This window comes from Dipodomys merriami, unplaced genomic scaffold, assembly GCF_024711535.1.
Source record: "Dipodomys merriami isolate MVZ:Mamm:240054 unplaced genomic scaffold, mDipMer1.0.p SCAF_38, whole genome shotgun sequence".
Lineage (NCBI taxonomy): Eukaryota > Metazoa > Chordata > Mammalia > Rodentia > Heteromyidae > Dipodomys > Dipodomys merriami.
Window position 1 is genome coordinate 4,924,657 of NW_027205381.1, and position 144,179 is coordinate 5,068,835.

The following is a 144,179-nucleotide window of genomic DNA, read 5'->3' on the forward strand; positions in this document are numbered from 1 at the left end:
GTCACCATGACATACATGTGACGGCATTAGAATTTGAACCCAGGGTTGTTTTTTTAAGGAGGGCCTGTGGAGCATAGGGGATATATTTATTCTTTTTTGTCATCTCATATCTAAGACATTTTGTTTTTGGTTCTCTGTTTCTACTATGGCAATGTTCTGCCTATTTGCCCAAGGAAATAGTCACCATCACGGGTCAGCTGCCCATACAGGACAATTTCAGGGTAAAGGCATTACACTAGATTCTATTACAGTAGCAGTATATTCTAACAAGTCTACATTGCACTTGCCCCAATATAATAAAAGTACCCTCCTTTGACATCAGGGGAGAAAGTCTTTGTGTTCAACTTCTGCCTTTACATGAATCCAAACCCCTCGTGCTGGCTCCTACTACCTGAAGGACCATCAAATGTCATTCTCTGAGATGTCAGAGTCACAGCCTCAGCCAGAGTTCCTCAGGAGCATCTGACTAGAGATCGGGACTGTCAGAGCCTTCACACTTTAGAGGTAGGCTGGGAGGTCCCAGGCTGTGCCTGAGTCTCTGTCTCTGTCTCCAGAAAAACTCCCCAGGCCCTAGGCCCATGCTATCTGGAATCAGGCCTACTATAGACTAGGACCCTACATCCCACTGTGCAGAATGTTATGCTCTTCTTTGGAATTTCCATCGAGACTTCAGCCGTGTATCCTGTCTGCAGAAACAAGGCCAGACATAAAAGAGAAACTCAATTGTGGAAAGCAGTAATGATGGACAGATGGATGGATAGATCTATAATGGCTGGATAGGTGAGTGGATGAATGGATGATAGAAAATAATACATGAGTGGTTGGATAGATGCCCAATGGCTATGTGGGTGGGTGAGTAGATGGATAGATTCATAGAAAAATGGACAGAAAGATAAAAGGTGGATCGTTTTTGTCTCCCAGTTCTCACGTTTGCTCCTTATTGCCAGAAGTTCCTCTCGTTTGTTCCTGATGTCCTATCCCTACCTTCTGGAAGCTGGCATGAGATCACTGTGTCTCTGTTGCTTGATTAGGACCTCAGAAGTTGTTTCTCCCTCCAGAGCTTCTCCCTTCCTTCCTAAAGCTTCACAGCCAGTTAGCTCATGAGCACCCTCATTCCCTGCCACAAATTGCTCTAAAGGGCTTTTGATACCAGAACCTCTGCAATTAAGATCCATAGGCATACCTTTTCTTCCTGGAGAACACAGTGCCAAGGGCAGAAAAACAAGCTTTGTAAACACAAGCACCTTTGGTTTCAGAAGTCACCTCTCCTCCTCTCTAGCTGTGAGTCCTGCAAGTCTCCACCAGGATTTCAATTTCCTCATCTATAAAATGAGGCAACTTTACCCATTCTACAAGGTCACCTGGGGATTAGCGGAAGCTGTAAGTAGAACATATGACCTGCTACATTGTAGTCTTTCAGTTAATATCTGTTTCCTTCCCTGGGAAAAACTCCTCTCTGTCAACTCAAACCACTGCACCTGAGCCTGACGCCTTGCTTTAGTCACACTATCAGCCTGTTCTCTGCTTCTGAGATTGCTGTGAGAGGTTTGATGGTCAGTTTAAATCTTGTGAGATGGGTGGTACTTCTTGTAACGTAGTCCGTGGCTCTATTTGAAAGAGAGAAAACTGAGGCCCAGAGACATCAAACACTAGAGTAGATCAAAGATGGCCACAAGTTCATCACTCTCCCCAGCAAGAGGTAGTGTATGGCGGATGGCTGTCCTTGAGTCTGGCCCACCCCTGAGACAGAAGCCTAGCTCAAGTTCGAATGCCTGTCTGGGGTCTTACCCTTCTAGTGAGTACTGGTAGGACCACAGCCACTGACTGTACTTGGCAGCCCAGCTCCCGTCAGCAGCTGGCTCTACCAGATATGTAGTCTGCCCTTGTGGACTTCATGACAGCCGGGGTCTCAGATAGTTCCAGCAGCACCATGTGGCTCAGAAGAACTCGTGAAAATATGAGAGATTAAAAAAAGTAGTTTTAAGCCATCATTGAGTTTAGGGATGGTTTGTTACATCACTTTCCAGAACAAGTGCCTTGGCATTGGGCCTGAGCAGTTCTTGTCTGGACTTGAGATCCAGTGTGAATGATTAGGTTTTGGATTTTTTAAATTTTACTTTATTGTAAAGATGCTGTACAAAGGGGTTACAGATACATGAGTAAGCCAATGAGTCGAGCATTATTACAATGCTTGTCGAGTATTATTAAACCCCTTCAGCCCCAAGCCATCCCCTGCCTCAGGCCTAAAGCAATGCTCCAGTCCTATTATCAGCCTTAGCCAGGCATGGAACTCTGTCTCCCTCTGGTGGTCAGAGTAAGCACTGCACAGGGCTCTGGGCCAAGCAGACCTGCCTCCCTCCCTTCTTACTTTTGGACAAAAGCCTATCCCACTGCTCTCAACTGCCAGGCAAGTTCAGCTGTGGGCCCAGAGCTGTGGCCGCACCAGTCCTGGCTGCCAGGCCAAAGAGAACAGCCAGCCCTGGTGGCATCTGGGGTTGCCAAGGGGATTTGAGAGAACGGCAGAGGCCCTTTCCTCACTAATCAGAGGCTTCTAGAGAGGCGGCTGGCACTGCTGGCGAAAAGCCTGCCTCGATGAAACCTGCCAGGGCGAGTGGCCAACAGAAAGTGGCCTTTCCTCATCAGGATGAAGCCTCATGGGCCTGGATGAGACAGAGACACTAAGTCATCCAGTCCCTAATGTTCTACCCACAGTGAATGCCACCAAATGAAAAGCTGGATGGCTTCTATAGTAAATATGCATAGAACAAAATTTACCATTTAAACCATATGAGGTACAGGTCAGCGGCACTTCATCCAGCCCCAAAACATTTTCAACTTTGAGGCTCTATACCCAAAAAAACACAGCTCATCTTTCCTCTCTGTTTTCCAGCCCCTGGAAACTCCTATTCTACTTTCTGTCTCTATAGTTTTTACCACCTTAGGGACGTCATGTAAATAAGAAGCCTACAGCCCCAGTCTTGTGTGACCAACTTATTTCACTTAGCACATGTCCTTAGGGACTGTCCATGTTGCACAGGTGTCAGAGGTTCCTTCCTGTTTAAAATCAAATAGTATTCCATCATCCAGAAGGGCTAACATTGGTTCATCCACGCATCTATCTGCAGCCCCATGGGTTATTGATGTGTGGCTACTGTGAGTAGTGCTACTAGGCACATGAATATACAATGAAAATGTCAGTTTCTCCTTTTTTTATATATGTTTTCCTAGTACTAGGACTTAAACTTAGGGCCTCATGAACTCACTTGGCATTTTCTCCTCCATGCTAGTGCTCTATCACTTGAGCCATACTTTTGCTTGCAGTTTTTGCTGGACAGGGACTTTTCTGTCCAGGCTGGCTTTGAACTGTAATCCTCAGATCTCAGACTCCTGAGTAACTAGGATTGCAAGCATGTGGCACCAGCTCACAGTTTAGGTGTCACCTTCTATCTGGACATTTCTTAAAGTATTCTTTCCTTTTGTTAACTATAACATTAAACTATGTGAGCCTGCCTATTCAGCTCTATAGCCCAGACAAAGAGCTGACTAGAGATGAAGCTTTCTTCACACCGCTGGCTCCTAAATCTCTGCCCTTCCCCACAGGACACTGGTAACCCCACTCAGAACAGGATTCGCATGTCTCTGCTCCAGATACTTCAGTCTACAACAACAGTATGACGTAGGTGTTCTTATTTTCCTCCCTCACAAAGAAACTGAGGCTCAGGGAAGGAATGTGGCTTGATGTTGAGACCAGCTAATAAGTAGCACAGTCCATGGGATTCTATACCCTCATGACCGTCCTACACTAAATGCAAGGAGCCCATTCTCTGTGGTGCCTTATTGACTTCCAATCTTGAAGCTTAATACTGTTCTCCATTCCTCATCTTTTCCCTCACATTCTAGATGCACACTGAAGCCCTTTCCTTCCTGCAAGGACTATATAGTAAAGAACACCCACCTCATTCAGAGCCAGCCTGAGCCGGCCCATACTACAAGTCCACGGCCTTCCCTAGTGCCAGCTCCTAATAGAAGAGCAAATAATGTTCCTGGTGGGGGCTTCCAGGAGACCGCATGGACAAACAGACCTCTGGCCAGCACTTCTTATTCTCACCTCTTTAGGAGAACAGTGTCTCAGCAAGTCAGCCTTGCCAAGGTGCAGAGCCCTCACAGTGGCTTCTCAGAAACCAGGTCTGTGGGTCCACAGTCTACCTTCGAGGCGTCATCCCGGTTTTCTAGAGCAGCTATTTGCAGAAAGATCCCAGCTGACACAGATATTTTGTCCACTTGGCTCATCTCTCTGGGTTTAGTGTTCCTCAATAGAGCCCAAGAGAGGAAGTCAGTAAGGGTAGATAGAGTACACAGCATGGGCTCAGGCACTCAACCCATTTTGAACCTTCATCAGGGAGGAGAAGAGTTCACCCAGCAGTGGATGGGCCTCACACTGACAGGGGATATCATCATCAGGTTACCCACAAGGCCCTGCAGGCACTAACCCTGCCCAAGGAGCCATATTGTACCAGTGTAGGGAAGCATGGGATGAATTGAGAGGGGGAATTTCTACACAGTCATAAGGAAGTGGGCATGTGTATTCTCAGCCTGATTCAAAGGAGCCACAGAACAGTAAGACCACGGGACTACAGGACCACAAACTTTGAGACCATCTAACCACAGGGCAGCCACTGCAGGATTTCTGTAGGGAGTGATTCCTTCAGGCCAAATGAAATGCAGCATCACGGAACTTCCAGGGGAAAAGTCTGTGGCTTTCTTTCATCATGAACAACTAAGGTGGCCTGTGATGCACTTAGAGACCCAAAGTCAGACTCATCCAGCTTATCTTTCAATCCAAGGCCAAATATACTTCTAAATATCTAAACCATGTGTAGGTGAAGATCTTCATGGAACTATGAAGTCCTGGGCATGGTTCCACTCAGTGATGGATACCCGTGGCCCTGGAAGAGTGACCTGCTCCCGGGCCCTCCCCATGATACGGGGGAGATGTGTGATAACCACCAGAAGCATTCTGTTTCTTAGACCTGACACCAAAAGCACCAAGAAGAAAAAAAAATTATAAATTAATACCCTCATAGTGCTTGTTTGTTTGTTTGCAGACCACATATCTAACAAAGAATTAGTATCTAGAATATGCAAAGAATTTTCAAAGTGCAATAGCAAATACACATCTAATTTAAAAAGAAACAAAGGTCATGAACAGACCTTTCATTGAGATAGGCTCTGCAGAAAGCAAGCAAGCATATGTAAAGAGATAAAGATGTTCAATGCACAATTACAAACCTATCAAGATGGCAGGAATAAAAATTAGTGACATCAAATGCTGTCAAGGATTCAGAGAAACTGTATTGCTCGTATATTGAATATGAAAATGTAAAATGTTACCACCATTGGAAAAGCTTAACAATGTCTTGAACAACTAAACGCATAACTACTACACAACCTAGCAGCTGTGCACTTGAATATTTATCTCAGAGAAATGCAAAGTTATGTTATACAAGATTTGTACAATTATTCATAGTAGTTTTTAAGACCACCTAGATTTTCTTCAAGGACAAATGGCCAAATTATGGTACACTTATACCATGGAATACAACTCAGAAATTAAAAGGAACATGACACAATTTGAGGCAATTTGGGGTGGATCTTCATAGAATTATACCAAGTGAAAAATATGGTACATATTTTTCTTTTTCTTTTTTTTTTATTTTTTATTTTTGGGGTCCAGTCATGGGGCCTGAACTCTGGGCCTGGGTGCTGTGCCTCAGCTCTTCAGCTCAAGGCTAGCCCTCTACCACTTGAGTCACAGCACCACTTCCAGCTTTTTTCTTTTTGCTTATGTGGTGCTGAGGAATCGAACCCAAGGCCTCAGGCATGCAAGGCAAGCACTCTACCCACTGAGCCACCTTCCCAGTGCCTGGTACATATTTTTCTATCCTAAATGGTGCATACTATATAATTCCATTTCTGTGATAGACTTGAAACAACAAAATTATAGCGATGGGAACAAAGGGGTGGCTGCTGAGACTGGGGGAGGGGGGCAGTGCAACAGGATGAGAGTATGGAAAGGGCTTCTCACAGTGTCATTTGGGGATGGAAGCTCTCTGCTCTTGATTGTAGAGTGTCAGCACTGGGTGTGATGTTTGCTAAGATGGAACCACATCAAAGAACCTGAGTAAAGGATACCTGGGATCGTCTTTTTATCTGTGGATTTCCAATGACCTCAAAATAAAAAGGGCTTTGTTTTTTGTGGGGTTTTGATGGAGGTTTGAACCCGAGGCTTTATGCTTTCACTCAGCTTGCTTGCTCAGCTGGGTCTCATGCTTTCACTCAGCTTGCTTGCTCAGCTGGGTCTCTACCACTTGAGTCAACCCTCCAGACTGGCTTCTTTCTTGTTATTGTGGAGATGATGTCTCATGGACTTTTCTACCAAGGCTAGCTTTGAACCATAACCCTTCAGGCCCCAACCCCATGAGTAACTGGGATTACATGCATGAGTCACAGGTGTTTGGCTTCAAAATAAAAAGTTTACACAAAATGGCTTGAGTGGCTTTGGACTCGGGCAGTTGGTAGAGGCTAAAAGAATTTGGAGGAACAAAACATGAATTAATGCCTTCATTGCCTCAAACAAAATGGATGGAAACACAGACATTAAAGATGCTGCTAGTGAGGGCAGTAAAGAAAATAGTAGAGAAATTCTAGATTGCCTTCGAGAAAATCCTAACCTCTGTGAACAGACTCCTAATAGAAATCTAGAATTCAAGAACATTTTAGGCAAGGCAAATGTTATTGAAAAGTGGGGGAAGGAATATCCTCATTAAATGGTCAAAGAAAATTCAGGAAAATTGTGTCCTGTGGTTACGTAGCAAGCCTTGTGGCCCAAGCTCAGCACCCTTGGTTTTCCACACCATAGATAATGTAAGGTCTGGCCCAGGCCATGTAGGCCCCTGTGCAGACACCTCCCTACCTCTTGGCCAAGTTTCCACCCAGTATCTGTGTTACCCAGGTAACTGGCACACCTGGAAGTGGTAGCCTCCCCCTTCTGCTAGTTCACATCCCCATCCAGTGTGGCCACACCTTTCCTCTACCTGGCTACACCTCTTCCTGTCCCTGGCCTAGATGAGTCCTGCCCCAGGGGTGGGTGGCCCCTTAAAGCCATGCCTCTCCACCACGCTGGGCAGGGGCAGCAGTTGGGTAAATAAACTTCTTTTCCTGCCTGAATAGCACATGGTGCTCTCTTCAGAGGCTACCTAATGAAACTTATTTAATATGAATGGATAGTGTGCAATGGAAAACTGCATCTGCACTGAACATGTACAAACTGTTTTCTTGTCATTATTCACTATGCAGTATAGGATACCAATTATTTGCCTCTCATTTACATTGCATTATGGCTAAGAAAATCTCACAACAAAGCACTAAAAGTGGTTCCTGGCTTCTTGCCCCTCATAGTAAAGTAAGAGAAGAGGGAAATAATGAAAGGAATAATTGTTAAACCATAAGAGCTTGGACTGGATGAAAATTCTTATCTTTTCCTGTTGATAAAAGATAGTCAGTGTCCTAAATAACTGTCCTAGATAAAAGACTGAGTGAATAACTGGGCAATCCTTGGCTGAAACCTTGGGGACATATTTTTTTTTAGGGGGGGGAGGTCCAGTCATGGGGCCTGAACTCTGGGCCTGGGCGCTGTCCCTCAGCTCTTTAGCTCAAGGCTAGAGCTCTACCACTTGAGCCACAGTGCTACTTCCAGCTTTTTTTTCTTTTTTGCTTATGTAGTGCTGAGGAATCGAACCCAGGACCTCATGCATGCAAGGCAAGCGCTCTACCACTGAGCCACCTTCCCAGCTCCCTTGGGGACATATTTTAAAAAGAACATTCAGATGGACAATCTGAAGGATTAAAGGCATGAATCCAATCTAAGATATTCTAGGACACTTTCTAACTTCTTGGGTTGGCTATGTATAGGTTACAAGTCCAAGTATAATGTGACTGCATTTTTGGGGGCTATAGTGTTATCTGAGACTCGAGGTCACCTTCCACTCTGTTGGCACAATTCATTTCCTTGCTGCTGTAAGACCTAGGTCTCCATTCTCTTGATGGCTGTTGGCCAGAGACAGCAGCTCTTGGAGATCATCACCAAGTCCTAGACATATGACTACCTCCATCTCATCAATTTAGAACCTCCTTCAGTAAAGTACTTCTTTTTTTTTTTTTGTAGGTCATGGGCCTGACCTCTGGTCCTGGGCACTGTCCCTCAGCTCTTCAGCTCAAGGCTAGTGCTCTACCACTTGAGCCACAGCACCGCTTTTGGCTTTATCTGCTTATATGGTACTGAAGAATCAAACCCAGAGCCTCATGCATGCGAGGCAAGCACTCTAACACTGAGCCACCTTCCCAGCCCAGTAAAGTACTTATGCTTTAAATAAGTTTCATTTCTTCTTCTTCCAGCCAGAGGGAAGTTTCTGTTTTTTTCAAGGACTCACATGATATGAATAGATTAGATTAGATTAGACTCACCTAGCTATCTCTCTATCTTAAGGTCAGCTATGTCGTGTGACAACCTAACTCCAGGAGCAAACTCCATGCTCTTCCTAGCCATGGGGTAGGGGAGGGGGACAAGAGGCAGATAACCCAAGTGGTAGAGCATTGCCTAGTAAGTATAAGTCCCTGAGTTTAACCTCAGTACCACTACCAAAAATCAACCATGCCATTTAGAATTCATCAAGTGATAAAAGCTGGGACCTTGAACACTTTTGGGGTTCTCTTTAGGTTGATAGACATGTCAGTATACTAACTTAATAAATCCAACAAACAAACCTAAACACCAAGAACTAAAAGCAACATTGAGGAAATACAAAGATAATCTAAATAAAAGAAGAGCTATACCATGTCCATGGATTGGAGACTCAATATTTTTAAACATTCATTCTTTATGAACTGTCTAAAGATATTGTCCAGTTTTGAACAAAATTCCATCCATTGTGTGTGTGTATGTATCAACTTCTGTAGGAATGGAATTGCAAAGGTCTTTAGAAAACAAAACAATTTTAAAGTAGAAAAAGACATGAAAAGTTATATACTATCAGATTTCAGATCATAATAATATCATTAAACAGTGTAGTACAGGTATAAGAATAGAGATATAGGCTAATAGAATAGAATATTTAAAACCCATAAAAAGACAAACACAGCTGGGCACCGGTGGCTCACACTTAGCTACTCAGGAGACTGAGATTTGAGAATCAGGTTCAAAGCCAACATAAGTAGGAAAGTCCATGCAACTCTTACCTTCACTTAATCAGCAAAAAGCCAAAAGTAGAAGTATGACTCAAGTGGTAGAGCACCAGCCTTGAGTGAAAAAGCTAAGCTGGAGAAAAAGGCCCTGAGTTTAAGCCCCAGTATTAGCACACACACACACATATATACACACACACACACACACACACACACACACCTACTCACATACAACCATTTCATTTATAGCCGAGATGTCCTTTATATCCAGTGGGGGACTTGCCTTTTAGAATAAGGATTCTTCCACTATCACAATCTCATGTGGGAAAATTAGTTGTTTACCATTCTTCTGTAAAAACAAATCCATGATAGATTACAAAGCTAACTATGAAAAGTGAGACATGCTTCCAGAAGAAACTATAAAATAATATCATGATGAACTTAGGGAAGGCAAAGATTTCTTAAATAGAGCACACTAAAATGTGCAAATAAAATTATTAAAATTAAAAGCATCTGTTCACCAAATAACTTCATTAGAACATGATAAGATATAGGAAAGGTAGAATTTTATCTCTATGCTCTGAGGTTTTCTCAGTTGGTTGGGCCTAAGCTGGCATAAGACAGAAGACCAGGAGAAATACATGCAAATTTATTTAATAAAAAATTTAGGGGCTGAGAAGCTACCTCAGTGGTAGAGTGCTTGCCTCACATGCATGAGGTCCTGGGTTCAATTCCTCAAGCACTACATAAGCAGAAAAAGTCAGAAGTGGCCTTGTGGCTCAAGTGGTAGAGTGTTATCCTTGAGCTGAAGAGCTGAGGGTCAATGCCCAGGCCCAGAGTTCAAGCCCCACAACCAACAAAAATTAATGAATAGCTTGGAATCTTTCACCAAAAAAAAAAGTGAAAACCTAAAGACACAGCTACATTAGGCACTTACATACTGAATGTAACAAAGAGTGGTAAAAAGTGTGACAATCTGAGAAATCAGAAGGAGCTAGACTGCAGTAGGTAGTTTATGAAGAGGACAAGGGTTAGTCTAACAAGGTTTGATTATACAACTTTCCTGTTCTCAACTTTCTATCCTTGATGATAACAATGATTCTTTCCTGCTAGTGTATCTTTCACATGAGAGGGCAACTTTCACATGAGAATTTCATCTCTGCTTTTAATAACGTAAGAAAGACCAGAGTCATCTTCTTGTGCCTGATGTTTTGAAGAAACTCAAAATAGTCATATCAGAGCAGCATATTTTTAACTTTAGAACAGAAGCTAATTGTGTTACATAAATTTAGCATAGGACTTCTATCAAGAATCTATAAAGAACAACAAACTGATTATTTTGGAAAGCAGTCAATACCATAGAAAGTAAACAAAAGACTTGTGCCTTAAAAGAGGATACCTAGACAGCCAATAATTACATGCAAAAGTGGGCAAAATCCTTATTAAAAAAAATTAATTAAAACTATCACAGGATATCACTACACCCCTAACGAAGGTAAAATTAAAAGGATTGATAATAACAAATACTAGCATGTATGTGATAATCAAAGCTCTTATGAATTGTTGGTAAAAAATATAATTTTAGACAACCACTAGTACCCACAATTCCACCTCTGATTTAGATCCCCAATAATAATGTAAAAATTCTTCATAGAAACCATATTCATGAATGGAAGACAATCCAACTTTTCATCAATAATATATAATATATATATAATATAATTTAGGAAAAAATATAATTTAGGGATATTCATGCAATAGAACATTACATAGTAATAAATAAAAACTAAGCTAGAGTCATAAACCACAATACAGATAAACATTCAGATATAATGATAAGGGAAAACAAACATAAAAGACTATATACAATATTGTTTTCAGAGTTAGTTTTAAATTGTCTTTTGTATGTTTTATATTTCAGGATCTTGTACTTGCTAGGCAGGTGCTCTACCACTTGAATTACATAGCCAAAACCCTTCTTTTATGTTTTTGTGTTTCAAATTGTCCACAATAAACTTGGGTAAGCTGTATAAAAATAAATAAATAAAATAAAATAAAAAGCATGATGTGAAATAAACTGAAAACTAATTTTAAAAAAGACTATATACAGCATGTTTCTATTTGCCTAAAATTTAAAAAGCAAACTAATTCTCCTACATAAGATAAAGGCATTTGGGAATCATTGGGGAAGTGTAAACAGTATTAGATACTGACAAAAAAATGTTCATATGCTAATTTTTTACTGAAAATATGTCAATTTTCTTAGGTGTGATAGTGATATTATCATTTATCTGAAACAATTGAGTATAGCATCACAATATATGCAAGTTATTTGTAAATACTTCTTGGAGCGTTTATGTGTTAGCCCTCCATTACTGCGATAAAAATGCCTGAGATCATCAACTGGAAAGATGTTTATTTGCATTCACAGTTTCAGAAGTTTCAATCCATGGTTGCTCAGCTCTGTAGTCTTTGGGCTGGTAACGAGGCAGAACATGGCAGTAGGGAGTCAGTGGTGGAGGAAGTTCTCCCTCACAGTGCTGGGGAAGCAAAAGAAAGAAGAGACAGGACCAGTGTCCCAACATCCCTTTCTAGGGCCTACCGCCAATGGCCTAACTTCCACCCTGTGAGTCCCTCCTCCTAATGCCTTCACAGGCTGAGGAACAAGTCTCTAGGGCATGAGCTCTTGGGAGACAAGATCCAAACTAACATTCGATATTTTCATTTTCACAAAAAATGGGAATGGAATATGGTTTCATCATAAAAGACAGGATAAACGCTTCCTTTTGAAATATAGTTTTGATCAGAGCACCAAGGAAAACACTAATTTTGGGGGGGGGGTCCTGTCGTGGGGCCTGAACTCTGGGCCTGGGCGCTGTCCCTCAGCTCTTCAGCTCAAGGCTAGCGCTCTACCACTTGAGCCACAGCACCACTTCTGGCTTTTTTTCTTTTTGCTTATGTGGTGCTGAGGAATCGAACCCAGGGCCTCGAGCATGCAAGGCAAGAGCTCTACCACTGAGCCACCTTCCCAGCCCCGGAAAACACTAATATTGTTGACTGTATTAAAATTAAGACTTTCCTTTATCAGGTCAGGTGCCAGTGGCTCATAGCTGTAATCTTAGCCACTAAGAAGGCTAACATCTTATAGTCCAGCTTTGAAGCCAACTTGGCCATACAAATCAGACAAACTCTTACCTCCAATAAGTTTTGGCTCAAATACTAAAGAACCAACCTTGAGTGAAAAAAACTAAGGATCAGCAATAGGCACTAAGTTCAATCAAGTCCCAGTATGGACACACACACACACACACACACACACACACACACACACACATGTATCCTTCATAAAAAAAAATGCAGTGAGAAATGATACAACCCAGAATGGGAGAAGATATTTACAATATTATGCATTTATGATCATTAATTGGTCTGTGCATTTATATGTTTTATGTATATCTCAGCATGTTTTTGTATTTTATAATAGTAAATTAAAAAGTCAAAGGATCAAATTGAGTCATAAAGACCAGGTGGATTTTACTCAGCCAGGAGTGACTCTAAGGTTTTATCCTGCTTGTTAAATGGATCATTTAGCTGCAAGGAGGTATAACATTGTTGCCCATGGAAGCCATTTAAAAACAAAAAAATATACAAACAATAAAACTAACAAGCAATCTTCTGCAAAATGATTGGGAAGAAGAGACAGACCCTGAGAAGAGGTAGGGGTGGCAGCTGCTGAGCCCCTCCTGTTATGAAGCCAATTAATTTTCCTTGATTGGCATAAAAATTAATTTGCCAGGAATTATTCACGCTGGAGGGTTCTAATTATTCACCTTCATCACGATGCAAATAGAGTTTTAGCAGAGGGAAAGAGGGACGGGGCAGAGGGAAAATGGTGGGGTGGGGTAGGCAGCTCTGCCAGGAAAGAGAAGCTGTGATGTGGAATGAAGATGCTGGAGAGGAAAACTCTGAGACCCAGCACTGGCAGGGAACCCTCAGGGCCTGCTTGCCTCCCCTGTGAACTGATTTCATCTGGGAAAAGATTGAGGGAGATGAGAAGCAACTCAGATGGCGTGATCATTGCGTACCAGCTGTTTCCCAGAAAGCTCCTGAAGGTAGGGACAGAAAGGCATTCATAGCTGTGCACCCAGAGACTCTTGCTAGTGCTAATTCCAATGCTAGATAGTTGCTTAATGATTTGAAAGGATGTGCTCTACGTGCATCCTTGCCTGACATGCGTGTGCAAGACACATTTGATGCTTGGTTGCTGCAGTTGCCAAGTTTTGGTAATGCTAGTCACCTTCTATGAATAATAGAATCAATTAGCTATGCAACAATATTTGTTTCACAGCTACCGTGAGCCAAGCTTGTGTTGGGTGCCAGCAACACAGAGAGCAAAGCCAGCATGTATTGCTCCTTGGAGCTTACTGTCTAGTGCTGAGACCACCACAGGCCATAAGAGTGGAAGATTTTCACAGAGACAAAAGAATCACAGCATTGTAGAGAGAAAGTGAAGGTGCATGAACATGCAAATAACCCGCAGTAACCAGGGCACTCATTAGAATAGAGAAAGGTAGCCAAGCACTTGTGGCTCAGGCCTATAATCATAGCTACTCAGGAGGCTGAGACCTGAAGGATTGTCATTTGACGCTAACTGAAGAAGATAGTCTCCATTTTGAATTTTGCAAAATAGTTGGGGCTAGAGGTGGTACTCAAGTGGTAGGAAGCCAGCTCTGAGCATATGAGGTTAATCCAAGTACAGGCTCACACACACACAAAAAGATGAAAGGTGCTGGTGGCACTGGTGGCTCATGCTTGTGATCCTAGCTACTCAGGAGGCTGAGATCTGAGGATTGTGGTTCAAAGCCAGCTGGTTCAGGAAAGTCCAAGAGACTCTTATTGCCAATTCACCACCAGAAAACCAGAAGTGGCACTAGGGCTTCAGTGGTTGACCACTTGTCTTGAGCTGAACAACTCAGGCACAGCACCCAGGCCCAGAGTTCAAGCCCCACCACTGACAAAAAAAAAAGTGGAGGAAAGTCAAGGGAAGGGTGACAGATGAATAAAGGTGAGAGAGAGAATGAAGTCATACTATCGAACAAGTTAAGAAATATATCCTACAAGTTAAGAAAATTGAGGGGAAAGTAAGGGTTGGGAAAGATGGAAGAGAATGATGCAAGGGGTGATAGTGATTGAGAGGCATTGTACTCACAAACTAACATGTTGAATTGAAATTCCTTTGTACAACTACTTAAAAATAATAAAAAAATATATATTTGAGTTAATAAAGATAAAACATTAAAGCAAAACTAAAGAGTTCAAAATGATTCTTTTGCATGTGAATATCCAGTTTGCTCAGGCCTGTGTGCTAAAGAAAATATGTCTCATCAAATGGTCTTAATAGCTTGTCAAATATCATTTGACAGTGTATCTCTTTACATATTTTGCCTCTGGGATCTCTGTATGATTGCATTGCCAGATACATCAGCTTTAGTTCAGCACCATACTGCTTTAATGAGTGTAGTTATATAATACATTTTGAAACAAAGAACTGAGTTTTCTGATTCTGTCCTTCTTGTCAAGATTATTTAAGCTGTTTTGAATTCCCTTGAGAGCTCATTTCTTCAATATGAATTTTAAGATGGATTCCTATTTTTTTTTCAAAAAGACAGGATTTTGATAGGGACTTCATTGAATCTGTAGATCCCATTGATTTGTATTGAAATCTTTATACTATTAAGTCTTTCCACCCATACCTAGGCTTTTCCCCATTTATATATATGTTCTTTAATTTCTTTCATTGGCATTTTCTAATTTTCAGTATACAAGTCTTTCCTCTTCTTGGTTAATTCCAATATTAATTAATTCCAAATTTAAGTTATGAAATATTTTCCTTAATTTCCTTTATTGATATTTCATTGTCAGTATATAGAAATGCAACTTTGCTACTTTGCTAACTTTGTCCGTTATAATAGCTTTTGTGGAATCTTTAGCATGTTCTACATATAAAAATCTGTCAGTCCCTGAACAGGAAAGTCCATCTCCAATAAACCACCAGAAAACCACAAGTGGCACTGTGACTGAAGTGGTAGAGCGCTAGCCTTGAGATGAAAAGCTGAGGGACAGCGCCAGGCCAAGAGTTCAAGGCCCATGACTGACAAAAAAAAAAAAAAAAAAAGAATCTATTGGGTAATTTTACTTCTTCTCTTTTGATTTGGATGACTTTTATTTCTCTTTCTCACCTAATTAATCATTCTGGCTAGAACATAAAGAAGCACATTGAACAGAAGTGGCAAATGTGGGCATTTTTGCTTATTCATTATCTTAACTGAAAAACTTTCAAACACTTACTGCAGAATATAATACTAGTGGAGTTTTAAAATATTTATTCTGGTAAGACAGTTTCCTTCTACTTCTGGATTGTTATTTTTTCTTTTTTTTTTATCATAAGAAGCTGGGGCTGGGAAGGTGGCTCAGTGATAGAGCGCTTGCCTTGCATGCATGAGGCCCTGGGTTTGATTCCTCAGCACATAAGCAAAAAGAAAAAAGCCGAAAGTGGCGCTGTGGCTCAAGTGGTAGAGTGCTAGCCTTGAGCTGAAGAGCTGAGGGACAGCACCCAGGCCCAGAGTTCAGGCCCCACGACCAGACCCCCCCCCAAAAAAAAGAAAAAGAAATGTATTATAAGAAGCTGTTCAGTCATGTTAAATGCTTTTTGTCTGCATTTTCCCTTCATGATGCTGACATGGTATATTATGTTGGTCAATTTTTATATAATTGAACTATCCTTGTACTCCAGGCATAAATCCTACTTGGTCATGGTATATAATCTTTTTGATATGACGCTGAGTTTAGTTTGCAAAAATGTTGTTATGAACTTTTATATCAATGTTCCTAGGGTTAGTAGTGTGAGTAGTTTCCTTTGCTCAGAGTATCTTCATCTAGTTTTGAAATCTGGTCAATGTTAGCCTCAATAGTTAGAAGTGTTCCTTCTTTTTCAATTTATTAGAGAAGTTTGAGAATGATTGACATTAGATCTTCATTAAGTATTGGATACATTTCAGCAGTGGGACCATGAAGCCCACAGCAACAGCTTTTTTTAACCAGAATATTTTTTTGTATTACTGATTCAATCTCCTTACTAATTGCAGGTTTTTTCAGGTTTTCTGTTTCTTTACAATTCAGCTGTGATGCATTATTTACCATAGCCAAGATATGGAACCAACCCAGATGACCCTCAGTAGATGAATGGATCAAGAAAATGTAGTATTTTATACCTCCATCAGAAAGAATGACATTGCCCCATTTGTTAAGAAATGGAAAGACTTGGAAAAAATTATATTAACTGAAGTAAGCCAGGCTCAAAGAAACATAGGTCCCATGGTTTCCCTTATTTGCAATAAACTGGTATATGTCTGAGACAAGCATGATGTTAGGCTAAATGAACCCCAAGATAGAGACACAATTGGTTTTTTTTTCTTTCTTGCTATTGTTTCTAACATATTTATAAGATATTTCTTTGTTGCTTTGTATGTCCCTCCCCCATGGTATAACCCCTGTTTTCACTAAATTTGATGTTGGTATAATTTGGAGAAGCAAAGGGAAAAAACAAATTGTTTAAATAGGGATACAGATTGACCCATTGCAACAATGAGTTGTACAAGATGCTATTTCGAAAAACGAACTTTATAATTTAGGCGGGTTGGGCAGGGGAGTGTAGTTGTGGAGGTGGGAGGGAAGGGATGGTAGGGGGAAAACAAAGGAGGAGGAAACAATGCTTGATAAGAAATGTACTCATTACCTTGCTCATGTAATTGTAACCCCTCTGTACAGTATCTTCACAATAAAAACTTATTTAAAAATAAAAAAATTCAGCTGTGATGGGTTTTGTGTTTTCTGGAATCTGTACAATTATTCTATTATAATCCTGTCTATTTCTACATAATTAGTAGCAATGTCTCTACTTTCATTTCCCAATAGCAGATCCTAAAAACCTTGGACTCTGGAATCACAGAATGTCTTTTGTAAGCTGACCAGCTGACTGATGGCTTTTGGTTTCTGAGTAGCTCCGGAATGGGGCTAGTGATAAGAGTGACCCTGGCATAATTAGAGGATTAGTACTTTCAACTTCCAGGAAAGGGAGAAAGGTTTCTCTAAGGGCCAATGATATAATCAGTCTTGTCTGTGTAAAGAAACCTTCATTAACAATTTAAAAAAAAAAAAAAAAAAGTTTGGATGAGTTCCTAGATAGGGAAGTACCAGGAGGCTCCTGGAGGGTAGCACACCAGGAAAAGGCCTAGAAGCTCTGCATCCCCTGCCGCGGACCGGGTTCTGTCGTCAAGGATACCTAGGGGAGGAACCTGGAATAGGATGGGGAGATGGCAAACAGACAACTCACACACAAGAGGAGTGGATGCTGAGTGCTGAGTGCTGAGTGCTGAGTGCGATTTAATGCAGAGGATAACAAACTTTTATAACAGAAGTCTTCATAAGAAAAGGGCAAAAGGTTACACAATCTTGCTACAGGGCTTCATTCTTGGATGGTCACCAGCTGGTCCCCTGAAAGGGCAAAAGCTTACACAATCTTGCTGCAGGGCTTCATTCTTGAGTGGTCACCAGCTGGTCACCTGAAAGGCACTTGTTTCCGGCTTATCTCTAAGAAATATAATGGGTTTCTACGTTTGTCACCATCTCACCATTACCTTATTTCTATAGAGGCCTTAATTGTCCCATAAGATCTTTCCTGTTCCTTCTTTAATAGTAAGGTCACGGAGGCCTAGATCTAGCAAGTCTCTTAGTAAATGAGAGTACCAGGAAGTTCTTTCTCCTAAGTAGTTATCTCCGCAATTGCCATACATTCCTTCTGTTCTAGCCGCTCCTATAGCTTTTTGCAAATCTCTTACAGACAATTCCTTCTGCTGGACTGACTTTGTGAAACCCCCAATACTTTTATATTTGCTTATGACTTGTCTACTAGCCTCCATAAGAGGGGTTTCAGGGTAGCACTTAACTCTGGTGAGTTAGTCATATTTTTAAGACACTCATCAGATATTGGAGTCGTCAACAATCCCCTAAGCTCCCTCGCCTCTGCTCATCTATTTCTTTTATAACATCCTCTATAATAAACAGGTAAGTAAAATGATTTGTGTTCACCTCTAGCAAATACACAAGGAAAGGGTTATGGGATTCCCTGATCTATACAAGTAAAATAACCTGGAGCTATAACTGGAGTCCTAGACCAGAGGCCTGTCTCTAAGAGTTCCATATGTCAGGCCTCATACACCAAATAATAAACCAAATAATGATAAAGGGTACAAGAAAAGAAGACTATATCACCAAAGTATAACCCCTGCTTTCACTATATTTGATGTCAGTATAACTTGTGGAGGAGATGGGGAAAAACCAGTTGTTTAAGGATACAGGTGGACCTGTTGCAACAATGAGAAGTACAAGTTGTCATGTCCAAAACGAGCTTTACAACGTCGGTGCGGGGGGGGGGAAGGGGGGGAAGGGGGTAAGGAGAAGGATTGGGATTGGGGGAGGGGGGAGGTTGGGAAGGGATGTGAAGGGTAAACAAAGGAGGAGGCTGCAATGCTTGGTAAGAAATGTACGCATTATCCTGCCCATGTAATTGTAACTCCTCTGTACAGTATGTTCAAAAATTAAATTAAATTTTTAAAAAAAGAAGACTATATCACTCCAGTATGCTAAGGGAAGAGGAAAAATAAGCACTTTAGCCCATCTTTGTATATAGACATGACCATTAGGATTTAATTCAATAAGAATTGGGCAGAGATGGTAAAAATTACACATAAACATTTCTGGTCAAAACATGTCTTGATTGATCATTATCTCAGTTCTGGTTTTCTAAAGGGTGAAATGTTCCACAAAAGTTGTTATGAAGGGGAACAGTCAGGTTCTCACTTCTGCTTCTGGGTGCAGCCTCATTATCATACATAATTGTCCTCATTCTGCAGATGGTCTGCCCTGGGAAGGTCTACTCACTCTTTCCTTGTGGGCAGTTTTGGTCCCTTGTTGAAATGATGTTATTGCCATTAGAGTCTCATGCCTATAATCCTAGCTACTCAAGCAACTGAGATACGGGTCTGCCCAGGCAGACCAAGAGACTTTTATCTCCAACCAACAAACAAAAAGCCAGAAGTGTAGATGTGGCTCAAGAGGTAAAGCACCAGCCTTGAGCATAAAAGGCCAAGTAAAAGCACAAGATCCCAAGCTTAAGCCTCAATATTGACAACAACATACATATATGTTTATGTAAATATTTATTGATCAGTTCTTTCTGGATTTCAAGGTGGTTACAAGGGAGACAAACTCAGAACAAAGAACATTTCACAATGGATGCAAGGAAGCCTAGCTTTTCTCTTGTTTTCAGTTCATTTGTGGACCTAAGTATGGAGTAGTGCTTTGTGGCAAAAGCAATTTCTAATTACCTATTTTTAGGGCTGAAATAAGAGTAGATGTTTTGAAGGACTGAACCCTCAACCTGTGGGATCTGATCTGTCTCCATGAAAATAATATCAAATTTGAATTAAATTAGAGGATGTTCAGCTGACATCTGCTAAAGAAAATAGTTGGTTACATGGTATGTGAAAAAATATATACTCACCTGGTCACAAAAATATGCTATATACTAGCACAACTATGTTTATTGCAGCATTATTTACCATAGCTAAGATATGGAACCAACCCAGATGCCCCTCAGTAGATGAATGGATCAAGAAAATGTGGTATATATACACAATGGAATTCTATGCCTCCATCAGAAAGAATGACATTGCCCCATTTGTTAGGAAATGGAAAAACTTGGAAAAAATTATATTAAGTGAAGTAAGCCAGGCCCAAAGAAACATAGGTCCCATGGTTTCCCTTATTTGTAATATCTAGTATATGTATGAGTCAAGCGGAAAAGGTCAGATAATGTGATGTCAGGAAAATGAACCCTTAGATGTGTATTTTAAGGTTTTTTTCTTTCATTCATGTGTTTCTAACGCATTTATAAGATTATCTCTTTGTTGCTTTGTATGTCCCTCCCCCACAGTATAACCCCTGCTTTCACTATATTTGATGTCAGTATAACTTGTGGAGGAGATGGGGAAAAACCAGTTGTTTAAGGATACAGGTGGACCTGTTGCAACAATGAGAAGTACAAGTTGTCATGTCCAAAACAAGCTTTACAATGTCGGTGCGGGGGGATACAGGTGGACCTGTTGCAACAATGAGAAGTACAAGTTGTCATGTCCAAAACAAGCTTTACAACGTCGGTGCGGGGGGGGGGGGGGAAGGGGGGGAAGGAGAAGGATTGGGATTGGGGGGGAGGGGGGAGGCTGGGAAGGGATGTGAAGGGTAAACACAGGAGGAGGCTGCAATGCTTGGTAAGAAATGTACGCATTATCCTGCCCATGTAATTGTAACTCCTCTGTACAGTATGTTCACAAATAAAATAAAATTAAATTAAATTTAAAAAATATATGCTATAGAGAAGTTTCTTTTCCCTCCAATAGCACATACAAAAACATTTTTTAGGACAGTCTTCTTAGATATCCCAGACTGACTCCAAATTCAAACTCTAATCATATAATCTTTCAGAATACTGGCATGTCAGACATGCATCACCATGCTCATTCCTAGCCAACATTGTAGCATGTCTCTCCTTTGCAGATGAGGCAAATGAGGGTTGGAAAGTCGTGATTCTGCCCAAAGTTATAGAACTACCAATGCAGTAGTCATGACTTGAAGACTGACTTACTATCAACCACTAACCTGTTCATAGAACAGTTCAGGGTGCCACCAGAAACATGAAACTACTACCCAGGTTTAAGGATCAACTTAAAGTCAAGATACTTCGAAAACAGGCCAAACTCATCAGAATCTGGGATCAAATTGCTCACTGATTTACCAAAAACCTAGGAAGCAGAAATTTGTGGAAGGAATTAAGTTTATTCATAGCTGATGGAAGAGTTTCTTATTCCAAACCTCTATTTTGTGGGGCCTTAAGGCACAGAGCTTTTATGGGAGGAAAGAGACAGTAGGAAGGAAATTTATGTACTTGGGCAGGCTCTTCATCACCCAGAGGTGTCTTCTTTCCTGCTCTCTGCTGGGATCTTCACAATGGATTTGCCTTTGGCTTCCATGTAGTGGCTAACCAAACCTTGAGGAAGGGCTTCTCTTCCATTGAAGAAATATGGGGGAGGGGAGTTGCTGGAGACAACAAGGAAGTGAGGGGATGCAAGGGACAATTTCAAATAATCCTATTTCAACACTGTCTCCCAGGTCAAACAACAATTTCAACCTAAAGCACCAATGGTACCAATGGCTCCTAGCCTTTGCAAACCAGGGAAAGGTAAGAAACTGGCAGCTAGATGAGCCAATTTAGTTTTTCTGAAATCAAATGTTCCCATTGAGTTGGTCTCTTGTCTCCAAAGAGGTAGATTTGTGACAATCAACCAGGAAAAAATCATTTACCAGGGTGAGTATTCCAGTAGCCTGGTTAAGAGCTATGGTTTTGAATTCCAACCACAAGACAGCTTTATAAAGAAGGGTCATATAAGGTGATCAAATGCCTGGAGACAACAGCAGAAGTTCAAATGGAACCAGAGTATCATATTCTAGCAATAGAGATATAGCTGATCAGACCTAGTTTGTATTGGCTGAAGGATAGAAGAGGAAAAGAAGAGTCAAAATGATTGCTGAAATGATGCCCCCTTCACTGAGGGAAAGTTTTGAAGGGCCTCCAGCCATGCATTCCATTTTACATGTGACACACTTGGGAGACTCCTGACAACAGCCAGGTAGCAGCTATAAAGCTCAGGAAAAGGTCTGGGCTGGAGACAAAGAGAAATGCTTCTACCCACCACACCCCACTGTCCCCCCCCCCAAGCTAGCTACTCTTTAAGTTTAGATAGGGAGGGAATGGGCGAGTGGAATGGCAATGTCCTGATAAACTCAATTTCAGCTGAAGTTATCCTAAGAGGAAATGAATTGAAAACACCTAACCTTCCAAACATCACAGTGATATAAGTTAACAGTAAAAGCAAGCAGTCAGGCCCTTGGCAGAAAACAGGATTTCCACCCCTGTAGAATATGGGTTGTTTACCCTGATCACAAGGCTGACAGAGCTGTGGATGTTGCTGCTGCCCATTGTCTCCAGTGGATCATACTTCAGTGTCACTAGCTAGAAAACATGAAATGCACAACTCAGCTGGTGCACGTGGCTCACACCTGTAATCCTAGCTACTCAGGAGGCTAAGATCTGAGGATCACAGTTCGAAAATAGCCCAGACAGGAAAATCCCTGAGACTCTTATCTCCAATTAAACACCAAAAACACTATAAGTAGAGCTGTAGTTCAAGTGGTAGAGTGCTAGCCTTGAGCCAAAGAAGGTCAGAAATAGTGCCCAGGCCCAGCACACACACACACACACACACACACACACACACACACACACACACACACACACACACACACAAATACATGACACAGTTTACATTTTACTGAATGGCATTGCCTCTGCATCATCATAAAGTCAGAAATTCTAAATAAAAATCACTGCACATGCTCATCCTATTTTATAACATCTCTTAGTTGCAGGTCTGCTTAAGGCTACAGCTTCTAGTAGATTTCAGGTAAAGCTAGAGTTTGGCTCATCTTTTAATGAAAATACAGCTGATCCAGGGAATAGTCTCAAAATAATATCATTAAATATTCCATTACTTTCTTTGGGCTCAGACCAATTATCTATATACTATATACCATATACCATACACCACCAGCTCCTCCAGCCAACCAGACTCCTGTGCCCCTCATTCATCTCTTCAAAATTCCTGCAGTAAGCTTGCATCTTCAAAGTCCCCATTGAACCTGCAGACAGAGCACACTTTGGAGCATACATACACAGCATCTCTGGGACATGTAAACACCTCCATTAGGGGCCTCTCCATACTAGCCAGCTATGGGGTGAGGGGCCGATGTTTACAGCATCAGCTCACTCCTCCTCATCAGTTGACCACCATATCCCATTTGACAGAACTGTGTCAAGGTAGGAGGGCCTTGAGGAGCTGAGGGTTTGTTATGGAAACAGAGAAGCCAAGACTCCAGAAGCCCCTCACTGGCCCCTGGCCTCAGATAATGAGGTGCGTTGGTGTTGCCTTGGCCTCCTCTAGCTCCAGTGACTACAGGCAGAACTATGATGCCTCTGGGGCTGACAAGAGCCTAGGTAGGGTTCAGTTGGTGCTGACACTATCTTCACTGACCCCATAAGCACCCAGCTGACTCAGAGTGGAAATTCCAGGCATCTTAGGTGCAGAGTCAGCTGCTTTCCTGCCCTCTGGGCTACCTACCATGCCTCCTCCAGCAAGGCCACAGTCTTATTCTCATCCTCCTCCTCCTATCACTACAACATGGCATCAAAGTCTACATGCACTTGATGCTGGTTCAGGTCCTTCAGGTCCTGAAGAATCCCCAGTACCTCCATCTTCAATTCCTTTATGTGGTCCTCCTGCACCTTCATTCAGTTCTTCATCCTCCTTCTCCTTCTGAACATGCTTCCAGCTTATAATCATTAATTGATGCATCTACCCTCTAGTGACTCCCATTTTTATCAAGCAGTAGTCTCCATTGGAAGTTCTAAGTGCTTGGTGTCTCCAACAAAGAATTGGATGAAACTGGGGGTTTATGTGATGTTAGCAGATTTATAAAAGTGAAAGTTCACTTCACAGTATGGGAGCAGACCTGAGCAAGAGAGCTCCAATGCTGCTCTCATTTCAAAGAGAATTTTTCAGAATTTTTACTTGTACAGGCCATGAACCCTATATAATAGTCCTTGTTATCCAAAAGCATTGGCAGAAAAGAAAACTAAATCCCTATGAAAACAGATCTTAAAGCAGGAACTCAAATTCATACAAGAGAATGGTGAGGAAAGCATCTACTTAGACTTCATTTTGAGAAATCTAAGTAAAAAGTTTTAATGTGTTATTTCATAATCCATCAAATAAAAGTTTGTTTGTTATAATAACCCCCTCAGGGTCTTATTTTGTTTTTCAGACTCTGCATTATGAAAACCCTCAGGCAGAACAGCAAAAAGAATATTAGTGTTAACTTCCAAAAAGCATCCAGAGTTGAAGTCTTTTTTTATCTTCTTTTAGCCTGAACTATGAAGCTTTTGAAAAACATTTATCTACATAAACACTACCATTTCACACCTAAGGACATTAACAGAAATTCCCTAATATCATCTAATACCTGGACCACATTTAAATTTCCCTCAATTATCACCAAAAATGACTTACTGTTTGTTCAAAGTGCCAATCAAGAACCACTTCTTGCATCTGTAGTGCAAGACACACACGCCCAATCATTTTTAGCTTAGATATTGTACTACTGAAATGGTGAACTCTGGCTACATGTGGCCAGTGAAATTTATTTAGCCATTGAAGTTATTCAAAGTGTTATACTAAGAGCTTATTCAAAAGTTATCCTAAGAGTCAAAAACTACTCAAGAGTTCAAAATTGGTTTGAGGGCAGCTTAAGCAAAGTTCAAAAGATTTTACTCAGCCATTTTTAAGCTAGATGTGGTATTACATAGTTGCCATCCTAGCTATAAGGAAATATAAACAGGAGGACCACAGCCCAGACTTGCCTGAACACAAATGTGAAATTCTATTTGAAAAATAACAAAGCAAAAAGAAGATTTGATTCAAGCAAGTATTTGCCCTGGATCAAAAACCTCAGTGCCACAAACAAAACACAACATTCTTGGCAAAATAGTAATAGATAATACCACAAATATAGTTCTTTGGTCACGCTAACCATACCTGGTGCTTAATCATCTCACATATATGCTAGAACATTTTCAGCAATGCAAAAAATTCTAGGTACCCTCAGTCTAGCTTCTTGTTGTTTGTTTCTTCACTTGAGACACAGTCTTGCCCTGTAGTCTAAGGTGGCCTCTAACTCCAAATCCTATCTCCTCAGTACTGAGATTACACATATGAATGACCATGCTTAGGTCTGGACTTTTAAAAAATATAACATGGTCCTGTTGTATATAGATGTTATGTAGAATGACTCTGCCTCCTGGATTTGTCTAATTTTTACTTCATAGTATGGTTTAATTTATTCCCCTAGATCTTTACTTAGGAAGATTTGACCTGTGCCAAAGAGCCCTAGTTTTTTCCCTATCCCTTCCTGTAATATTTTTAGGTTATCTAGCCTTATATTGAGGTCTTTGATCTGTTTGGAATGGATTCTGGTACAGGATGATATATAAGAATCTAGCTTCAGTTTTCTGCATATGTGTAGACAATTCTACCAGCACCATTTGTTGAAGAGGCTGTCTTAGCTCCATCTTGTGTTTTTGGCTCCCTTATCAAAGATTAGGTGGCTATAGGCCTGTGGGTTCATTCCTGGGTCTTCAATTCTATTCCATTTGTCCTTAGGCCTGTTCATGTGCCAGTACCAAGCTGGTTTTATAGCTACAGCTTTGTAACCAAGTTTGAAGATTGCTATTGATATTCCTTCAGCACTGTTAAGATATGGAATCAACCCTGATGCCCCTCAGTAGATGAATGGATCAAGAAAATGTGGTATATATACACAATGGAATTCTATGCTTCCATCAGAAAGAACAGCATTGCCCTATTTATAAGAAAAGAGAGAGAGACTGAAAAAATTATATTAAGCAAAGTAAGCCAGACTCAAAGAAACATAGGTTGCATGGTTTCCCTCATTTGTAATAACTAGGATATGTCTATAAATCTATGTTAATCCACTGGACAGTAAAAGACAAATAATTACACTTGGACATGATTGATTAAATATCACTCTAAGCATTGGCACACTGAGAACAAAGGATATTCTTAGGAGAGGATCCCAATGGCTCAATAGCTATGTGCAAATGACCATATAAAATGATGCTTATCCAAATGAGCTCCAAGAAATGGAAACACGACAAGAAAATTTTTATTGTACTGTTTTCAGTTCTTTCTTTTTTCTTTGTTTTTTTCTCCTTTGGTTTATTCCCTGTTGTCACTGTTTTTAGTGTCTGTCTGTTCCCTTGGTCTTGTATATAAGTTTATCTGATTTGAGGAAGGGAAGGGAAAGCACAGAAATAGTGGGACAAAGGGTGAACCAATGCAACAGTAATACTCATTAGACACTATGCTGGAAATAAAACTTTACAACTTGGGGGTATCTGGAGGAGAAAAAGTAGGAGAAAATGAGGGAAGGGGTAACATTGTTCTAAAAGAAAGGTACTCATTGTCTTACTTATGTAACTATAACTCCTCTGTACATCATCTTTACAATAAAATGCAAATTAAAAAATAGTTTGTTCATCTACACCTATATTTTCTGTTATCTCCAAGTTGCAGCTCAAGGCTTCACTAACTCAACTCTTAAAATGAGCGTGGGAAAAAAGTAAGTGTTGGTTGGAAGGAAGGAGAAGATAGTTGTTCATATTCTACAGTGTGTGTATATAGTATCGGGTATAATCATTTTCTCTTGGTTTCATACTGAACTTCTTGGTGTAATCTTGGCATACCTTCTCCTGGCTTCATGATTTTAATATTCCTATTATTATGCTCCAATGTGCCTATTGTACAAGATTTCACCAGAGTCACATGGAACTTTCTCCATAATTTCACTTCTACAAGACTTGAATTCAGCTCAGCAATATATTGGTGCTATCTGACCATCAGTACAAAGCTGGACAGTATGAGACCTGACTGACAAGACACAGTCTCTCACATTGGTGAGAGGCACCTGGGGCCCTATACCTCTCATGTTCCTCACTTCCTCTCGTGAGCCTCACATGTGCTCACCCTGTGGGATCCCCGATGCTTCAAAATAGCTCCTTTAAGGAACTCGAATAAACAAAACTTAATTCTTTTTAACTTGGAAACTTTTATTATTTATTTGAATTTTAGCTTAAATATGATTAAAATAACTTAAATGGTAGATATCATGAAGGAAAAAATCACAATAAAGGTTTGAACTGACTGACGACATAAACTGCTTCAGACACACAGGAAATCCAATGCAACTATATAAGAAGAATTCTTACATACTGATATGAAGAAGAAATAAACAAGTGAAAAAGCAAGCAAACAAAGTACTGTTTACTATTTTGTACCTTTTACATAAGAAAGGGGGAGAAGCTGGACGCTGGTAGCTCATGTCTGTAATCCTAACTACTTAGGAGGCTGAGATCTGAGGATCACAGTTCAAAGGTAGCGAGGACAGGAAAGTCCATAAGATTCTTATCTCTAATAAACCACTAGAAAACTTGAAGTGGCACTGTGGCTCAAGCTGTAGAGCGCTAATGCCTTGAGCTGAAGAGCTCAGGGACAGCGCCCAGGACCAGAGTTCAAACCCTAGGACCAACAAGCGAGAGAAAGAGAGAGAGAGAGAGAAATATATGCTAGATAATCAATAGGAAAAGGCAGATAGTTCATCAGCTCTGTTATAACAAAATACCACAAACAGTAATTTAAACAACAGAAATTTGTTTCTCATATTAATGGGGGCTAGAGGTTCAAAATCCAAGAGTCAACCAATTCAGTTCCCTGATGAAAACTCAGTTTCCCTGGTATCTCTTCCTACAGCACAAATTCTTTCATGAGGGCCCCACTCTCAAGACATAATCTAAACTTAATACTCTCTCAAAAGCCTCATCTACAATACTATCCTGGGGAAGGTGATTTATAGTTTCTACATATAAATTTAGAGCCTGGATATACAATTCAATTCACAGCAGACAGAGAGATATTTGTGTGTATTATCTAAAGAAACAATGGAGGGATAAGCCAAAACCCAATTTCTTTTTTTATGGTTATCTATTGGGAGTAAAAAAAAAAGAAAAAGGTTAAGGAGAACCTGAGGATGCAAAACTTCTGTAGATAAAACTCGATAGACAGTATTTTGTGGGAGAATAATAAATGTTCCATGTTATTTAAAAACCCTAAGTCACAAAAATTTGAGAGTAAACCAGGACAAATGAGCCTAACTGCAATATAACATGCGTAGCATAACCACATAAAGAAAACAATTACATGAAGTGGATTTAAAATATAGCACTTGACTATGCCTCCCAAATGAGAGATACTCTGTGGAAAATAAAAAAGGAAAGAACGCATAAACTGCACTCAGTAGTCACATTATTAGTATTGATATTTTTATTAAATGATTATGTTTCCATCATTAGGACCCATAAATTTCAGCATAAAAATGACATAGTAGAAAATCAAAGTGTTTAAGTAAGAATCCTATAATCTTAAAAGTGAATTGCAAATACTGTGAATTCATTGAGTTTTTCTCCTTAAATGATACCTGTGTCCAGCTAGGCACCAGTGGCTTATATCTGTAATCTTTGCTGCTCAGTAGGCTTGGGTCTGAGGATTGCAGTTCAAAGCCATCCCAGTCAGGAAAATCTGTGAAGCTTTTTTTTTTTTTTTTTAATTTTATTTGTGAACATACTGTACAGAGGGGTTACAATTACATGGGCAGGATAATGCGTACATTTCTTACCAAGCATTGCAGCCTCCTCCTTTTGTTTACCCTTCACGTCCCTTCCCAGCCTCCCCCCTCCCCCCCAATCCCAATCCTTCTCCTTCCCCCCACATTCCCCACCCCACCCCCGCACCGACGTTGTAAAGCTCCTTTTGGACATGACAACTTGTACTTCTCATTGTTGCAACAGGTCCACCTGTATCCTTAAACAACTGGTTTTTCCCCATCTCCTCCACAAGTTATACTGACTTCAAATATAGTGAAAGCAGGGGTTATACTGTGGGGGAGGGACATACAAAGCAACAAAGAGATAATCTTATAAATGCGTTAGAAACACATGGATGAAAGAAAAAAACATTAAAATACATATCTAAGGGTTCATTTTCCTAACATCACATTATCTGACCTTTTCCATTTGACTCATGCATATACTAGATATTGCAAATAAGGGAAACCATGGGACCTATGTTTCTTTGGGCCTGGCTTACTTCACTTAATATAATTTTTTCCAAGTTTTTCCATTTCCTAACAAATGGGGCAATGTCATTCTTTCTGATGGAGGCATAGAATTCCATTGTGTATATATACCACATTTTCTTGATCCATTCATCTACTGAGGGGCATCTGGGTTGGTTCCATATCTTAGCTATGGTAAATAATGCTGCAATAAACATAGTTGTGCTGGTAGCTTTAGTGTGGTCTTGTTTGTAAACATTTGGGTAAATGCCCAAAAGTGGGATTGCTGGGTCATAGGGGAGTTCTATGTGAAGTCTTTTGAGGAACCTCCATACTGCTTTCCAAAGTGGTTGAACAAGTTTACATTCCCACCAACAATGAAGTAAGGTTCCTTTCTGTCCACATCCCCTCCAGCATCTGTTGTTGTCAGAGTTCTTGATTTTTGCCGTTCTAACTGGGGTGAGGTGATATCTCAATGTTGTTTTGATTTGCATTTCTTTTATGGCTAGGGATGTTGAACATTTCTTCACGTGTCTATTGGCCATCCTTCTTTCTTCTTCAGAGAAGTTTCTCTTTAAGTCTTTAGCCCACTTATTTATTGGGCAGTTGTTTCTTTGAGGATTTGTTGTTGGGGGGTTTAATTTTTTGAGTTCCAAGTATATTTTAGATATGAGACCCTTGTCCGTTGTATGGCTAGTAAAGATCGTCTCTCAATCCGTGGGCTTTCTATTGATCTTGCTAGCTATGTCATTTGCCCTACAGAAGCTCTGCAACTTTATGCAATCCCATTTGTCCAACCTTTCTTTGATTTGTTGTGTTTCCGGGTCTCTATTCAAAAAATTTCGGCCTGAGCCAAGGAGACCTAGGGTTTCTCCTATTCCATCCTGTAATGTTTTCAGAGTGTCTGCTTTGACTTCAAGGTCTTTGATCCATTTGGAGTTGATTCTGGTGCAGGGTGATATATAAGGATCTAGCTTTAGTTTTCTACATGTAGTTAACCAATTTTGCCAGCACCATTTACTGAAGAGGCTGTCTTTGTTCCATTCTATTGTTTTAGCTCCCTTATCAAAGATTAGATGGCTATAGGTCTGTAGGTTCATTTCTGGGTTTTCAATTCTATTCCATTGGTCCTGAGGTCTGTTCTTATGCCAATACCAAGCTGTTTTGATTACTATGGCTTTATAGTAGAGTTTGAAATTTGGTATTGATATTCCTCCAGCAGTGTTCTTTCCATTGAGGAGCGTTTTTGCTATTCGGGGTCTTTTATTGTTCCATATGAATTTTTGGATTGCCTCTTCTATTTCCTTGAAGAATGAGGTTGGAATTTTGATAAGTATTGCGTTAAATTTGTAGATAGCCTTGGGAAGTATTGCCATTTTCACGATGTTAATCTTGCCAATCCAGGAGCATGGGAGGTTTTGCCATTTTTTAAGTTCTGTGTTGATTTCCTTTTTCAAGATTTTAAAGTTTTCGTCATAGAGGTCCTTCACTTCTTTAGTTATGTTAATTCCTAGGTATTTTATTTTTTGTGGGGCTATTACAAATGGAGTTGCTTTCCTAATTTCAGCCACACTTTTCTCATTGTTGGCATACAGAAAAGCCATTGATTTTGGGGGGTTAATTTTATAACCTGCTACTTTGCCAAAGTTTTGAATCAGCTTGAGTAATAACAGGCCCATATCAAGCATTGAAATAGAAACAGCAATAAGAGACCTCCCAGCTAAGAAAAGTCCAGGACCAGATGGTTTTACAGCAGAATTTTACAAGGCCTTCAAAGCAGAGCTCACACCAATTCTCCTCCAACTCTTCAATGAAATTGAAAGAGAAAGCTCACTACCGAACACATTCTATGAAGCCAACATAACCCTCATCCCAAAACCAGGCAGGGACTCATCAAAGAAAGAGAACTATAGATCCATTTCTTTGATGAACATTGATGCAAAACTTCTCAACAAAATTTTGGCCAACCGACTTCAACAATTCATCCAAAAAATCATACACCACGATCAAACAGGATTCATTTCAGGGATGCAAAGCTGGTTCAATATACGCAAATCAATTAATATTATTCATCACATCAACAGGAGCAAGAACAAGAACCACATGGTTATCTCAATAGACGCAGAAAAAGCATTTGACAAGATCCAACACCCCTTTATGATGAAGGTTTTGGAAAAATTAGGAATCCATGGAACATTCCTCAATACAATAAAGGCTGTATATGACAAACCTACAGCCAGCATTATACTCAATGGTGAAAAACTAAAGCCATTTCCTCTTAACTCAGGAACAAGACAAGGATGCCCACTCTCTCTACTTCTCTTCAATCTAGTATTAGAATGCCTAGCTACAGCAATAAGACAAGATGCAGACATAAAGGGGATCCAAATAGGGAAAGAAGAAATAAAACTCTCCCTCTTTGCAGATGACATGATCTTGTACTTAAAGAATCCCATAGACTCCACTCCAAATTACTCAAGCTGATTCAAAACTTTGGCAAAGTAGCAGGTTATAAAATTAACCCCCCAAAATCAATGGCTTTTCTGTATGCCAACAATGAGAAAAGTGTGGCTGAAATTAGGAAAGCAACTCCATTTGTAATAGCCCCACAAAAAATAAAATACCTAGGAATTAACTTAACTAAAGAAGTGAAGGACCTCTATGATGAAAACTTTAAAATCTTGAAAAAGGAAATCAACACAGAACTTAAAAAATGGCAAAGCCTCCCTTGCTCCTGGATTGGCAAGATTAACATCGTGAAAATGGCAATACTTCCCAAGGCTATCTACAAATTTAACGCAATACCTATCAAAATTCCAACCTCATTCTTCAAGGAAATAGAAGAGGCAATCTGTGAAGCTTTTATCTTCCAATTAACCAACAAAAAACTGGAAGTGAAGTTGTGGCTCAAGTGGAAGAACACTAGATTTGAGGGGGGAAAAAAAGGCTCAAGGACAGTGCCTAAGCCCTGAGTGCAAGCCCCAGGACCAGCACCAACAAACAACAACAAAAACCCAAACCTGTATCCAGGCAGATGCTCCAGGCTCACACCTGTCATCCTTGTACCATAAAAGGCTGAAATCTGAGAATCAAGGTTCAAGCCAACCAGTGAGATTCTATCACCAATTAACCAGCAAAACAGCTAGAATGAAGATATCGTGGTAAAGCACCAGCCATAAGCAAGTAAGCAGAATGTGAGGCCCTGAGTTCAAGCCCTGGTACTGGCATAAATATCAATATATGCATTCATACATATAATATTTGTGTACCAGCTCTGTCAATTGAAAAGACCTAGTAATCATGCCAGCAGAAGAAAGATGAGCAAGACTCTGCCAAAGCTGTGCTCTGAATATCATTTACCCGGGAAACTGGAAGATCCCAACTTTAGGGCTAAAATGTACCAAATGAAATCAGATCCTGTTATTGCACCAGAAAGCAAAGGAGTGACAATGGCTGTGTCAGAAGATGATAGGGAAGACCACAGGGTTCCTCCTCTGTAGATGCTGCCTATAAGAAAATAATACTGGGTTGAGGAGAGGCAAGGTGATGCCTGGCCACTGTGGGTGAGCACAGGTGGGCAGAATCTGGTACTCAGGGAACAGAACCCAGCCAGCATGAAGGAACTGAATACCTCTTGACCCTCACCATCTCACCATCAAAGCCTCCCATGTTAGGAAGCAGCAGCAGAAAGTCCATGCATCCACCACAAAGAACAGTAGGTGGAACAGGAGACTCACTGAGAAAAACAGATGCCAGCTGTGCAGGAGCAAGCATGAGGCCACATGACTCAGCCTGAGCAAGTCCCAAGTGCAAGTGCGGATCAAGATCCATGCAACAGGAGTTACCACCAATGTAGTCAGCAGCCAGGAAGCCGGGTACACACTTCACATAGTCACAGCCTCTGCAGCTTCCAGACTCCCCAGAGTCTCAGAGTTGTGCAGTTTTCCTCCTTGAGAATCTTCCCAGCAGCAGGAGAGCCCACCACTTGTGGGCCCAAAGCCCTGCCCAAGGCATCAAATCACTGCGCTTGAGTTGCCACAACCTGAGCCTGGACTGAGACATTCTTTGCCTCATCTAATGACCTTACAAAGTTCTCTCTCTGATGCTTCTTTCCCATAAAGCCAGGCCTCAAACAAGGCCAACCTTTGTGCCTTGTGGGATGGACTTTCACTGAAGCTGGAGTGGACTTTCTCTGTTCAGCCCACAGGAGCTGGAGGATTTAGAGTTTGTGGATGCTGGCACAACTTTCTAGAGGGCTCAGCAGGCTGTCTTTTGAACTCTCTGAGAGTTCCTGCTGGTCAGCATTCTTACTGTGAGACTTTTTTAACTTCTGCTGATTTGCTGGCACTGTGATTTCCTTGTTGAATATTCATTTCCCCAAATGAACATACGAGGGGATATTGACAATTCTTATTGATTGGGTATTAGAGCTTGTCATGTAAATGCTCTGTTCATGTTTGCCCATTGTTTGATTTATTTGAACGATTCCTATATTACTTATTGGCAATTACTATGTTGCAAATGTTTCCCTACCTTAAGATTCCCTCTTTCTTGAGTTTTTGATTTTTATGCTATCTCTTTCTTAAATCTCCTGTTTTAAAAGTTTTTAAAAATCTCCAGTTTTAAAAGTGAACTTATTTTTTATTTTGCTCAATGCCTAACAGATTTGTCCAGTTTTAAAAGTGAACTTATTTTTTATTTTGCTCAATGCCTAACAGATTTGTGTGAAATTATGCAAAATTATTTAAAAATTTTAAGAACATTCACAATGTAAGTGCTACTTTCTTTTTCTGTTTTGATTTTTAATTTTATTGTCAAGGTGATGTACAGGGGTTACAGTTATATAAGCAAGGTAGCGAGTACATTTCTTGTTGAACTTGTTACCCCCTCCTTCATTTTTCTCCCACTTTCCCTCCCCCCATAAGTGCTACTTTCTAAGTTACTAGATTTAACAGACATAAAATGTACTGTCAAGTTGATATTGGCATTTATAAATACTGACTTTCAATATATTTACTTGCCCAGACACAAAATAAAAGTTTATAGATGATATAGGTGTGAAGTCTTCCATCTACTCTGTATAACACATTAATAATAACAATAAAATTATATTTTAAAAGAAATATTTCACTATCATAAGGTTATGAAGAAACACCTCTTTTTTCTTAAAATATAGTTTTACCTTCTCAGGCCTTTGTTATATCTAGAATTGATTATAAATGGTTTGAGGTAGCATTCTGATTATTATCTATCTAATTTTATTTTCTTTTACTTCTAATTATTAATTTGTTCAGAAGTTTTTATTTTTTGTTTCTTATTTTTTATTGGTCGTGGGTTTTGAACTCTGGGCCTGGGCGCTGTCTCTCAGCTCTTCAGCTTAAGGCTAGCACTCTACCACCTAAGCCACAGCGCCACTTCTGTTTTTATGCTTATGTGGTGCTGAGGAATGGAACCCAGAGCAAGCATTCATGCAAGGCAAACACTCTACCACTGAGCCACCTTCCCAGCCCAGTTTTTATTTATTTTTCCATAAATTAAGAGTATGTTAATATGAGTCTCTTTGTGCCAATATTCTATTGGTCTGTCAAATAACATGCTCTCTCCCACCTTTTTCTGTTTAAATAATGGCTTAGCTTGGCCACTTGTATGTCATTCAGGTTTGAATATATTTGCCAAGTTACACTAAGAACCCTGTTGGAATTTTAACTGGGGTTGCATTTGCTCTCAAAAGGCATTTGAGAAATAGGGTATATTAACTACCACTCATAAGCTTTTCAATCTACAAACATGTTTATCTCTTCATTTGTGTCTCTTAAATGTATCTCCATAAAATGTTATATTAAAAAAAAAAGTATGGGAGCCAAGTTGAAAGCGATTTTATTGCCCTGAGATGAACCAAACATTTAAATGCCTGAAATGAAATTCATCACAACAAGTATGTTTTAAAAAATGAGTTCATAATATTTTTAATCCCTCAGTCATCACTGAAATTTGTTAGGTCATCAACTTATTACTCTGAAATTTATAAATAAAAGGACAAAAATCAAAGATTTACTCTGTCTTCTCCTTTTGAACTATACTTCAAAGGAACCAAAGAATTGATAGAGCAAAATTTTATTGAAAAGTTTTATAATGGAGTTCCTCCATTTCTCTCTACCTGAATCTGCTGATTGATCTTGTCATCACTCAAAGTAGAACAAATATAATGAGCCTCCCTGATGGGCCCAATAGAAAGTCACAGCACCATCTACAAAGGGTTCTTCCCTTAAAAATTGAACTAGATTTAATCAAATAAGGAAATGTAGAAGACAGAACAAATTTCAAAAGCCCTCAAGGCAGCAATGAGACAAATCCATAATATAGGACAAAAAAAAACTACCTCTATCAGTGAATCAGTGGAATTTAATAAGAAAATCTTAATAACAAAACAAAAAGAATATGAGACATTTAAGATGCTCCCAAAACACAACATGTAGACTTACTTTTATTCTGATTCAGGAAAATCACCCCTAAAACATATTTTGATCATAAACTAGCTGATATTAAGGAATATAGGTTTTAATTTTAATAGGTATGATAATATGATGTTTATGTTTTTAATGCTTATATTAGTTGGAGATGTGATCATCAACTTTCCATCACTGTGATGAAGCACTTAAGACAATCATTAAAAAGAAGAAAATGGAACTGGATACAGTGGTTCACACTTGTAATCCTATCTACTCAGGAAGCAGAAATCGACAGTATAATAGTTTGAGGCCAGTTGAGGCAAAAAGCTCACAAAACCCAGTCACCGCTGATGAAAAATTAGGCACAGTGGTACTCAGTTGTCATCCTAACTACTGGGGAAGTACAAATGGCAGAATTATTGCCAAACCAGCAGGAGTATAATTGCAAGCTTTATTATTTTTTTAATAACAAGGAAAAAATGGTGGAGTGGGGCTTAAGTGGTAGAAGGCCTTCCTAGCAAGTTCAAGGACCTCTGCTTTGGGCCTAGGGCAAGGCAAAACCTTCATAAAGGAAGCACTAGGTGTAGGAAATGGTTCCTCTCAACTGGGAAGCAAAAAAGATGGAAAGGAAAGCACCAGGGTCCCAATGTCTCCAATACTCTCAATAACCTAGGATGTCTTTGAAGACATTCCAGATTCAAACTATAGCTAAAGTACATACTTACAGGTAAAATGACATGCTGTCTGGGATTTACTTTACAAATGCCCATTTTGCTTTGTTTTGTTTTGTTTTGCTTTTAAAACTGAGAGAATGTATAAGTCAAGCAAAGATGACAACATTTTGATACCAAAGTTGAAAGATTGAGTAGGAGAGATTCTTCATTACATTATCTTCTTTTGTTCCTGTCTATAATTTTCCTACTGTTTGGTTAGTGGATAAATAAGAGTGGTTGCTTTTATCTGGATTCTATCCTGTGATGGATGCACTTCCTGCATCTTTCTGTCAGGAAAACAACGTGGGACAAAGAATGAAGATGATAGCTACCTTTTCAATGGAATTCTGGCTGTTAGCAGTGGACTCTCAGGAAAAACTCTGATTTCTACAGGGGCATATGTCTTTTGCTGTGTAGCTGGCTATCTGGCAACTCTCTGTAGAGGTGGAAATGAACTTATAGAGGGTTGATGATGATGTAGACTCTTTTTGTGCATAACACAAAAGACATCCATACTAATACAGGTGAGTTGAATATGTAAAAGCTTCCTTGTTAAATTCTGTAATAGCAGATTACAGCTAGGCAGTAGGGTACCTGTAAATCTAGGTACTCAGAGGCTGAGAACTTCTAATTCAAAACTTGTTCAAATCTGCCTGGGCAGGAAGTCTGTGTGACACTTATCTCCAGTTCTATGGCTCAAGTGGTAAAACATCAGCCTTGAGAGAAGTAGCTGAGTTTAAGTCCTAGTACCAGTACAGAGAGAGAGAGAGAGAGAGAGAGAGAGAGAGAGAGAGCGCTAATTGCAATCTTTAGCACGCATTTCTATTTACATAAGAATCATGAGTATACCTTGCTGGAAACTACTCTGTAAGCCAGGCAATGGTGGCTCCCAGCCACTCCAGAGGCTGAGATCTGAGGATCTGGGTTTGAAGTCAGCCCAGGTAGGAAAGTCATGAGACTCTTATCTACAATAAACCACTCAAAAACTGGAAGTGACACTGTGGCTCAAAGTGGTAGACTGCCAACCTTGAGCAATAGAACCCAGGCTCTGAATTTAAGCCCCACAACAGACAAAAAAGAAACAAAAAAGGAAATTACTCTGTGGCAGTGTTAGAGAGCCAGTCTCACACAAATGCACACTGGGGTCAAATGCCAGGGGAGCTAAACAACATTGCTGCCAAAGGTACGGCATGGCTAGAGGCAACACAATTCTTTCCTTGGCTCTCAGGATAAGTTCCAAACAAGAACAAAACCTCAACTTCTGCTTCTCTATTTAATTTCTCCAGTCTTTACTGGCTTTGTGTTTGTATTTCATTTAGGACTCTGGTGTTTTTCTCCACTCTTATCGACTATGACTGGGCATGTGGCTTTATGGTCTAAGCATTTGGTAATCTCTGCAGAGTGGTATCAGGCATCTAGTCCCTCGTGAGTGAGAAGCAATAGACAACACATGTTATTTTCTTTCTTGTTTATCTATTTTGCACACAGGTAGACCTAGAAGATAGTGCCTGCTGAGAAGAGAGATGGCTCTTTCAGACTGACACTGGAAAGTTTGTATTTCTGTGTACTTTCGGTATGTTGCTAAAATCTATGTGTCTGAGATCCATGTATCTGTGTTTATAATGAGAATGACCTTGACCGCACTATTTGAGAGTAGGAAACACATTTATGAATTAATTTTTTTATTCTAAATCAAAGATGCTCTATTCTGATTAGTTTATTTTTAAAAAGGCTAATATTCCTAGCCTTCTAATACTTCCAATGTGGTAACTTTTAAGGAAAAAATTTCATACAGATTCAACTAGAAATATTTTACAAATCCAAGTTCGCGTGATTAAGTGAAAGTCTAGCAAGACAGATTAAATAAATAAACTTAGGGATTTTTAAAAAATAAAACAAAGAGCTAGGCACTGGCTGTAGTCCTAGCTACTCAGGAGGCTGAGATCTGAAGATTACAGTTCGAAGCCAGCCTGGGCAGAAAAGTCTGTAAGATTTTTATCTCCAATAAACTACCCAAAAGCTGGGAGTGTAGTTGTGGCTCAAGTGGCACTATCCTTGAGCAAAAGGAAGCCCCAGGATAGTTCCCAGGCCCTGTGTTCAAACCAGAAAAAAAGGAGGAAAGAAGAAAAAGAAAGGAAGATAAAGGAAGGAAGGGAAGAAGGAAGGGAAAGAGGGAAGGAAAGAGAGAGGTGTATAGTTCAGAGGAAGAGTACATATTTAGGACGGCCTGGATTCATTCCCCTGCACCAACACACACACACACACACACACACACACACACACACACACACACACACACACACACACACACACACACACACACACACAGAAAAACTAAGGTTAGAAATGATGGATATGCCAATTACTCTTATCTATTATCACTCATTGTTCACGTTTGGAAATGTCACACCATACCCCCATGTATAGCTACAATTATGTGTCAAAAGAAGAAAATAAGGTTAACTCATAAAACAAGTATATTTTCTTTATTAGTATTGTTAACAAAAAAGTATTTTATTAGTCTGAACTTCCTAAATAATTTACTGTTCAAAAAACTAATGTTACTCCTACTGAAGTAAGGAAACTGGGTCTATGCTTCCTCTAGATAACTGGCCCTTGATTTCCCCTGATTGTTTCCCTAGATGGTTTGCTTTTATTGAACATTTCTGTTAGGTTTAAGTGTCCTCATTTGTTTGTTTTGCTTGTGTATAACACTTCTGTTAGGTTTAATTCCTCACACCTTAGGTGGTTTTGATCTAGATAAGCTTTGGGCTAGCTGCATTCACTGCTGCTGGTCTTTGAGACAAGAGTCCACCAGCTGTCCTATAGCTCGCCAATAAAGACTCACAATTCAGCCTCCTAAGGGGTGGTTTCTCTGTTTCTTGTGACTGAGTTCCCTTACAACACTACATGATTTTATGACTACGCTAACTTTAAAATTGCATTATTTTGAACTGAGTCATTATTCAAACAAAACTATCAGGACAATTTGCTTTGTAGTGTACCAAATTAAAGGCATTCCCAAGACCTTTAGGTAACTTAAAACCTTGGACTGATATGAAATGGAGCTAATGAATGATTATTACATACCTAGGTAAATGTTTAAACAAAATAGAATACAGACTGCTAAGCATAAATTTAAGTTCATGTGGATTTGATGCTTTTTATTTTGGCAACACTATGGTTTAGTCAGAGATTCATGTTTGTTAGGCAGGTGCTCTACCACCAGCCCTTTTCTGTACTAGTTATTTTCATGATAGTGTCTCACCTCTGCCAGGCACAAACTGGATCAAGATCCTCTTATATTTTCCTTCCCACAGTAGCTGAGATGACAGACATGCACTACTACCCCCCACTTCTTTGCTTGAGATGAAGTTTCACTGACTTTTTCTCACCAGGCTGGTCTGGACCTATGATTCTCTATCCAAGTCTCCCATGGAACTAAGATGACAGGCACATGCCACCACCCCCAGTTATTGGTTGAGATAAGTCTTCAAATCTTTCTTTCCCACGGTCCTTCTGAGCTGAGGCTCCCATGTAGCTAGGATTAGAGGCATGAGACTAACACCCAGGTTTGCTGCTTATTTTTATGCCCTGTTTTTTATCTTTGGGTCAAGTTGATGGACATATTTGCATGTTCAGCTTCAGGAGTAAAGAAAGGTGAATTCCTGCACTCTTCTGCTCTACAGAAATGCCTGCGTGAGCCAGGTGTCCTGCTGCCCACTTCCCTGGGTTTTGCTGTGAGAGAGAAGTTCCTTCCTTTAGATAGATAAGGAAATGTAACTTGTGTGTGTCTGTGTGCACACACACATGTGTGAAGAGGCAAGAATGGATGACCTTCAATGACAGTCATAAAGATTATTCTTCAAATCCATTGCTAAGACAGCAGATTGTCTATGTCCCACCAGAAAAATGTCTGGGCTCTTAAAAATCATCTTGCCTTCTATGTTTACTTCAGTATTTGTTATTGCTGAAAGAATGAGCAAGAAATGTGGTGTGTATATTGTGTGTGTATATATATATATATATATACATACATAATGGAATTTTCTATGCCTCCATCAGAAAGAATGGCATCACCCCATTTGTTAGGAAATGGAAAGACTTGGAAAACATTATAGTAAGAGAAGCCAGACCCAAAGAAATGTAGGTCCCATGGTTTCCCTTATTTGCAATAACTAGTATATGTCTGGGACAAGCAGAAAAGGTCAAAAGCTATGTACATATGACCAGATGATGTTAAGCAAATGAACCCCAAGGTAGGAACACAAGTAGATTTTTCTTTCTTGCTATTGTTTCTAATGTATTTATAATGTACCATGTGATTTTTTTGTTGCTTTGCATGTCCCTCCCCCCACGGTATAACCCGTTTTTGCTGTATTTGATGTCAGTATAATTTGGGGAGGGGAAGGGAAAAAACAAAATGTTTAAATAGGGATAGAGGTTGACCCATTGTAATAATGAGATGCACGAGACACTATGTTGAAAAACGAACTTTACAATTTAGGTGGTGGGGGGGTGGGTGTAGTTGTGGAGGTGGGAGGGAAGGGATGGTAGGGGAAAAACAAAGAAGGAGGCAACAAGGCTTGATAAGAAATGTACTCATGACCTTGTTCATGTAACTGTAACCCCTCTGTACAGTATTTTTACAATAAAAAACTTATTTTTAAAAAAAGAGTTGTTTTAGAGTGCCCCTGATAACCCTCAAAACCAACTACTCACATCTTCTCTGAAAACTCTTAATTTTTCCTACTGGAAGTCAGATCTTGAATCTAGTAATCATAAAATAAAGTTTTTAATCTTTAAAACATTTTTAGAAAATTTCTAGAAGCCTCTAGAAATTCACAAAGATTTGTTTATTCCATTATGGAACAAGAGAAAAAAAAGATGTTTGATGTAATTATATTATTCTTTAATCAGCACTGTCTGGGAAGAGTTGTCACATCTAAAAGATGCTCAGCCTTCCCTAAGGTTAAGACTGAGTAAAGTGACCTTCCCATAAATATTTCAGACATCGCACGCTGTATGGAAGGCTCTGGAGGTGTGCCCCATGCTTGGCTGTGTCTGTAAAGTTTTACCCTTAAGAAAACACTGATCAAAACTTATGAAATAGTTGCTTCTTGATAAAGAATTGTCCTCTTCTGTATTTTTGTATTATTGCTTGCTGTCATGAATTAGCCACAGATCTTATTCCTTAAGTTAGTTTAGTTCACAGTCTGGGAATCTGTAAGATTTATCCTAAGCTACAACTGCATACCATATCCTCAGAAGAAAAGAGCAGGCCAAGAGCTCCTGAGAGAGACTCCCAAAGACTTGCTGCAGACAAGAAGTCTGACTTGAGACAGGCTAACAGGGAACTCAGATCTTACCCTCTCAGATCAGAGCAGAGCTTCCCAAAAGCAGCTACTGGCTGGGGTCCGGAGCATGGAGACTGATCAAAAGGATTGAATGCAAGCAATGCAATTTTAGCCCTAGTGTGAAGCAAAGATGTCTAGGTGTCTTATTAAAGCTTTTGTTTATAGATCTTGAAGGAAGCCTTTTCTCTTTTTCAGCCTGCAGTATAACAGATTTCACTTGTGCTATTTGAAAAGAAATATATTTTAGTGGTTTGAACTTCACTGACTTCTTAAGATTCTGAACTTAATCACCTTACATTCTCATTAAGTTATTTTCATAGACTTAAAAGGGAAATGCCTTCTTTTTTGCTGGTGCAAACTATGCAGTCAGGGCATATCCGAGAGTCCTAGTTGGGAATGATTCTCAACTGATAACATATGACAAGCTACTTTATCTATAAAATTCATGTCACAAGGTCCTGCAGGGAGAATACTCTGGGCTCCTGACTTCAAGTCTCAGCTTCACAGTTTCTTACAGTCCAGGAACATTACCCAAGTTGAGAACTTTTTGAGAAGAAAATCATCCAGAAGTGTAAGTAGGCAGTGAAACCCTGGGCTCAGATTCCTAGCAAATATCCAGGCTGGGGTGCTGGGGGTATAGCTCAGGAGTAGAGCACTTGGCTAGCATGTCTGGATGCCCAGCACCCAAATCAAGAACAAACACCCAAGCTGGGCTTCTTCACACAAACAGAACCAACTACCCCAGGACTGAGAAGTTGCTGCTGTTCTCCAGATTAGATGGCCAATATGAACATTCTTGCTGCACCCACATGAACAACCTAGCCACACCTAAGTGAACTCAGTGTTTGGTGGTCAATAGTAAATTTTGGAGATCGTGATGATCCAGAGACAAAGTAGGAAGTATTGTTCAGAACAATTTCAAGAGGCTTTAAAGGGAAAGGGTTATATGGTGATTGTATCCCAGTGTGAAGTAATCATTCTCTTTCTTCTCCCTCTGTTTATCCCCTGCCTTGGGCTTAGTGAGTTAGTCCATGTTAGGACAAGGCTGAGAAAAGTATGCCATGCATTTGGCAATGTGGAGAAAGCAGAGAAAAAGCTCCACTTAAAGGCCCCTCGCATTCAAGGTGCCACTGGGCACAAAAACAGGTGAGCAGTGAGAGTAGCTCACTGTGTGGGCAACACTGCCCTGAAACCACAGATATGGGTCATCAACTTACAATGAAGGTTGACCTTCCAGAAACTTCTCAGCCCATTCCATGACACTTCTCTGTGAAAACCATATCCTCTTAGCGTACCGATGTAAGGAACACATGAGCAAGGCACATGGGAAACACTGGGTAAATGCCTGGGGGTGATTATGATGATGGGGAGAAAATGCAGCTCTCAGTCAAGCAGGGATACAAAGCAGGGCATTTCCTCCCCAATTAGCCTAACTTCAAGGACCAGAATCCTTTTGAGGGTTGAGGGTGAAGCTCAAAGCCACTATCTGATATAGTCTCAAGTCTTGCAGATTATTTTTCCTAGATAATGTTATTAATGAGAGCATATTAAAAGTCGAGCATGGTTGGCCCATGCCTGCAATCCTAGCTACTCGGGAGGCTGTAATTGAAGGATTCAAATCCAGCCTAAGAAAGTTCGTGAGAATCTTATCTCACAAGTCACCACCAAAGAGTCAGAGGTAAAGGCATGAATCAAGTGATAAAGAGTGCTAGCTTTGGGCAAATAAGTTAAGGGACAATGCCCAAGCCATGAGTTCATGCCCCAGTACTGGCACACAAAAAAGAAAGAAAATGTATTTTTTTCCATGCTGAAGTAACACTGGAGACTCATATTGGTGCCCTGACTGCACAACCCTGAATGGCCTGGTGCACACATATCCTCTGTCCAGAAGGAACAGAGCTGACCAGGTATGGGCTCCAGACCCAGTTGCCCCAAGGAAAGAAACAGGCAGAAGGAAAAGAAAAAGGGAGGGAAGAGCTGCAGTTCCCAAAGCAGGAGACTAGTTCTCCGCTGCTTTAACTCCTATTACAACCAGCACCATCGGCCACCCACAGAGCAAGGCACGGCCAATAACAGGGCCTAAATCTTGCTGCCTAACGCAAGGTTTGGCTCCTAACATTTGTCTGTCTTGCCTGCCTGATTGGGACAGAGAAAACCTCCATCCACCTGGAAATCCATGCTGGTTCCTGACCCCACACAATGCCCTCAGCTTCCAGAAAGCTCCAGCTGCTGCTGGTGTCCTGGTAGGTCCCTGATGGAACTGCAGACTGGGGGTGCAGCCATAGGAACGAGAAGAAGAGAGCAGAGTGGGCCCGCAGGCCCAATGTCCTTCCCCAGACAGACTTGGGCCGCTGCTAGAGTCCGGGGCAAAGAACTAAGTCCACCCCAGCCCACGACTCAGATCCCTGGACCTCCCCAGGCCTCTCCTGCTGTATAATCAAGTCCTGCCTCCTGACCACACCCTCCCCAAACCCCATGTGTATTAAACTCACTTGGGGCAAGCCCAGGGGCCTTTTGGACACAGAGCTGGCCTTTCAGAGCTTCATCACCCAAGCACATCACTGGGCTCTAAGTGACGAGCCAAGTGACCATCGGGGCACAGGCTCTGGGTCAAGGTGTGGGGTCCATGGCCAGTTCTGCAGCACTGCCCATACAGAGGGACCTCAGGGAACTGATGCTGAATATAAAGCGTGGGACAACCTGGTGCCTTCCCACTCACACCCAAGATCCCTGAGGCAAAATAAACACACGTGCATCTTTCTGGATGGTTCTGTCAGGTTTTTGTTTGTTTTTCTTGTTTTGTTCGGAACACTAGGGTTTATTTTCAAACAGCACACAGATGTTCTGCGGGGCAGGGCCAGACGGGGATGGTACCCGGCCCGTCCACAGCAGCTGCCAGGAGAAGAGGACCTTTGCCCAGGTGGCACGGCCAAAGCTTCAGGCAAGCACAGCGGTGGCTTGGGGCCCCCCAGCCCGCCCCGCGGCCGGGCACACATGCGGGTGTGGGCGGGGACGCCAGAACTCAACTAGGGGACACAGCAGCTTCAGGAACACTGGCGAATTCCACCGGACTAGCCGGGGCTGGGTTCTTTGGAAAAACAACCTAGTCTTTGAGAGAATACCACACTTGGCTGCAGGTCTCTCCTCTCTCCGTTTCCCTTTGCATTTCAAAAGTTTAAAAACAAAAACAGAAGAGAAAAAAAAAACAGGGGGAGGGAGAAAAACAAAAAGAAGGAAAAAGAAACACACATTTTCCGGGAAAGGCGGTCTTCACACGCCCAGGTGGCTGCAAGAGCTTCGGCTGTCACTGCACACGTTCCGTGAAGTTCTCAGGAAAGACACCTCGGCATTTCTCCAGCTCCTTGTGCTGGTTCCAGTCACTCTCTTTCACACCCATGAGCCAGCCTTCATCCTGGGGCAAGGAGAGCATAGAAGTCACAGTGGGCTGGAGGACGATGGCACTGCAGGATCTGCTAGGTCTTGGACAGTCTACTTCTGGCTTTTCTTTTCCCTCCAGTCCACCTCTCAAACACCTCCTCTAGTCAGTGCTCTCCTCATGTGCACCAAGACCCTCACCACCTTGCAGAAGCCAGCCTGCCCAATCAATGGATTCAGCCCTCTACCTGTGCAGCCTGGCAGCCTGCCTTCTGCATTGGTCTGAACAGATCTCTCAATCCCAGGCCCAGTGACTTCTCTCAAGTGAGTACCAAGTCCCTGTGGCTTTGTGGCTCATCCCTCCCCAAATCCCCAAGCGCTAGCTCAGGAACCCCATTCAAGATGGCTTCATCCTAGACCCAGCTAGACGCATGCCCACCCTTGGTCACTCTGACCATTCATTCACAATGACCTTTGAAAGCAACTAGGCCTCCACTGAACCCCAGTGGGCATTCAGTGCCTGAATAAGGCGGAGGGGAACCCAAACATCCATGTGGGTACCATCAACACTCCACAAAAGGTCATGGGCACTTAAGAGTGAGAACTCTGTTGAGTACCCTCAACCACAAGGGCAAAAACAGCAGGCCCAAGCTTAGCAGGACCACACTGAATGCCAGCCCAGGCCCAGCCAGGGGCTACCCTTAGAAGTGAACTACATAAAGAGGCCAGCAGCCAGAATAATCTGGGTGTGTGTGTAGTGAGGCCAGGTTGGGGCCACAAATGGGAAACCCACAGTTCTGTGTGGACAGAGCAGGGCCAGGTAGAAAATGGCAGTTGGGCTGATGTGAGCCCAGCAAGAAGCTAACCCTCAGCATCTTCTCTGTCCCCTGAAGACGAGACACCTCAGGAAGGGACCTGGGCAAGAAGGGCCCCATCCTGGGAGGTAGGCATATCTTGGGGCATAGGCAAGGAAAGCAGAAGACGATGTAGGAAACTGACAGAGCCCAAAGAAAGGAGGAAGCACAAAGGACACCAGGGCTGTATCAGAGGCCTCCAGTGGGAAAGAGAAAAAGGAAGACAGAGAGAAGAGAGGCCAGGATGAGAGTGAAAGAAAAGGGATGGAAGGAAGAAGGAAAAGCAATTGATGAACCAAGACACCGAAGCCTATGGATGATGGTAGATCTCTGCTGCCACCTGCTGGTCATCTCTATGAGTGCAGCCCAGATGTTGAGACCACACCCTACTCACCTGCTCCTCAGGATTCTGGAAAGGTATCACCAGCACCACATCACCAGCCTTGAGCTGCAGCTCATCTGTGTCAGTGGCCGTGTAGTCATGCTGAGCCTGCACCTACAGAAGTGGGGAGCACATCAGGGACCCTGTGCCCCACTCCAACCTGCACAGGGCAAGAGGTCTTATAGTATATCCTGGTATAGCATGGCTATGAGGGCTCATGGCCAGATGGGAAATTGAAAGGGTAGAGTAGGAACAGCACTGGCAAATCACAGGGTCCCCAGGCTCAGAATCTTCACTGTAAACAGTGGTGACTTCAACCCGCAAAGTGCCTAGGCCAGCGGCTGTAGGGTGAGCTAGCCTGGACTCACCTTGAACATGAAGCCTGGAGGCATATCTAGGCGCCCGGCCCCGCTGCTGCCCTCCACAGTGCCATTCACAGTTGCCGGGAAGGTCTCCACCACCACAGCCGGAAGAGAGCTCTGAGGACAGGGCACAAGTCAACTGTACAGGTGGCAGTGAAGGGAGGGCCAAGGTCATAGGAGAGGAAGGGGAGTATCTGTGCCTGGTGCAGATGAGCCTGCCCCAATCTCCAGGCGGGAGCCACTGCACCGGCAAGGAGCACAAGGGAGCCATAGGCAGGTACTGGACAGACGGCAGGTGGACAGACAGACAGCAAGGAAGAAAAGACAGGGCTTGGTCCCTGCTGTCTTACAGAGGCTGCTTCACTTGCCGCCGCTGCCGTCTCCCCGGGTTCCTGGGCTCCAGGCGCAGGGTGAGTCCCACCCGCCACCTCGGATGCATCTGCTGGCTGCAACATAAATGCCAGTAAGGGGTCAAGAACAGGATAGGGATGCTCGGGCCATGACACAGGAAACGGGCCACAAGAGTGCCAGTGGGAAGGCCAGGGACGTCGGCTTGGCTGGCCTGGGGGTACAGAGTTGACAAGTACCTCACACAATCCGGGAGCAAAGCAGACAGTCCAGCACAGGCCGTAGCTGGAGAAAGGTTGCTGGCAGACATAGGCATGCCATATAATGTTCAGAGAAACCCTAATGAGGCCCCTGAGATGTCACCCCCCCCAACCTCATAGACCCTGCCCTCTAAACCCCAAGAATTCACCATCCCTCCTTCCAGCCCCTCCAGGTTGGCTGGGGCTGGCATCAGACACCTGCTCTCGCCCTGTACACTCAGGGTGGTTCTGCCTAGCCGGAGCTAATGCCTTCTCCCCCAGGGACCCTAAATCATAGCAGTTACCATGGTACCCTCGCAAGGATCCACAGCTGGGCTAACCTGATCCCAGTCCCCATCTTACTAGTCTCGACAAGAGAGAAAGTCTCTAGCTACAAAGTTATACTGAAGACTAAATGAGAAAATTCTGGAAAATGCCTAGCGCAAATCAGTGCGTGCTTTACTTAGCTCACTCAGGGAGCCAGCACCGGGGGAGGGGAGCAGAAGAGGATGGATGTGACTATCCCCTGGCTCACTTGCCCTGGGCACTTCTAGTAACATTTGTACTGTGGCCTCCTGACTCGGCATCCACACTCTTGGACCCACAGTTGCCTGCCCCCTCCTGCACCCCTTCCTCTGGCTCTTCATCCTTGCGACACAGCCAGAGATGGGGACAAATCCAGATGGAGGGGCAAAGGGCAGAGGCACTTACTTGGGCAGGCCCCGGCTCGGCCGTCTGACTGGGCCACGCCACAGCAAAGGTGCCCTCGGCAACACTGGGCTCCTTGGAAGGTAGGCTGCCAGCCGGACTCTCTGCGGGCTAGTGACAGGCCACCAGGAGAGAGCAAGGGAGGAATGGGGCCGGGTAGAAGAGAGATTGGGCAGGGGTACAAGACAAGAGAAGACTGGCATGAATGGCCAGTGTTGGCAGGGAATCTGGAGGCCTGAGGTATATTTGATGAGCAATCAGTGGGGTCACCTCCTTCCTGATCCCTCATTCCTTTCATCACCGAGGAGAGACAGGCAGCTGAGATACCAACAGGCACTCTGCACCAGCCCAAATCCACTCATCACCCATGGCCCTGTCAGCTGATGCCCACCTTGCTTTCTCAGGCTGCCCAGAGTATATAGCTCTCATGGAACTTCTTGAGCTCCGTCCCTTCCCCCCCCTCCCCGCCACACCCAGGGCTTCACAGACACCTGTCTAGCCCACCCCCTACACCCCAAGAGCCAGACCAGGAATTCCAGGTCCACCAGCACAAGTTGCTGAGTACATTCCCAGAAGTCCCTGAGTCTCTCTCTCATCCTAAGATGCTGGGCGATGGTAGCCCCTGGCCTGCATGGCTGAACTTATACCTCTGCTCTTGGAAGGCTGGATCCCACCCTGCCTCTCCTGCCACTCAAGCAACTCTCACTCCACACACTGCCAGACTGCTCTGTAACACCATCTTGTGCATCTTCTCACCAAAATCTCTCCCTCAGAGGCCCTCCTGCCTCACAGGCCTCGGCCCAACACGAGGACTCTCCATCAATCCCAGGTGACGGGCTGGCTACCATCTACAGATAAAATACCTTTAGGCCCTGCAAACTGGGCCTGTCAAGCAGGACCCTAGTCTTTTTATTTTTTATTATTTTTTATTTTTGCCAGTACTGGGTCTTGAACTCAAGGCCTTGTACTCTTTCTTGGACTTTTTCAATCAAGGCTAGCATTTTACCACTTATGGCCTTTGGCTGATTAAACTGAAGAATGAAACTGAAGCTAAAGATCCTCAGATGTCAGCCTCCTGGATAGCTAGGATTATCAGCACTCAGCTTAGAACCCTAGTCTTGACAGATACCATAAAAGCAGCAGATCAACAGGAAATGAGGGCCCGTGTGTGAGAGTGCCATGTGAGTGGATCACCTAGGTGGGGAGAAGGGCTGGGCATGCAGAAGAGCCACCCCACGGGGCAGAGTGGGGAACTGAGCAAGCAGCTTACCTCCCAGAGGTCCCATGGAATAGACTGGGCAGCAGGCAGGGGAGAAGGACAGAGGCAGCACATGGGTTAAGGTTAGACAAGGCACCAGCAGTCCCACCACCATCCCCCCACGCCAGCCCCAGCAGGCCCAGGGCAGTATAGCCCAGTTCAGCTATGACATTTGCACATGGCCCAGTCCCCTCAGAGACCATCAACAGACACTGGATCACAGAGGCCCAGCACAGGGTGGCTGACCAGAGAGGCAAGATCTGAGGTGACCAGAAGGGACAGAACATACTCAGTGTACCCTCTCCTGAGGGTCACTGGCTGGTCTGGGCCTGCTGTATTCTCTACACCTGAAAGAGTGATGAGGGTCGACAAGCAGGATACCAGATGAAGGACAATGAGTGGAATTGGGCCTGATTTTGGCCTACAGGGCCAAGAGCACAGGGCAATACAAGTGCAGGTCCCAGTCTTGAGGCTGGTGGACTATGGGCAGTGCTGGGCACAACCAACCTGACCAGAGGGTGTGGGTGCCTTCACAGGGCTGGCCACAGGAGGAAGGGGGTCAAAGTCGAGGTCCAGCAGGCTGGCCTGCTCCGAGAAAGGCCCTGGGGCCTCAAACTTGATGGCAGCAGCAGCAGAGGAAGAAAGCAGTTAGTGACTGCAGTTAGGCTAGTAAGTAGCTTCAATTCACACAGAGGACACACATGGATGCACACCCCAGGCTCTGGCACACATGTGCAAACACACACACACACACACACACACACACACACACACACACACACACACGACTACCCATGGCCACATACCCTAACACAGACAAGCACGACACGGAGTTCATCACGAGGACAGTAGGACATCACTGGCAGATGCCTGCTGGGGGCAGCCACCCTGCAAGGACTGGGCCAGCCTCCAGCCTTCTCCCACCTTTGTCAGTGGCTATGTGGCCTTCCCCAACACATACCCTTCTCTGCCCTCAGCCCCTCACAAGCCCCACTATCCTTTCCCTTGAAATCTAAGAGCAGTACCAGGCCACAGTCTGGGTGGGACATGACCACATTGGTCCATCAACCAGAAGACCCCAGGATCTTTTCCTGGGCTCCTCAGCCAGGTCACCTTGTGCTGACACCCATCCACCAGTCAGGACCAGCTGAGGGGCAGCCTACATAGCCTCAGGGCCTAATCTTAAAAGCAAGGACCCAGTGTCTGAGGGCTTTAGCACCACTGGGAGTACTTGGGTCACAACTGCAGCACCACCACCGCCCAGTGCAGCTACCCCAGGACTCTTGAAGGCCTTGGTGATCATAACCTGGCAGTATGCACCAAGTATGCAGAACCTCCCAGACAATCATGGGAAGCTCTGGAGGGGGCAGCAATGACTGACTCAATAGGCAGAAGCTGGAGGGAGGCAAGGGAGCTTCTGCCTTCAATGAGGTAATGGCTGGGCTCAAGCCTCCATCTTGTATGTACTTGCCCTTTTTAGGGCCAGGGAGGACTCTGCCCAGATCCCAAAGAGGGGTGTGACTCAGACTGTCCCTTTACAGCTTAACATGATGTGCTGGGAGGCCCAGCACCTGTGGGCCCAGCTAACAGCTTCCCAATTCCACCTGCTCTGGATAGATACCCAGCACTGAAGGGAAGAGGGTGCCCTAGGCTCGTGTCCACCCAATGGTCTCCATCAAGAAGTATCCAAGGCCTAGGAATATGGCCAGCAGCTCCCCAGAGATGATTCTGCAGTCCTGAAAACACTGGGGACCAAAGGACCCATAGCAACAGGCCTTCCCATTAGAGCCCAGGTCAAGTGGACACATTTCCCCAGAACCAGGGGGCTAAAGATTAAGCACTCAGAACCCTTAGAAGCCAGCCCACCACTAAGTGTCTCTCACCCACTGAAGGTGGGCATCTCTCCACACTCTACCTTCACAAAACCCTCCCTCGCTTCTCTGAACTTAGCCAAACCCAATAGCAGCACTAAGCTGCTGTAAAGGGTACTCATCAGCCAGAGCCCAGACCATCTTCTGAAGGCCTCACCCCAGGCAAGGACCCCTCACCATGTAAGAGTGAGACTCCTTCCTCACAAGGACCAAAGCTACTCACCACAACCCAGCACAGAAGACTGTTGGCACCTTCGTGGGCACAGAAGACAAGCCCACCCCTGCCCCATGCAGCACCACCCAACACAAATGGCGTTCCCACCTGAAACAGCTCGCTGAGAATAGGCACAAGAGCAAAGCAAGCATGTGGTGACGTGAGGGACAAGCACAGATGGAGCCTGGTTGGGGCACTCTGTAGTCACAGAACCTTCACTAGTTAAATGGGAGCAATGACTCTACTACCACAGGGTATTTGAAAGCCAAGCAAAGTGGAGCAAGTACGCGGCTCATTATTTGCTAACCCTCTTCCTGTCTTCTCTGTCTGAACACACACTGATCACCTGCCCAGGTGCCCCAGAGGCACAAGTGATCCTGAGCAAGCAAGGCTCCATTCCCACCCATACTACATACCTCTATGCCGCCCTCCCCTCAGGACTGCTGAGAGCCCTCGGCTCCTCAAGCCATTTTGTGTTTAAAGTCCCTATTTCCAACCCAAAGTCCTTCCATGAGGACTAGAAGCCCACCCACCAACCCTCTCCAAGCCCACCCCCACACATGCCCTCAGAGACCTTTCCAGGTCTCCAAGAGCAGAAGCCTGCTGGAGGAAGAGGCTATAGACTCCTGGGCAGGGTATCCAGGCAGAGCCCAGGCCACCCCAGGGCACCTAGCCAAGTCCTCCACAGGCTGGGCTGGCCACCTCCACAGGAGGAAAGCTCTCAATGGGTCCCAGGAAACGGTGTCACCCCTGAGCTGATCTGACAGCGTGTGTACTCACTCTGGTGCTAACAAGTGTTTTACCCCAAATGCTGTTCCCTCTGCTTGGCTCTCCTCTTATCCATCTGTGAGCACGCATGATTTGCCTCTCTAGGAGTTGATGAGCAGCAGCTCACTGTTATCACCTGACCCTTCTATTATCCTCCTGGCCTATCACTGCTCCCTCAGGCTAAAGCTACACAAACATCAACAGGGCAAACGGTCCTGAGCTCTCCATGGCATGAATCACATCATAAAGCCATCTAAAATCTAACTGTCACCCCTGGGTGGTATTGGGGACACCTTTCATCTCTGTCCCTGAATGTGGCCACAGTGCATGCTCAGAGATGGATGAACAATGATGAGGAAAGACCAATGGAAAATGAGAAGGATGGATGGGTCAAGGAAGGAGGCTCAGGACAATGTCTCTGGCCAGATTCTTGACTCTTGAGACAGAAGCACAGGCCATGGGATGGATGAATGCCATGCATGCTCTTAGAGAGCAAGAAGTGGGAAAAGAGGCCGCGGTGGCTGCGGCTGACCTGGGAGGGGGTGGTCACGCTGATCTCAGGGACAAACGCGTCATCAAACAGGCTGAGGATCTGCTCCTGCTTGACCTCCTTGGACGGGGTATGTTTGGGAGGCGGAGGGACAGGTGGGCCTTTCCGGAGCTGTGGGTTGGCAGGGCAAGAGGGCAGGGGGGAATACCGGAAGCACAGAAGACCACGGGGGTAGGGAGACAGACAAAGCATGGTTAGTCACACCCCAAGTCATGGCTCTACCCAAGCCGCTAAAGAAGAGTAGACAAAGAGTCACTGCCCCAGACAGACACTGCAAGCCACCCCCAGGAAGGAGACTGAAGCAGGAAGTCCAGAGATGCTGTGCAGAAAGAAAGGGGAGAGGAGACAGAGGGAAAGAGGAGAGAAAAGAAGGAAAAACAAGGATGTCTCAAGGGCACACTTAGGGAGAGTCTGGCCCCACCCACCTAGGAGGTAACTCCTGGCTGACAGGCAGCCAGGACACCCCTCCCCCTGCCAATCTCTGCCCTCCCACAGGACCTCCCTCCACCACTCTGGGCCAGGCTATTGGCTCATGAAACCAGGCCCCTGCCAGACATGTGGGGCCCTCAGGCAGGTCTCAGCCTCAAGCCTGGGCTCCCTCCCATGTGGAATGCAATGCTAACAGTCTCGCTGTATGAGGTAGTTTAGGGAGTAGAAGGCGTTGGCTGGCACAAGGTCCAGCCTCTAAAAAGCATCCAGGCACAAAACTGTGCCCACTGCCCTTCGCACTGACATTGTCAAGCTAAAGGCCATGTCTTTTCCATCCCCACCCGGCTGCCAGTTCACAGGGAGTCTACTAGAGCTAGATGAGGCAGGGCAGGGTAGAGACAGAACCATCTGGAGACCCAAACCTGGCCCCTAGCGCCCCACTCCTCATTGAGCCTTTCCTCCTGCTGTCCCTTTCAAGGTCCTGCACAGCCACCAGATGAGGGTCCTCCCTCAGCCCCTTCCAAAGAGAAAAGGAAGGCACGGACAGACTGGGTACTCTGGGGGCCAAGGGCCTAGCGAATCTGCGGAGGGAGGAAAGGAAGACAGGGGAACTGTCAAGCAGCCAAGAGACCAAAAAGAGAGAGGCCAGGAGGGCACTGCAGTAAAGGAAAGATGTAGGGGCATCTGGAGAGACACGGATACATATGCCCTCCGAGGTACACAAGGGCCACTGAGCCAGCTGGGCTGGGTGAAGCCCACAGAGACCCAGGCCCAGGCCCCTCGAGAGATGACAGAGGAGGCAGAGGAAGAGAAGGAACAAACCACAAAGACATCACGCTACCTGAGATGGGGACTTGGGGATGGTGGCCCCAGGTGTGACCCCACTGGCTGGCTCCGGCTCGTGGTTCACTCTGATCTCAGGGGTGGCTGCAGGAGAACCATCTGGAGGAGGCGAAGGACTCTTGTTCCCTTTTGCAGGGGCGTTGTCACTGTGGAGGCAGGACAGGAAAAGCACCCCAATGTCAGGTCATGGCGTGAGAGGGGATAAACAAGATTTGTGCGAATAGGATTGTGCACAGGTATCCAAGGATGCCTGTGGAACGTAATGGCTGTACATGGATGAGCCCTGTGGATCCATGTATGTGTGTACATGTGCAAGCCTTGTGAACCCTAACACTGCCCATGCATATGTCCACATCGTGTAATTACATACTTAGACATGTTTACATGTGAGTATGTGTGAGGCCACAGACCCTTGTGTGAAGTTGTGTTTCTTTATGGGAAAGAGGTAGTAATAAAGGGTGGGACATGTACCTTCCTGGAGGCAAGGTCTCACTGAGCTCCATCCAAAGTCACAGGACTGAGAGCCACACCAAGAACAAGCTAATACTCTACATTCTAGAGGCAAAGTAAGTCTCTACCACATCACTCACCAATCCCTCCACTTAGGACACTCCCCCAACCACCTCACAGCCTTCTGGGATGCCTCTCTATCCATCACTACCCATTAGCGTAGATGGACCACAGCCCATCACCCAGCACCCTCAGGGTCTCCAGACTTTCACTCCCTGGTTCTCTCAGCCCAGTAACTATTTCTAACTATACACCCTGGGAACCATCAAAAAACCACAGGAGGCCCTGAGCAGGGTCAGGATGACCAAAGAGCTATGGCTTCACAGAGGAGGGATGGCAGGTGTCAGAGAAGAGGACAGGGTCCTCCTGGAAAATCGCAGGGCCAAGGGTGTGTAGAGGATACAATTTTGCACTTACATAAGACAACTGTAGAACAGTGCCATCCAATAGCCACTAGCCCACAGTCTACACTACAAGCTCAGCCTCTTAGTCACAGGGCCACATTCAAGTACTCAAGAGTGGCTCTGGGCACTGGTGGCTCCCGCCTGTTATCCTAGCTACTTAGAAGGTTGGGATCTGAGGATTGCCATTCAAAGCCAGGCAGGGCAGGAAAATCTGTAAGACACTCGGCTCCAATTAACCACCAGAAACATGGAAGTGAAGCTGTGGCTCAAGGTGGTAGAGCACTAGCCTTGAGGATAAAAGCTCAAGGACAGTAACCAGGCCCTGAGTTCAAACCCCACAGCAGACAGCTGGATAACAATATAGGTGGTACACAGATCTAGGAGGACAATAGGAACTGACAACATAGTAAGAGCTGGGCTTATTTAGAGTAGTGTGGCTCAAGCCTGAAATCCTAGCTACTCAGGAGGCTGAGATCTAAGGACTAGATATTCGATATTCAAAACCAGCCTGGGCAGGTGGTTTAGCTCCAATTAATCACCAATGAGCCAGAAGTGGAGCTGTGGCTCAAGTGCTACGGAATTAACCTTGAGCAAAAAAAAAAACTAAGAGAAAGTGCCCTAGCCCGAGTTCAAGCCCAAACACCAGCACCCACACACAAAAAGTAGATTAGTGTTTTATCAGAATAAATTTGCCTCCCTAAGGAATACACTGCAATATAAAACATGAGTCACAGGTAATGCTTCAAACCTCCATGTACGACGTCCCCCTTTCTGGTTGTTCTAGGCCTCCTGACATGCTACCTTCTCCACCTGAAAGTCATTGGCCATCAGGCAACAACAGCCCAGAGCTGGCTACCAGTGTGTGTAGAATACTGTACTACACTGGAGCAGAACCGCAGATGCGTGCTCTGCACCTTCTCCTTCCTGGCAACCCTTCACTCCTCAGGCCCCTCCCACACACACGCCACACAGCTTGTCCCAGAGCGACCCCACACTCGTGCGGGGGGAGGGAAGGTTAGGAGTTAGTGGGCCCTGGCAGCAGGGCACATGCATGGGCAGAGCAGGGCAGGGCACTGAGGCCAGGATGGCACTGCACTCTCTGCGGTACCTGTTCTTCTTTCTGCGCAGCCGGGAGAACAGTTTAGTTTTCTTTCTGTGGGGATGGATGGCATATGGGCATGGGGATGGCCAGGTAGAGGGTTGGGCCTTTCCTCTTCCTCTCTTCTGGGCAGAGGAGGGCAAAGGGCAAAAGCCACACAAGCCAGGGCTTGTGTGAAGCTACTAGGTACAAACAGAGCCTGTGGGGCTCCAAGAGACTGAGGTATGGGACAGGCACCCTGCCTGCAGGCCAGACAGCCAGAAAGGGGCCAGGAATCAGGGTCCACCAGGTGAACCAGGCTGCCCTTTGGACCACCTTGGTGGGACGCAGGATGAGAAGCCTGCATTGCCTCCCTCGGACCCCTTTCCTGCGGGACCAGCTACACTGCCCTGGATGCCCCTCCCCTCACCCAGTCTGCACATTTTCCTGTTCCTCCTCAGTGATCACAGACTCACCTTTGGCCTTATTCACTCCACCCTTCCCCTCTGCTGCCTCAGGGCACCTGCAGGCCCCTCGGCCACACTCATTATAATAGTTTCAGGGGACACAGAAGCAACAATGTTTACTGAAATCCTTAGTCCTGGGCAGCATCTCAGTAGTCTCTCAAGCAAATGGCCATTGCTCCATTTACAAACACATAGAAAGGCCAGGCTTATAAAGCTCTCTGCACGCTGATTTGTACATGTGTCAACACCCCACATGCACTCACCACACAACCACACACTCACTCACTTCCACTCCTAACACCACATACCTTGTACTCACACACACTCACACACACACACACACACACACACACACACACACATTTTCCCCTCATACACACATCTATATACCTACACAAACACCCATATACATACCCCATTCATGTTTACACTCACCTCACACCTTCCACACACACCATACTCACTCACACACTCTCTCATACATGTAACACATATACTGACACACTCATCCATACACACGTTCCACATATTTCACACACACACACACACATTCACACAACCCATACATTGTCACACAGACTCATATACACACATATACCTATATACTTAAACCCCCATCTACACATTCCTACAAGCGTTCACTCCTCCACACACACCCTATCCATACATCGCCACACCCCATACACAGACATCAGCATATGTGCTCATACACACACACTCACACCCCACACATACTCGGTCTCACAAACATTCCTATGCACATTCATATCCAGTCACTTGCACTCATTCTCATAAACACACTCCAATTCTCCTCTCTCTCTCTCTCTCTCTCTTACACACACACACACACACACACACACACACACACACACACACACACACACACACACACACACAGAAAAGAAGGGAAAGCCTATGTTTCCCCTGGGTCTCAGCCAGAAGCAGAAGGCATGCCCCGCTCCTTGTGGTTTCCCCTCAGGAAATGGGAACCTCCTGGCAGCTGCTCCTGAGGGGTTGGGCAGGACAGAAGCCAGGGCTCAGTACACCATTCTGGAACTGGGGCCTCCAGAGGAGAGGCAGAGTCTGCACCCAGCTCTGGAGAGTTCCTTCAAGCTCGCTGGAAGACTGCCCCTGCCAGGAACACTCAGCCCTGGCCGCACAGAGCTAAACTTCACCTCCACCCAAACAGGAGGCACTGACTCAGGGACCTGCAGGCTCCCCAAAACAATCCTTCCTCCAGCAATACCAGCTAGGAATGAGATTCCAGAAGACAAGTGACCTGATCTCCTCTGCCTCCTCTGAGTTGAAGGCCAATACAGGAAGATCCCAGAGCTCTGGAGCCAACCCACAGGAAAGAGAAGACATGGCATAGTCCCACCCTGCCCACCTGCCAGCACTCACGCACCTAGGCTGGGCCTTGACTGTGAAGGTGTTGCTCCCATGCTGCTTCTCCAGGCTGACCAGCACATCATTGAGGTTCTGGTTGAGCTACAGGAAAATAGCAGTCAGGAAAGAGCTGGGGGGGGGGGGGCTCCAGGGCCACCAAGAAGCCATACCTTCCCCAAGATACCAGTTTCTTCCTTTCCCAACCCTGGCTTCATCACCACTGGGAGCTGGGACCAGCATGCCACACCCAGGCAGGCAAAAGTGGGGAAAGGACAGGGTTATCATTGCTAGGGCCATCTTTTCTTGCTACTCCTAAGGCTTTCTCAGCACACCACACATAGCTTGACCTGGTGGCACTTTTTCCTTAAAAATTGCATTTGCAGCTGAGCACAGTGGTTCATGCCTATAATCCTAACTATGCAGGAAGCAGAAATCTAGCTCGGGCAGGAGAAGCTGTGAGACTCTTATCTCCAATTAACCACCTAGAAATTAGAAGTGGAGCTGTGGTTCAAAATGGTAGAGCAGTAGAGCACTAGCCTTGAGCACAAAAGCTCAGGGACAGCACGCAGGTCCTGAGTTAAAGCCCCACAACCAGGAAAAATAAAATTGTATTCACAAATTTACTGCTGATTCTAACTTTGCCAAGATGTCTTCAGACCATACAACAATTGCCAGAGATGTTACCCAAAGCACAGAAAAAGAGATTTTGCTTCTCATTCCTGAGAATATTTTCTCTTTGTTTTGGCTACTCAGAACCTTTGTGCTGAATTTCCTCACAAATATACACAACTGTCTTGTAGGCATATATTTCCATAGACTGACTATACACAAAAATAACCCTCCCTAAAACACCTCTTTCTGTTTTTCCAACTTTTCATAAGTTTCCTGAACTCTTTGAAGGGAAGAGGGGAAAACAGGAAGAAGAGAAAAACCCCTAAAAAGCAGGAAATCCTAGTTAGGGTCATATGTCAGGAAAGGCCCCAAGCTGGTGTTTCCTCCTCCACTTGGGACTCAGAATTCAACATCCCTCCTTTCTCTAGGCCCAAGAGACAAAGTCAAAGCTACCTACTGCATGGATCAGGGCATTTCCAGTTGAAAAGTTAGAATGAAATGAAACTAACACAACATGGAAATGTAAGCTGATCAGATTATGGCAAAGTCTGACACAGGTCTGTTTCAATATCTTAAGAACCCCAGGAGAATAAAATAAAATTGAAACTGGGAACTAATGATTCATGCCTGTGATCTTAACTACTCCAAAAGCTAACACTGGGCATGGCTGGAGGCCAGCTGAGGCAGAAAAGTTCCAGAATCCCTATCATGAAAATAGCCAGCAAAACACAGAGCTGGAGAGTGGTTCAAGTGGTAGAGAATCAGCCTAACACATACCAGTCAATAAGTTCAAACCCCATTACAAACAGAGAGAGAAAGGGAGAAGAGAAGGGAGGGAGGGAGGGAGGGAAAAAGAGGGAGGGATAGAGGGAGAGAAGGAAGGAGAGGGGAGAAATATAGGAGAGAGAGAGGGAAGGAAGGAAGGAAGGAAGGAAGGAAGGAAGGAAGGAAGGAAGGAAGGAAGGAAAGAGAGAGGGAGAAAAGGAGGGAGAAGATAGAATGAAGAAGACAGAAGGAAGGAAGAAGGAAGGGAGGGTGGGTAGGAAGAAGGAAGGCAGACAGAGACAGAAAAAGAGACAGATAGAGAGACAGTTCCAGTAATCTACTTGTATTCCTAGGGATTGGGGAAACACCATTTCTATCCTGAGCTCCCTTGCCAGGGTGACCTGAGAACATATTTACAGTCTGAAAGGAGCTGGGCCACACTTGCCAGCCCTTCCAGGCAAGAAGACTGAAGAGGGTGGAGGGTTGGATAGGGACTACCCACAGCTGGGTTGAGCTGGGCTCAACCCAGGCCCAGAGGAGGTGCTATGGTCCCCAGTGTGCCCAAGGCCTGCAAGGAGATGGAGCTCAGCTGCACCACCCACGCCTCTGACAGCCACCCTCAGCCCCAGTGTCAGGACCTGCAGGCCCCAGGCAGAGGGTTGCCTGACCTACCTTACTCATTTCTTTGTGGAAGTTTTCCTCCAGGCCTGCAATGCTCTGGAACGTGTTGACATAGAAACCTACTCGGCTGCCAGAGGGAGAGATTTGATGAAAACCACATATGACCACACACACACACACACACACACACACACACACACACACACACACACACACACACACACACACACACACACACACTCCCTCTTCAGACACGCACAGCCTGGGAAAGCAGACATATACACCACTGGGCACTCAGGGCTCTCGACGCCTCACCTGTTCCACAGGGATGGAAGCTCCTCCTGCAGGTCCACATTCATCTCCTCAAATACCTTCTGGGCTTTGATGAGCTCCTCCTCTGCCTGGGATGAGGAGCAGGCAGGAAGGGTCATAACCTAATCCTCTTTGAGCCCTGGTCCCAGCCAGCCCTAGCCAGGACCACTCCCAAAGCCCACCCCAACCTCATGCCTGAGGTACAGGAGTTAATCCCTAGCCTGCATCCCCACCCAGGATAGCTGGGTCTATGGGACCGCTCTAGGAAGAAACAAGACCACCTGATACGGCCTCAATGCACCAGGAGGGAGGGCATAACAAGAGGGTTAGAGCTAAGGGGTCTGGAAAGCTAAGCAATACAGGTAGATCCTGGTGTCCAACAGGCGGGGGGCCCCACCCACTTCCACATGAACACTCCTGGGTAAGGTTTCAGCCCAGACACTCAACTCCACTGACCCATCTGAGGACTCTTGTTCTTTCCTAAGGGGTAACACCTACTCTGCCTCTGCCACCAGCCTCCTCTGGTCTCTGTGACAGTCTTTCTCATATCCTCTGTGACCTGTCATGCCTAGAGGCAACAGCTCAGGCACTACTAGGGAAGGTTAAAGGGGCGGCAAGGTGTGGAAAGGAGTTGGTGGCCCTGTGCCCAGAACCTTCCCTGCATCTCAACACTGCTCATAGCTACCAGGTGGTGGCGCTAGGTCCCAGTACCCAGCCAGAAGTGAAGGGCGAATCACAAATACGCCAGTGCCAAAGGACTCTGTTGACTCTCTTCTGGGGAATGACTCAGGGCAATGACTCAAATTCAGGTCTGAGTCATGGCCCAGGAACGCGGAGGCCCACCCAGTAGAGAACTTCTCACCAGCCACTTCATTTTCTCAGCATCACGTTCACGTTCTCCTGCTGGGACTGGACCCTCTCCTGGCAAGGCCACCAGCTGCCACAGCACACCACTTTGCCAATGTATATGATTTCCCTGTGCCCAGCCAACTCTTCCACCCAGCTTTGGGCACCAGCACCAACCAAGGCGAGCTGGTAACCCCAGTACACCTGGCGATCTGTGGGTGGAGCTACAGGAGGGCAGCCTCAGCTTCAGACTAGTCACCTCCAGTTTACTTGTGCAAATAAATTGACTTTTTAAACTCTAATCAAATGTGAAAGTGGAGTTGAGACTGGCACCAATGGTTCACACAGGAGATCTTAGGATCACAGTTCAAGGCCAGCCCAGGAAGAAAAGTCCCTAAGAATCATTTCCAATAAATATCCTCCCCAACCCCTGCCTCCCGATCCCCCAATACAACCTAAAGCCATAAAAGGAGTCTCAAGTGGTAGAGCACCATCCTTGAGCTGAAAAAGCAAAGGGACAGCACCTAAGCCCTAAGTTCAAGTCCCAGTACTGCCCCCCCAAAAAAATAATAATAATGAAATGGGAAAAATGTCTAAACACGCACACTTCAAGGACTAGATCATCCTCCCTGGTCTTTCTCAGGGGTCCCAGGAGCACTGAAAAGAATGTAAAGCATGTAAAGCTTTCAAGATGCCAGAAATCAGGGCCTGCTTTTCCATTCCCTTTGAGTCACATTCTCTAAATTCTGTCTGTTTCAGAAAGAGTTGGTTGGCAGCTAAGTGGAAATGGGTGGGGCTGTCCGACCTGAAGGAGGCCTTGCAGCTCCTAACTGCCTTACACACTAACACACTATGGAGCCAAGTAGAGACTCATCTGGATCTTCAAGCTGGGTTCTAAAGGCTGCTTCTAGTCTAGAGAGCACCAAGGAACTAACATGGAGGGTGTGTGGAGCCAACACAGCCCAAGGGCATGTAAAGTCTCCCCAAAGCCCAACAGCAGGGCAGCCCCAAAGCCCCAAGTGCCAGGCTCACAGTCACATAGTGTGGGTAGATCCGAAGTCTCTCCAGCTTTGAAACATGCATGGAGAAGAGGGAGATATATTCAAATAAAATGGGAACCAAGGAAAGATCAATTTGGTAGAAAGGCAACACATCTGCAGACCAATATTTGAAGATGTGATCATACAGCCTCCGCCTTCCCTGCTGTGCTCGAGACTCCCAGCAAAACCTCTATGTCCACCCCGGGAGCCCAAAAGCAGCAGGCAGGCTCCATCCCAGCCCTATAGCTTCCCTGGAGGCTTTTCCCACTCAATAAAAATGTTCCAGTTTGTCATACAACAAAATGAAGAATGCCTGGCTCAGAGTCAGTAGCCCCACCCCCTTCATCCCTCACACTTGCTCCACCTCCCAAAGCTGACTCAGGCCTTTCCAAGACTCTCTCCACCCCCCTCACTCCCCCACATCACCTCCATAGGCCCTAGTTAGCCAAGGTCAGCCTGACCCTAACCTCCAAAGACAGGATTTCCAAAGTCATCCCCTAGTCCTGGCCTGAAAGAAGTCAAGCATAAGGTCAGGTAAGAAACTGGGCATCAAGCCATGATAAGCTGGAGCTCCCCTATCAAGGCAATCGATATGTGGGTTGAAGATGATGAAAACATGAGGTAGCCCAGGAAAAATGGGACAGCAGCCCAGGAGAAATTTGACCTCCTAGGTCATGCGCAACTTCCCCACCAACCCTCCTCTCACAATGCTGGATCCCAGAGACTCATTGGGTTAGGCTAACACTGACCTGAAACACAGAGAACATATCTTGTGGCCCACCTAATGTTGGTACTGCCTCCAGCAGCCCCCAGCCACACGGCACCCCATTCCAAGGACAGGGAACTGAGAAGAGGGTAACTATCTTCAGGATCATAGACATCTGACATCTAAGGCCTAAGGTTTCTCCCCCAAATTCAGGATCCTAGCCAGACCAGAGAGCTCTCCTATGGTTCCCTTTAGAGTCACTTCTGGGACCCCAGTTCTGGATGTACTCTGGTAGGGCCTAACCACATAGAGCCCCAGCCAGAGGCCAGGTTGACAGCATGGAGCTTAAATCAAAAGTCCCATCTGCCACTCACCAGTTGCAGGACCCAGGGCCAGAGATGCCTCTCTAAGCAGTTTTGTCTCAATAGATTCAATATAACCTTAGGTTCTACAAGGTCTGAAGGACAGTGCAGGCTGGGAAGGGAGTCCTAATTCCATCTTCCCACCTCCCACTATCCCTAGAAAACTTCAGGGAGGACATATGGCTGAAAGGCATTCTTGGTTCCAGGATCACTGGATGACAGAGCCAGTTCTCCGGCCCAGATCAACCATAGCCACTCAGTATGAATGTGCCCCAGTATATGGCCTCAGGTATCACCTAAAGTTGTAGCTGGCCCCACAAAAACATCTGAAAGCCCTCCCTGCCCTCAACCCCTTGCCCAATGCAGCCCTCCAGCCACCAGCTAATCCTGCCACCCAATCCCAGAAAGACTGCTGAGCATAGGTGCCCAGCAAGAGTACAGGAAGACAGTCCAGAAGGCACCAGCACATGCAAGGTTAGAAGCCAAGTGTCACCTGATTTCGGAGCAGGTTAGTTTGAGCTACGAGATGAGCCTGCAGTTTGCCTTGACACCACTGGGGGGCGGCTTTCTCAAGCAGCGAGACAGGCTGGGGCAGGGAGGCCAATCAAGGCCAAGGAGAGTGGAGAGACAGGAGGGAGGTGGGAGAGAGAAACAGAGACACAGATATTAAACAACAAGCCCATTGCCTAAGGCACAGACATATATAGTCAGTCTCCTCCCAGACATCCCACCAGGGACCAGCCTTGGCAACAAGCAGAAGACGCCTAGGTCTGCAAGAAATAAGGGAAGCCCACCCAAGGGGCACGGAGAGCAGCATGAACTCCAACTGCAAAGACAAACGGTGAAAGTTGTTAGCAGGGCAGAGGGGCTCAGCAAGCAAGGTTCTGTCCATGAGGGGGTCCCTACCATGTGACCCAGAGGCCAGCCTTCTCATCGGCCCACTAGCTTCCAGTGAGACAGGCTCAAATCCCATGACACTCAATGGAATGGCCTGGCACCATTCCCGGGAAACCCAAGCCAGGTCTATTCTCATTCTGGAAAGTAGCCTCAGAGAGAGACAGAGTGGGGCTGAGGACAGGGAGGGGCCCAGAGAACCCTCATCTTGGCACCCCTACCTTGGGACCTGGGACTAGCCACCCACTACCCCCAGGCACCAGCCTCGGCCCAGCCTCAGCAGACTTCCCAGCCCTGATCCTAGTGTTTACCTTGGCAATTTTGGCTTCATCCTTCTTTTTGGCTGTTTGAAGGGACTCGTAGTGATGCCGGGCACTGTCATAGTCCACCAGTTTACGCCCTCGCTTGGCAATGCGTGACTGCGGAGCAGACAGAGGAAGAGGGGTTCAATGGGGCCTGGTACCCAAGCTGCGCTACCCAGTCAGGCTGGACCCAGAGAAACATGAGGGGGCTGGAGCCCAGAATTCTATCAGAGGCAGGTGAAGCCCTGGTATGGGAGGCTTCTTGGGGCAGGGAGCTCACCTTTCAGGTCACTTGCCCCTCTATGTCCTGCTTTCTTGCAACACGACCTCATTTGTTAGGATCCACTAGCTGGTATTAGATGGGTCAAGCCCATAATCCCCCAGTTTGCTTCACTGACAACCACAATACGTGCACAGGGCTCCAAGTACATACCCAGGCCCAGCAGAGGCAGCAGCTGGCTTCTAAACATGCAATTCCTCAGACGTCCAGATGGATAACAGGTGACATGCACAGCTATATATACACACCCTCCCAAGCAAACACAACATAAGCACAGGCAACAACAGGGCCTGTCACACCCTCACACCTCTAACAATCAGTCACTACAGCCACACACACACACACACACACACAGCCACACACACACACACACACATACACACACACACAGCCACACACACACACACACACACACACACACACACACACACACACACACAGCCTCCATAGAGAGGCTGGCAGGCTAGCCAGAGTGGAAGCAGACCTGGATAAATGAGATGCCTGTCTAGTTGGATACTTACTACCCATCAGGCAATCACCTCTGCACCTGAGCCTGCCTGGTGCTGGGCCTCCCATTCCCTTCTCTCCAGCTTTTGCCAAAAGCTACAAGAGCCCCTTACCTTGATGTCAGGGAACTGGCCTAGGTAGGTGTCCATGGTCAGTAGTGCCTGGTCCACCAGCTTCTGGTGGTAATCCATCCACAGCAAGTCATTGTTCTGAAATAGGAACAAGCATGTGTCACACACAGGGAGCCAGGTCTCATGGCCTTGGTTCTCCTCCCTAAGATTGTCATCTCAAAGCCCAGTGGATTCTCAAAGCCTCAGTTTCCCCATCTAAATAGAGTAGGGGCAAGAGCCCCTGACTAGTAGGCTCTCCTGTAGGTAAGTGAGGCTCAAGACCGATGCATGTAACATGGGAGACTTTGTGACCCATAGCCATAACACACAGAGACAGCCATAATCCACTGTCTCACCCTTCAGCATGAGACTAGAAGGAGGAGCAAGAAAACTTGCCAGTGAGCACACGGCCTGTGAGTACTGGGAGACTGTCACAAAGCTGAGGCACTGGGGAGGGGCCAAGTGCTGAAGCCACAAGGGGCCCTCTGGGAGTCGCTATGACCATCTCCCTACACTCACCTCAGCAATCTTGTTTGCCTCATCCCTGCCAGGCCAGTCGGGCTCATACACTTCCTGCAGACACTCATTCAGCTTCTTGGAGGCCTCGTGCATGGCTGAGCGGCAGAGAAAAGGTATATGTGGCCTCTCCCCACCAACAGTCCTCCCCACCTCCACCCTGCCAGCATGGCCCCTTTGCAGTCTGCATCCACCAGTTCCTTGCACTGGCACCCCCTCTGTCTGCCCCATACCTTTGACCGAAGCCAGATAGGTCCGGAGGTCCTTCTGCAGCCGGGTGCCCTCAGTCTGCAGAGAAAGATTAGGACCAGATCAGGGCCTGAAGGGTCCCAGACCCTGACCATTTCCTTCCTGTCATTCCTGCATGATGACTCCAGTTGGTCTCCTGACAGCAGTCACTGGCCAGCTGTCCTCCCCACAAGCTACCATGGAGCATGATGCCTCAGGGATTGTCCCTGAAACAGCTCTGGCTGAGCAGCACTGTGCTCTTAGTACAGTTCCTCCTCAGGAGCCCTGAACCCCAGTTAATCAGTCATGTGCTCACACTGTGAAAATGGCCCTCTGTGCCCTTGATGATACTCCGGGGGTACAATGAATGCTGTACATGTGCATATCAGGGCAGACCTGTCCTCAGACAGTAGTGAACAAGTGACTGAGAGGCACCAGAGCATGACCAGATAGGTGTGTGACCACCAGGTACCTCACTCCCCAAGCTCAGGTGGTGGCCAGGAACAGAGGCCCAGGAAAGGAGGGGCAGAAAGTTCTGCTGGACAGAGATGGTGGACCTCCCCAAAAAAGGCAACCTCCAGAAGGGAAAAGCATTAGTATCAGGGTAGGGGTGCTGTCCAGGACTCTAAGGACCTCTACCCAGGTGAGGGAGGGTGTAGGGCATGGGAGATCAGAAGACAAGGCTCAAAGAGGGAGTGGGTAAATAGTGGGGCCTCCTAAGCCAGAAAGTGGCCCTGGAAACCTGTTGAGGCTGTGGGCCAGGCCTCAAGTCCCAGTGCCCTTGATACCACAAAAACAGGCTACCTTCCAATACAGTAAAACAAACAAGATACAAGGTCTGAGACTGTCAGCCAGGAGAAACAGCAGAGTCCAGAAGTCATGTGACGAGGGGGAAGCATGTAAATGGTTGGAAACAAGTAAGTGGTTTCTTTCTGAATCTTAGTGACTGTCAACTTGGGTGATGGACCCTGCTAGGCATAGCACATGCCCAGGAAGGTTCAGATGAAGGCCCAGTCCACAGAGCTTCAAACGCTACTCTCAGGAGAAGACCTCCACAAAGGGGTGAGAGGGAGTGGCTGGTCCTAGCTGTATCACATTAAGGCATCTTTGTGGTCTTCCTCACCAGCCACCACCCCAAGTCTCAGAAACAGAGTACCTGGAGGAAGGGTTAGGGAGATATGGGCCTAGCAGCTGGCCACAATCCCATTCCATCCATCACCCCCTGCAGAGCTCCAGCTGAAGGCAAGTCCCCATCTAAATAGGTCGTCTCTAGGGAAAGCAAGCAAGAATCAGCCACCCTCCTAACCTCACCTCTAAACACTTCAAAGTTCTCATTCCCTCCTCCCCAACAGACCCTCCATCCTCGACGGGGCCCGGATCTCTACGTGGAATATCCAAAACTCTAGATGGGTACTGCCTTCTCAACACTGCTATCTCCACCTGATGAGGGAGGAAACTGAGAGGGCCGAGAACTATTTCAGAGACACACAGAGACCCAGAAAGCCAGGGACATCCTCCAGTCCCAGCAAGTGCAGTTTGCTGAATGGGTACCAGTGTACCCCACCCCCAGATCTAATGAGCTGTCTATTGTGACAAATGCTCCCACATTCCAGTGGGGACACCTGGCAGCTAGGGTTTCAGAACAGCACATAGATATGTAATAAAAAGAATAAAGAAACACCTTCAGATACGCATACATACGAAATCAAACTGACTAAACTATGATGTATGCAGGGGTGGATTCCAATGGTGTAACTCCTTTGAACACTTAACAGAAGGTTTAACAGAATTAATAATAGGAAGCTGAAACTTGTTTTTTGGGGAGGGGCAGACAAATGGAGAGGAAGGGTGGGCAAATACAGTCACGACAATGGGATCAGGTAACTTGAGGGGATAGGTAAAGTGGGGACAGATGAGGCAAAATGACAGAAGGGCTGGTATTGATCAAGAACCATTGTACTCATAAATTAACATGCTGAATTGAAATCCTCATGTACAACTACTTAGGGAAAGTATTTTTTAAGAGGAAGGAATATCTCAACTCAAAAAATAATAAGTTAAATGAAACATTTTCAGGTTTCCTAGTGGACACCTGTCCCTTGGAATGCTGAGGATCTGTCCTGGAACCCCCACCGATGCCCACAGATGGAGTCCCTCACATAACATGGCTTTATGTTGCACATAACCCACATACTCATTCTACCCAATACTTGAAATTACATCTAGATTACTCAACACCTAATATAATGTGGAAATAGCTGCTACTTTGTGGTGTTTAAATTCGTAATTTTTTTTTTTACAAATGCTTGTGTTGTTCTTCCCCTTGCTGCCATCCATCTTCAGTCTGAGTTCTCAGAATTCAAAGAAGGAAAGGTGAACCATTTAGTACACAACCCTAATCAAATACAAGTCTATGAACACTTAATCTATCTAAGTAAGTCTTTGAATATCTAATCTGGAGGCTCACTGATTAAAGATTAAAAGAAGAAGAAAATGGTCCATCCAGGCACATTCAGACTGAATTCAGCAGGGAATAGGAATCAGACTGTACAAGAAAGGTACTCATGGGTGTGGAGGTGGGGGTATGCACGTGCTAGTAAGGGAACCTGAACTCAGGACATGGGTGCTGTCCCTTACCTTTTTTTGCTATAGGCTGTAACTCTACCACTTGAGCCACAGCCCTACTTCCAGCTTTTTGCTGGCTAACTGGAGATAAGAGTCTCACAGTATTTTCTGTCAGGACTGGCTCTGAGCCGGTATCCTCATATCCCAGCCTACTGAGTAGCTACCACTACAGATATGAGCTACTGACACCCAACTTGAGAAGGGCAGTCTTTTCTTTTTCAAGACTAGGACTTGAACTCTTGATCTGAACACTTTTATTCTACCACCCAAGCCACACCTCCAGCTCCTTGAAAAGGGCACTCTTGACACAGTCCCTCTAGTCTAACAGTTAAATGCTTTGTTGGTTGAGATGCCATACTAGGGTATCAGCTGATGTCACAGAATCTCCCACACCGTTTCTCTCCCTGCCAAGCCTCCCTCATTCTGACTACACTTCTAGCATGGTCTTCAGTTCCACCCACACAAAGAGTGCCCATGAAGTGGACTGTGCATTCACCCAGGCTGCAGGCCGTACCAGGGCCCCTTGTGCTTCCCAACAACACCAGGCACGTGGCATGCAGATGCTGGAGGGGCCACCCAGACAGAGCTCTGCCTGCCCTGTGGCCTGCTACAGCTGGGCCTCTAAGCCACACCCCCCAGCATAGACACAGCCATTCTCTATCTAGGATAACATCCAGCAGCCCCTAAAGGGCAGCAGTGACCAAGCTAGTACAGAACCCTGTGGCCACTTGAAAACTGTCCTATCAAAGTGGGATATTAAAGAAATGATTCTGTGAAGCTCCCTGGATTCTAAGTTCACTCTGCAGAGCCTGGCCGGGAGAGGAGATTCTGGGCCACTGCCCAACTTAGTCCTTGGTGGTTAGTGAGGGCCTGGTGTGATGTCAGAGAGGGCCAAGCTCAGAAGCATCTCTATATACCCTGTTGGACCTCCCTCAACACTGATCTCCACCTTCCTAGTGGGACTAGTACTAGCACTGGCCCTTGCCCTTAAGCAGTCAAGGCCTAGGATTGGATCTTCATTCAGTAGTCAAGGTAAGCAGAACCCCAGGTGGGCGTGGAAAAAAAAAAAGGAGGGAAGCAGACTTGCCCCACCCCCATTACCCTGGGATCCCGGGTGCTATAGGAGCCCTAGGAGCAAAAGCTTGGCCAATCTGGAAAACTAAGTTGGCTTCCAGGAAGGCCTGGACCTTTCAACAGACAGCATCAGATGCTCAGGCTCCCAACTTCTCTTTCTGGGGTGAAGGGTCAAATGGAGCCCAGGACCACTCCATGCAGAGGTAGAAAGCAAGGTATCAGTGACCACTACCAAGTGGGCCCCAGAGAAGCCAGGCACCTGCGTCATTGTGAGAGCTGGTGATAGCACGGTGACCTATCCCCTCTCCTAGGGTCACGGGAAGGAAGGGTTGGGTCTAATGGCTGAGTCAGGAAAGAAAATTTGTGATTTAAGCTCTAGTGCCAAGACAAGGAACTCCCACATCTGTGCTTTCCTCACCTCCCTCAAATACCCCAGTCTGCTCTAGGGAGACCCTACCTCCCCACCCCATCTCAGGGGGTGCAATTTCGTGCCAGTGCAACCAGACAACCTCAAGACTGGGGTCCCCTCCAGAGAGCAAATGCAGAAGCAAATTAAGAGACCCACACAGTCTGTAAGCCCCAAACTAGAAAGTCCCTGTATATCTTGACTTGGCTGCCTCTGAAGACCTCCATCATCATCCAGAGATCTGTTAAGTGTAGAATAAGCCACTTCTGTGCCTGCATCTGAGCACAGTGGAGGGGGCTGATTCATCTCTTACCGAGGAGACCAAGGCAGCAGTAGGCCTAGAAAAATTGCTTAACCTCTTTGAGCCTCAAGTGCTACAACTATAAAAAATGAAGAAAATACCAGCACCCATTTTAAGGATCTATATGTAAAACACGCGTCAGTGCCAGACCCGCAGTAAATACCCAAGTAACAGCAATTCTTAAAATGACTTTGGAGGTGCCCACAGCCTAAAGCTGTGTGAGAAATACACCCAGAGTGTCCAAGAATGAGGCTTCCACTTTCTTTTTCCAGGTGAAGAAACTGAGGCAGTAGAAGCCTTCTGTGAGGGGACCTGCATGGGCCTTGAAACATCTTCCATTACTGGCCTGGAAGACAAGTAGCCATGATGATTCCCACTGCTGCCCAGCCAAGTATCTCGGGCAGATCAAGGAGGCTTGTCCCTACAGCCTCTCCCAGCATGCTCCCTAGCCCTCCTCTAATATACTCCCAACCTTCTGCCAGTTACTCCCCCGCCCTCTCCCAGCATGCTCTCCAGCCCTCTCCCAGCTGCTCTCCTGTCCTCTTCTGGTCTCTCTGGCCCTCCTCAATAGCTGGGGAACTATCAGGGTTTTCTGAGTGAGATTCTTCTCCCTCAGCTCCACTCTAGCTGCAGAGACTTTCTTGGACCTCTTTAATGTTTTTCAAAGCCTCAGACATGGACAAAGGGAATCCAAAGGTCTGGGGACCCCAACCTAGGCCCATCCTGACATATTTCTAGCAGAGCTTAGACCCTGATCTCACCTCTCATGCCCATCCCTAGTGGCCTCCTTCTCTGCCCTATCCCCATCTGTCACTCGATTGTGACTAACCTGCAGATGCCATGGAGCCATGCTCTGTTCTCCCTCTCTACTGCTACCTTGGTCTCCTCAGAAAGAGGTGAATCACCACCTCCACTGTGCCCAAATACATGCACAGAAGTGGCTTATTCTAAACTTAACAGATCTCTGGATGGTGATAGGAGGTCTTCAGAGGTAGCCAAGTCAAGATATACAGGGACTTCCCTTCCTTGTATCTAACCACTGCCCCCAGACTGCTGACTACATAATGAAGCCACTTCCTGTCACTGACCCCCAAGTCTGTGAAACAGGCTTTTGTGTAGTCCTTTCTAGGTTTTAGGATCAGACAGTTTCTGAATCTACTTTGAAAGCTAGACACCTTGCAGGTCACCCACTTCCCCAAGCCTCAACTGCTTCACCTACAAAAGAGACCAATGATTTGGTGCTGGTGGCTCACACCTGTAATCCTAGCTATTCAGGAGGCTGAGAGCTGAGGATCATGGTTTGAAGCCAGCCCAGGCAGGAATGTCTGTGAGATTCTTATCTCCAATTAGCCAGCAAAAAAAAAGCCAGAAGTAGAGCTGTAGCTCATGTTGTAGAGCATAAAAGGACAATGCTCAGGCCCTGAGTTCAAGCCTCAGGACTGGCATGAACCACAAAAAAAAAGGAGACAATGGTATGGCCACCTTAAGAGTTGGTTGGAGGTGTCCACTACTATCTACAAAATAACCAAGCCCACCCTGAGGCTCCTCTTCAATGAGCTCAGCAGATGCTCAGTCTGCTCAGCCTTAACTCCAAACCCTGAAGATTGCACTCTCCTGGCAAGAAAGTTCTGTAGCTTCTACTTTACCTTGATATGCAAGCTTTTCCAGAGTGATCACATCTACTGCCTGCTGCCACCCAACCCTTCCCTCCCCCATTACTCTTTCCAAGTCTTTCCCCAGACCCCTACTTATACCCTAACATGTGGTCCTGCCTCCAAGGAATCTTCTGCCATCTCACCAATCCAAGCTGATCCCCTCCTCTGAGCCTTCCTACTCCACAGTTTCTACCTAAAAACTACAAGTGCCCCAAGGCCAAGGGCCACCCACACTTACCAGCTGCTTGTTAAAGTTCTGGACACACTGTTCAAACTGCTCATCCTTCGTCTCATCTGCCTTCCCCAGTTTCTGTAGGACCTGACAAAGCAGAGAAAGAGTTACTTTGGAAAACAAAGTATTTCATAGAATCTCTGCAATAAAAGAGTCCTCAGTCCCCAACACCTGTGTGGTGTCTGGGGTGGCTGTGGATCCCATTGCCCTGCTCAGGGCACTGAACTAGCAGAAGACCTCCCAGCTGCTGTGATCCCCCAATCAAGAGAGCTCTGCCCTTGTGGATGAATTAACAAGCTCAGCCTAAGAGTGGGTTCATCATCACAACAGACAGACAGACAGATAAGATAGTGCTTTGTTAACCATATCAGATTGGCCCCATGATGCACCTCTGTCAGACACCAAAATCTGTGAAATTTCTAGTCTCTTCCATAAAAATGCCTTAGTATTTGCATATAACCTACACATACCCTTCCATAGTCTTTAAATCATCTCCAAATTGCTTACAGTATACAGTACAGTATATGTTATTTACTTAACATAACTGCTAGCCTGAATTGTTTAGGGAATAATGACAAGGAAAATTCTGCATACAGAATAATGACAAGGAAAATTCAATACAGACACAACCACCATAGGCCTAAACCAGAGAGTACAATACTCTAGGAGTATTGAAGAGACTGGGGAGCTGTGAAATGGCGGGAGACAACAGTACAGTATGGTGCAGAGATTCTATGAAATACTCATTGAATAGCAAATTCAAGTTATGCTTTCTGGAACTTTCTGGAAATTTATTTTCCAAATGTTTTCAATCAAAGAATGGTTGAATCTGTGCATGTGGAACCCAATGACACAGAGTACTGACTGTAAAAGCAAGTTTGGGCCTCTCTGGCCCCCACACACATTGTCTCTCACCACATGATATCTTTTGCCATGTTATGACACACCAAGAAAACCCTCACCAGTTATAGCCCCTTCATCTTGGACTTTACAGCTCAGCCTCTAGAACTGTAAGAAATCCATTTCTTTCCTGCTATGGTCTGAAGAAGTATCTCCCAAAGTCCCATGCATTAAAGCTTTGGTACACATCCTGTGGCACTATTGGGAGTGGTAGAACCTTTAGGCAGTAGAAACTAAAGGAAGGAAATTAGGCCACTGGGGTTGTGACCTTTCTCTCTTTGCTCCTCTTACTCTCTTTGCTCCCTTTGCTCTCCAGATGTTAAAAAGGTGGACACATCTGCCAGGCTCCAGTAGCTTACAACTATAACCGTAGCGACTCAGGAGGCTAAATCTAACGATCGAGATCCTAGGCAACCTTGGCAGAAAAATCAGTATGACTCTTATCTCCAATTAACTAGCAAAAACCCAGGAGTGGAGGTGTGGCTCAAGTAGTAAAGAACCAGCTAGAAGCTAAAAAGCTGAGCAAAAACTCAAGACCCTATGTTGGAGCCCCAGCTTTCTCTCTACCATGCTGTCCCTCCAGTGCTCCTCATCCCAGGCCTAGAAGCAATGGACCAATTAACCAAGAACTAAAACCACCCAATCTATGAGCCAAGTAAACCTTTCCTCTTATGAGTCTTCAGAGTTGATGATCTCAGGTATTTGTTACAGTAACGCAAGGCTGGCTAACACATTTTCTTTATCAATCACCAAGCCTGGGGTGTTCTCTCATACCAGCACAGAGCACATGAAGACAGGAAGCCTGAGTTCATCAATCCTTCCCATCCTTGCCTAGGGCTTAAGCCTCAGTAAACAGCAGCAGCATCAAGACAGCGACAGCTCCAGTACCAGGAGATCAGAGACCTCCCTGCTGACCTCATACCACACCCCAAGGGCCCCATTCCCACTCTAGCAGCAGAAGACTAGGCTGAGCAGGAGAAGACCCAGGCAGGGGCATCCCTATATCCCTACATGACTCCACTGCCTGCAATGGGGCCCATGACCTCACAGAGATGCACAGAGCAAGACCAGAGCTGGCAGTAGCCATCCTAAACTAAGGAAAGCACACAGGGCAGCCTGGTCTAACCAGGATCATCAGGAGTAGCTGATGGCCCTATGTGGTCTGTTAGGGGGTGACGGGGCCCAGCCAACCTCTTCCACAGGACCACTCCTTGGTCCTTACAACCTCACATGTACACATGTGCCCATGTGCATACATAGGCACCCATACTTATACCACATGCTCTACCCAACTGGAAATCTCACAGGTTCTCTGATGCCCCCAGTTGGTCCTCTTCATCTGTGTGGGAGGAAGGTGGTAGAGAGAGATACCGAAAGCCAGAACCTAGAAAAAGGTATGAGCTGGACCAGGGACTGAGAGAAAGCCCTGATCAGAGGGCTGGCCCAGCAGGTCTTCCATGATCTTGTGTCCCAGGCCTGCTCCCTTGTACCCAGAATACTCTAGGAAGGAGAGAGTTTGAGAGGCTGGGGGTGCGGGGGAGGGAGGAAACAGGCCAGGACTCCTATTCTAAGGAGCAACCAGCAGCTACCCATGCCCAACCACATATCCTCAGACATAGCCTCCCTTTAAAAACCACCCAGGGGTCACCCTTCCTAGAATGCCAACTTTGCATACCCAGAACCAAGCTGGGACCCTAGCCACCATTGGCTGCCCTCACATGGACTAGCACTGCTCTACCACACCTTCTCTGGCCCTCAGAGAAAACCAGTCACTCATAAGCATCTCTCACTAAGCACCTGCTCTGTGCTAGCCTTGGACATCTCTGCTGGAGACAGAGCCAGAGTGGAGACTGTACACAGCTGGGGCAATCAGGGAAGACTTCCTGGGGGAGGTAGCAGCTCAGACAAAGGAGTACCCAAGGATGGGGCATATTAGGGAAATTTCAAATGGCTCAACGCCATTGGAGGATGGAAGAGCAGGTATGTGGTATGCAATACTGGTAAAGGCAAGCACTGAGAAGCAGTAACAAGTGACTTCATGACTTCACACCTGCAATGAGAGCAGAGACAGGATATGTACTCCTGAGCCCTCACAGCTTCACACTGAGCTTCCCCAGGCACTGAGACTGTAGTCAACTACAGCATGCCCAAGTCTTGGGGAAGTCACCCCATTTCCACCTCACCACATTCCCCAATCTCAGAAAGCTGGAACCAGGGCACACAGCTACACTCAAGGAGTGTTCAAGAAATCCCAGTGTGGCTTACAGAGGGCAAACCAAGTCAGAGGCAGGGACTAAGAAAATACCCATCCACTTGTTCAAGGCCAGCTTCCTGTTTACACCACTTATGCTGAGATTCCAGCCATAACCTGGCTGCTGGGAGAGGCCTTCCTTACCATCCTGGCACTTTTGGTCCTATCTTGTCCCCTTCTGGTCCACAAATTCTGTTCAGCTACACCAGCACCTGTCCTCCATTATCCTGGGGTTGGGGCACAAGGTTGCTTTCTCTAGTTCCACTACAGCCTTCACCAAGAGACATACTCACATGCCTGCACCGGTACACACACACACACAACCCCCTGCATGCACCTGTGGTCTATCCATCCCATCCATTCAACACAAGTGAGTGGGTGCACCAGTGCTGAACTCACAGACAGATGGATCATTGGAGGAAGTGGAAACCTGGGAGTCCAGGAAGGGCCTGGCACAGCAGAGGAACAGGAGATATTGTACATATGAATTGTTTTTTATTCTTCTTGTTTCAGTACTATTATTTGAACTCAGGACTTTACACTTGCTAAGTAGATATTATGCTGCTGAACCATGCCTCCATCTCTTTTGGGCACCAGTTATACTGAGATAGGACTTTACTTTTTTCCCCTGGGCTTGTGTCTTTAGAACTCAATCACACAATTTTATGTTTTCCACTGTAGCTGAGAGGTATGAATTAGTGTGCCTAGCTTATTCTACTGAGATGGAATCTCAGGAACTATTTTGTTCTAGGCTGTCCGGTGATCCTGTGTTCCTTCTGCTCTCAGTCTCTGAGAAGCTAAGAAATTAGGTGAGCCACCTAACTGGATGACCAGACTCAATTGGGCTTTGAAGCATAAACAGGACTTGGATGAGAAAGACCGGTGGCAGGCATGGGTAATACTCTGTCCAGGGTTACATGGGGGAGGAAGCCCCAGACTATCAGCAGCACTCAAAGTGGTCACACAGTTAGTCACCCAAATCTAACTTGGTATTAGAGAAAGTGGAGCTTTGATGTGGGACTGACAATGGATCTCAGGGTGTGTGAGCACAGAAGTCCCACACAGCACAACAAGCAGGAGCCAACAGTCTAGGCAGCCTTATCAGCCACTCAGTGTCACTCTTATCAGCTTCCTGTCCCCACATCCTCAGCCCAAGGCGAGCAGTGAGTGGGGCTTAAGTACCTGACAATGACTGTCCACTTGGCCGGCTCCAGAAGCTCTCTACAGCTGCAAGTTCTCAAAGGCAGCAGTGTCTCGATGCCATGGCCAGCAGGGCCTCGGAGGGAGGGTTTTATGTGCACTGGAGACCCTCCCTGGCCTCCAATGTAGCCTTCACTGTAGAAGCACTGGGGTCAGCGTACTCCCCATTGGTAACCAGAGTCTACTGTCAATGCTGGAACCACAGGCAGAAAACTGGCAAGCTTTTGCCACAGAGATAAGTCCCAAAGACACCATCACAAAGAAAAGGAAAGTCCCCCAGGCCAGGAATCTTCTATCTCTCCCATCCCTGCAAATTATTTCCTCCTCACCTCCAAGTGACAGATGGCAGGTGGGTCCAGATAAATCTGGACAGAGTCAGAGGTAACCCATCCAAGCTGGTAACCCCAGCCATGAGCTGGGGAGAATCAGAGGTCAGCCAGGAGAGCTCTGCACTGCCCAAACATCTGTATGTTTGGGATGAGCCTTGGATCACCACCACCACCACCACCACCCTGCCCCCAGCTGCTCCCCATCCCTCTAGCAGACTCAGTTTAATTGCCACCTCTCACATGGAGATGAGCACTCTTTAGAAACCAAGAATAGTGAACAGAGCCAAGGAGGGAACTGCTTCCTACAGGGAAGCAGGGAAAAAGCTAGTCAAGGATCCAGGCCAGGCAGAAAAGCTGAAAGTCCCTTCATCCATGAGGTACCCTTGTCCCACCTGCTTGCGAGAGCCAAAGATGAGCCCCCTCTACGTCTCATCAATGTTCCCAGCACACCACACACACACACACACACACACACACACACACACACACACACACACACACACACACACACACACACACACCTCCCTCCCAGGCACCCACCATTCCACTGCCAAGACCACACACACATACACACACACACACACACACACACACATGCACACATGCGGACACACACACACACACACACACACACACACACACACACACACACCCCTCCCTCCCAGGCACCCACCATTCCACTGCCAAGACCACACACACATACACACACACACACACACACACACACACATGCACACATGCGGACACACACACACACACACACACACACACACACACACACACACACACACACACACACACACACACACACACACACACACCCCTCCCTCCCAGGCACCCACCATTCCACTGCCAAGACCCCAGAAAAGACACTCGGCATTCACCTTTCTCATCTCCTCCACGACCTTCCCAGTTGCAGCCTCAGAAAGAATGGTTGAAGGGAGGGAGCCCCGCCCACCAGCAGGGAGTTGCCCCCCACATTCTTCCTCCCAGCAGAGGCTGCGGTTGGGGGACCACAGCGACAGGATGCATGCTCTTGAGCCTTCATGCTCTTGAGCCCTCAGTTTCAGAAAGAGGCTCCCAGGCCTGAGACAGACAGCAGGCAAGCAAAAGCTCCAGTCAGCTTTTCCCTGGGGCCCGATCTCAGGAAGACACCTCAGAGGAAAGAGTGAGGAGGGGGGCCTCAGAATCAGGCCAAAGTACTGGTGCCTCTAGATTTGGGGCTGGCTCTCACACCCTGGGGTTTTTCTATGTGGGTCCCTCCCACTTTTTTTTTCCAGTCATGGGGCCTGAACTCTGGGCCTGGGCACTGTCCCTCAGCTCTTCAGCTCAAGGCTAGCACTCTACCACTTGAGCCGCAGCACCACTTCAGACTTTTTCTGCTGATGTGGTGCTGAGGATTCAAACCTAGGGCCTCATACATGCAAGGCAAGCCCTCTACCACTGAGCCACCTTCCCAGCCCCCTTCCCACCTTTTGACCCTGCTCTCACATCCTTCATATTCCCACACATACACACCCCCACACACAGGGCTGGGGTCTGCTCTGCTGGGAACTAACTCTTTTTTAATTTTATTTTAATAACTTACTTGTTATTGTAGAGGTGATGCACAGAAGTATTACAATTACATGAATCAGGTAATGAGTATATTTCCTTTCATAGTGTCATAATGTCTTCTATTTCCTCATTCTCTCCCAGTCCCTCTCTCCTGTCTCCACCCACAAGTGGTATAGTTCACTTTCATCAATGTCCAGTGAGCTCTACTGCTGCACTTTTTCACCCTTTTACCCTCAAGTTGTGTACCCTCCCCCTATCCCTTCCAAAGATGTACTCTTGAATACACCATAGAGAAGGTAAAGAAGACAGTCATCAAAAACTAAAAACTAAACGGGGGAAGGGAAGTCTCTTGTTTCCATACCTTAGAGTTCATTTCAGCATGTACATTGTTTTATGTAAATATGAAGAGGCACTTAGACATTGCACCTTCATGTTTCTCTCCTAAGAATATCCTCTTTTGGTCTCACTGTATGTATCTAGAATCCTGTATAATTTATCATTTCCCAGTACAATTTAAATCTAATTTCCATATATCCAATAGAACAATGTGCTATGTGTCTGTATGAACTTGGCTTATCTCACTTAACATGATTTGTTCTAGTTCCATCCATTCCCCTGCAAATGACATTATTTTATTCTTTCTAATGGTTGTGTAAAATTCCACTGTGTAGTGGTACTATATGGATCCACTCATCTATTGTGGGGCATCTGTGCTGTTTCCATATCTAGGCTATTGTGAATAGTGCAGCAATGAACATGGATATGCAGGTATCCTTATCATATCCTGGCTCATGATGTTCAGGGTAAATGCCCAGGTGTGGTATAGCTGGGTCATAGGAAAGGTCTGTTTCATTTTTTTAGGAACCTCCAGACTGCTGTCAAGAGTTGTACTAGTTTACATTCCCACCAACAGTGCAGTAAAGTTCCTTTCTCCCACATCTCCACCAACATTTTGCTGTTTGAATTCACAATGTTGGCCAATCTTACTGGGGCGAGTAGAATCTCAGAATTGTTTTGATTTGTATTTCTTTTGCTTTGGTTTTCATTGGCTTTAAGAAAGTCTAGGTTTTTTGTTGTTAATTTTTTGATTGTTTTCTCTATTTCAGTAAAGAATGTCATTGGGATTTTGTTGGGGATTGCAATGAACTTGTATATCATTTTTGGCACTATGTCTATTTTAACAATATTGATTCTATCTATCCATAAACATGAAAGGTCTTTCCATTTCCTGGTGTCCTCTTTGATTTCTTTCTTCAGATTTTCAGTTTTCACTATCAAGCTCTTTTATGTCTTTGGTTAGGTTCATTTCTAGGATTCTAATTTTTGTTTTCGTAGTTTTGTTTTGTTTTTGAGACTATTGCAAATGGAGTTTGTTGTCAGGATTTCCCTTTCTGCTTGTACACTGTTGGCATACAGAAAGGTATTGATTTTTGTGGGTTAATTTTGTATCCGGCTATTTTGCAAAAGTGGTTCATCAACTCTAGGAGCTAGAGATGGGGATGGAGTTTTCTGGGTCCTTTAGATATAAGATCATGTCATCTGCAAACAGGAATTGTTTGGTTTCTTCTTTCCCTATGTGAATTCTTTTCTTGTCCTTTTCTTGCCTTATTGCTCTGGCTAGGAATTCCAGAACTATATTGAAGAGGAGGGGACAGAATGGACAACCTTGCCTTGTTCCTGATTTTAGGGAAAATGGTTTGTTTTTCCCTGTTCAGTATGATGTTGGCTGTTCATCTGTCAAATGTAGTTTTTATTTTAAGGAATGTTCCTTCTATTCCTAGCGTCTCCAAAGCTTTTAACATGAATAGATGCAGTATTTGATTGAAGGCTTTTTCTGCATCTATTGAGATGATCATGTGGTTTTTGTCTTTGGCTCTGTTGATGTGGTGAATTACATTTATGATCTACATATGTTAAACCAGGCTTGCATCTGTGAGATGAAGTCTATTTGGTCATAATGTATGATTTTGGGGGGGGGGTTGTTTCTGGATTCTGTTGGATAGTATTTTATTGAACAGCTTTGGATCTGTGTTCATCAGATAAATTGGTCTGCAGTTCTTTTTTTGTTGGATCCTTACCTGGTTTGGGGATGAGTGTGATATTGGCTTCATAGAATGAGTTTGGAATTGCTCCCATTGCTTCATGGAAAAGCTTGAGGAGGATTGGTGTTACTTCATTTTAAAAGTCTTAGAGAATTCAGCAGTGAATCCATCTGGGCTTGGGCTTTTCCTTGTTGGAAGACTTCTGATTACTTCCTCAATCTCATTGAGTGTTATTGGCCCGTCTAACTGGTTTGTATCTTCTTGGTTCCACTTAGGCAGTTTATATATCTCTAGAAATTTGTCCATTTCTGCTAGGTTTTCCTTTCTTTGAGTACAGGTTTTGAAATTAGTCCTTGATAGTCATTCAGATTTCTTGGATGTTTGTTGTAATGTTTCCTGTGACATCTCTGATTTTATTGATTTGAATTTCATCTCTTCTTGGTCAATCTCCCTAGTGGTCTGTCACTCTTATTAATTTTTTCTTAAAAAAAAAACAAGCTTTTTCTTTCATCAATTTTACAAACAGATTTCCAAGTCTCTATTTCATTAATTTCTGCCCTAATTTTTGCTATCTCTCTCTGTCTAGTAGTTTGGGGTTTCATTTGTTCTTGTTTTTCTAGCAGTTTTAATTGCATTGTGAAGTTACTTTAGCTGTTTGTTTTCTTTATTTGTGCACTTAGAGCTATAAACATTCTCCTCAACACTGTTTTTGCTGTACCCCAGAAGTTTTGTTGTGATGTTTTCGTTGCCATTGAGTTGTCAGAACTTTCTAATTTCTTCCGTAATTTCTTCTGTGACCTAAGTATTATTCAGTAGTATGCTATTCAGTCTCCGTGTCTGTAATATGATTTGTTGTTGAGAACTCGTTTGATTCCACTGTGGTCAGATAGGATGTAAGGAGTTATCTCAATCCTCTTGTATTTGCTTAGGTTCTTTGTGTGTCCTATAATATGGTCAGTATTGGGATGCTTCAGTCATTATTGGGTGGAAAACTCTATAGCTATCTGTTAAGTCCATTTGGGTTAAGTCCATGTAGTATGATTTAATTCAGCGGTTTCTTTGCTTATGTTTTGTTTGGTTGACCTGTCCTTTGGTGAGAGCAGAGCATTAAAATCTCCCACTATTACTGTGTTGGAGGTCTACCATGGGAACTTACTCTTAAGCAGAGTAGGTTTCTCTCCTGTCCCCCAACTTCTATGCTTTTCCCAGGAAGACAGAGTACAAGGCAGTCAGCTACAATACTTGCAGGGATAGGGCTAGAGATGCAGGACTCAAAGGCACAAAGGCCTGAGGGGAGGGCAAAGGTGGGATACTCAGACAGAAAAGGGGTATGAGGCCCTCTGACATCCATGCTCTAGCTCGGAGCCCACAGGCTGGGTCTGCAGGAATAAAGAGATGCCAGAACAAGTCCCTAGGCACTGTTGCCAGGCCCCATAGCCTCCTAACTCCTCCCCCACACCTCTTCCTCTCCCATACAAGCTACTCTTCTCACTGGAATCTTCCCATCTGGCTATACTGGCTATGGAGACAGTGATTCTCTTCTCTGTCCCTGTGACATGCTCCAACACTTGAATGGCCTAGGCTGGTCCCCACACTACCCCTGAGCAGGTTTGAGGTATGAACCACCTCCAGGATACCAAGTAAATATGTGCCAGGGGGCAGAGAAGTCAGAGAGGGGCTCAAAGCCACCACTCCCTACCACATTTCATAGGACCTTCTCAAATCCTTTCTAAAGAGACAGTTCTTTCCTAGAGTTTGAACCCAAAGTAATGCTGTGCCTTTTGTGCTTAAGGCTAGTGCACTACCACTTGAGCCATAGCTCTACTTTCCACTTTTCTGGTGTTTAATTGGAGAGTCTCACAGACTTTCCTGCCCAGGCTGGCTTTGAACCATGAATCATCAGATCTCAGCCTCCTGAGTAGCTAGGATTACAGGCATAAGCCACAGGTACCTAGCTTCTTTTACAAAGCTTAAAAGGCCATATCCTTGCTACTCAGGAAGCTGGTATCTCAAAGCCAGCCAGGGAAAAGCCAAGACTCTTTATCTTGAATTAACCACTGAAAAGCTGACAGTGGAGGTATAGCTCAAGTGGTAGAGTGCTGGTCTTGAGCAAAAAAGCCAAAGGAGAGTAAATGGCCCTGAATTCAAGCCCTAGCAACAGCACAAAAAAAGCAATGGTTGAAAGAATAGTATACCACGCAACCATCACAGCCATCTTTCTTTTCCTGAGCTCCTCCTCAGAAGATTGCTACCAGTGAACCATATCTGTTCTACTCTGTCTATAAAAGTATCTTGGTCTCTATGTTTGTATATTTTCCCAAGCAATGCAAAGTAAGCTGGGGTGACAATTCACTCGAAAATACTTCCCCTCAACACTTCAGCTCAGTTCCTAAGAACAAAAGCATTCTCTTAAATATCTGAAATATCATAAACAGGTCCAATACTTTTAATATGTATTCAGCATTACCTAATACACAGTACACATTCAGATAGTTCAGGCTGTCCTCCAAAATGTCCCTCATGTCTGAGTGGTTTCTATTTTTTGTTTGTTTGTTTGATTGATGGCTTGTGCTGGGACTTGAACTCAGGGCCTGAACACTCAGTTTTGTTCAAGGCTGGCAGTCTATCACTTGAACCACTCCTCCACTTCCAACTTTTAGGCAGTTAATTAAAACTAAAGAGTCTCAGGCTGGGAAGGTGGCTTAGTTGTAGAGTACTTGCCTCACATGCATGAGACCCCTGGGTTGAATTCCTCAACACCACATACACAGAAAAATCTAGAAATGGTGCTGTGGCTCATGTGGTAGAGCACTAGCCTTGAGCTGAAGAGCTGAGAGACAGTGCCTAGGCCCAGAGTTCAAGCCCCACAACTGACAACAACAACAACAACAAACACAAATAAATAAATAAAGAGTCTCTGCCTAGGCTGGCTTTCAACCACCACTGTCCTCAGATCTCAGCCTCCTGAGTAGCTAGGATTATAAACATTTGCCACTAGCAGCCAGCTGGTTTGTTTTTGATGAGGGATCTAAATATGGTTTATACTTTGCTCCTCTTTGCCATGTTTCTTGAGTCCTGTAAACCAGAATATTAATACACACACACACACATACACACATACCCACATACCCCCCCGTATTTATCATGTACTTTATTTCTTTCCATTATGATCTTATGTTTTTAAGATTGTTTTATTGGCATACATCAGTTATACATTCATAGTTGACATTTCCATACATGCAGGCAATGTGTGGAAATACATACTGCATACCTTCTGCCAACTTCCTGATTTTGCCTAAAGTTTTTGTTATTGTTTGTGTCAGTCCTGGGGCTTGAACTCAAGGCCTGGGCCCTGTCACTGAGCTATTTTGCTGAAGGCTGAATTCTACCACTTAAACCATTTCTGGCTTCTGTGGTACTTAATTGGAGATAAAAGTCTCATTGTCTTTCCTGCCTGGGCGGGCTTAGAACCATGATCCTCTGATCTCAGTCTCCTGAGTAGGATTACTGGTGTGAGCCACTGACAAATTTGACTGTTTTAAAAGGGAATAAAACAGTCTCTGGGGATACTACCACACATACTCTAATTATTCCTTTCCTGGCATCCAGCTGAGGGTCCCTGTTTTGACTTCAGTACTACAGTTACTGAATCCTTCTTAGGTATCAGTTCCCGGCTGATACCTAGTCTTCCTTGTGTTTGACAGAGAACCTAAGATAAAGGTAACTTTTCTCTTGTAACTAGTCATCAGCAGGATGATTGCTGCAGTGCATGTCCAAGGCTAACAGGCTTTTTGCCTGATACTCTGAGCATCGTTAATACTTTGTTGCTCAACAAAAGAATTTCAGGCTCCAGATCTACAGGATTACGATCCACTTCAAGTCCCCTACTGTGCCACAGGCACTAGGTCTGTGCCAGACCCTACTGATGTTCAGCCTTTCCCATGTGTCTCTCATTCTGTTAACAGCCCTGGGGTCTGGTCTTTGCAGGGAGTGTGGGAAAGACACTATGAACATAAGCCTTTGTTTTGCAGTCAATATGTTATTATCTATTCCCATCATTCTTTTAGATGATCAAATGTTCCAAATAGGGCCAATGGAAGCCTCTGGACATGTCCCCATTAATCTTCCTGTCCTTACTTACTTTCTAGACAAGATGCCCCAGGTTCTGGAGCTCCACTCTGGAATCAGCCATTTCTTCTAGGAGTCCTGACCCCATTTAGCAGAGGTAGGGTGAGCTCATCACTTCTGAGGATTTGTATCTTGAGCTACAGAACATTACCCTACCTTATAGATAAGAAAAGCTAGGCAAAGACACTAAAGGATTTGGGTATACTGCTAAAAAGAAATAGGTTTAAGATTCTGTGGTTTTATGATATCTATGACCAAGTGCTGGTCAGATATGTCTAAGACAGATGTGAGATACACACACACACACACACACACACACACACACACACACACACACACACACACACACACACACACACACACACACACACACACACACACACACACACACACACACACGGGCCATGGCTATGCTGGGATGAGGCAGCAGCATCAGAAGACTGCCTTGGCCAGATCTAGATAGGGTTATAGATCCCACTAGCTTTACCAGACCTTCCTCTTTGTCCTCATTTCAGGAATATACAAGGCTGCATCAGACCCACTTTGGGAGGGAGGAGTCAGGGGCACATGTAGAAAGGGCCTGGGCCAGGGCCAGGACCAAGGAAGGAGCCTACTGCCCTCCCAGCTGTTACTGAGTGGCTCAGGGATATGGCAGTTGTCTCAGGCCAGTGACTGCTCAAGGGGGCACCTTCCCCATATCCTATAGCCAAAGAAAGCTCTGTCTATCCCTCCTCAGAGCCCTGGAGTCACATATGAAGTGTCAGCTGCTCTGCCCCTACAGAATGGCAATGATCAGTCCAAGACTCCAACTCTACTGGAATTAGGAATGGTTGGTAAGCAGACCTCAAGTAGCTGCTATACCCTGGTCAGCAAGTGGGGTGGCCATAAAGAAAAAGGGGGTCCAGTGAGGTCCTGGTCTCCCTAAAGAGCTACAGGTCCGTCAGCAAGAGCCAGACAGCAGTATCCCAGGAGACAAGAGGGTTCTGGAGAATGACATTGCCCCATTTGTTAGGAAATGAAAAGACTTGGAAGAAATTATATTAAGTGAAGTAAGCCAGGCCCAAAGAAATATAAGTCCCATGGTTTCCCTTATTTGCAATAACTAGTATATGTTTGAGTCAAGCAGAAAAGGTCACATAAGTTGATATTAGGTGAAATGAACCCTAAGATATGTATTCAAATGCTTTTTTTTCTTTCATGCAATTGTTTCTAACACATTTATAAGATTATTTCTTTGTTGCTTTGTATGCCCCTTCCCCATGGTATAACCCCTGCTTTTACTGTATTTGATGTGGGTATAATTTGTGGAGAGGAAGGGAAAAAACAAATAGTTTAAATAGGGATACAGGTGGGCCCATTGCAACAATGAGATGTATAAGTCTTATGTCGAAAACGAACTTTACAACTTTGGTGGGGGGGGGAGGGAGTGGGGAGGATTGGATGGTGGGGGGTGGGGGGGGATGGGAAGGGATGGAAAGGGGAAACAAAGGAGGAGGCTACAATGTTTGATAAGAAATGTGCTCATGGGCTGGGGAGGTGGCTCAGTGGTAGAGTGCTTGCCTTGCATGCCTGAGGCCCTGGGTTCAATTCCTCAGCACCACATAAGCAAAAAAGAAAAAAAAAGAAATGTGCTCATTATCTTGCCCATGTAATTGTAACCCCTCTGTACAGTATTTTCACAATTAAAAAAAAAAAAGAAGAAGAAGAAGGTTCTGGATCTCTTGTCCCAGGCAGTGAAAGATTGGGCAGCTTTCATGGCAGCTTCCCCCTCCCAGCAGGGAATTCTGCCCCTCAGCTCCTCTGGGCACAGTAGGAAAGTGACAGGAACCACCAAGAAGCCACAGAACTGGGCAAGGTGGAGCAGGGGAAGAAAAACCTAGAATGAGGAAGGAAAGCTGGACAGAGCCCAGAAGAAGGGAAACCAACGGGGGGCGGGGGGGGGGAGTATGGCAGCATGAGCATGAGCGGAGGGACAGGGCAGGGCAGCTCATCCCTACCCATATATTTATGGCTGCCCGAAAGGACATGGGTCCTGGCCTTGGTCTCACCACCCCCTCCCCTACCTTCAATTCCCATGGGGTCCTTTTTCCTCATTCTCAGAACCTCTGCTTCCCAAGGCAGGCTGGGAGGTGGAGGCAGGAAGCACAGGCTTGGAGACTGTTACAAGCTGAGCTCACTGTGAGGAGATCCCTTCCTACCACATTCCCCACTTCAATCATATATAAGCATGTGGATCCCAGCAAAGGACTCTGCCCCACCCCCTGAGTTCCACAAAGTGCTCAGAGCCAGGCGTGATCCTAGGCAATCTCAGGACCCAGGACTAGTTAAGGGGCACCTCCCACAGTTGGGCTTATACCACTAGCCCACCCAGAGGGGGTGACTGTTGATCCCACCAAATAGGTAAAGAAATTGAGGCCCAGGGAATCACTGTTGGCATAAGCCAGGCGGCTAAAGCTATTTAAACCCACAGCCCAAACTCAACTTTTGGTTCTCAAGCAGGAGGACACAGATGCCAGGGAGCAGTGGGCAGTGGGTGTGGGATCCATGACATATGATTTACTTTCCATCTTGCTGCACTCGGAGGATCTAACTAGCAAAGAAAACATTGCTGTTACGTGCCCAACACAAACTGGTTGTGGATTAGAATGCATGATTTGTGAAGATTTTCTTGCAATGAAATACAAAACCAGAAAAACACGTCCAGGTTCCTGCTGGCCACCTGAGCCTGGCTGCCATCTCCCCAGGAAGCTCCCAGCAATTCTCCACCCACGAGACTACCCGACTTTTCAGCCAATCCTGGCCCTCAGAAGTCTTCTGCTGTCTTTGACACCAAGGCTCCTGACTGCGGAAGCCAGCTGGCCTCTCTGGGGAGGCTGTCACTCTAGGATGACCACCTCCTTCCTCTTTGGTGACTTGCCCTTTCCTTAGTGAGACATTGGCAAGAATAGAAAGTGATGGCTGGCCATTTCATGTCCCGAAATGACTGAAGAGCCCCTTGACCACCTATGTCAGCCCCTAACAGCAGCCTGAAACATTAAATGTGACTGGCTGAGCAAAAATGAAAGTATCTAGCTGGGGTAGAAGGCAGCAACGTAAACTCACCCTGAAGAAGTGAGAGAGGGGTAGTACAGGGAAGGGAAACATGGGGGGAGGAGGAGTCAGAGGTTCAACTCCTCCACAGGTCTGTCCCCTGATCTGGAGAGACCCTCTGTCCCAAGAAAGGGTGTTTAGTTGCTAGAAAGCCCCATCCTCTCCTTCCTCAGGAGACCTTGAAACACTGCCTGCCAGGTTTTGGGCAGAACCCTTAACAGGATTCATGAATCCCCTTTATAACCTCAAGAAGGAAATACTATTCTATCCCCACATTGCAGACAAGGAAACCAAAGCAATGCTTTAAAAGCATCCAGAGCCACACAGTCACGGGAGGCAGCCAGGATCCCCCCGGAGCCTGGTACCAGTGTCTAAACCCCATAACCACTGCATGACCAGACTAGACAGCCAGGCCACACATGGCACAGAGACCCAGCATAGAGCAAGGGGCCCTAGAGAACTTAGAACCTTGAGCCACAACCTGATGTCACTATAGCAAGGCAGAGCAGACAGCCACTACAGTGTCCCCTGCACAAAGCGACACAGGATAGGACAAGGACGGGAAATGATAAGACATACTCAAACACAGGACCACAAAAGAGAGAGCAGTGCCTTCCAGGTTTGAGCAACCAGAAGAAAAGAGCTACCATCACTTTGATGGGGACACCTGGTGGGTACAATGCCCAGGGATGCCAAGGAGTGAGGTGGGAAACAGGACCAAGGTGCACAGACACCAACGTATTCCCATTCCCTGTGCTCACCTGCCCCTCAGCCCCTCTCAGCCAGGTAACCAGCACTGGGTATTGACCAGCTGAGAGTAACTCACCTGGAGAGTGAGCTGGGGACTTTTTTTTGGGGGGGGGGGGATGGGCGGTGAAGACAGAAGATGAAAGCAGCAGGCCTAGGCTGTACAACCCTGGATACTAACTCCACCTCTCTAAGCCACTGGACCTCATCAGTAAAATGAAGCTAGAATTCTCCCGGGGGGGGGGGGGGGAAAGGGGGGCGCGCCAGTTGTAGGATGAAGTAAGAGAGTTCCATTTCTGTCCCTTGGACCCTACCCAGACTTCCACTCAAGCCAGAAAACTTACACAGCCCAGCCCACCTAGTCCCCACCCTGCCCAGTCCCTCCACACCCAGCCCACACCTGCTGCTGGAGCACCTGCCCCATGACTCATGGGGGCTTATCCTCAAGGGGACAGACACTAACCAAGCTCAAGGCTTTCACCAAGTTCTATTCAGCAGCCTGCTAGGCTACAGCTCTGCAGGCACCCTACACTATTTCCTTGGTCCCAGGGGAGATCAGCCAGACATCAACTCAAAGTAGTATCTCTCTGGTCCTTGTAGGACAGACAATGACAGGCCAGGAGCCCCTGACTGAGCTTCCACAGTCCAGTCCTACTGCCACAGCCTGAAGCTGGCAGGCGGTGGAGCTGGCAGAATGTGAGGGGACATCCAGGCCACACCCAGGCCTCTTCAATCATGTGGAATGGGCATGCTGTGGATATCCATGTCCCACAACTGTCCTGAAACATCAGCTGAGCTGTCCCACCTACGCCCCTACATAGGCCCAGTGCTATTCTCAGCCTAGTCAGGATGCTGGGCATAAACAGGAATAAGGTGGAGGGGGTAGACCGGCTTCTCCATGATGGGCTTAGGAAGAAGCTGAGTAGTGGCCATAGCCATATCAGAGCTAAGGGCCATGGAGGGCAGGGGCAGGTCCTGTCAGCATGCACCTGCCTCCAGGCCAAGCACCAGGTGTAAGCCTGGTGGGAAAGTAATAAGCCACCGATCTATAGGTGCCCTACCACCCTCATCAGGAAGCCCTAACTCCAGAGCATTGTCACCTCTTCCAGGCAGCCTTCCCCAATTCCAGCCCAGGCAGAAGGACTCGCTGGTCATTATGAATGCCCTCAGCTGTTTTTATGTCAGTTCCTATCAGAGAGGCTTGATCTAGATGTGTGACCCAGGTTATTCACCCATTCACCAGAGGCCTGGGTTTCCACACTATTGACACTGGAACTGCTGAATGAGACCTAACAGATGTAATATGTGTTTTCTTCCAACACAACCATGCTATTATTTTGAGTCTTACTTGTGTTTTTGTCATTGTATTTTTGGAGTGAATATCCAGAGTAGGCTTCAAATAGCTCCCACTTAAGTGAGTATGGCAGCACACCCACTATTCCCAGCATTTGGGAGCCATGAAGCCACATGGCCCAGGGCTCTATCACCAAAACCCAAACACAGGGCCTCTTGCTTCCATCCTGGACTGTCCCTAAGGGAGACTGATCCTACTCCAGTCCCACTGCCTTTGATCTCAGCAGCCTGAAAGTGAAGGTCCAAGGACAGCTGAGAAGGAATAGGATGGGGTCAGAGAGTAAGAGTAGAGAGAAGAGAAGCAAGATAGAACAAAGAAGGCTTGGGGTATGGGACAAGTGGTAAAGGGCCATTCTAGCAAAAGTGAGGCCCTGACTTACAATCCCTTTATCTCCAATAGAATTTAAAAACTGAAAAAAACAACAGAATGCTAATGATTCACAGCTGTAATTTATTATGAGGATGAGATTCAGAGAGTCACAATTTGAAGCCAACCTGGGCAGAAAAGTCTAAAAAGTTTTATCTCCTTTTTTATTAACCAGCAAAATGCCACGTTGGAGGCATGGTTCAAATGGTAGAGCAAACAAGCAAAGCAAAAGTATGAGGTCCCATGTTCAAGCCCTAGTATTTATGTACATACACACACACACACACACACACACACACACACACACACACACACACACACACACACACACACACACACAAACACAAAACAAGCAGGGCACCCCTGATACATGCGTGTAATCCTAACTACTCAGAATCATGAAATTTGGTGACTGAGGCTCAAAGACAGCCTGGGTAGAAAAGCCCATCAAACTGATATCTCCAATTAACCAGCAAAAAGCTGAAAGTGGAGCAGAGTTGTAACTCAAAGGGCAAAGCCTCAGCCTTGAGGAAAGAAGCATAATAAGAATAGGAGGCCCAGAGTTCAAACCACACACCCCCCCCACCCCCCACCCCCCACACACACACGGAATAAAGAAGAAGTTGAAGGAATTGCCTGGTAGCCTTTGCTGGCCCCTACCCTCTAAATGTTACCCCTGATATCCTTTCTCCACCCTATAATACACCCCCCCCCACCTTCCCTACCCCACCCTGGCCCTTGGCCCTGCCCATCCCTGGTCTTAGATGTTGGGAATGAATGTCCAGGGGAGAAGAGTGGCTTCTCTAGACCTCATCCTGCTGTCTCAGCATCCACAGGCTGGCTGGCAGGGCAGCACTGCTGAAGCAAGGAGACTGAAGTGGGTGAAGGGGACAGGCGAAGTCACCATCCCCCCACCTCCACATGATGCAGTGGAGTGGGGCGGGAGAGGCTCTGACAGCCTTCATGACTTTGCACGACCCCCGCCCCCCTCTGGGCCATACTTCTGGTCCTACTGACTTCACAGGGAGGTAAACAGGAACTGAATGGCTCAGAGCCATCAGCCACTGCCTGCTTACTGCCCAGCACAGGGACAGTGCTGCTGATGACTATTCTGCCTGGAGCCCCCAGTGCCACAAGACTTGGCCCTGGAAGAGGCCACACAGCTGGAGAAGTGGGAGGGAGAGACAGGCCAAGAAAGAAGGAGCAGCCAAAATACTGTCATTAACCCAAAGCACAGGTCAGAGCCCACCAGAGAAGGGAAGATCCTCTTGTCATCCTCCACTCTCTGCTCAACAGCCCAAGGCTCCTTCACAGACTCCAGAAGATGGACTGAAGCGCTGAGTTCAGGGAGGGGTGGCAAGCACCTCCTAATAGGAACCCCCACACACATACAGCCAAGCCTGTCCTCTGAGCCTGCTGCCTTGTCTCAGCTTTCCTGAACTTCACCATCAGCCTCTCGCCACAAACAGCCCCACAGTTAAGGGGCCTCAAGTGGGCAGCTCATATGCCATCACAGGAATGAACAGAAGGAGGAGAGAAAAAGAGAGTGAGTCTGGAGAGGGACATCTATACCCCACATGTCCCAGAGGCCACCCCTGACATCCCACAGGGAAAGAGGATCATGGTTGGAAGGTCAAAGGTCCCAGGGCTGCCTGGGACATAGCCCTCACAAGAATGGCCAGGACCATCCCCTCCCCTTCTTTCCCTCACACTGAGGTTTCAGGCTCTGCCATATGGATTCCCAGCTGGGCATGATGGCCAAGAAGTCACACAAGGTAGGCAAAGTGTGGCCCTAATGTCCTGATGCCAGCCTATGGCACTACTTCTTGTCCAAAGCAGTGCTGGATCCTCACCATTCAGTGTCTCAACCATGAGAAGAGACTGGTTCTCCCATTGAATCTTCATGGCCACCCTCCCACAGATATTACCCTCATTTCCCAAACAGGAAATCAGGGGCTCACAGGAGACAAGCAACTTGTACAAGGTCAAACAGCTCAGGAGATACAGAGCTGGGATTTGAGCCCAGGCCTTCAAGACTCGAAACTCACTCAGTCCACTTTGTCTCACTTTGTCACACTTCCCTGTCCCTTGCCCCTGCAGTCTCATATCCCATGCATCCATGCCAGGAACAGACACATAGCAGGCTTTGTCTCCTCTTTGAAGCCTGAGTGGACTATTACCTCATTTACAGAGGCCCAGAGGAAGCCAGGAGGGTTTAACAATGCCCAAGGCATTCAAGAGGCAGAGCAGGAGCAAGAATCTGGGACCACTGCAGAGGTAGCCACTCAAGAAGCTCCAAGGTGGTACTGAGAGTTGGGAGGCCAGGAGGCAGAGCCACTGCAGGTTTAGGAGTGCCTTCTGGAGCAGCAGTGGGCAGGGTGACCCTAGAGGGCAGAGGCTCTGTCTCTCTGCAAGCACAGCTTCCCACACTGACTCAGGTCTCCCTCCAAGCCCTACAGCCCACATGTCTTCAAAGGGACATGCTTCTGCTGTCTGCCCCAGACCAACGTGGGATCAGCCCCAATTAGCCCACCAAGAAAAATTCTCAGGAAGGGCTTGGAACCCCTAAGATGCAACCTCCTCCAGACCCCCCAGTTCATTCAACCAAGAGGATAGAGACAGCTGGTCAACTTGGACAGGACAGGAGGTGACATTCCAGCTCAGCCAGGCCTGCTTCCAGGACACACTGCTTCATTGAGTCCTTGAAGGGAAGAGGGGACACTAAGAAATGCACTCTTGGCTTAGCTTAGCATCTCTATTTCAGAAAAAGAACAATATTTGGGTCCTGTCCCAGGGTCAGCAAACGATCCAATTAATTGTGGATAGTTTCTCCATTTAGAACAAGACTCAGCTCATAATCTTTGCTATAAATTTGTCCTTAAGTTGCCTCCCAGGCGGCTAATATCTCCCAGTCCTTTCTTCATGGGAGGTGATGGGTGTGGTTTCTGGACCCAGTTCTCACCACCACACCAAGGATTCAGTCCAGGTGTGCTCCTATCTACCCATAATACTTTGGCGCTCCTTGATCACTGAAACACCCGATCTCTCTCCTGGAGCCATGTGGGAAACCCCTAACACAGTCCTAGGCCCCAACCCTGTGGGGTCACCTTCTCCACTGCAGTTCTAGCCTCCAATCAGCCAACATGGCCACCTCCATTCTCCAGCTGCTCAGGGACAAAGGCAACCCACACCCATTTTTCATCTTCAAACACTGAAGCCAAATGCTGGTAATCGCTCATTAATAGTTACTTCCCCTTCCCCCTCCTCACTCCCTGAAATCTGGGAAGAAGACAGCAGCCAGGCCAGCCTGGGATGTAAAAGGAGGCTCAAGAGAGAGGAAATCCCAGTGCTTCCTCTAGCCTTTATGTTCTCATTCACTGAATAAATGAAGAATCCCTGCCCCTCAACTGGCCCCTTGTATCTGTATCCCCACCAGGAACTCTCCCCCTCCATTCAATCAGGTCTAACGCAGGGGAGCTAACTTCCTTCCTCAGGGAGGTGATACCACCACCTCCCAATTTAGCTTTTTCAGTCTATACAAAGAAACATATACACACCTTAGAAAGGTCATTGCAGTTCAGTTTCCAGAAACTTGTTATAAATACAAACCAAACACTAAAAGCTACACGGTATATGCCTGTGACTTGTCAAGGCTTCTCATAAGCTCTCCCAGCCTCTACCAGCAGCAGGCCTAGAGTGAGTTCATCCTCACACACACCCCTGGGGCAGGAACTCTCACCCTCTCACTTTTACTGGAAGAAAGTCAGAGAGGGTAAGAGAGGTGCCCAGGCCACAAGACAATTCCCTGTCTCTCTGAAAGTTAAAGCCACTAGTCCCCTTAAAGTGCTTCTCAGCATTTTTCCCCTTCCTCCTACTCAGTCTTCTCTGCCCTTGCCCACCTGCCAATGGTCCTGGGTCCAGGCCAGCACCCCATCAATCCCAGCCCTTGTGTCCAGTCCCCAAGATAGTGACCCATGCTTTGGGTGACATGGAAAAAGAGAGCTCACACCAGCTTGGGACAGAAAAACAAGAGCCATATTGAACAGGATGTATAGAAATGGGATGGGGATCCTCTAGAGGTGGCTTCAGGTCTTCTGGGTATAAAATCAGACCCTAGGGCTCAATGGTGGGCCCAGATTCAAGGCTCAGACATCTTAACCAAAGCCCCAGGGAAAGGGAGAGCTGAGCAAAGGTCCAAAAAAAGCAACCACAGCTGTTGGAAAAAGGGGCAGGGCTGGCAAAGGCTCTCCTGTCATCCCAACCCCCTTCCATCCCTGAAGGCCCAGCAAAGCTCCTAGCCACAGGCCTCAATGGGAACCCCAACAATCTCATCAGTGGTCTAAGCCTACAACTAGAGGTGGCCACAGCTGCAGGACCACTTGATCTTTGAGCACCCTCTTGGACTCTGACTAAAGGATGGATGCCCCATGCCTACCTGGGCCAAGAGCAGTCCCATAGGGGGAGATTCTAGAGAGGACAGACCCATAGATAGCCCTCCTAGCTGACAACCCTGTTGCCCAGCCCATCAGTGTCACTTTCTCTTCATATCACTCACTCTAGATCATGAAGCCGAGAAACAGGTAAGCACATAACACAAGAGTTATAGGATGCCATGTCTACCGGCCCTTCCAACAGCAAATATCACTCAGCCCTTGTTGTCCCAAAGCTGACAGGTAGACTCTAGATTAGTTGCTTCACTCTATCTCAGGGAAATGGGTAGACTGTACTCTAGCCCAGGTCACATGCTCTGGGGATCAGAGATTGACTTTCTTTCCCAGTCTGAGTACTCAGAATCTAGACAGTTGACCCAATTAGGAGACGAAAGGAGATTAGTTGAGGAAAGAAAGAGCCTGACCTACGTAATGTGGCCTAGGGACACAGGTTCTACCCGTGGTCTAGTCTCTGCTGACTTTCTAGTCAGATTCAAACCTCACTCTACCACAATCCAATATACACTTTCTAAGCCCCGTGAACAGGCCTTGGGAATATGGGCCCCACAGCTGCCAAATACATGACTCCCATCCTGATGAAGGAGTATGAGACCTGACCTGGTGCACAGCTGCTTGGGCCCCCAGACTTGGGAGCCACCGGCACTAGGTCTGAGGGAGAGGGCTTAGACAGAGAGGAAAACCCATCTCTGCTCAGGACCAGCATAAGCATATCAGCACCCTATCCACACAGGTGCCTACATGAAAAAACTAACAAGATTATAAAACCACCACAGCCTCTGCCCAAGTGAGCTGCAACCCTCCAACGTGTCTAATTCAACCAACAGAGCAAGGGGTCGTGACTATACTAGGTGTTGGGGCGGGGGCCTTTGAGAAGAGAAGGCTGCAGTATTCTGGAAGGTCTGGCAGGTGGAATTCCTCCCCAACCTCCTGAGGCAGCTGCCGCCTGTGCCACCCACTCACACCTCAGGATGGCCGCCAGCTCAGCCACACACAGCCCTCACACTGCAGAGCGAGATGTCAGTAGCTCACTGTTCTTCCAAGGGGTATGACAGGCACAACCAACCACTCCCAAGACACCCAGGACATTCTTCAGCACCACCAAGCCCTGTCTCTGAAGGCTCTAGGGCCCACCCTCCCCCTACTCTGTGCTGTGATTCCAATCCCACCCCATCTGCTCTGACACACAGGATCTGGGTCAGGGACTCCGGTAAAGGTGCAGACCCAGGAAGAAGAGAAAAGGAGCTCTACGAAGAATCTAAGAGCAATGTCTGCAGGCAGAGGCTCACTAGCTCTAACAGTAACATCTTCTCGGGTCCAGCAAATCACACTGAACACGGATCCTTAGTGAGCATACCCCGATACCTGTCACTTAGGGGACAACCCTCTGCAGAGGACCTAAGCCAAGCCCTTTTTGTCAGCTGGCCTAAATCCAGGCAGGACTCCCCAGCCGGCCCTTGGCCAACCATATGAACCCCATTCCCCAGCCACCAGTGGGAGTAGACAGCCCTGGGCTGCCTACTTATCACACTATTGGTCTGACTGGGGAGACAGCTGGGGATGGGGGCAGGGACTAGATCACCTCAGGGTAGAATCACTCTCTCTAGTCTAACTCCAACCCAAATCCTGCCACTGCAGTATCCCTGCCTCTCCCTCCTGTCTTGACATTCAGAGGATTTCTGAGGCTTCTGCCAGTCATCAGTGCTGTGTCTGAAGAAGCTGTTCTTGGTGCCTACAGCCCGCTGTATCTGCATCTGTAGATTCAACACAATGCACATGGAAAATATTCAAAAGCAAAAAGTGTGTCTGAACATGTACTGTTGTTTTCATCATATATCCTAAACAATACAGTATGACAATTTCATTCATCATGGACACAGTATATAAGGGATTATAAGTCATCTAGAGAGATGACATAAAGTATATAATTTATATAAGGCCCTGGAACATTGGAGAATTTTCATATCTGCAAGATATCAAAACATTATTATCTACCCACAGAACCTACTGTGTGCCAAGCTGGAAATGTGTTTGTCCCAGTGACTGCAGAAGGCAGGGTTCTGCCCTGGCCACAGGGGGGAGTGGGAAGAAATAAAGAGCAGCAGACCCACACCAGGAAGTCTTCCCTACGTATGGAATTGGCTGCAAGTTTATTTCTTCTCTAAGAATATTTTTAAACATCTAGCAATACCATAATTTCATAAAATGTTATAGCAAAACATGGAAGCAAAAGCAGACAGGCCATAATTTCGGAATAAAGAATGTTTGAGATCTGAGGATCACAATTCAAAACCAGCCCAACAGAAAAGTTGTCAAGATTCCATCTCCAATCAACTAGCCAAAATTCCAGACTAAAGGCATGGCTCAAGTGGTAGATATCAACCACAAGCAAGAAAGCCAATTGATGGAAGTGGCGCTGTAGCTCAAGTGGTAGAGCGCTCGCCTTGAGCTGGAGCTGAGGGACAGCACCCAGGCCCAGAGTTCAAGCCCCACGACCGACCAAAAAAAAAAAAAAAAAGAAAGAAAATGTAGTATTCATACACAATGGAATTTTGGGCTGGGAAGGTGGCTCAGTGGTAGAGCGCTTGCCTTGCATGCTCAAGGCCCTGGGTTCGATTCCTCAGCACCACATAAGCAAAAAAAGAAAAAAGCCGGAAGTGGCGCTCTGGCTCAAGTGGTAGAGCGCTAGCCTTGAGCTGAAGAGCTGAGGGACAGCGCCCAGGCCCAGAGTTCAGGCCCCACGACTGGACCAAAAAAAAAAAAAAGAAAGCCAATTGAGAGTTTGAAACCCTGGGTTCTAGCCCTAGTACCAGCACATACAAAACAAAAGAAGAAAAACTATTTACTATTTTCTATTAGCTTCGGTTGATTAAATGGGTGGAGAGGGGTGTTCTCATTGTTGCATTTCCACATTTATAATGTGTTCCAATCAATCTCACCTACTTTTTAAAGAATATTTCTTTGGCATTGTACTGATAACCTGACTTATGGAACTGTAATCCCTTTGTACTACTCCTTGATAATAGTTTTTTTTAGTATTTCTTTAAATGAAATAAAATGTGTATAGTTTTTATTATTTGGGAAAACACACTCCATTTTGTCCATCCTCATCTGCGCTCATGAACCAGTTCTGTAATCCTTTTGGAGACTCCAGACCTTCAATTATCCACAGTCTACCACACAGCCCAAAGTGCAGACCCACCTGGACACCAAGTGGACATGGAGGGATCCCCAAGTCTTATTAAAGGGGAAGAGTCTTGGGGGGTCCAAGACTTCCACTGAGGCCAAACCACAAGAGAGGTAGTAACTCTGACAGTGGGTTCAGACAGTCTGTAGAAAAATCACACACCTGGGCAGAAAAGGGTTCACCTGTTTCCAGAAGAGCTAATAAACCGCAGGTATGTAGTAACCCATGGCTATTATTATTCAGTTAATGCTTGACAATGCTTCCCTGGGGACAGGAAGAGCCTGCCTCTTTCTCTTCTTGGCTCCCCAGTCCTGACCCCTGCCAGTCCTTGGCAGGTACATAACCCTGTGGCCTTGTTAGGAAGTGGCAGCCTCCTAGGGAGGGGCAGAAGGCAGATGCCAGGCATTCCCATGAGGGGTGGCCCTTCCATGGATAGAGCACAGCACAGGTTGGATCCTCTGGTGGCTCCAGGATCCTGCCTAGGCTGGCAGCCTCCTTTGCATCTTTCCTTTCGTCTTCACTGTGCCCCGGTTGGCAGAGAAGCAAACAGCCCAAGATGAAGAATGTATGGGAAGATGTAACTTGATGATATTGGTGGAGTTGGGAAAGATGAGAGGGAATGTTGGAAGGGGTGACACTGATCAAGAGGCAATGTACTTATAAATTGACTTGTACAACTACTTAAAGATAATAAAAAATAAATTAGAAGCCATGTACTGGTGGCTCACGCCTATAATCCTAGCTACTCAGGAGGATAAGTTCTGAGGACCAAGACTCAAAGCTGCTGGGGCAGGAAAGTCTATGAAACTCTTATCTACAATTAACTACCAGAAAACCAGAAGTAAAGCCATGGTTCAAAGTGGTACAGCACAAGTCCTGAGAAAACAAGCTCTGAATTCAAGCCCAGAAACTGACAGAAATCAGACAGACAGACAGATAGATAGATAGACAGATAAACAGATAGATTTTTTTAATGGATGGGAAGGGGCTCATTGCCAGTTCTCTGCACCAGGCCATTTCACGTCCAGGAGTCACTGCTCAGTGTAGAATCTCGCAGGTGGCCATCTCTAGTCTAGCCCATATTTGGCATCTTCCTCCTAGTTCCTTGCAGTGTCACTTCCTCCATTCTTCCTCCTGGGAAAAAGCTCCTGCCTGCCTTATCCTGAACTAATATCCTGCACATATACCCAGGCCTATGCTGTTAGAATCTGTGTTCTTACATTTTCAGTACCAAATGAAACTTAGCCAATAGGCAGCTACAGAAACTCACACCTCACCAACACCTAATAGAAATCCCTTCCTCCCGCTGAGGTGCCTTCTCACCTGGAGACCCGAGCTTTGAAGACTACTGACCCATGCCTCAGATCACATCTGAATCCTCAGCCCCACACAGGTGGTTCTCACACACAGCACAGGCCCTTGCTTCCCCACCCCTCTAATGACTTACCACCATAGCAACTTGGGGATTGACCAGCTCTCCAGCCAGATGCCAGGGCCACAGCATGCTTTATTCATTCCTGTATTCTCACCCAACACTGTGTGGATAAATAAGTGCATGCACAAACCCCATCACCTCTTTATGGGGATGAAATGTAAAGACTAGAGAAGAAGGAAACCTTCATGCACAGAGTCAAGATTTATCCCCAGGCAGTTTGATTCAAGTTCTAGCCTTTTACCTCTTCAGATCACCACACACTCACCACACACACACACACACACACACACACACACACACACACACACACAGCACACACAGCACACACATGCTCAAACACTCATACACACATTCACTTACATGCACTCGACCTGGGGCTATGACATCCTAAGCCCTGATCAGCTAAGGGCTCAGCAGGGATTAGCTGTCTACAGAGGCCTGTAATGGACACTCCCAGGGAGAGGAGTTGAAGAGAGAGACATATGCGAGTGATGCTCTGTGGTGCTGGTCTGCCCACACAGCTGGCATTCAGTGAGCATTTGCTGTGCTCCAGACACCTGTCAAATACTTTCTTTTGCCCAACACACACATGAAGAAAAGCCATCATTATCTCAGTTCATGCATGAAATAGGGCTCAGGAAATGCTGCCTTTGCCTGAGTTCCCTCAGCCAGTCAGGGGACCCAGAATTCCCGCCACTCTCTGTCACTCGCGGTGATGTGCAGGACACAAGATGGAAAGCAAAAGGTGAGATGCTAGGATTCTAGAACCTCATGGCAGAATAGTCATGTGAGAGTCTGCCTTCTTCTGTCACAGAAGCTCTGAGAGACAGAAGAAAGCAGTGTCCTGCTTCAGTCCCAACCACCCAACTTGTAAGGAACCAGTAGGTCAAGATGATCCAGTGTGAAGAGCCCAAGCCTTGGCTTCTCAGAGAATTCCTGATTTATTCAAGACTGTCAAATCTGGTCTGTTTCCAGCTACCCCTTCTCTTTCTGGGAGCTGGCACTCTCACTAGTATATCTCCCCATAAACTCCTGGCTCATACCTGGCCTCCTAGATCCCTTCTCCTTCCCTAACCTCCCTGTGGTCTGACTCTCTGGACAAAGCAGCTATACCTGGCTTCCACCTGCACAAGCCAGCAGACCTCAGGCCCACAGGGACTTAGGAGAGGTCCAGAGACTTCACTTCCAACCTCCCATGCCCATCTCCCTAAGTCTGCACTGGAGCCTGAGAAGAGGGAGAGGCACATACAAATCAGTGATCCAGGTCGGTTCCTAGCTCCATCAGAAAGGCAGGTGGTAAGGCTAGCACCCTAGCAGCCCCCACCCCACTTTTTTTTTTGTCGGTCATAGGGCTTGAACTTTGGGCCTGGGCACTGTCCCTCAGCTCTTCAGCTTCAAGGCTATCACTCTACCACTTGAGCCACAGTGCCACTAGTGGTCTAGTGGTCTTTATTGGAGATAAGAGTCTCACAGACTTTCTTGCCCAGGCTGGCTTTGAACCACAATCCTCAGATCTCAGCCTCCTGAGTAGCTAGGATTACAGGCGAGAGCCACTGGCGCCTGGCTGCCCCCTCTTTTGAAAGAGCAATGTGTACTGTTCTTCAGGATAGCCCAGGTAACCTTAAAAAGGCTACAAGGATAGATTTTTGTGCACAGGCCCAGCTCAAACTGAGGAGACTCACACCGCTACTTCGTGAGGAGACCTTGACCATGCAGAGGAACATGGTGCACTTCCATGTGTCAGGATCCTATAAATAAACGCATTGCCCATTACTTAACTGAGTGTCTGCTCAGCATGTAGCACTGTGCTGCGCAGTTACTGCCCTGGGCCCTCTCCTCCCAGCTGGTGCTTCCCACTGTTCAGCCTGCAACACTCCCGGCATGCTCAGAGACAGCTGTCCAGGGGAAAATAAAGTACACACTCCCACCCCTGCTTGGGCCTTCTCATACTCAGCCCCTACCTAGTCCCACCAGAACAAAACCCAGACTCTCTTACACACTCCCCCCAAGGATTCTTGGGCTGTGGAATGTCAGGAGCCAACAGGCCAGATTCCAACCCCTCCCCATCCCAGCTGTCCTTCTCCCTAGCCATTCCATCCCCCAAGGGACCCAGCTCACCAATCTCTAATCCTCTCTGTCATCTGACCCAGGCCCCACCCTAAATTGGCTTTGCCCAGCCATCCTTCTAAGGCCCAAAAATGGACACAGTCATTTATAGAGGGTCTGATGTGCCAAACGCAATGAGAAGATGATCTCATGGCACCCACAGACCCAAGCTCCAGGAATGCACTCTGGAGGCAGCTGAGAGGCCACAGCAACAGTAGGAGAGTTTACAAGAAAAAGTACTATATAGGCTAGAGCCACATGCTTGCTGCCTGAGACAGCCATGCAAGGGAGAGGCCAGGCCTAGGATGAGGCACTCAGCAAGTGTCCAGGCAGGAGTTGATTAACAAGGGACAACGAACTAGCACAGAACCCAAATACATACCCACAGGCCTGTGCCAGACCTCCCAAGCCAAGGCCTCAAATGCCCTCCTTTGTTCATAACCATTCACTAAGCCCCTGCTGGGAACAGGTGCAAGACCTAAGTACACACACATGGACCTACCTAGTAGGTGAAGAGATGGATCAAGGGGTAACAACCTAGGATCAATAGAGGAACACAAGAGCAGGATCCGTGACACCCCCAAGGTGGACTATGCTTTATCCACTGAGTCTCAGTATAGGTTTGAGCTCAGTAGAAATCTAGTTAGATAGGGGGAGAACAGAAGATAAAGGATGAAGACACTTCCTCAGAAATGTTTTCTGGACCTTCCATTAAATGTTCTCCAGGCCCTCTATGAAAGCTGCTCCTCTACTTGGTCAAAGAATGCCTCCTGTGACAACGGGAAACAGAAACTCACAGATTCAACCAAGGCAAGATGGGTATAATGTCAAGACTGTGTTTAAGACGTAGGACTAAAGTCCCATTAGCAGTGAGAGATGGACTGAGCACCACCAGAAGATGCTGAGGAGCCAGCCCAGTTAGTATACCCAGGCTATGACAAATGCAGATTCTAAGAAGGAAGACTAGAAGAGGAAGAGCTGGGGAAACATGGGATTCCTGAGAACAGGAGAAGCTGGCCAAGAAGGGAGGAGATGGAAAGCAGGCAATTTCAAAGACAGCCAGAACGCCTGTCATGCTGCCTTGGCATGGGCAAGGCATGGGAGGGTCCCTAACTACTGCCCATGAGAGAGCAGCTGTGACACTCAGCAACTGCAGTTCCATGAAGTTCAGTCAGGCTAGCTGTCAGCCAACGTCATCCATACCCCACCAGCTGTCAGCCAACTGTCCAAGGCCACAAAGAGGGACTGAACAGGGAGGGATGATAGCTCAGTGGGCCAGGGATACTTGACACTTACAAGGAAGGGATACAGCAATGAGCCAGAGGGGACCCACCAGGAGCAGAGAGGAGAGGATCAGTGGACTGGGGGCAGAGAACTGGTCTCAGCTAGCTGTGGATTCTCATTCACCTCCTTCTTCTTAGGAGGAAGAAACAGGCATAGGCCAGGGCTGTTGGCTCCAGGCACCTAAAGAGATTACTCAGTCATAGGGAGATAAGGAGCAAGGGTCTGCATTCTGCTTACTACCCTTACAAACTGGATGTATGAAGTCTTCCTAACCCCAGCTAGTCATTAGTGAGGCTCTAAGCTCTCCCTCTGGGGTTGGGGGGGTGGGGAAATCTGGCCAGATCTGGAGCTAGGAGAAAAGTGCTTCCTCCACACTCACCCACCTCCTTAGCCAGAAACCACAAGGAAGAGCAGAAGGACTGGGAGGCGCAGAGGAAGGTTCCCCCCCCACCCCCACCCCCATCACGTGCCTGCATCCTTAGGGAGCCTGCAGGTCGCAGCTGTAAAAGTCATTGTTTATAAACAACCACAAAGCCAGCAGTGAGGGGGGGACAGGCCCATTCCCTTCCCCTCCCCACCCCACCCCCCACTCCGTCCCCACCCAGCCGCTCAGAAGGACACTAGGGGGTCTACCCTAACAGATTTCTGCAATCTCAGATTTCAGAGTCCGACTTGGCAGGGGAAGTGGCGTCAGCAGCTGGCGTGATCCATTTCAATAAAGCAAGAGGTGTTGTGGGATCTTGGGATACAAAGCTGACCGGGGAGCCCCCCTCCTCACCCCTCCAATCCCTGTATTTCCTGCGTAGTCAGGGTGTCCCAGGAAGCTCAATTCCCCTCCCCCGCCTGGCCAGGCGGGAGTCACTCCGGGCTGGGAGAGCTCGGGTTTCCCGCAGCGCCCTCCACGCCCCTCGGGTGGGCCAGCTTTCCCACCCGGCCAGTCCTGGGCTCCCGAAGTCGGCGCCCGCCACCCCCTCCCGGGCCGCGGAGCCCCGGCTGGGGCTGGGGGACCTCCTGCAGGGGCGCGGAGCTTCCAGGCCGCAGGAACCGCTCGGAAAAGGAAACCGGATCCCTCCTTTAGCCTGCGGGGAACGGAGGTGAAGACGCAGTGGGAAGGACAGCGCGGTGGACGCCGACACCGGTGGGCGGGGAAGTCACCTCCGGGAGTCCCGGGCGCAGATGGCCCCGGGGCTGGGACAGGCTCCCTTCACCCCGGCACGGGCCTCGCCCGGACTGCCCGGTGGGCCAGGAAACCTGGGAGCCGCCACTTCTCCGCAACGGAGCGGCGCCGGTACACGGCGGCCGGGAGGGGGAGGGGGCGGCGGCGCGTGCCCTGCCCGGGCCCAGGCGGGGAGGCGGAGGGCGCGGGCCCGAGAGGGCGTCCACGGCGCGTGGGGGGGGGGGGGGCCAGCCCGGAGGCCCCTCGGCAGCCGTCGGACGGGGGTGGCAGGGCCCGACCCTGGCTTTACGGGGACAGGTGGCCGGGGCCGACGGCTCGCTCACCTTCTCCTGCGCGCGGGTCAGCTTCTTCTGCACGTTGCTGGCGATCTTCCCCGCCGTCACCCCCTTGCTGCCCATCTCGGCCATCGCGGCGGCCGTCTCGCCCGGTGGCGGGCGCGGATCTTGCACGGGGAGGCCGTGCGCGCCGCGCTCCCAGCCCCCAGCCCCAGCCGCGCGTCCGGCCCCGGCTCCCGCTCCACGCCGCGCCACAGACAGCCCAGCCGACTGGCGGAGGCGGAGCGTACGCCGGCGAGCGAGCGGGGGAGCGAGCGACGCGAGGACCGCGGGAGGGAGGGCGGGGGGGAGGGGGGAGCGGGCCGGGAGGAGGGGCGGGGCCCGGGCTGCGGGCTGCGGGCCCCCGACCCGCCCCCTCGGGCCCAGACCCTGCCTTTTAAAGGGCCAGTCCTAGGGCGGGCGCGCACCGCGGCACGTGCGGACGCCTGGGGCTGCTGCGGCGCGCGGGACTCCCCGGACTCCCGTGACACCGCCCAGTGGCGGGGACTCGCACGGCAGTCCTGATCCCAAAGCCAGCGCGGGCTAGGTCCTCCTCCCCTTCACCTCCCGAATGCCGAGGGAACCAGCTGGAGGCCAGGGGTGGTTCTGAAAATTAAAGCTAAAGCGAGGGCTAGGTGCAGCTCGGGAACACCGGAGCCCAGACCCTCCGCCAGCACGTCTCCTCGTCTTTTTCCGCGTTGCCAGTCCAGTGCCAACCAGGCTCTTGGTTTTCCCAGTTAGCCTGTAAGGATCATAAGCACCACCTCATCCACTGCTGCGCGCTGCGCCTGTGCCCGGCACGGCGCTGACTTTAGATGCATTATCCTATTCAGTGTCCTGTGAGGCAGATGTCACTGTGAGTCCCATTGTACAAATGAGGTCTAGAGGCCCGGGATGAGCTTCCTGTTCACAAACCACGGCTCTCCATTGCTGTTCACTGCTGCTGCATCGTCATCTCCTAATTCCTTCTCTCCTCGTTATTACAGGAGAAGCTTTGCCAGCAAACCAATGACACATCATAAATTCTATCTCTTGGAAAGGAATTGGGTCCAGGCCACCAGCGGGTACCAAACTCGTGGTTGCTCAAGTTCCGTTATATAAAAAGACATGTATTTGCATATAACCTACACCTATCTTCCTGAGTATTCTCAATAGTCTCTGCATGACATATAACACATAGACACGCAAATGCTCTGTAAATAGTTGTGTTGTTTAGGGAATTATACCAAGAAAAACCCTATATCTTTTTCTATACAGATGCAGTTTTTAACCCTAAATATGTTTTATCTTGAATTACAAAATGGCAGAAAGGGAGAGCCAAATGTAATAGGTGTGAACAGTGTTCTGATCCCAACCCCCACTACCCAGAAACCTATTAGGGGGTCAAAGGATGTTAGGGAACTTTGATGCGTGGGAAGTGTCTTAGGAGCTGTGTGCTGTGCTGATCAGAGGTGCATTCTACTGGAGGCACTGTGCTCCTAATTCTCCTAGTGCCCCTGATTAGCACATAGACAAAGGCCAGGGCTGTCACCTGTGGGACCTCCACAACATTCAAAAGAGCAGAGGCGACCTGAGGACAAAAGGTTCATAAAGGAACAAGGTCTCTTTCAGGCCTCCCAGCAAGCCCAGTGTACAAACAGCAACGTAAGGCCCAAAAGGTCCTACTTGAATTCACAAAGGCCCCTGTCTCCTCTCTGGGAGGGTCTCCTCTCTCTCTTCCCTAAGAGGGTCTCCTGTATGTCCCCTGGCTACTCCTGGATAGGCAACTCAGGACTCTCTTCCAGCCTATTCTATTCTGCAAAAAGATAGACTGAGGCTCAGCAGTCAGTCAGTACTGAGAGCAGCATGAATAAACAAATGACAAGCTGAGAGCCAGCCCTTGCAAAAGCTAAGCATAGAAAACGTTCTGTCAAAACTATCAAAAGCTCATGCCCCATTTGTGAGTCCCCCAAATACCCTGGGCTTCTATTGCAGCTTTTTCCTAAAAAGTTCCGCATGCTTTTACCCCACAATCTCTTTCTTCTAGTTTGATGACTGTCAACCATCCACTCAAAGTGATTTCTTCTAACACCCCTCAGAGAAAAATAAGAAAGGAGCAGACGTCAAATCCTATTACAGTCAGCCCCTGTGAACAGTAGGGGATCGTGCTATGCTGGACTTTGGTGGTTTAAAATAAAATGCTCAACAGAAAAATTGAAAGCAACAGAAATATTAATTAGCAGGGTAAGATCAGCCATGACAGTACAGGGACCGGAGGGCCATGGCATAATATTTAAAGCAATCATTGCAGAGATTATGCAGAAATAGGAACATAATGTGGTAAATGATGGGAAGCCAGGAGAGTGTACTTGAACTGTCTGTACAGCCACACGAAAGTAAATTGAATGCTCCAGCTCAATGGCTCAAAGGAACTACGCATCAAGAAAGGATATAGATGTATTAGGGTCAAGATAGTATGGCTGATTTTTGTCCTTTAATTTCCTAAATACCCTGTAATATGACATACTGCCTTCACAAAAAGAACCAAAGCTCTATCTTAAAAGAACGTGATTCTTGTTCTGATTTTTAGGTTAGGAAGTCTTTCCTAAGCACAAAAGCATTGGAGGATATATTGGAATTTTTTAAAGGTTGTTCTGAAGTACATAAAAATTAAATTTTTGAACTTCAAGTAATATAGTCAAGCCAGGTACCAGTGGCCAATGCCTGTAATCTAAAGTACTCAAGAAGCTGAGAACTAAAGATCTCAGTTCAAGGCCCACCTGAGGAAAAGTCTGCAAGACTCTGTCTCCAATTAGCCAGCAAAAATGCTAGACTTGGAAGTGTGGCTCAAATGGAAAATGCTAGTTATGAGTGAAAAATAAACAAGTGTGGATGTAAGACTCAGTTGAACTCCCAATACTGGCACAATAACAAAAAGGATCAAAATCACCAAAAAGACATATACTAATAGTGCTATAAACTCAAATTCTAGAAATAATGTTAAGTTTCTAACAAACGTTGTTGTTGTTGTTGTTGTTGTCTGTCAGGGGCTGGGTGCTGTCCCTGAGCTCTTTTTTGCTTAAGGCTAGCACTCTACCACTTTGAGCCACAATGCCACTTTTGGATTTTTGGTGGTTAATTGGAGATAATAGGCTCATGGACTTTCCTGCTTGGCTAGCTATGAACTGCAATCCTCAAATCTCAGCATCCTGAGTAGCTAGGATTACATGTGTGAGCCACCAGCACTTGGCTTTTAATACACTTTTGACCACCAAGATGTTCGTCACATTATTTAAACCACTGAAAATATCCTAAATATTACCATCTGAATGCTGAGTGTTTAAACTATGACAGTGCTATTTATGGATGTTCACCAAAACAATAATGTGTGGGAAGTTTTTTGGCATTCATACAATAATGCCAGATATTATACTAAGAACATTATACATAAGAATAAGGCCAACTACTATAAAATGTGATTGTCATCTCTGAGTGGAGCAGCTAAGAATAGGATTTGTTTTTGTTGTTTTCTGCTTCTTACTTTTTTTATTTGCCAAACTATATACCTCTTTTTGTCATTAGATAGAAATGTGCTCAAAAAGCGATCTATTACATGTTTTTTGCTTATATGTTTAATCTGTACCTAAAATGATGATGATGATGATGATTGGACATGAATATAAAAGGGGGACTGTCACCCTGATGTTAGTGGGTCAAAGCCAGCCCAGGCAGGAAAGTCTGTGACTCATCTCCAGTTAACCCCCAAAAGCTGGAAACAGAGCTGTGGCTCCAGTGGTAGAGCATTTGCTTTAAACAAAAAAGCTGAGATAAGCATCCAGACCCTGAATTCAAGCCCTACTAGAGGTACAAAGAAGAGAGACAGAGAGAGAGAGAGAGAGAGAGAGAGAGAGAGAGAGAGAGAGAGAGAGAGAGAGAGAGAGAGAGAGAGAGAGAGAGAGAGAGAGAGAGAGAGAGAGAGAGAGAGAGAGAGAGAGAGAGAGAGCGCTGGCTTGAGCGCACATGCACACACCTGTCTGTAGGGAGGAAGCAGCAGAAGGGAGGAGAGGAATGGGAACGGTACTAGGAACTGAAGAGAGTCCAAGTAAATTATATGAAAATGTTAATGAAAAATGGTAAATAAAATAAAGACACAATCCTAGTACCGTATTTTTTAAAAATGCAAGTTGAAATGAGGAAACTCATTTCTCCAGGACACTATGCAGGAAACCACATGGGGTAGAGTAGAAAGAGTAAGTTCAGGCTCAGAGCAAGCCTGCTTTGAAGAATGACATTTCTTTATTTGTTTACTTGCTGTTTTTAATACACTTAACTTTAAATATAATTTTATTCTATTATTAAGGTGTCATACGGGGAGGGGGGTTACCATTCCATAAATCAGGTAATGAGTACAATTCTTCTTGGGCAAGGTCACCCCTTCCTTTGCTTTCCCCCATTTTTTCCCTCCTATCTCTGCCCACAAGTTGCACAGTTCATTTTTTTTTTGGGGGGGGGTCCGGTCGTGGGGCCTGAACTCCGGGCCTGGGCAATGTCCCTCAGGTCTTCAGCTCAAGGCTAGCGCTCTACCACTTGAGCCACAGCACCACTTCTGGCTTTTTTCTTTTTGCTTATGTGGTGCTGAGGAATCGAACCCAGGGCCTCATGCATGCAAGGCAAACGCTCTACCACTGAGCCACCTTCCCAGCCCACAGTTCATTTTTTTACTTAGTGTATTTTGAATACCATGACTGCATTTTGTTCACCATTCTTCCCTCCATTTCTGTGTCCCTCTTTTGCCCCACTTAAACACAACAACAAAAAAATATGTTCCTATTTCTTGGACTTTGCTTTGATCAATAGTATTTTAGATGTTCACAGGAGGTATACCTTTAAGTTCCTCCTCTAAGATTATCTTCCTTTAGTTTGTTTCTTTGTGAATGCCTAGAGCCCTATATTGTTGGGTTTTCTTCCCTCTCACGAAAGACTGACGGGTCTGAGGAAAGGTAAGTGCGGCGCCTGCCTGCCCGTTCCCTAGCCCCCCTCAGCCCAGGAGACAATCAGACACAGCGGGGAGCCAAATCCAGCAGGTAGAAAACTTATTTATTAACAAAGAGCAGTCCTTTTTAAAGCCAAAAAGGGCGGGTGGCATGGCAGGGGAGGTAGAGGAACCAATCACTGTCAAGGTCAACCCTATTCATGCACCTAAGCTTTCACGGGCTGGTTAGGCACTGAACGTTAAGGTGAATTGGGCTCTGCCCACTCAACTCCCTCTCAACGCCATCTTTGCTGCCCATGTGCTCTGCACTATATAAGTTGTCCATTTATATTTCATGTCCAGTTGTATTTTGGCTCTCACTTCCACATAGGAGATAAAACCTGCGCCATTGTCTCTCTGAGCTTGGTTTACGTCTCTTAACATGATTTGGTTTGTTTTAGATCCATCCATTTCCCTGCAAATGACATAATATTATTTTCTAATGGATGAGTAAATTTCCATTGTATATACATACCACATTTTTTATAAACTTATCTATTGTAGGGTATCTGGACTGTTTCCATAACTTGGCTATTGAGACTAGTGCAGCAACATATATGAATGTGCAAGTATCTTTCCAGTATCCTGATTTTTAATGTTCTGTGTAGATACCCAAGAATGTTATGGCTGGGTCTTAGGAAAATTCTGTTTTGTTATCTGAGAAACCCCCATCTCACCATTTAAAATGGTTGTACTAGTTTACATTACTACCAACAGTACCTTTATCCCCACATCATTTGTTGTTGTTCAATTCTCAATATTGGCCAGTCTAACTGGGGTGAGATAGAATCTCATTGTTGCTTTGATTTACATTTCTTTTTATGTGCAGAAACTTTTTGGGGCGTGTGTGTGTGTGTGTGTGTGTGTGTGTGTGTGTGTGTGTGTGTGTGTGTGTGTGTGTGTGTGTGCTGGTCCTGGGCGTGTGTGTGTGTGTGTGTGTGTGTGTGTGTGTGTGTGTGTGTGTGTGTGTGTGTGTGTGTGTGTGCTGGTCCTGGGGACCGAACTAGGGACCTCAGAGCTGTCCTGAGCTTTTTTGCTCAGCTAGCACTCTACCACTTGAGCCACAGCATATTTTTTATGCTAAATCCAATTTGAGAACTCTTATAATGAAAGATAGGACCAATATGCCATTAGTATATGTCTCTCATTCTGAGAGATAACCCTAACACATAGCTAATTTTACAGATAGCTTCAAGCTAGTCTGTCTTGCCTATCTTTATAGATAGGGAGTATCCAAACTGGAACATTTTGAATGAAAGGGAAAAATAATTGCACAAGGAAAGTAGGCACAAACCAAGAGTATTCCAGGCTAGGGGTAGAAGTTAAGAAGGGACTTGAGATACAGTCCAGGGACTTGCAATTCAGTCTGATATTGGGTTGGTACTGATCATTCATAAATGCTTTTTTCCCCCTATATCTCTCCTTCCCCAGACATGTCCATTCTCCACAGGCCTGTCTAATTTGGTTGCTTGTTTGTTTGTTTTTGAAGTGATTCTTGTAGAGATGGTAGTTTACCATTCTAAGAAGCACCTGAAAGTTTCTCTCTCAGTCTCAGTGACCATAAGCCCAACAGGGGTACTTACTTAGTGGATCAGTTACTAGCTACCAACTAGCCCTTGAGAATGTTAACAAAGCTTCTAGCAATAAGTAAATAAATTGAGTCCCCAAGAACAAAAAAAAAAATCAAGATGACAACTTGTCTGTGTTTTTCTCCTGCATATTGAGGTCCTGCAGATGCCAACCCCTGAACAGTCTGTGGTATGCCTAAAAAGTAATGGACCCAAAGACAACATGTCAGTCTTAGAGTCAGAAGCACTGGCTCCATCAGTATTCATCATGTGGCTCAGGGCTCTAAAATTGAGATCAAGAAAAGAGAGATGGGAACAAAGAGAGACAGAAGGAACACTATTGCTTGAGAACTTGATCCCATTCATGTCTGCATCTTGCCTGCTTTCACCTCTAATTATCCAGTGTGTTACGATTATATGTCACAAAAGTTCATGGGTTGAAGCTTGGTCTCCAGTGGCTACTACTTGCTTCTTTTATAGAAAGCAGTAATACCAGGCCAGACTGTTGTTGAAGTAAACTTAAGCTGCCTTGGCCTCCGGCTATGGGAACTTGTTCACTGGTAGCTATTATTATGATATCCAGTTCCCAGCCCAGCATGTGGCTCATACTTTTAAAGAGACACTGAAGGCTGACCTTTGCCAGCTTTACAGACAGGTAAACAGTGGTGCAGAAAAGCAAACAATCCTTTGTCCTGCACTCCTTCAATAAATCACTTCTTAGTTCCTATAGAAAGTAAGATCCCAGTCAGGCAATGTTCACTGGAAATGTACTATAATTTTCTTTCTGTATCTATCCCAAAACATGACCGACTAAACAAAGAACAGAGATAGGATTACACACTGTGTTTTGAAATGTTCTAGAGTTTCATTAATCTATGTACATGTTAATAAACTCTGGGATGAAGACTCCTTGGTTCTTGGAATCTGCATTTCATTTATAAGACACTAGAATCCTTTGTAAAGCTGTTTCAGGGTGTATATATATTCAATGGAATTTTTCTCATCTCTTAAGAAGAGTGGTATTACATCATTGGCAAAGAAATGGAAAGACTTAGGGGGAAAAAATCATGTTAAATAAGTCAGGCCAATCTGTCCTTGTCAAAAAGACAAAGGACAAATGTTTTCTGTCATATGTGGATGCTAAACCTAATTTATAAATGTGCTAATAAACACTTTGGGGTTGCATGTATGTGTACACAATGTATTAACTGAAATATAGTATATTCAGTGGAAAATTCAAATGGTATAATTCCTTAACAAGGGTAACTCACAGTCCAACAAAATGATTCCCAGAAAACAGGTACTTGATAGGTAGGGGAAGGTGGTACAGGGGAGGTAGGTAGACAAATGAAGGGAGAGGAATGGGGGATGGAGTCATAAAATTTAATGCATATCCTACAAAATTAAGAAAATTGAGGGAAAGGGTATGACTGGAAGGGAAGCGAGAGAATGGTGTAGGGGGTGGCATCAATCAAGATGTATTACTTTCATAAACTGATTTGTTGAATGGTAACCCCTTTGTGCAACTACTTAAAGATATGTTGGTTGGATGGTTGGTTGGTTGGTTGGTCATGGGGCTTGAACTCAGGGCCTGGGCACTGTCCCTCAGCTCTTTAGCTCAAGGCTAGCACTCTACCACTTGAGCCACAACGCCATTTCCAGTTTTCTGGTGGTTAATTAGAGATAAAGTCTCACGGACTCTCCTGCCCAGGCTGGCTTTGAACCACAATCCTCAGATCTCAGCCTCCTTAGTATCTACAATTACAGGTATGAGCCACTGGTTCCCAGCAGATAATAATATTTTTAAAGCCTGAGATGCATCTGAAACCCTGTATTAGAGTAATAAATAAACTAGTAATAATAATTAGTAACTAGTAAGCTAGCAATTATAAAAATAAGTAATTAGTAAATTAGTGATAAGTATAGTGATGATTCTCAAGACAAGTAAAATAATGAAATGTTGAAACCAATATTAATGTATAAGTATGAGTTGGTTAAATAAGTAAATTTGTAAATTTTGATTTATCTATAATATGAATGTTGAGCTACTATGATAATCCATAAATGGGATTTCAAGTTTTTCAAAGCTTTCCCTTCCAATGATAGCATTATGCAAATGAAGAGGTTTTCACTCAGATAAAATTAGTCCATCTAACAAAGGACTGTATTCAGAATGTGTAAGGAATTGTTATAAGTTGATCATGAAAAGCAGTTTGTTAAAGAAATACATAAATACATAAGAAAGCCAATGTCTTGTGCCTATAATGTCAAGTATTCAGGAAGCTGAGCTATGTAGATTGCAGTTGGAAGCCAAATCGGGCAGGAAATTCTTTTCTCCAGTTAACCAGCAAAAGGCTGGAAGTGGAACTGTGGGTCAAGTGGTAGAGTACTAGCCTTGAGTGGACAGCACCCAGGACTTGATTTCAAGCTCCAGTACCAGCATAAATATATACATACATACATGTACACATACATACATACATACATAGACCATGAAAGAAATGAAAATCAAAACAACTAGCTTTTCTTCACATCCCCCCGCCAAGAATAGCTATCATCAAGACTATGAACAGCAACAAATGCCTTCAGGGATTGGGCAGAGCGGGGGGAGGGAGGCAGAGAAGAAAAAGACCTATTGTTGGTGAGAATGTAAACTAGCACAACCACTATGTAAGGCAGTTTGGAGATTCCTCACAAAACAACATAAAACTACCTCTTCTTGGATATTTACCCAACAGATTACAAGTCATAATACAATAAAGACACTTGTATGCCTATGTTCATTGCTGCATTATTTACCATGGCCAAGTTATAAAAACAGTTCTACAATGGATGAATGGATTAAGAAAATTTGCTATGAAATGAAATTTTAGTCATCTGTCAGGAAGAATAATATGTCATTTACAGGAAAATGGATGAGACCTGGAAAAATTATATTAAATGAAATAAGTCAAGCTCAGAGAGATGAATGACACATGTTTTTTCCCATACATAGAAGTTAGAGCCAAACTATAAACATGTGAAAACATGTTCAGGATCATACACAAACAAATTGACTAAAGTATAGTATATACAGAAGAGGATTCCAGTGGTGTAACTCCTTTGAACAACTAACTTACAATTTAACAAAATGAATGCAAGAAAGTTGGAACATGTTTTGTCAGGGAGGGGTTGTATTCACTCACCATTCCTCTCTCCATTCATTTTACAGTTTGACACTTGACAGGGAGAGCTTCGGAACAGCACACCAGATATGTAATAAAAGGAATAAAGAAAGAACTCTGTAAAATACCTTAAGATATGCATATGTACACAATCAAACTGACTAAAGTATGGTATTTGCAGAGGTAGATTCCAATGGTATAACCCATTTGAACTACTCATAATTTAACAAAATGAATACCGGGAAGCCGAAACATGTTTTGTCCACAAAGAATGAGACTTAAGAGGAGGGGGAATGACAAATAGAGAGAGGAAAGGTGAGCAAATAATACAACGATAATATCCAATGTGCATATATGAGGATGGAACCAGGTAACTTGTAGAGGTGGGTAGAGTTGGGAGACATGGGAAAGAATGATTGAAGAGGTGACATTGACCAAGATGCATTGTAGTCAGAAACTGATATGTTGAATTGAAGTTTCTGTGAACAACTACTTAAAGAGAATTTTTAAAGCTTTATAAATAAATGAATAAACAGATATATAATCTTCTACAAAGTAGGTATAGATACAAAGAAGATACCTTATACAAAGATGTAGAAATGGCAATAAACATTTGTGTAATGTTTGATTTCCTTAGTCTTTAGGGAAATGAAAATCAAAGGCACAATGAGCCAACACTGCACACCCATGAAAATGATTCAGATTTAAAAGATCCAAAACACCAAATGTTGGTGGTAATGTGAAGAAACCAGAACCCCACCCACACTCCCTCATCTCTACCAGCTTCCTCCTGCCCTCTTCATGATGAGTTTTGCTAACCTTTTCTCTCCTGCCTCATCTGCTACCCACATTCATCATATGAATCTGAAATGTAATTGTGGAGCCAGGTGAGTGTTTTACACCTAAGTGTTCAGGTAGGTACATACACTTAGATAGATAGTCCCCAAATCCAGAGCCTACAAGTCGATTTCAGTCCTATGTAAATAGGTTGGATATATCTCCCCTAAAGACACAAAGCATTTCTCCATCTAATTTCTCATCAGCATGCATGCCAGATCCTTACTCTGAAAGTGTGTGTGTGTGTGTGTGTGTGTGTGAGTGTGTGTGTGTGTGTGTGTGTGTGTGTGTGTGTGTGTGTGTGTGTGTGTGTGTGTGTGTGTGTGTGTGTGTGTGTACCAGGTACCGGGGCTTGAATTCAGGACCCTGTGCTCTTGCTTGGTTTTCTCCCACAAGGTCAGCAATCTACAACACCTCTACTTCCAACTTTGTACTGATTGTGACTATGTTAGATTTATCTGCCTTGGCTAGCTTTCAACTGGGTTCCTCAGATCTCAGCTTCCTGAGTAGCTAAATTACAGGTCTGAGACAAAGATGCCTGACTAGTATGTCCTTATTCTTGAAGACATAGCTTGGGTGTACCTCCTTCCAGAGAGCTTTCTTTGCCCCATCCAATTCAGTTCAAGCAGAATTGAGTCTCCTCCATTTTCCCCATCTAGAATGCTGTCCCTGCCTGTCCTGTATAGCCAGCAGCACTCCACCTGCCAGAAAGCCATTCTGTTATGGTGGGGAAGGGTGCTCCAGAATCTAGTTTGACCCTGACAATTTCTCTGCTCCTGGTCTTGATCAAGAGTTAGGGAAGGAGTTCAAGCCATTTAGGAAAACAATCCCTTCCTACTGAGATACTATGTGGACAATTGATGACACTCTGAAGTCAGAAGGTTGGTTGCCCTCCTGTGGATGGGGTGCTGCTTGAGAGCCATAACCCCAGAGAGGAGAGAGGAAAATTAGTCTGGTTGACCTCAAGTGCCCTTACTTTAATGCTGGTCACAGATTAGGTAGTTGGAAAACATGTGCTCATTGTTGCTATGGAACTAACTATGAACATGGTCCACCGAAGTGGAGGGAAGGTATGCAGAAGGTATGCAGAACTAGATCTGTGACTCATCAATGAGCAAGTGCATTTGTCCAATGTCTCCTGCTTGTCTGTCTGTCTTTGCACATTTGTCCTGTTCTTGTCATCGCCTCTCTCTTTCTCTTATGGACATTGGCTGCAGTAGATATGGGTTTTATATGTCATTTGCTATGTTTAACTCACTTTTCTCCTGCTGGCCAGTACTACTTCTATAGCCAGAATCATCCACCCCAATTACAGGATCCCAGGAGCTAGTGATGCTCTGAACACATGGCTGGACCTCTCAGCGGATACAGAGGATAGACAGAGATGTTCATTCACTAAAATGCAGGTGGCCAGCATCACTCTCACAGTGAAATCATGTTTTCTACATTTGCTATTTTTACAGAGGAGGACACAGAACATAATAATTGTTTTTGTTCATTCTAAGTAAACATCGGACAATGTCCAATTCAAAGGGCTCTGTCCCCACAACACAACAATGCTGCCTTAAATAAAGTGATTGAGAGATGCACATTTCACCCCATAATCCCCAAGTGCCAGAAACACTTGGCATCCTTTCTACTTCTTTTTCAAACCCTAATCCCACCAGTCAGTCACTTCTTACTGGTTCCTGTTTCTTAGAAAGCTCTGGTCCTCTCACTTGTCCTTTCTCCAGTTTTCTATTCAATAGGATGCTGTCGGGCCCTTCCCTTCTTTTTCCAGTCTCTGGCTCCTTACATCACTCATGGATTCATCACCCATCTGTCTCAGAGCATGGGAGAAACATTAGCCATGCCCATGACTTAGGCTTTAGGATGCTGAACCTTGATAGGCAGGCAGCTCAGGGAGATGAATAGACACTAGGAATTACTTTGCATTTTCTCCCAAGTTGGAGCAACCCTCTATGGCTTCCTCTGGCCTACTGGCCAGAGAAGAGGGGCAGAAATTTCTCCTGCCTTCTGTATGATAGCAGGAGAATGCAGAGGCTTCTCCATTCTCTGAAATCTTGCTGGAATTTCTGCCACACCCTCCTTGTCCAAGGAGATTGGTCTAGGGGGGGAGGGGCAGGGCACTAGAGGGAACCTGATTCAGGGTTCTTTTCTGATTCCCCATATCTCACCCTAAAAATAGGCTTCAAGACTTGCTCAAAGCTAGCTGATCAAGCATTGCACCAAATCAGATGGTTTATGACCAAGTGCAGGTTTGTTATAGTGAATAGTCAAGGATCTCATCTATTCTTTGAAGCAATGAAAGCAAGGATCACATTTGGGTAGAAGTAACAGAAAATGTGAACATAGAAACATTGGTTAACATTCCAATATATTCTATTGGAGTATATTATATACTTGTATCACATCATAAACATTACAAGTAACTATAATTGATACAAATGATAGCTTGTGAGCAATGCTGTATGAATGCTGAAAGCTAATAAGAAATCACAGTGAGTGCAGAAACAAAGGTAGCTTTTAGTCAGTTCTGACACCCAAGCAGCAGAACCTCTTAACTCAGCACTCACTGAGCACTGAGCCTAATGCTGGGGACACACACAAAAGAGTATATATAGGCTCCTCCTCACAAAAAGTCCTGCCCTGGAAGGAGACCAAACTTCTATGAATTCCTCAGAATAGATAATAAATTAAGAGGTGCCTGATGCCAGAAATTTTTCTACACATGAGAGAGGATTGTACATAAAGCACATCCTTGCAGCTGCCTTTGGCAAACTCACAAATGCAGATGCTCATGGAAGAAAGTGATCATCCCAAGTGGGACCTATTCCTGGGACTTCACTAACTGTAGCCCGAGTCCAAGAGATCCCTATCTCAACACATGACTCACCCATTTCTTCCAAACTGGGACTAGACTCACTATGTCCCAGGGGCCAGATGATGTGGAGAATCTCACAGACTAGACTGCGTGGTTTTCCAGAGATTCTTGGAAGAGGCCTGGCAGCAGTTCCTGTGATCTGAAACCACTACAACCACATTGTATCCATGCAACTTTAGTTAACTCTGTACTCCAAGAGCATTTTTCAAAGCAATCTTCCCTACATCCATTGCCTGGGGTCTTCAGGCCTCCTTAACTCTCATACACATTGCCCTCTTTGTTGGACCCAGACCTTCCCTTTCAGCTAACCCTATCCATTGCTCTGAGGGACTTTCCTGAAATATTCATTTGACTGTGTCTTTCTACTGCTCTTCACTGCCTCCAAAGAGATGTTAGAATAAATTCCAAACACTCTAGGTCAATACAGGGCCCTCCCCACCTCCCAGCTCCCATCTGTTCCTGACTTGCCTCTCTCTGCCAGCCTCAGATCTGCCTGCCATCCTTGTCTGCAGGCCTTGGCACCAGCTGCTCCTCCTCTTTGCTTCTTTGGTTCTAGCTCATCCTTCCAGGTTCAATACGAGACTTGTCATCCAGGAAGCTTCCAGATTGGCCAGCTGGGCCAGCACTTGCTCCACCTCATTACTCTGTGTATTTGCCGAGGAGGAGGTGTCCATCTTATTCATCACTAGTCCCCAAGGCCCAGTAGTATATGCTCCAAGAGGGTGATGGAGACCAGAGGAGAGGGGAAAGGGGGGGGAGGATGGTGGCATTGTGTGTACCTGCTTTCACCACAAGTGCTGGGCATATCCAGTGGGCCCTCACAGCAACTAAAAAGAGTACAGAGGTGTGAAAGATGGCCCATCCACTCACTTATCATGCTTTTCAGAAGAAGCCTTTATTTTGCCATCATTTTTTCTTTCACTGTTATTTTGAAATAACAGATAATATAGAGATTCCTGGTGTCCTTCACCCAGTTTCCCCCAGTAACAATTTCTTGCAAAACTTTCGTACTGTATGAGAAGCAGGAATTAACATTGGTACAATATGTGTGAATAGCTACCTGCATAGGTTCTATAAAGTCAACTAACCAACCTTAAAATGAAAATGAACATGTACAGATTGTTCCTTGGCATTATTTCCTAAACTGTACAGCAGCCATTCCATACATTTATATCTCATTAGGTAATATAATTCACATCCAGATGACTTAAAGTATACCAGGATAATGTGCATAGGTTGTATGCAAATACTGTGGCATTTTATAGACATAGAGCATTACAGATTTTGGTATCTGAAGAAGGTTCTGGAACCAATTCCTATAAATACTGAGGGACAGCTGTCTAGTCCCTTATCACTTTGCTGTCTAGCATCTCCATGGAGATAGAGCCCCACAAAGCCTCAGTGGTACTAAACATTTCTGGTCATTCTTCTCCACTATCCTCCAGCCCCAGCTACCACTAGCTTGTTCTCCATTGCTATGATTTTGTCACTTTGAGAATGTTATGTAAATGGACTCAGAGTTTATGACATCCTAAGTCTGGCTTGGCATGTAGTATGATGCTGTTACAGTCCATCTAAGCTGTGATTCATTCCTCCATCATCAAGAGCTTGAGAAGGGAGGTAGGATTCATGATGTGGGAGGATAGATCACAGCTCATTTAACCATTCATCTGGTGAGCACCATTTTTGTTGACTCTAGTTTTTAATCATTAAAAATTAAACTTCTGTGAATAATGGTATACATGTCTTTTTGTAAATAGAAACTTTCATTTCTTGGATAAATATCTAAGTGTGTGGCTGCCAGGTCATTTGAAAGGTACATGCTTCGTTTTGTGAGAAACTACCTAAGTGACTGGGTGCTGTTAGCTTGTACCTGTAATACTAGCTACTCAGGAGGCTGAGATCTGAGCATCAATGCTAGAAGCCTGTCTGGACAGGAAAGTCCATGAGGCTCTTAACTCCAATTAACCACCAAAAGGCCAGAAACAAAGCTATGGCTTAAATAGTAGAGCACTAGTTTTGAGTGAAAAAAAAAAAAGAAAAGAAAGAAAGCTGAGAATGTGAGGCCTTGAGTTTAAAGCCTCAGTGCTGGCACCTAAAAAGAAAAAGTCAAATTAACTATTTTCTAAAAATGTGCTATTTTCCATTCCTGAAGGCTGGATGGGACAGTCTGTCTGCACCCTCGTCAGCACTTTCTATTGTCACTTTTTTATTTTAGCTGTTCTAACAGGTGTAAGGTGATAGCTCATCATGATCTTAATTTGCATTTCCCTGATGGTTAATGATGCTGAACATCTTTTCATGCACTTAGTTGCTAAATATGTCTCCTCTCCAGTGAAATGTCTCGTTATGTCTTCTGCCTGTTTTCTAATTAGATTGCTTGTTGTTGTTGTTTTTTTCATTGCAGAGGTAGAGAGCTTTTTACACATGCAGGATATGTAGTATGCAAGTATTTTCTTGGTCTCTAGCTTTTATTTTTAATGCACATAGATTTTCTTTTCATCTCTCTTTTTATTTATTTAGCTTTCTTAATTTACTTTTTTTTATTCCTTGGGACAAGGTTTCACTGTATAGCCTATGTAGGCTTCTAGGTTTCAATCCTACTTCTATCTCCTGAGTGCTGGGAATACAGATGTGCACCACCACACTCAAGTTAAAATTTTTAGTTTTGGTGAGTCTAATTGAGCCATGTGTTTTTCTTTTAAGGATAACAATACAGAATTTTCTTCTGTTGGTTGTGATGGGCAGAGCCTGCAGAGCCTACACAGCCTGGCTGACATCACAAACCTTCTAGCTCTTTAACCAGCAAGATGTAGAGTTACAGCCCGTAGCAGGCATCACTGATTACTGCTGCAGCTCAGTGTCAGACAGTGCCTGCCAGCCTACTGCCAGCTGCTGCCATTATAGCCTCCTTTAGTTTTTGTCTCAGGAATTCTATAAATGACTTTCAGGACAATGGAGGAGGAGTGCTCAGAAGCAAAGTATCTTGCTCTAAGGCAGCTACTGTTCTGTCTGTAGTGTGTTCTTGCATCTCTGTCTCATTCTCCCCAGATAGCTGAGTATAGGGGAATACTTATATCCTGGGGTGTGCTCTGATTGGTTGCCTCTTCTGTAATTATGTGTTTCAGGAGGTGATACTTTATTGGTTCAGTCCCACAACATTCTGACTGGTTGTTAATTCCTAATCAGGTTCCTTCTGCAGACCTTCTTCCCAGAGTCACAGGAAGGTATCAGAAGGGGTTTGGGAGGAGAAGAGGCAAAGTGTTCCAAAACAATGTCTCTTTTGCATCTGATTTGGGCTTGGTAGGCCTAGATGCTGTCTGAGGCTATGGACCTTAACAAATTTACCCTCTCAATGACACTGTAAGAGGTGCTAAAAACAAACAAACAAACAAAAAAGATTTTATTTTTTTTTATTTTTTGTGAACATACTGTACAGAGGGGTTACAATTACATGGGCAAGATAATGAAGATTTTATTTTTTCTTAAGAAACATTGAGTCCTTATTCAGGCCCACAAATGAGGAGTAGGATAAAGCTTGACATCCAGATTCCTCCATTTTGTACCTATGTCCTTTGTCCCAAGTTTTTCTCTCTTGCAGTCAGTGCCACCTTTTTGGAATACAGGAAAGATGTCAATGACTTACTCTAACAAGGCCCCTCCTGAACAGCCCTGAGATAATAAGCTGTCTGAACACCTGCTTTAACTACACAACCCTTCTCAGTTCTGTACCGCTAATTTTTACTCAACCTACAGCAAATGTCTGTGTCCAGTCCTTCTCCTTCCTCCCCCACCCACTGCCCACCCAAGATGGGTGAAGATGTACTGAAGTGTTGTCTTCCTATGGTTGACAAGTAATAAATCTCCTTTCTCTATCCTTCATCCTGTCTCTATTTAGCATATGGGAGTGAATGACCAGGAATGATATGTGAAACTCCTGGAGTTTGTACCTAAAGTCTAAAAACTCCTGTTTCAGGAGCAGTTTTGGTGGGGACAGTGACCCTTAGTCTGTGAAGTCTGAGCTATCTGGGTGGCTACTGTCAGAATTGTGTTGCAGTGTATTTATCAGTATCAAAAATAATTAGGGTTGGGGCTGGGAAGATGGCTCAGTGGCAGAGTGCTTGCCTTGCAATGCATGAGGCCCTGGGTTTGATTCCCCAGCACCACATAAGCAAAAAAAATAATAATAATAATAATTAGGGTTAAAACAAAACAGCTGATTCTTCTTGCCTCTCCATATAAATTTGAGGATAATCTTACCTATGAACTTCCTTGCTGGGATTTTAATAGAAATTGTACTATATACCAATTTGGAAAGAACTGTTACTCTTTCATTATAACTCCTACAGTCCATGAGCATCCATGTCTTCAATATATTTAAATCTCCTTTGACTTTTTCATTGTCATTTTCTTTGGAGATAATCATGACTCCAAGTATAGAATAGTTATATTTCTGCCTTTCTTATCTGTATGTTATCTGCATGTCTTTAATTTCTGTTTCTTTGTTTACTTCCTTAACTACGAAGTCTAGTTGAATATCAGTAGTAAAAGTAGAAGTCTTGTTTCTGACATTATAGAGAAACATTTATCCTTTCCTCATGAGGTATGATACTAGCTGTAGTTGTTTTTATTTATTATTTTTTTATTATTGTGAACATACCATACAGAGGGGTTACAATTACATGGGCAAGATAGTGAGTACATTTCTTATCAAGCATTGTTGCCTCCTCCTTTGTTTCCCCTTCACATCCCTTTGCCTCTCCACCCCACAGCCCCACACACCCCCTACCACCCAGACCGCCACCCCCCATCCCTCACCCTGCCAAAGTTGTAAAGTTCATTTTCGACATAAAGTCTTGTACATATCATTGTTGTAATGGGTCCACCTGTATTCCTATTTAAACAGTTTGTTTTTCCCCTTCCCCTCCACAAATTATACCGACATCAAATACAGTGAAAGCAGGGGTTATACCCTGGGGGAGGGACATACAAAGCAACAAAGAAATCATCTTATAAATATGTTGGAAACAATCGCAAGAAAAAAAAAAAACATTTGAACCCTTATCTTGGGTTCATTTCGCTTAACATCAACTTGTTTTTTTTATTAGATTGAGCAAATTCCACTATATTCCTAGTGTTCTGTTAGTTTTGACCATGAATGCTGATGAATTCTGTCAAATGTTTTTTCTTTGTCAATTGATGTGATCTGATCTGATCTGATAGGGTTTTTCTTCTTTAGCCTTGTTCCACAATAAGTATAGTAGGCCATCGTTTTGAATGAGGCTCCTACTCTGGTGCCCAGAAGAGAAGGCTACACATAAAAATGGCATCATTCATGCTAAAGTTCTACGTCACCAAACCCAGATTAAGTTGCTCTCAGCTCCTCAGTTAAACTTCCCACAGTGCACAAGTTCTCCTTCATTATTTTTAATCCTTTAATGCTTGCAAACAGTAACCTAAAGTAACCTGATGTAACCAATCAAGTATTTTTCTACTGTTTTTACCTCTTATCTCTGCTTTACAAGGAAATTTACTTTGAAACAGCTTTCCTCACTTTTTCTCTGTCCATAAAGACATCCTGTCTACTCAGCCCACTAGAATACTTATTCTACTTTATGGAATAAAATAATACCAATTCTAGAGTAAAAAGTAGTATCAATTAAGATCTTTAGTAAATTGTTATCATTTTGTTCTTCCACAGCATGTTAATCTGATAGGTTATATTGGTTTGAAGATATTGAACCAATTTTATCTTCCCTTTCCTATCATGTATGAATTAAAAAAAAAAAAACAACTGGATTCTATTTGCTAACATCTTAACAAAATTTTTGCTTCTAAATGCATACAATGTATGTTCATCTAAACTCTTAACATCACTATTTTCCGAATGAGTCATCCAGGAATGTCTATACTTGTAGGTTAAATTAGTAAGTACTGCCTTAAACATAAAAGTGCTTATTTTTCCTCCATAATAAGAAGTCTAGAGAGGTATCTAGGACTGACAAAATTGCTCAAGGATATCATCAAGACAGAAGTTCTTTTCATCACCCAACTCAATCGTTCTGCTCATGGATTGTGATTGTGGAACATTTACCTCATAGTTTCAGGATGGAGAGATAGTGTGCCTGCTATGTCAGCGATTTGGGAGACCAGGACCCACAGAGCAAAGGGCTGAAGCTATATGCTTCTGCCAGTACAAAGGCAATCCCAAAGTCTCATCCAGCAAATTACTTTTGCTTTCATCATATTGGGTTATGTGCTGTGCTTAGCAACAGGGAAACTTCCAAAAGAGAGCATTGAATCTCATTGGTGCTATGACCATGTATGGATGGTGGAGAGGTGAGTAAGCAACTCCCAGTGTGGGTGCCTTGGGTTATCTACATAGCTTTCTAAAGTAAGCACCATCAGCCACATCAACTGGAATTTGTTTCTCCTTAAGAGCAGACTAGCACCAAGTAAATTGCTGGGTCTCTCCGAAAACAGAAAAGATGATGGCAGATTTTATACATCTTAGCATCTTATACAGCTTAGGCTTACCAATAAGTCAAGAGAAAGCCAAACAACTTCATAACACCCTATAATGTTTTTCACAGTAGCTGGTATAGAGGAAAGTACTAAAGAGTTGTGTCTTCTCTGACACTGGGTTGTATAAATTTGTAGCACACAAAAATTAAAACAGCTACCATCCTACTGATCACCCTGCTAAGCATGATAAAGCAAACAACCTCCTTCATCACCTTAAATTTATGCTATCATTTTTATTTAGTTGGGTTTATAGATTTTTTTCCAACTTTACCTAGTAGAAGATTTCCTAAAGGAAAGTGGAAAGAAAAATATAGCAAAGAGTCACATATTCATCACCTGTGTGCATCCATTTGTAAACATTGACACATTATCATGGAAAACTATTCCATGTATAACAGATGTGTAATACATCTTAACCATCTGAAAGGAGTTGTATATGACCTTCCTGTCCTACAGAATAAGGATTTGCATAAGCACACTGCCATTACCACAGCTAAGAAATTGTCTGCTGTGGTTTAGATGAGATATACATAGTTCATGTGCTGTAAGTTTAGTCTTCAGTATAGGAGTCTGAGAAGTGGTAGGTCCTTTTAATGGTGGGGCTTAATGGGAGGTTGTTAGGTCATTGGGGATCTGCCCTTTGATGGAAAAATGCTGGAATAGTAGAGGGTGTTACTGTTCTCCAAAGAACAAATGATGATAAAACAATAATCTAGCCCTTAAACCCCTCTTTGGCTTCCTGTCTCACCATTGGTTTCTGTCTTTTACATACTCACCTCAGCAATTCCATTCACCAAGAGGCTCTCGCCAGAGTCAAGCAGTAGTTGAAGACATGCCCTTTGCCTTCAGACCTACGTGTTAAACACACTTCTTTTATTTATAGATGATCTAGCTTTGGGTAATTTGTTACAAAAGCAGAGAATAGACTAGAATCCAATCTACCTTCAATTTAATTTTGCCAGTTATCACAATAATGTTTCCATAGATGAGACAGCCAGGCAGACAGAGACAGAGAGAGAGAATCCAGGTTCACATTTTGTCTTTGATACTAGGATATTTTAGTCCATTTGAACAGCTCCCCGCTCCCAGTTTGTGGGAGGGGATATGATGTCTTTTTAAAGAAACTAGATTGGTCCTTTTACAGACTGTCCCACATTCCAAGAGGCATTTTCTTTTTCTGGGTTTAATCTATTTTGTTACTCTGGACTAGGTGTAACCTTGTCATAGAAGATAAGTCAGGCACTCTTGCATTGCCAGAAGAGGTACCTGATGTCAGGGGAACCCATTGCTAGTGATGCTCCATTAGCCCACAACTGAAATGTTGATGCCTGACTTTCTCATCACAAAGCTAAGTTTACACCTTATAGTAAGCACATAAGCTGGAGATGGTCATTTGGCAGCAGGAAGTAGCTGGATCCACAGCAGTCTTTCCAGTGGTGTTAGTGCCAATGATGATCCATGTCAGCTTTCCACTAGAGATCACATAGGGCTTTTTCTTATTCTAATATTTCTTCTACCTTCCTGCTAAAATTTATGAATATATTTATACTTTTATACTTGACTGTAGAAAAGGAATTGACTAACAGTCATCGAAGGTGACACATGAGGAGCATTTTTTCCCTTTCTTCTTCTTTCTCAACATTGCTATGGACTTGTAAAGTTTGATTTATACAAAGTTATCAGTTAATTTAGTTCTTTTCCTTTTTAGAGATTAAGCTTCAGGCCACATACTTGCTAGACAGGTATTCTGCAGTCCATTTTCAGTTCAGTCTCCCATTTTTACTTGGGGCCAGCCTGGAACTTGATCCTCCTATTTATTGGTGTGTAGGATCTCAGGAACTATTCCCCTTGGATAGCCTCAAATCTCTGCCAATCTCTGCCTCCCAAATAGCTATGATTCTGGGTAGAAGCCACTATACACACTATTCTTTTTCCTGATACCCAAATTGTCCCAAATTTGGCCAATAGGGGTCTTTTTCAGCTGGCTCTGTATCCTTTCAATAGGGTCCAATTGTGTGTGTGTGTGTGTGTGTGTGTGTGTGTGTGTGTGTGTGTGTGTGTGTGTGTGTGTGTGTGTGTGTGCGCGCGTGCGCGCTTGAACTCAGGATCTAAGTATTGTCTCTCAGATTTTTTTGTTCAATGCTAGTGCTCAACCACTTGAGCCATTACTCTGTTTTCTCGCCTTTTGGTGGTTAATTGGAAATAAGATTCGCACAGACAGGAACCTGCCCAAACTGGGTTTGAACTATGATCCTCAGATCTCAGTCTTTTGAATAGCAAGAGTGGGCTGGGAAGTTGGCTCAGTGGTAGAGCGCTTGCCTTGCATGCATGAGGCCCTGGGTTCGATTCCTCAGCACCACATAAGCTAAAAGAAAAATGCCGGAAGTGGCGCTGTGGCTCAAGTGGCAGAGTGCTAGCCTTGAGCTGAAGAGCTGAGGGACAGCACCCAGGCCCAGAGTTCAGGCCCCATGACTGGACCCCCCCCAAAAAAAAGAAAAAACTGAGGTGTGCAAATGTAAGGAAACCAGAGGCATATTATTGTAAATCTAGCCTAAACTCGTTTAAAAAAAAAAAAAAGTAGATACATGAATAGCAAGGGTTACAGGCATGAGCCATCAGTATCCAACTCCTACTATTCTTTGAAGGTATATCAGTCACCGTTCTACAGATCAATAGAACCAAAAGGAATGTGGATACAACTTTTTTGTTGTTATTTTGCTGTTGTTTTGTTTTTACCCCTGATCCGACTAGCCTTAAACTCCAGATCTTCCTACCTACTCTTGAGTGCTAAGATTACTATAGCTGTCTGATTTTTCTTCTTGAAAAATTCATACAATTATGGAGGCAAGTAAGTCCAAAATAGATAGTCTGCAAACTCATGTAGGATTTCTGATTTACAGTCAGCAGAATGCCTTCTGCTCCACCCAAAAAAAGACAAAAACCAAAACAAAACAAAACAGTTTTTGTTTCTAATGCCTCCATCTGGTAAAACAAGGCCCACTCGCATTACTGAATGCAAAAGTCAATTGATAATAGATATTAATCAAATCTACAACATACCTTTACAACAGCATCTGGACAAATATTTAACAAAACAATTGGTCCTAACTACATTGAAACAAAATATACCAACACAGAGATTTTCTTCCTTCCTGATATATTTCAAGATCACTGCTATAGATTAAATATTTGTGTCCCTCACAAATTCACACCTTGAAATTCTAACCCCATGTGTTTATTTATTCAAAGTTATCAATTAATTTAGTTCTTTCCCTTTTTAGAGATTAAGCTCCAGGCCACATACTTGCTAGGCAGGTGTTCTTCCTTTGGGACATGTTTAGAACATGGATAAATGCCCAGCTGCACATAGCACAGGCTGGGAAGCTGAGGCAGGAGAATCCCTTGAGCTGAAAGAGTTCAAAGGCATCATAATGAGACTCAGTCCGGAAACAAAGAAACAAACAAAAGTGACCCCATAGAGCTCTCTCTTCTCTTCTGCGACATGAGACACAGCCAAATGATGCCATGTAGGAACCTGGAGATGGGCTCCCACCAGACACCAAATCTGCTGGTGCTTTTATCTCAAACTCCCAGCCTCTAGAGCTGTGAGAAAAAAAATTCATTGTTTATAATCTGCCTATCTATGATAGGTTGTATAGCCCTGAATAGACAGCAATCCTCTCCCACCACCCCTGACTTCTAATTTTTTCAGTAGAAAATGGTATTTAAAAACCTATCTTGGCATGATAGCTCAAGCTTATAATCCTAGCTACTTGAGAGGAAGGGTGGAATCAAGATTTCAGGCCAGGGTAGGCATAAAAGTTTATTGAGACTCAATCTCAACCAATAGCACAGTTCAGTATAATAGGAAGAGCTCAACCCAGGACTTCCTGGCATAAAGCAAAAACTTGCCTGGGAAATAACAAGATTATAAAGTGGCTGGGGTGGGGGTGGTGGGATGTGTGACTCAAATGGTAAAGCTTCTGCCTAATAAGCACAAGGCTTTCAGTTCTAAACCCCACTATCACCAAATGGAAAAGAGGCCAAATCTAGGCTGTTCTCCATCTACTAAGATGTTCCTGGGCCCTTTCAATAGCAGATGAGCAGCAGAATAACTCAATAGCTACATGCATATGGCCATAGAAGATGATGCTAAGCAAAATGAACTCTAAGACATGGACACAGAGGTTTTTCCTTGATGTTGCTTTTCATGTAATATGTGATTTCTTGTTTCTTGTGTGTTCTTCCCCCTTTGGTTTATCCCTTGTTGTATTTGATTTTGGTATGCTGGGTATTGTATATATGTTTATCTGAATTAGGGAAGGGAAGGGGAACAACAAAATGGTAAAACAAAGGGCAAGAGGGAAATGAATGCAACAGCAATATTCACAAGACAATATGTTGGAAATGATCTGTACAACTTGTGGGGGGATGTGAGGGAAGGAAAGTGGGAGAAAAATGAGAGAGGAGATAACAAGTTTGACCAAAAATATACTTATTACCTTACTTATATAACTGTAACCCCTCTGTACATCACCTTGACAATAAAAAATAAATAATAAAAAGCAAACATTTTAATTGGTATCTCCAATTCAAATTTAAAGAGGAAGTGAGTTCTTCTCCCTTAATTTCTTTGATTTTTCTAATTGTATTTTATATTTTCCCTAAACTGAAAATCTTGGTGGCCAGTTTATTTACTTAATTTACTTTGTCTTACAACATACATCAAATCGTGTCAATACTACAATAGTATTGACTCAAAGGACTCAAAGGACTAATTAGGAAGTGAAGTCTGAGACTTACTTTCAGACCTTTGGTCATTAAAAGTCCCAGCAGCCTAACAATGTACACTGTTGAAATTGTTTTAAGAGAGGAGAGAAGAGAGGTATTGTAGATACAATGTAAGATATAATGTAAAACATCTGAAAATGTCTCAGTGAAACTCACTGTACAACAACATATGCTAAGAAAACAATGTTTTTCTTTTCTGTGTTGGTACTGAGGCTTAAACTTAGGGCCTTTCACTGTCTCAAGGCTATTGCTGTACCACTTGAGCCATACCTGCACTTTCAGCTTTTTGCTGGTTAGAGTCTCTCAGATTTACCTTCCTGGGCTGGCTTTAAACTGAAGTCCTCATATTTCAGCCTCCTGACTAGCTAGGATCACAATGGTTTTTAAAGATGTATAGCCATGCTGAACAAAGACAAAACTTAAAAATAAAGCAGATGCTTTCCATTCATATTATGTTTTTATTTATTTTCAGTAAAACAATCTTATCTGTCATGCTAATGTTATTTTTAATTTTGCCTTAAAATATTATTTATATATTAATTCAAAATTTTTGGCTTTAAAGTAATAGAAAAGCTATCAATTATAAAATTAGGAATAAAATCTATTTTTATTTATTTCAGTAACATCAAGATAATTAAAGTTTTGATACTTTAGTTCAGATGTCATTTCCCTTCTTTCAGACAATGAGATTATTCAAGAAAAATAAATAAATAAATAAAAATTTTCAAAATTTAGGTGATAGTTGTAGACTATTTAATAACAAAAAGATGAAAAGCTATTAAAACATAAATAAGAAATATTAAAACCTAAAAATCCATAGATTTGCATTATATTACTTTATATTCTTATAATGTTTTATCACCCTTACAAATTCAAAAATAATGAGAGGGAAATTATAGAAGGGGTAACATTGATCAAGATGCATTATACTTATAGATTTACATGTTGAGTTGAAAATCATTTGGACAACTATTTAAAGATAATTTTTAAAAATTAAAAATATCTATATATCCACATAAATCTATATAGACATAGATAGATATAGATCTCTGTGTGTGTGTGTGTGTGTGTGTGTGTGTGTGTGTGTGTCTGTCTGTCTGTCTGTCTGTCTGTCTGTCTGTCTGTGCGAGGGCTTGAATTCAAGGACTTATACTCTTTCTTGGCTTTTTTGCCCAGGTGGTCATTCTACCACTTGAGCCATATCTCCATTTCTAGCTTTTGCTGGTTAACCTGAAATAAGGGTCTTAGAAATTTTTTTCTAGGCTGGCTGGGAAGGTGGCTAAGTGGTAGAGCACTTGCCTTGTATGCATGAGGCCCTGGGTTTAATTCCTCAGTACCACATAAGCAAAAAGAAAAAAGCCAGAAGTGGCGTTGTGGCTCAAGTGGTAGAGTGCTAGCCTTGAGCTGAAGAGCTGAGGGACAGCGCCCAGGCCCAGAGTTTAGGCCCCACGACCAGACCCCAAAAAAAATAAATCTTTTTTTTCTGGGCTGTCTTTGAACCAAGATCCTCAAATCTCAGCCTCCTGAGTAGTTGGATTACAGGCGTGAGCCTCCAGCACTCAGTTTTCTTCTCATAGCAGGCACTCTATCACTTGAACCACATCTCCAGACCATTTGCTGGTTAATTGGTGATGTTTTGCCTTGATTGACTTTGAACCTTGATTCTCTGATCTCAGCCTCCTGAGCAGCCAGGATTACAGGCATGAACACAGCTCATAACCAGTTTTCAAAGAGTGGGAAACACAGATAAGTACTAGAGAACAGACACACACCAGAGTCTAGTCAGGACAGCTGGAACCATCAAGGAGCCCCAAGGGTTCTTTATCTGAAGGAATTCATAGTGCTTACAGTAAATGATCTTCCACATAGATCTTCCACATAGATCATTGTCCCCTCCTAGCACATGGGACCAACACAGGCTCAGAGGGATGAAGGAAATGGGTCAAGGTCACACAGTACTTAGAATTGACACTCGATGGATAAAGAGCCATCCATGCCTGAGCAGGTATGCCAGCATCTAGATGTAATTGATAGCAATTATGAGGGCAAACAATAAGAAACATCATCTTCCTGCTGCCCTCATGTTCCTTTCTCCTTTGAATTGTGAAACCCAGATAAAATCAGCTGATTGGCAAGGATGCTGAATGAAATGTCATGTGGGGAAGGCGTCTCCTGGAACGGGGCAACACATGGAATGAAGGAGGAGTGAAAGCCGAGAGCAATGTTACAAAACCATCAAGAGCAAGAGTGCAACAGAGCTGAGCTCTGGCCCAAAGATGACCAGACCATGAGCCAGGCATGCCTGGCCCTACCTTGGCCCACTAGTCTTAACAAGAAACAATTCTTGTGGTGGGGCGAGGGGAGGCTATGAGGGATGGGAAGGGGAAACAAAGGAGGAGGCTACAATGCTTGATAAGAAATGTACTCATTATCTTGTCCATGTAATTGTAATCCCTCTGTACAGTATTTTCACAATAAAAAATAAATAAAAATTTAAAAAAAGAAGCAATTCTCTCCCCGCATTGCCTACAACATTTGCTAAGCAGACATGCTCCAAGGAAGAAGGAGGTCTTTGAAAGTAAGGGACCATCAGCCTACCCCAATCTCAAATAAAACAGTTTCTCCTACAATGCCTTCCTAGAAACAGAAGTGTCAACTTTAAATAGGATTCTAATTTTTAATTAATATTAATTGGCCAGGAAATACTACATATGGGCAGCAAAGGTGGCAGGAGGGGGGAAAGGGAAGTCTTCTATCTCTGTTCTTTGGGCTTTCTGGGCCCACATCTGTATTGGAGTCCCACCTTGACCATGGGGACCACTGGGACAGGCCCAAAGTCGACACTCACTGGTGACAGGGCACACTCACTAAGCATGTGCCCAAGTGCCTGTTGTGTAAGTATGTGTGTAACCCCACAGTCATTCTAACAAGCCAACCTTGTGGGGTAGATGGGGCTCACCCATTCTAAGAGAAGTAAACTGAGGGTAGGGGTGACTGAGTAACTTGCTCTCGAACAGCAAGTGGCAGAGCAGGTTGGAAATCTAACTCCAAGACCCCTTTAAAACCAGGCCAAAGCCTGGTGTTGGTGGCTCACACCTGTAACCCTAGCTACTCAGGAGTCTGAGATCTGAAGATCACAATTCAAAGCCATTCCAGGCAGGAAAGTCCATGAGACTCTTATCTCCAATTACCACCAGAAAACTAGAAGTGGCACTGAGGCTCAAGTGGTAGAATGTTAGCCTTGAAGTGAAGATCTAAGGGACAGCGCCCAGACCCAGAATTCAAGCCCCACCACCGCCAAAATACAAACAGGTCAGAGACTACAAGGTGGTAGGTAGTCAGACTGATTTCAGACCGTGTGTGTCTTGCTAATTTACAAAACTGGGGCCTAGTAATGTTTCTAGTTGTATGAGTTGTCAGTGTTTGACGACCTGGAAGTTTATATGAAAACACACATTTCATTTCTGGATACTCTAAAATAAAATCACTCAGTTTTAGCTTTACTAGGCCTGCAGATTTTCTTGCCAATAAGCTAGGGTAACAGCTGATCCCATTACAGCATATCCTTTTCCAAGTTAGCCATTTCCTCACTTCCTATTGCACTTTCATCCCCAAGAGTCAATTAACCTCTTACCATCTTCCTGTTCTACTCCATTCACTCATGGTGCCCATATGGACCTGTAGACAATGGGAATTGTGGCTGCTATTCACTACTCTGCTACAGGTGAGTGAGTGGATGGATGGATGGATGGATGGATGGATGGATGGATGGATGGATGGATGGATGGATTTGTGGGTGATGGACAGATAGATGGACAGAAAAGTAAATGAGTGGATGCATTGGAAGGACTCAGCAAATCTTAGCTACTCATTAGGAAATATCAATGCACTATGTTCCAGCATCCTGCCAGCCAACTCACCAAGCCCTAACCAAATTACAGGATACTTGTCAGATATCATCCTAACAAGTCAGCCCAGCTGTTCATTCTCTTCCCCCTGAAACTCAAGCACTGAGAATCACAGAATGATCTAAGCAATCCCTGTCAGAGCATCCACTCTGTCTGAGCCTGAGGCAGACAAGATATTGATTCAGATGAAATGAGAAGCAGAGGACAAGTGATTGGCCAGTGGCAGGGGGTGGCCATCACAGAAGGTGAGGGAGTTCGATGGCCCATGTCCGTTGGTACCAAGTGGCCCTTGCTGCTGCGCTGAGCTGAAATGGAATGGGGAAGCATCCATGACCAGGAAAGTCGCTCCCACTAGGCTGGGAGTTAGGGAAGATGGAAGTGGTTGGCATCCTGAGACAGAATGCGCTGTGGAAATGACTGAGGAAGGAAAGTTTAGCTATGAAGGGGCCATGAGGACAATGGACATCTATGGACCCCACCTCCAACACCAGAGATGGGACAGATAAGGTGACCAATGAATGCAATTATCTCCATCCACTGGAAGAAAGATTTGGAAGTCTACCCAAAGGCTAAGGGTCTGGGAACATCCCAACGATAGAACAGAAAAGCTCTAGGAGGGAAGTTGGTCCTCACAGGAACAGGGAGGAACAAGGCTCTCACAGGACTCCAATGTGACTTAACGTGCATCCCCAAAGTTAATGTTGAGAACTTCATCCCCAAAGTTATTTGTTGATGGTATTTGGAGATGACTATGAATAGAGGTGGTCATCAGGATGAGGCTTTGATGTTGGGTTTAGTGTCTCCATGAAAAGAAAAGAGAGACCAGAATTCCTAGAAGCTCCCTATTTCTTGCCACATAACTCCCTGTGTCATATTATGATATAGGATGAAGACTCTTGTGGAATGGTGATGCTATGTGCTCCAGAGTTGTGCCAGACCTGGGGCTTGAATTCAGGGGCTGAATACTATCCTTCAGCTTTCATACTCAAGTCTAGTACTGTACCATTTGAGCCATAGCTCCGCTTCTGTCTTTTTGGTGGTTAATGGGAGATAAGAGTTTCATGGACCTTCTTGCCTGGGCTGCCTTTGAACTGCATTCCTAAGATCTCTGCTTCCTTGACTCCTAGGATTACAGGCATAAGGCACCAATGCTCAGCAAAATCAACTCTTCTTTATATGGAATTCTATTACAGCTGGAGCAAGGGGTGAGAGGCAGAAGGAGAGTAGGAGGGGGTGGGTAACTAACCCCCAGCACAAGCTAGGGCAACCTGGAATCACTCTTGCTCTGAAAGCTGGAACAGCAGTATTGACAGTGTCTAAGAGCCTCAGGCCTGCATGTGTCCTGATACCAAGATCACCAGCAAGCCTTAACCTGGAATGAAAGCCTTTTGTGAAACTCATGACAATTTTCCACAGCCCTCTGAAGTCCCTAACATTCTCATCACCACCTCCACAGCTGGGGGCTGCAGGTGCTCACCTTTCAGAAAAACAGGAACTTGGGAGCCACTTTCCCTCCATCGGAGGACCAAAGCACCCTCTTCCTTCAGTGCAGAATCCCTGCACAACTAAGGCTCATACCACATCAAGCTTTCTGGGAGAGCAGAAAGAGATGGTATTGCCCTGGCACCAGCAAACACAACAGGCAGTTAGGCAATTAGCTCAGAGGCCTCAATGGAGACCAGGCCCACAGCCACCATGCATATATGTACCCCCAGACAGTGACAGCTCACTGCCATGTCCTCTCACAGTGGAGCCCACAACTACTCAGAAGTTCTGGGCAAAACACAGTGCAAGGGAAATGGCTGCTCAGACTCCATAGCCCCTGTCCTCAGCCCGCATTGATTTCTTCTAGGATGCCCAATGTTAGGGTCTTATCAGATGACCCCCTTTCCAGCTGCCCTTCTGAAACATGCTTTCTTCACGATGCTAGGTTGCTTTCCTTCTCTTTTCTTTTCTCTTCTTCCTTTCTTCCTTCCTTCCTTTCTCCCTTCCTTCCTTTCCTTTTTTTGTTTTTTGTGCTGGTACTAGGGCTTGGATACTCACATTCACACTTGGCTTTTTTACTCAAGACTAATGCTCTGCCACTGAGCCACATCTCCATTTCCAGCTTTTTCAGGGTTAATTGGAGATAAGAGTATCATGGAGTTTTCTGCCTCGGTTGGCTTCAAGTTGCAAATTCTTAGATCTCAGCCTTCTATATAGCTAGGATTACAGGTATGAGCCACCAGCTCATGCTTTTTCCTTGTTTGTTTGTTTTGCCAATCCTAGGGCTTGAACTCGGGGCATGGGCACTGTCCCTGAGCCTCTCTGTGCTCAAGGCTAGCACTCTACCACTTGAACCATAGCACCACTTCCAGATTTTTCTATTTATGTGGTACTGAGGAATCGAACCCAGAGCTTCATGAATGCTAGGTAAGCACTCTACCTCTAAGCCACATTCCCAGCCCTACATACGCTTTTTTTTTTTCAGCTGAGTTCCTTGGTGCTACAAGGGTGTGGATAAAAAAAATCACCTGGCCCAGGCACCAAGTAGTTCACGATTATAATTCTAGCTACTCAGGATGCTGAGATCTGAGGATCATGGTTCAAAGGCAGCCTGGGCAGAGAAGTCCATGAGACTTTTACCTCCAATTAACTACCAGAAAACCAGAAGTGGCATTGTGGCTCAAAGTGGTAGAGGGTTATCCCTGAGTGAAAAAGCTCAGGGACAGTATCTAGGCCCTGAGTTTAAGCCCAATGATGGGGGAAAAAAACCTGGTACTAAAGCACTCCAAGCATGCCTGTTGAGTATCCTAGCTTTCCTAGGGATGATCACTTTTAGGCCCCTGTTCCAGGTGGTAGCCTCAACACATGGGCAATTTGTGCACTGCCTGTGCTATATGCTACATCTATATGTGTTGGCCTTGCTCATACTGGGCACATCTCATTTGTCCCATTCACAGAAGGCCACATGTCTAGTTCCTGGGCAAAGGACACAAGTCATTGGTTACTACCACATCACCGAGCCCAACCAGGCAGCAGCAGCAATACATATGGAACATCTTTAAAACACTAGATATATGAGCCAAGTACCTGTAGCTCACACCTATAATCTTAGCTACTCAGGAAGCTGAAGTCCACGAATTGTGGTTCAAAGCCAGCCCATGCAAGTTCCTGCCTGTGGGAATCTTATCTCCAATTAACCACCAAAAAGCCAGAAATGGAGCTGTGGTTCAAGCAGTAGAGTGCTAGCCTTGAGCAGAAAAGCTCAAGGACAGTGCCCAGGGCTTGGAGTTCAAGTGCCAGGACTGGCATATTAAAACAAAAACAAAAACACTTGATATTGAATCCTGAGCAACACAGCCATGAGGCCAGCATTAAACACAGTAACAGGCCTGGAGGTGGGATGGGCTCCTAGGCCTGGGAAATGGCAGCTCAGTCCAGCCTGGTGATCCTGGCTTGTCCCATATCTCTACCCTGCCTTTCTGACTGTTGGCTTCTCTTCTTGCTCAGCTGCTTGTAAGCTCCAAAGATCTTTGCAGGCACGTTGGCATCTGCACATTTGGCACCCCTCCCCCAGGGGTCCTATGGTACCAAAGGTTGAGAGCCACTGGCTTAGGTATTAAGCCCTATTTGGGATGAACTTTCTTCCTTGGAATTTGCCCTGTGCTCAGCCATCCAATTCTATATGCCCTGTCCCCTGGAAAGCTGAGACCACCAGCAGGACAGAACCTAGAAGGTTGACTCCAAAACATTTTCCCCCAGTGCTGGGAGCTGGGTCCCACTGGGAGCCTAGGACTTGACTACACACCCCAGTCATCATGTGACCTCTACCCTCTCCCTCCAGGGCCTCCCAGACCTCTTTCTTTGGGCCAAGTACTCCTCTCTCTCCCTTTTAGGTCCCCAAACCTCAACTATGCCAGAATAACCCAATAAAGACCAAGGCTACCCTGCTTTCTCCCTTCTTCCAATTTGAACCACACAGAGCTGAACTCTTCCATTACCCCCTCACTCCATTGAAGAGAAAGATGGTAAGCCTATGATGTCAGTGGAGTCAAGGTGGCTCTTCAGGAACATTTAAGGTTGAAGAGCAGCCTTCTGGAAAAAGTAAGTCACCCCTGATGGGCTGTGGAGATGGTGATAGTGATTCAGGCTAACTTTTATTGGGCTGATCATTGCTGGGACATAGGAAAGGCCTGAACAGCATTCTGAAATCTATTAATTTTAACCATTTGTTAAAGAACCATTTGCTTTAACCATTCGTTGACGAACTCTTCAGTCTTCTATGCAGACATGTTTACCAACTGCTATTAAGAAGCGTTTTTATTCTTTTTTCCTATGCATATGCCCTTTCTTTTTTTGGCTAACAAACTGTCTATTTTAAGAAATCACCCAATTCCCTTCTCTGGAAGGAACCACTAGGCCCTTGTGAGCCCTCCTAGAGACAGTCCAGACATGTACTTTGCCTTCATGTATGATTCTTTCCTCCTGATGTTAGGTAATGAAACACTAAACTGAGTGACAGAAAATAACAACCAGTGCATCAAGCCTGCTGTGATTTGGAAGCATCCACTGCCCTCCAAAAGCCCATGACCCATGTGTTAAAGGTTTGGTCCCTAACCTATTGTTTTAGGATATGGGACAGGATAGTGTCTGCTCATTCCAGGTATACCCTCAAAGGGGATATTGGGACCCTCTATCTCTCCACCCTCTCTCTCTTTCCTTTTCTATTCCTCCCCCCTTTGTCTCTCTCTGTCTGTCTGTCTCTGTCTCTCTGTGTCTCTGTCCCTCTGTCTCTCTCTGTCTCTCTGTCTGTCTCCGTCTGTCTCTGTCTCTGTCTCTGGCTGTGTGTGTGTGTCTTTATCTCCCCTCTCTCCTCTCTCCTCTCTCTCCATCATGAAATGCTGCTTTATCACAGGCCTAAAACAAGGCCGCATGAACATGGATTGAAACCTCCAAAACCATGAACTGAAATAAACCTTTCCTCCTTCTAAGTTGTTTATTTCATGTATTTGCCACAACAACAGAAACTAACACAAAGCTACAGACTCTGAGTGAGGAAAATTTCAAGATTCTGGAGAAATGTTTTTCTGTTCCCACTATATCTCAGATACCAACTAGAAAGACTCAGCTATCTAGGGATGGAATGGCCCGGAGGATTCTCTATTACTATGGCTGGCTGCACCTGTGCTGGGATAAATTAAATTCTGTACACAGTTGGGACTGTTGCCTAGTTGTCCCCATGTGGTCTTTACAGCTACCTTGGGCCTCCTCACAGCATAGAAGCCTCCAAGCTCCAAAAGCAATGCTTCAAGGAGCTGGAGAGAGCTGCATGGTCCTTAGAACTTAGCTTCAGAATCCTGAGGAATTACTCTAGTCCACATGGCCACCAAGCTCTTACTAGCTTCAAAGGTGAAGCATAGACTGGACTCTTCAGTGGGAAGTACAGTAAAGAGTTTTTGACTATGTGGTTAAACAACCAGAGGTACAATACTATCACACCATAATGCACAAAGTTTATTTTGTTTTCTACTTAACAATATGTCTTTGCAAGCTTCAGACACACATTTACAGGAATATATAAGGCTTTCTTATTCTTTCTGTGTGTGTGTGTGTGTGTGTGTGTGTGTGTGTGTGTGTTTGTACTGAGGAGTGAACTCAGGGCCTAGGAACTGTCCCTTAGCTTTTTTTGCTCAAGCCTGCACTCTTACCAATTCAAGCACAGTTCCAGTTCTGGCTTTCTGGTGGTTAATTGAAGTGTCTAATGTGTATTATAGCCTTTCCAGCTTCTGACACATCTGCCAGGGCTGGTTTTAAACCATAATCCTCAGATCTCAGCCTCCTATGTAGATAGGATTAGAGCCATAAGCCACCAGTGGCAAGATTTTACATCTTTTTGGAAGAACTATATATTCAAGTCTTTTACTAATTTTTAAATTTGGTTATTTGGGTTTTTGTGATTGAACTTCAGGAGTTCTTTATATATTCTGGATGTTTTTTCATATCATTATGGATTTGTAAACATTTCTCCTGGACTATAGATGCCTTTTTCTCTCTTATACCCTCAAACACACACCATTTCCTAAGTTTAATTTCACCAAATTGATCTATTTTTGGTTTTATGTCTGTTTGATGTCATATCCAATAAATCACTGCCAAATTCAGTATCAAGACATTTTCCCCTGTTTTCTTCTAAGATGTTTACCATTTTAGGTGTTAAGTGTAAGGCTTTGGTTCATTTTGAATTAGCTTTTTGAATGATTCATAAGGTAAGGGCCTATGATATATCATTCTTCAGACATTTGATTAAAAAGTTATCCTTTTCACCATTTAATTTTCTTGGCATCCTTCTCAAAAATAATTTCACCATGCATGCAACTGTTCATTTCTGAGCTCTTTCTTCTGTTTCATAGGCCCATTTTAGGGGGGGGGGAGTTGAGGTTTAAACCCAGGCTTTCATGCTTTCTTGGCTTGCTTGCTTGTCTGATCGTCTACCACTTGATCCATGCCTCCAGCCTAATTTCTTGCTGGTTATTTGGAGATGAAGTTTTGTGGATTTTTCTGCCCAGGCTGGATTAAAACTGTGATCTTCCAGATCTCAGCCTCCTAAGTAGCTAGGATTACAAGCATTATCACTAGCATCCATCCCAATATAGGTTTATATGCCAATACCATACTGCTTTTTTAACTACAGCTTCATAATGGATCTTAAATTTAGGATAAGACTTCCTACATTGTTTTTCTTTTTTTCCAAGATTGCTTTAGCTATTTATTTCCTTTGAATTCCATATGGGTTTTAAGATGGATTTTTTTTAAAAAAACACCATTGATACTTTCAAAGATTTGCATTAAATATGTAAATTGCTTTGGTTGTATTTATATCATAATGATATATAGAACATGAGATTCTTTTCAATCTATTTGTGTCTTCTTTCTTTCCTTCCTTTCTTCCTTCCTCTTTTCTTTCTTCTTTTCCTTCCTTCTTTCTTCCTTTCCTTCCTTCTTTCTTCCTTTCTTTCTTCCTTTCTTTCTTTCTTTCTTCCTTTCTTTCTTTCTTTCTTTCTTTCTTTCTTTCCTTCTTTCTTTCTTTCTTTCTTTCTTTCTTTCTTTCTTTCTTTCTTTCTTTCTTTCTTTCTTTCTTTCTTTCTTTCTTTGTGGGTCTTGGGGCTTAAACTAGGGCCTGGTGCTGTCTCTGAGCTTTTGTACTCAAGGCTAGAGCTCTAACATTTTGAGCCACAGCTATACTTCTGGTTTTCTGGTAGTTAATTGGAGATGAGTCTTATGGACTTTCCTTCCCTGGCTGGATTTGAACTGCAATAATCAGATCTTAGCCTCCTGAGTAGCTGGGATTATAGTCTGGCCACCAGCACCTGGCTTTCTTGCTTTCTTGCTTTCTTCTTTCTTTCAAATTAACTTACATCAGTTATCACAGAAGGATTTCATTGTTAAATATCCGCACATTAATTTCTTTCTTTCATAGTTTGTGCTTTTTTGTACTTTTTGTATTTTTTAGTCTTTTGTTTTCTAGTACTTGGGAATGAACACAGCATTGCATTCTTACTAACTAAGCAAGTATTCTACCACGTCAGTCACACCCTCGGCCATTTCCAGTTTTGTATTGTTTTGTTTTGGGTTTTGAGATAGGGTGTCCTTAACTTTGCCAAACTGACCTTAAATTCTCGATACTCCTGCCTCTGCCTTCTGATAGCTAAGATCACAGGCACTCACCACCATATTCAGCTTAGTGTACAGTTTTATAGCTCTTAAGTTAAGTTTACTCCTAGTGTTTATTGTTTTTAGATTTTTTTCCTGATGATTGTATATCTTAGAGATAGAATATTATGATTTGCATGTGTGATCCACTAGTACCTGGCTTCTATTCTTGACTTATTTCTTTGCAGACTTAGAATTATATCACCTATTTTCAAAAGGATGTAAGCTTTGGAATTCTTTTTGGGGCTGAGGAATCCATGGCCTAATTTATGCTAAGTACACACTGAAGTCCCAGCTCCAGTTTTGACATTGCTTAATTTCTGCATCACTTAGAGATTATTTTTAATGGGGATTAAACTGAAAATCTCCAGCATGCTAGACAAGAGCCCCCCTCCCCACTTAAGCTGTGTTACCTGACCTGATTTCCTTTTCAGTTTGTGTAACAGACACTTAACCACAGAAGCATCAGAAAAAGGGAAGTCAATTTTCCTCTGCTAAGCAAAAGCAAAGGCAGGCATTGGAAATCCAGAATCTGCTGTCCTAGGCACATGGCTTATCCCGTAAAGTCTTAAGGAGCTATTGTATAGACATGATGATGAACACCTCTAATCCTGGCACTTGAAGGGTTGAGGCAGAAGGACTGCAAATTTGGAGCCAGTTTGGATTACATAGGGAGAAGTTGTCTCAAAATGAAATAAAATAAGGAAATAAAAAAACTATATAAGGCTATTCTACCTTCAGCTACAAGAAAAATTCCACTCTTGGACATTTATCCAAAAGATTACAAACCAGGATACAGTAAAGCCACTGCACAACCATGTTCATTACACACTATTAACCATAGCCAAGATATGGAATCAGCCCAGATGCCCCTCAATGGATGAATGGATCAAGAAAATGTACTATATATATATATATATATAGTATATTTCATTTTATATATATATAATGAAATATACTATATATATATATACTATATATATAATGAAACTTTACTTATCCATTTGAAAGAATGATATTGTATCATCTGCAAATAAATGGAAGGACCTAGAAAAACTATGTTAAGTGAAATAAGTCAGAGCCAGAGAGACAAATGTTGCATGTCTTCCCTCATATGTGGAAGTTAGAATTCATTTATAAACATACAAGTAAATGCATTGGGTGATTTGCAAGTATATACAAATGTATTAACTGAAATATGGTAGATTCAAGGGAGAACTCAAATAATGTAATTCCCTAGAAAAGCAAAGTCAAAACTCAATTTTAAAAATACACCAGGAACTAGTACTTGAAACGGGTGGGGTAGGATCAAGGGGAGAATTAGACTAATGAAAAGGAGAAAGGGAGAAGAATGCAGGCAAGAATCCAATGTATATCCTACAAAATTAATAAAAGTAATAGGAGAGGTGGGGAGGGGAGGGGTTGGTGCGAATGTTTAAATGGGTGACACTGATCAAGATGCATTGTATTTGTAAACTGCTTTGTTAAATGGCAACTCCTTTGTATACCTACTTAAAGATAATAATTTTCTGGGGCTGGAAAGGTGACTCAGTGGTAGAGTGCTTGCCTTGCATGCATGAGGCCCTGGGTTCGATTCCTCAGAACCACATAAGCAGGAAAAAAAAAAGCCGGAAGTGGCACTGTGGCTCAAGTGGTAGAGGGCTAGCCTTGAGCTGAAGAGCTGAGGGATAGCGCCCAGGCCCAGAGTTCAGGTCCCATGACTGGACCAAAAAAAAAAAAAAAAAAAAGATCTTAAAGAAAAAAAAACAAAACAGATGCCTACTAAATCTACACTACATGAAGGACTTACTCCAATAAGCTTCACCCAACCACATCCAAACTAGGACTCACAGCTGTCCCTAGCTGTAAGGAAGTCAGGAGTGAGTTGAACCCTTCATTACCAAGAACAAAATCAGATCTGCTTGATAAGGCAGAGCAGGAGAACCGGTACTAAGGAGAAACCTAGTGATTCTCACCCAGATTTCCGTAAAGTACAAACTGAAGCTCCCTCACCAAGACTCTTGGCTTGCACATCTTTTTTGTCTCTGGTTGACACTTTTAAGATTTTTCTTGCACCTCCTACGCATCTTAAATTTGATTCCTCAGTGTTTCAATGCAGATTTTCATACTATTTCAAGTGGAGTTTATTTTTCCAATGTATCCTCTAGTTTTTATTTGTATATATGTAGTTTGTTGTTTTGTGGGTTTTTTTTTTTTTTTTTTTTTTGGTTAGTCATGGGGCTTGAACTCAGGGTCTGAGTACTATTCCTGAGCTTTTGCACTCAAGACTAGCACTCTACCACTTCATACCATAGTATCACTTCCGTTTTTCTGGTGGTTAATTGGAGATAAGAGTTTCCCATACTCTCCTGCCTGGGATGGCTTTGAACCATGATATTCAGGTCTCAGCCTCCTGAGTAGCTAGGATTACAGGCATGAGCTATCAGCACTCTGCTAATTTTCATATTATAATTTTGTATATAGGTATCTCTTGGTATCCACTAGAGACTGATTCCAGGACCCTAACGTCCACTACCAAAATCTTTAGATGCTCAATTTACTTATACAAAATGGCCTCATGTTTGCATATAAACTATGCGTATATTCATTTATATCGTCAATGATCTGTAGATGATTTAGAATACCTAGTACAATGTACATACTATGTAAATGGCTATTATACTATATTGTTTATGGAATAATGACAAGGAAAAGGTCTGTACATGTTCAGTACATGACTTCTCTCTGGCCAGGATTAGTTAAATTCTCAAATGCAAAACTCATAGATAGGGAGAGCCAACTGTCTAACGAACTTAACTGAATTCTCACATTATCTCTTATGGCTTTCCAGACTTAAGTTTTCTCAAGTAATCAATAATAATATGTACAAGTATTAATACAACCTCTTTTTAATGTTTTGGAACTCTTGTCTAATGTTTCAGTATGTATAAGAATTATGCTGAGTCATTCTACTCTATTTTATTAAGTTACTTTATTCATAAAGGGCATGAAATTATATAAAAACACCTTGTATAGCACCTAGAGAAAAAAATATTTTGATCTATTAACATAAATTACATTCATCAAACAAACCTTATTTGGTTATGGTTTCCATTCTCTAGTGTGTGCTATCTTTTCAATACAAATTTTGATATTAGGTTGTTGAGTGAATACATGAAACACATAACTGTACCATTATAAAGGATTTCTTTATCACTTTTAGGGATGAGATACAAGTGGTACAGCATCTGTCCAGCAAGTGTGAAGCCTTGGGTTTACAAAAGAAACAGGGTCATTAAAAAGCAAACAAATAGAAAATGTTTGATTTTTTTGTTGTTTTAATTCCTTTCTTTCTGATATTGATACCATTAGACTCTGTTACTCTTTTTTTTTTTTTTTTGACAGTACCAAGATTTGAAGTCAGGTCTTCACACTTAACTCAGCTTTGCTTACTGTGCTAGTGCTCTATCACTTGAGCTTATACCTCCCCCGCCCACCCAAATTCTTATTGGTTATTTTGGAGGTGGAGTCTCACAGACTTTTCTGTATGGTCTTGCTGCAAACCTTGATTCTCTGGGTCTCAACCACCTGAATAACTCGGATTGCAGGCATGAGCCACGAGCACCTGATCACTTAAATTTTTGTTAACATATACTCAATGCCTCTGTGCAATTCTTTAATTTTCAATGTTACTGTCATTTTTTCTTAGCT

At 44.7% G+C, this 144,179-nt stretch overlaps 1 protein-coding gene across 11 annotated transcripts; it reads right to left on the reverse strand.

Annotated features, from left to right (window-relative positions):
* Nucleotides 1-44,497: 44,497 nt before the first annotated feature.
* On the reverse strand, nucleotides 44,498-104,312 carry Bin1 (bridging integrator 1). 11 transcript variants are annotated; one of them, XM_069989438.1, is made up of 20 exons: nucleotides 104,098-104,312; nucleotides 72,180-72,260; nucleotides 65,886-65,940; nucleotides 65,656-65,750; nucleotides 65,140-65,235; nucleotides 64,249-64,356; nucleotides 63,537-63,629; nucleotides 60,093-60,178; nucleotides 59,829-59,904; nucleotides 57,799-57,881; nucleotides 55,957-56,001; nucleotides 53,933-54,080; nucleotides 52,645-52,773; nucleotides 49,767-49,874; nucleotides 49,272-49,295; nucleotides 48,005-48,112; nucleotides 47,057-47,152; nucleotides 46,713-46,823; nucleotides 46,357-46,458; nucleotides 44,498-45,145 (listed from the first exon to the last, which is right to left on the reverse strand). In XM_069989438.1, the coding sequence occupies exons 1-20, from the start codon at nucleotides 104,179-104,181 to the stop codon at nucleotides 45,038-45,040; spliced, it is 1,836 nt and encodes a 611-aa protein (XP_069845539.1). In that variant the 5' UTR covers nucleotides 104,182-104,312; the 3' UTR covers nucleotides 44,498-45,037. The 11 variants fall into 11 exon arrangements, with proteins under 11 accessions (XP_069845539.1, XP_069845540.1, XP_069845541.1 ...); XM_069989439.1 differs by lacking the exon at nucleotides 55,957-56,001; XM_069989440.1 differs by lacking the exons at nucleotides 55,957-56,001; nucleotides 63,537-63,629 and having other exon boundaries at nucleotides 104,098-104,311.
* Between the last annotated feature and the right edge of the window lie 39,867 nt (nucleotides 104,313-144,179).

What these genes read in the sequence shown, in the direction of transcription:
- Bin1 (XM_069989438.1), bottom strand. Translation starts at nt 104,181, where the DNA reads ATGGCCGAGATGGGCAGCAAGGGGGTGACGGCGGGGAAGATCGCCAGC. An exon ending in TCCACAAAGAAATGAGTAAG is followed by an intron (nt 57,882 to 59,828) that starts GTAGGTCAGGCA and finishes ATTTTCCTGTAG; the next exon opens with CTCAACCAGAACCTCAATGA. An exon ending in TCCAGAATCCTGAGGAGCAG is followed by an intron (nt 45,146 to 46,356) that starts GTGAGTAGGGTG and finishes TCCTTGCCCCAG; the next exon opens with GATGAAGGCTGGCTCATGGG.